Source organism: Schistocerca cancellata, chromosome 7, assembly GCF_023864275.1.
Source record: "Schistocerca cancellata isolate TAMUIC-IGC-003103 chromosome 7, iqSchCanc2.1, whole genome shotgun sequence".
NCBI classification, from domain to species: Eukaryota; Metazoa; Arthropoda; class Insecta; order Orthoptera; family Acrididae; genus Schistocerca; species Schistocerca cancellata.
The window spans coordinates 260,624,294-260,746,189 of NC_064632.1; the positions used below are offsets into that span (position 1 = coordinate 260,624,294).

The 121,896-nt window shown below is 41.9% G+C and overlaps 2 protein-coding genes across 2 annotated transcripts; one reads left to right on the forward strand and one right to left on the reverse strand.

Moving 5' to 3' along the window:
• The first annotated feature begins 34,811 nt into the window (after positions 1–34,811).
• Positions 34,812–121,514, forward strand: LOC126092432 (uncharacterized protein K02A2.6-like). Its single transcript, XM_049908031.1, has 2 exons — positions 34,812–36,050; positions 121,441–121,514. Exon 1 carries the CDS (start codon positions 34,905–34,907, stop codon positions 36,048–36,050), a length of 1,146 nt encoding a protein of 381 aa, XP_049763988.1. The 5' UTR covers positions 34,812–34,904; the 3' UTR covers positions 121,441–121,514.
• Positions 59,031–66,937, reverse strand: LOC126092433 (protein dpy-30 homolog). The gene is made up of 4 exons (XM_049908032.1): positions 66,672–66,937; positions 66,407–66,480; positions 64,445–64,614; positions 59,031–59,508 (listed from the first exon to the last, which is right to left on the reverse strand). Exons 1-4 carry the CDS (start codon positions 66,685–66,687, stop codon positions 59,415–59,417), a joined length of 354 nt encoding a protein of 117 aa, XP_049763989.1. The 5' UTR covers positions 66,688–66,937; the 3' UTR covers positions 59,031–59,414.
• Positions 121,515–121,896: the final 382 nt, after the last annotated feature.

The window sequence follows — 121,896 nt, forward strand, 5'->3', positions numbered from 1 at the left end:
ACAATCTTTTGCAGCATACATACAGAACGTCACGATTACCACGAGTCTTAATAAATACGTTAGTAGGGATGGAAGCAAGAAGAGACGCAGTCAACAAATATTCTATTCCACATGACATTAATTTCATTTGAGATTTAAGAAGAAGTAAATCGGGATATTACTTTCGTTAACACGAAAGATATGCCGCACATATGGATAAGGAGGAAGTCTGTGTCTTCACACGTTTCCTCCTTGAAATGGGTATGCTCTGTTATATACTAAGTAGCCTAGAGTAGGGTACGTGTCGTTGCACTGATTGAGCTTGGCAGCTATTCGGCATCAGAACCTGGAGAAAAGTGTGGAGGACCGGCAAGAACAGTTACACGATGGTGGAAAGGATACAAGGAAAGGGGCTATATAGGGCGGAAAAGAGGAAGTGGACGGCTCCGTTTGTCTACCGCAGCAGATTTTCAACGTGTTTTGGCGAATATTCGTGCTAATCCATTCCTCAGTAGCCGTGCCCTGAAAGAGCTATTTCAGTTTCCTGGCAGCGAAAAGACTGTTACGAGGAGACTGAAAGACGTCGGATTATATTGTCGGAGAGCTGTTAACCGATTATCAGAGGGCTGACCGCATGGCTTTTTCAGCAGAATATATCGACTTTGACTGGAGTAGAGTAATCTTTTCGGATGATAAAATATTTTCTTCCTGTAGCGATGCCCTGTTCAAGTGAGACACGAAATTGTCTCCATGAAGTCATCAGTTTATGCTGTTAGTGACTTTACATTTGTAGTAGGCACAAAATAATAAATATAAACAGTTCCCTATATCATGATTTTAGTAGTTCATCCCTCATATGATAAGTAAATGTGTCCCTTGAATTTGTGAATATTTACATTAAACACGCAAATGTTTTTAGCGTTTGGTATACCACCCACGAGGGCAATGCTTCCAGCCATTACATTTTTTATTCTTAGGCTTCTCTCCACAGTTAATTCTTATACGACTCTGCGATTCGTTTCTATCTCCTTCTACCTTGTTTTGGTCATTTTCCGCTAAATTCAGTATCCTGTGACCTGTAGGCGGACCATACTTTACTTTTTCAGATCCCATCTTTTACTTCCAAAGAAAAGAGTACTCCACATCATCCATTTTGCAGTGTGTTTCTATATTTCTATCACTTGTATGTTTACTTCAAAGAATATTATTCGTAAACATAAATGGTTTGCTATCGCTGTTCTTTGCTTTACTTTTGTTAAGCATCTATTTCTCTCTCATTCTGGTCCTGAAGTGCTGTACTTTTAATGCCATCAGTTTTTATTGTTGTGTTCATATGTTTATTACTTTTTCTCATTGCCATTACCATTTGTTGTTGTTCTCATATTCCAGTGGTATTCTTTTCTCGATTTTCGGATAATACCTGCAAAATGTTGTTTATTTTGTCTAAATCTGGAACTATTAGGAAATTGTTAACAAATGTGATGCAGCGTATCTTTTCACAATTGAATTTAACTGTTAATATTTCCTGTTCCGTTGCTTGTATTGCTTCTGCAATATATATACACACATATATATATATATATATATATACGGTGTTAAGGAAAGTGGTATTCCATACTTTGCCAGTCGGTAGTATGGACTAAAAGAAGACAACCTGAATATTGCAGGAGCTACACGCACTTCTTCAGTACAAGAGAAGCGTTTTAAGAAGAACAACAGATGTGTTTCACAGTAGTAAAAGTGAAGAAGTGCTCATTGCTCTTAAGATATTGATTGCAGACTCATTTCTCTTGTTTAGTGGATATGTTTGTCTTGTTTCTGTCCATCCTATCAGCTCTCGAAATGTGGATTACTTGTTTTTAATACCCTGTGTTCGAAGCAGATATGTAGACAAAGGACGTCCATACTCATTTCCAGACTTTATATTCCTATTTTCTACCAACTGTATTTGTTATTGGGCTCTAATGTATTAAAATATTGGAACCAATCAACTCAGTCCAGGCCAGTTTTTTATAATAGTAAAATTATACCTTCCATTTCGAACCATTCCTGTATCAATGAAGGAATTATTTCTTTATCGGTTCATTTCTTCTCTTTTAACTAGCAGCACATACAAACCTGTAACTGATTTAGTTATTCTTATTTTGTTCCCTAATAGGCCTGCCCCAATAAACCGACCTATATTTCCTTTTATTAAAATTGTACGATATTCGTATGTTTCTTGGAGGCATGCTGTACTTTTCACTGTTGAATGCCTTGGCTGATTTTTCTTTTAAAGTTAAGCATAAGATAAAATATACTTTACAGTACTTTACTAACATTACAATCATGAACTATAACATATCCCCCAAGGTATACCCTCTTTTTCTCCAGGTCACTTCTCGAAACTTAGAATATAATTGCGCACTAATGTTCACACGTAAAATTAAAATGTGTTCAACGTTTCGTAAGTGTATCTCCTCACCTCCTGGCATAGGTGAATGATAACACATCTGTCAAACAGGACAGGCGAGCTCTGTATCACCTAATCCCAGGACGTTAGCGCTCGTTTCTGCCATCCACTTTCACATGGGAAATGCCTGATGACAGGGCTAGGAATCGGAGAGTGAACGTACTGGAGACGTAGTTTGTGGTTCCTGGTGTCTCAACCTAAAGCCGTTCACCCTAGTGTGCTTTCTGTCAGGAAATATCGTCCTCGGAAAGTGGTCAGGATGGTTTTCTCTTCCTTTGAAATTGTGAGATAGCCGCATCAGCAGTTGTTCACGAGATTTGTTTCTCGCAAATCTTTTTCTTTATTCCTCGTTTACATTCAATTTTGATATCAGCTGACAAATGCCTGCATTGCCTTGATTAAAAATTATATGACAAAGAAACAAATTGTTTACATGTTTAATATTCCGTAGGCGCATGCAAATATATGAATTGGGTTACGATTTACAAATTTTATGATCTTAGTCATAACAGCAACGCCGCATACACGAATTGTTCTTGAGCAATGAGCATTACATAAAGATACGTACTCGTTGTGGTATTTAGTTCTCACTAATATGAAGGGATGACTTATTTCACTAACATTCATGAAATCAGCTGTTTATCTCAACTGTAGGCGTTTACTCCGAGCGCGGGCCGCGTTGACACGAGGTGTGAAGAGGCGACGTCAGCGGCCACAGTCTCCTTCAGTAAATGCAACACGTTTAGCGAACGAGCACATGTAAAGTCCGTAGAGAATATCTCGCTATAAAACAGATTTCTTTCTTCTATATATATATCTTTGTCAGTGGAAAGATAGAAAAAAAGAATTGTATAGTGAAGGCTAGCAATCGTTTTGAATAAGCGAAGCAGATTAGCTTTACAGCCATGCAACAGAGTCCAACAGTTCAACAGACTGCTGCACTGTATTGAACAACTTACACCCCACCTCATCATTACCAAAGCATATGAGGACGGCATATTCTGAAAGAAGTCCTACCTGCGTCTTATAACTGACGCCTTAAACTATATTCTGATCCCCGCCCCAGCACCCTCCCCTTGTCAATGTAGGTTTTTGTCAACAGCTATCAGCAAAGGATTTGCAATGTGGAATCCTCCGAATAATTTATAAACCTGTAGCTTAGACTACACAGCCAATGCAGTTGTCGAATATTTTCACAGTATGGAAATTCATAGTATTAGTCAGAAGTATTTAATTTCTAAGTTAATGGATGATCACTTCTTTACAGGACCATAGCCCGATTCATAATAGCAGAGCCGTCCAGAACTGGTTCCAGGGTCAGCAGAGAATAAAACTTCTTCCTTTCGTGCCAAAATACCAGACCTCAACCCCACTGAAAATATGTGGTTCAAAAATGGCTCTGAGCAGTATGGGGCTTAACATCTGAGGTCATCAATCCCCTAGAACCTGGAACTACTTAAACCCAACTAACCTAAGGACATCACAAACATCCGTGCCCGAGGCAGGATTCGAACCTGCGACCGTAGCGGTCGCGCGGTTCCAGACTGAAGCGCCTAGAACCGCTCGGTCACAACGGCCGGCGGAAATATGTGGGCGGAGGTTACGAGATCATTACCACCTGGGTCAAGGAATTCAGAAACTCTGTGGGAAAATATAGAGAATACATGGTGGGAGATAAACGATCATCACAATCTCTCGATGAATTTAGCCTTATCATTTCCCCGACGCCTTCGAGCAATCATAGACAACGAGGGAGGATGGGTAGGGTACTGAAAGAAAAATAAAACCCAAACCAGTTGCGAGGTCCTAAAGTGTTCCCGACGCCTTCGAGCAATCATAGACAACGAGGGAGGATGGGTAGGGTACTGAAAGAAAAATAAAACCCAAACCAGTTGCGAGGTCCTAAAGTGTTCCGGAAACCTACTAATGCTAAATGGTTCATGTGTATTCTCTTTAAATGTGTCACTACGTGATTCTTACACATAACAACTACTAATTAAATTCTTTACTCAAAGAAGTAAATAAACAAATGTAAGCGCAACGGATAAATGTTTAATTTTGTAGTATTAACCCCAAATTTGGTACACTGTTAATCACCTGACTGTGTTTAAAGAAAATACGTAAGTAACAGGAATCGTAACTGGGCCTGCATACTAACTCCTCCTCCGTTCTGTAAGCTATTTCTTTTCATTCTGTCTTAACTTTCATCTCTCAAAACATAATAACTCTATTACCAGCAACATATAGGATAAAATTTCCTAACAGCTGATCTTGTAACAGCACATATAAAGATATTTTACTTCTTATGGTTTCTCACCCACGGGAAGGAATGGAGGATAGCCCACAACGCTTGATTCATAACGTCACAGCAACACACTATCACTCTTATTACCATTGGGCAAAGCAATGATCGTATCTCCACGCGGACCAGTACTAGAAAAAGTCTAACTTCTTCAATCAAATCTCTCATTTATTGACGTGCCTCGATGTTAACTAAGTCCCGCGTGGCTGGAAAGTTTACGCGGTCGCGATTCCGAAATTTACGTTCCCCTCATATTCGTGCGCGGCACATTATTTCAACTGAAAAAATGCCCTCCACAAGTTACTTAGACTGATTTCCTAATTATATGTCGGCACCATTAAATAATATACCATCCAAAGCCTCCCCTCCAAAATATACATAAATACACACACAGAACTTTTCACAGTACTTACAGTTCGTGTATAGCGTGGATAGCATGACAACACGAATTACTATTATACTGTTTCCCCTTTTTTTTAATTCAGGAAAGCGATCTCAGTGATTCACACGTATCTTTCAAATCCAGTTGTTCTAAAATTCAGCTTCACACTTAAATTTCTACTGACTCATTCCACAAAATGTGACTTCTTATTCTTTCATATTAAATTAGCAACCCTGCCTTTATCCATGAATTTCAGAAACTAGTCAAATTAAAAATTAAAACATGCGCAAGCTACAAATGGCTTCTTTGAAAACTAATTCTTTCAGATCAAAATTAAGAGCATTACTTTCTACCATGAATTCCTGTTAGCAGCTTGATTAGTTAAAGCCACGAGATAGTATTTTCCTACACTTCCAGATCAGATTTTGAAACAAACTAACCAGAATCATCAATTTAAATTGACCATTACTAAAAAGAATTATGGTAAATCAACACATTCTTACTTATAAACTAATGGTTTCTATCACTCAGTCATCCACTCTTCATCATTTTCTTCATCAGACCCATTTGGTGAGTGCCAGGTCTTTAGACTATAATAGCTCGTCACATGTATCTTATTTGTGTCGTACCTGCTTTACAAATGAATTCTAACACTTTACTGTTCACCGAATTACTCAATCGAAATATCAAATTCCGTTAACTTTCAAGTTACTCTTCGCGGTCGCGACATAGTATTCTCACATTTGCCTATCTTTTAACTGTCTATAAACAATTTGGTTCCCTCAAAAATATTGTATTAAATTAAATATACTCTGAAAGAGAATGTTACCACGTAAGGTGGAACATTAGAGCCTTAAATAACTCATTTCCTTTCCCTTTGCGGAGAGCATTTTGCTCCGCCACTTCCTCAGTCCATCCGGCTGCTTCAATCGTCCCCGGACAAGCGCCTTTCTCTTACCACGCTACCGCTCTCCCGCTGCCTACGGCGAGGGTGGTGTGTACCCTGGCCAATCAAGGCTCCAGAATTTCAAGCATTTGAAACTCACGGCTGTCTTCTTCCCAGCACACAATGAAATCCGCCCGCGCTTTTCTACTCAATGAGCTTAACGTAAGAATACAGACAATCCTAGCCCCCTTCTCTCCAATGTCAGAAACAGACCTTTACCTCAGAAAACTCTCATGTCACTGCATATCGATACGTCATTGCCTTCCCATGATTCTAATAATTTCGTTTCAATATTCACTCCCATTCTATCCACAATGCATACTATTTACCTTGCTCTCAACCCAATCGTGGACTATTTAGGGTAAGATAAGTGGGAAAAGTGTGTTTTCATACTTTATACCAAAATAATAAATTCATCCAGTTGCTCTGATCAGTTTCCTAGACACAGCAGGTTGGTTCAATAAAAATCAACAGCTCAGATCGAGCGTCTGATAACAGATACCTGTTACCTGACGTAGCAAGATATTCTAGCAATTACATGTGGATAGTAATTCCCGTGCGAATAGGCTGATATTTTTGAAGTACAGCGCCTTTGGGCTATCAGTAAGTAAATTCGGAGGAATATGGCCATACTCAGGGCGCTGTGTTGACGGTGCCCACGCTCGATATGATGAGCCTGCTGCTCTTACTGTTATCTTGTATCTTTCGTTCTGAGGTGTACCACGAAATAAAATTCTCATCCGCTAAACGATTTTCGCTTCTATTCGAAAAGCTTCTTGAGTAATCCTGCAGTGAACATTACTTAGAGATGATACTTGTAGTTTTTGAAATAAAGGAATATGTTTAAGGATAACGAACTGTAGTCGAAGTTAAACCAGATGATACTGAAGGAATTAGGTTATGACATGCGACAGCGAGAGTGGTACTCATTGTTTGCTATGTGGGAAGCAAGAAACCTGAGGCCTTCAGTAGTAAAATGTATGTAAAATTCAATAACAAGAAATCCTTTTTGATGGGGTAAGGACGCTAATATCATATATATCTGAGGCTCAGGAAACCTTATCTGAAAGTATATGACAGGCTTCCTGCTATTATGGTATGTCGCTTGCTTTCAGTAGACATATAGATAACCCATGGAAGAGCTTTCTCGTCATCCGAATCACATAAATGGGAATAACAGTCAGAGGGTTATTACTAAATTGTAGGCACATGGCCACACCACATATCTAAAATTTGGAGAGCAGACTCTCTCGCGATATATTGGATGTCTGGATCCTATCATGAAATATTCAGGCTACGAAAACACGTTCTTCTTGCTGTCAGCGTGGTCCAGACTGCAATGTTGTAGGCATCCTTTGGCAACCCTGTTGGCATAACAATGATTTGCAGCTGCGGGACTGATTTATCCTGCTAAATTCGCGTGACATTCTTTTGTCATCTGTATGAAATACTGTGAATATTCCCTCTGATGATATCTTATTGAGTTAGTAATATTTTGTGAGTGCAAGGTCATTTCATGCAGAATCTATCCCTTGTCTCATCCTTCACATTGTGAGTTATCAGTTATCTAGTGCAGCCGCGATTATGGCAAGGAGTGAGTTTATGCAGAAATCCCTTGGCATTATAGTTGTTGGTTGGTTGGTTGTTTCGGGGAAGGAGACCACACAGCGAGGTCATCGGTCTCATCGGATTAGGGAAGGACGGGGAAGAAAGTCGGCCGTGCCCTTTGAAAGGAACCATCCCGGCATTTGTCTGGAGCGATTTAGGGAAATCACGGAAAACCTAAATCAGGATGGCCGGACGCGGGATTGAACCGTCGTCCTCCCGAATGCGAGTCCAGTGTCTAACCACTGCGCCACCTCGCTCGGTTATAGTTGTAAATTAGTGACTTTATAAAACGGTAGTTGCCTCCGAAAGCAGTTCCAGGTTTGCTCAAAAGATGTTCCTTTCGGTAAGTTTTAAATCAGGTACTACCTGTCACATGTAAGTGTGTCCTAGCAAACTGGCAGGAGTTGCCATGATCGTAGACCTCACTAGTCTTAAGTCACATCAAAATTACTGATAAAATTACTGAACAGATTCGAAGCATCTATGAGGGTCACGAATTTTACTTTGTTCATCATATCGGCCTGAAATAAGAGGGCAAAAATTACAGGGACAATGACCAAGTTTGTTAGAATGCATTGTCTGTGGTAGATCTGGAGGTGAAAACGTACGAAAATGCACAACTGCACTTTTGCGAACTTGTGTTTTATTTTTGCACCAATATTGTTGTGAACCCACCATCTGGTATCAACGCTTTACATTAGCAACCATTATATCTAATCATTTTGATAGTACACCTGATAATATAGATGAGTAGGACACAAAAAAGAACGTAGATAATGTGCGTTTGACGTCAACAGTGTGTAACATTTTACTTTTTTGAATAGAACAATAATTTGAGGTTTAGTTAAAATAAGCTTACGCTGCAAGAGAATTCGCTTGTATTTTTCAATCTGTGGTCTGTTGTCGGTTTGAAGGCCTTCAATTACATCGGCAACTTAGTGCAGCTCCACCGAGGGCTGTCTGCAGTGGGGTGGAGATAGCAATGTGAAAGTGGCGAGCTGTCGAAAACGATCTTCATATTATTAGTGCGATCGAGACTTCGTATGTTCTTGACGACGTTTAGCACCTTTGCGGCCAGTCACCCAATTTCAGAATTTATGAAGAGTAATCCTGCTAAATTGTCATAATATTGTCTTTTTATATTGATGAGTCATCTGGTTAGTCGTCATGTTCATGTGCCATCTACAATGCAAATTTAATATTACGATCCTAGGAACTAACCTGCAATATGTTTTGTATTTCATAATCAGAACTATCTACATTAACCGTCATCAGAACAATGTCAGGGATCAGAAAACAGCAGTACCTTGGTAACTACTTGGGGACCTGCTTGAGTCGTGATCTAAGAAAAGTGTAGTTGCTGGTTCACATTATATTACACTAGCGAGAAGTACCGAATTTTCCTTCTTCTCTGCAAACATCCAGAACTAAATTCAGTAACAAAATGCTATGAAAGAAGGGAATAATGAATGTTACGTCATGCAGAATACACTCATTTACTTCGGCACCTTGTGATCAACGCTTCAGGAGAAGTGAGATACATGAAGATGTCAATAGTAGGACAGATACGCTGCCACAACTCTGCAACTACTCCTGTTGATTTAACAGTGTTACCAGATAAACTGATGCTGCGGAATCAAAAATGTAGGACAGACTATGCCACAGTAGCAGAGAGCTGCTAATTTCGGACCATGACCGTGAATTATTCTTGGGTCAGCTGCTGGTTAGTGTGTTGCATCTGTAAATGGAAGGCTTTGTTTTATGCCTTGTGCTGATCCTGTCTGAATAAATTATGCCAGTGGATAAAAAACGGTTTAGTTTCAAGACCTAACCCTCGAGGGGGTCTGCTTAATGAATTCCAAACAATACACAAAAAACAAATCACGAAGGGTTCGAACAACTACTTTCATGCAGAGACATGCATTTGGAATCTGTTCATCGTTTAGGGGCAAAACAAGAGGATAACATCTTGGAAACAATGATCAGGCTACTTAGTATATAACAGAGCATACCCATTTCAAGGAGGAAACGTGTGAAGACACAGACTTCCTCCTTATCCATATGTGCGGCATATCTTTCGTGTTAACGAAAGTAATATCCCGATTTACTTCTTCTTAAATCTCAAATGAAATTAATGTCATGTGGAATAGAATATTTGTTGACTGCGTCTCTTCTTGCTTCCATCCCTACTAACATATTTATTAAGACTCGTTGTAATCGTGACATTCTATATGTATGCTGCAAAAGATTGCATGTGGACACATGCGACATCGAGGTGCAAAGTGTTTGATATCTTACATTATATTCAATTAAAATAAGCTTTCGATGTATTTTTACTTCGTTTGTATTTTGAAATGGTTATGAACGTTACGTAAAATTATCTCACATGCTTTATGCTGAATGAGAAACACTAAATCATCCGTTTTGCTTTCCCTGCGTTGTAATGATATGTCGGTGTCAACAGCCTTCTTTCACGCCGGAAGCTGAAACTTAAATCATTCTGGATTAATGATAATTGAATGCCTAAAATGTATACATAGCCCACAAGGCGACGTCAGAAACTATCAGAGGAGAACGCCGCATGAAAACCAAACGTGCGCGCGCGTCTCCCCTCTGAAGAACCATATCGGAAATCACGACAAGCATTTCGGTAAAGAGCTGTCTCATAAGAGAGCTGAGAATTGGCAGCGTCGTAGGAAGTATTTGTCAACACTATGAGAGTGCATTTACTTCCGGATGTAGCCCGGTATTACGTCGCTAAATTCACTTGGAATTCGTTTTCCACATCGAAGGCTCATACGATATAATCCACTGTAAGATGAGACACTTACAAAGTATATTTAATTTCTGGACTCCAAGAACGGAATTCTTCACATAAGTAACACCTGTTTGAGTGTTTAACGTTGTGTTTTGAGGCTCAGGCAATATAGCAATGACTATAGTCTATAGTTCGCATGTTGCCGCCAGTGTGTCGTTAGCTCTCAGCCGGCACGGTAGCTCAGTGTGTTCGGCCAGAGGGTTAGCAGCCCTCTGTAATAAAAAAACTGAGTTAAGGTATAAACGACAAACTGAAACGGGTGTCTTACGACGTCCGCCCCGAGCAGATGAAATGAACTAAATAAAAAGAAATGAGATTAAAAAATAAAAGCGGTTCTCTTATGCATTGCGATGCTAGTGCTATATGAAATGGCAGTTCCAATCTTGGTGAAGGCCGCTGAACACAACGTTTTATTTTCCATTTTAACTAATGGAGATGCAAACTGATAAATCTGAAGAATGCCTTTACACATAAATCTTCTTGCAATTTCGACTTAGTAAATTATGTTAATATCATGAATGTCTGTTTTGCAAATGCCAAGGTGCTTCACTGTAAAATAGTTTCTGAAAAGATTCATACCTCCCTATCAACGATTCGAATTTGAGCTTTGTTCGTCATATAGGTCTAACATGTCAGGAGGTTGTTTATGAAGTGAACATGTAGATAAATATAGTTCCTCCCTTTTAAATTTTGCAATAGCATTTAACTGTAGACGTTTGCTGACACCGGCGTTACCAATTCCTTTCCATTCTATGAAAGCTCAAATTCGATAACTTTTTCTGGTTTAAATCTGATGACCTTAACTATCGCTTCCGATCAATGTTAAATACTTCCTGAATCCATACATGGAACTGCAAATGTGCAGTGTTCCTACACTGCTACAAAGCATGCAGTGCAAGGTATTCACACAGTTTATCGCATAGACTTACCATAAGGAATGAAACAAAACTGTAATACACTTTACACCACAGACACTCACTCTGGCTTGACGGAAACATCCGAATATTGGCCAAAAGTTGCACAAATAATGGACTTTGAAAGGAAAAGAAAGAGGTATGAAGCATTTATAAATTCATCGAATGTAGTGAGGTGGTTTAATTTCGTCTAAGTCTGTCAAATTAATTTCGGACCATACGCAATTGTTGCCGATTAATGTAATACAGTCATGGACTGTGCAGCTGGTCCCGGCGGAGGTTCGAGTCCTCCCTTGGGCATGGGTGTGTGTGTTTGTCCTTAGGATAATTTAGGTTACGTAGTGTGTAAACCTAGGGACTGATGAGCTTAGCAGTTAAGTCCCATAAGATTTCACACACATTTGAACATTTTTTAATGTAATACAGTACTCATCTACTCATCAGGGCGTCGGTCTATGTTGCTTTCGAGCGTGAATGGAAATCGTAGAAATCTTCTATGGAGCAACATTTAATAATAATAAAGCGTTTTAAATTATCAAAAGCGATGAGCGGTAGCAGGCGCTTTCGATAAAGAACAGGGGAGTGCTGCGCCGCTGTTGTTGCCACTGCCACTGCCAGTAGCCAGCAAATGGATCCCGGAGCTTTGCCGCATGCGACGTCCAGAGGAGGACACTCTGCAAGAAATCTGCCGCAAAATGGTTACTGGATAAAAGTTTGTTATCGGTGTGATAGAAAGTGAAATAGATTGAATCTGCACTACCATTACATTCATGTCTTCAGCATTCAGTTGGAAGAGGCTACAAAATTTTTTTACGCCAGCTAGTTTCGATCTACAGACATTGTAGACAGAAACAACGCACGGTACCGCTATACTAGGGACGTAAACAGTGTATGGTTTCTCCTATTTGGGACAAGACGTCCTCCAGGAAGTGCCGCAGTCTACAGTGTTGAGCGAGTTGGCCAGTTTATTTGTCCCATGTCGCGATCGGCGCGGACTTAGCCTCTGCAGCGGCCGGCCGCCGGTCGAGTTTTATATCAAAGAGTGTACATCTACGAATGCTTTCTGCAGTCAAAGAGTTTTTTTTCTTATCTTCCACACATCAATGGTAACCTCAGTGTTCACTGATGACTCATCACCAACACATCCAGTTGTTGAGAAAACAGTACACCTGCTTCCAATGGTTGAGTGTGAACTGCACACCTTGCTCCCCTGTTGATGAAATGCAGCAACATCAGGATTATCACAATCAATCTGATTGCTTCTGGCAATCAGTCACTTAAGCAAAGAAACTTACATCAACCCACTCCTCCTTTGAAAATGTCTATGTACACTAAAATAACTAGGAAATAATATGTGATTGTTATGGAACTATAACGACCCACGGTGCAACCCTGAATACATTCAACAAGAATAGAGATCTCCTAGACGCTACACGATTAAACTTAAGTGTTGTGACTCGCCGATCTTTCAAAGTGCCGCCGCACAGTTACGCGCGTCCTCTATAAGCGGCATTGTCTGCCAGGCATGCAGCAGCAGCGCCACCTACGCGGCCAGCCAGCCAGCGGCAGCTAGACACGGACTCAGTAATGATTTGACTGTTCAAGTGTACATACGTCTTATTCTGTTTACTTGATCTGTGACTTTCATGTATTGCGTCTTCCTTGAAATATATTTGTTCAACTTGAAGTTATAACAATTGGCGACGAGGTAGTGATTTTTGTTTTCCATCGTTGACCCACATGTTTCCATGGCTACTTTAGAGCAATATTGCAAGGTCTTATAGAACAGCAAACGCTTCTCACAAATGCGATTCGTGATTTCATCGCGTCATCATATGCGGGGCGTCTCTCGTCTCTGCCTCCTTTTCCTCCTTATGACGAGACGGCGGAAGAGTGATCTGATTACGAAAAACGTCTTCGACAGCACTTCTTGGCATTTCATGTCGCGGACGAACAAACATGTAAGTCTCTGTTCCTTTCATGGATTTCACTCAAATGTATCGGTTGTTGTCGTAATTGGCTCCTTTGAAAGATCCTGCGTCTTTGTCCTTTGCTGAAATGTGCTCACTTCTGTGCGTCTATTTTCAAAAGTAAATGCATGTGGTAGCCTCTCGTGTTGCCTTTTATCGTTGTCAAAAACAACCGAATCAATCCTATCGCGCTTGGTATGCTGAACTTCGCGGCCTCAGTAGACAGTGTCAATTTGTTACTGAAGTTCACAAAGAATCCTACGCCGATTCCATGGTACGGGATGCTATTATCCGATCGGCGCCCGACAAAGAAGTTAGGCAACGTGCCCTTCAGTAGGCAAATCCGACTCTAGATGAAGTCCTATCCATCGCTCAGTCTTTTGAAATTTCTCGCGCCGCTGGAGCGCAAATAGAGGCATGGGGCGACGCCGGGGAAATACAACCTCTGTACGATGTTGACGAAGCGTGTGGCGTGTCCGCGCCGGCTGACGTGGCCGCAGTACGCTCCCAAGCGCAGCCTCGGCCTAACCGTAAACAAACCTCTAAGAAACTGCAGCAAAACCCACGGCAACTTCCTTCATGTCCGCGGTGTTTTACGAAACATTCACGAGAAGATTGCCCACAACGTTGGGCCATGTGTCACAAATGCAAAAAAAGGGTCATGTGTCATCCGTTTGCAAATCCGACCGCATACATGATGTTCATGAACATGACGCTGATTCTGTGTTGTCTGTCAACTGTACTTCTTCCCTTTCAGGGAAGTTATTCCTCACTGTCCAAATACTTGGTCGAGATGTTCGCATGCAGGTGGATACTGGTTCTGCTGCCACCATCATCAATTCTCAACGTATCTTCAGTTGGGTTCTCCAATCCTGTCACCTGTCACTAGGCAATTACGGACTTACAATAAACAGAAGATTTCTCTCTTGGGACAATTTGATGCTGAGGTATCTTACAAATCTGTCGTTCGCACTGTTCCCACATTTGTGGTCGACCGTAGTAACGTGGAGAATCATTTTGGTTTCGATGCCTTTCGCGTTTTTGGGTTCTCCATAGATGATTCTGTCAATATCGTCTCTGATGCTATTCCTTATGCTCAATTGGATTCCTTGTCGACGACATTTTTGTCCCTTTTTTCTCCTGGGTTAGGCCGTGCAAACGACTTTGAAGCTCATATCACGCTCAAACCCACTGCTTGGCCTAAGTTTTTTCGGGCTCGGCCCATTCCTATGGCCCTTCGTGATCAGGTCAAACGGGAGCTGGATCGTCTCACTGCTTCAGGGGTCTTGCTTCCTGTCACTTCCAGTGAGTGGTCCTCTCCTGTCGTTGTCGTTGCTAAGCCAAATGGTGATAGTCGTCTCTGTGGCGATTTCAAAGCCACTGTAAATGCTCAATGCCTTATTGACACTTACCCTTATGCCTCGACCTGAAGAATTGTTCACTAAACTTGCTGGAGGCCAGTATTTTTCTAAACTTGGCCTGTCAGAAGCTTATCATCAACTTCCTCTCGACGCTGCTTCCCAGCAGTTTCTGGTCCTTAACACGCCTTTCGGCCTCTATCGATACCAACGATTGCCATTTGGGGTTGCCAGCGCCCCTGCTCTCTTTCAGCGATTCTTTGAACAATTATTGCTCACTGTCCCTGGGTGTATAAATTACCAGGATGACATTGTTGTCACTGGCTCCACCACTGACGAACGTCTTCAAAATCTCCACACACTTTTTCATGTCTTACAGACTGCTGGTCTTAAGTGTAATCTTCAGAAATCAAAATTTTTTCAGGCATCTATCACGTACTTGGGGTTTCAACTCTCTCTGGATGGTATTCGTCTGCTTCAGCAAACTGTCGCTGCGATTGATGCCCTTCCTTGCCCTACATCTGCAGGCCTTCTTGGGGAAAATAGCATACTATCACAAGTTTTTACCGTCTGCTGCTTCGGTGGCTCAGCCATTGCATCGCCTGTTGCATAAAACCGTGCCTTTTCACTGGTCCGGGTCATGCGATGCGGCTTTCCAGAAATTGAAGACTATGCTGAAACAGGCCCCATGCCTGGCTACTTATCGACCTGGCCAACATCTTGTTCTTGCCACGGACACCTCTCAATACGGGGTCAGTGCAGTCCTTGCGCACTGTTTTTCTGACGGTTCTGAACAACCCATTCCTTATGCCTCCAAAACACTCACGGATGCCCAACAAAAGTATTCTCAAATTGAAGAAGCAGCTTTGGTCATTATTTATGCTCTTCATAAGTTTTGTGTTTTTCTCTATGGATCCAAATTTCATCTTGTTACGGATCACAAACCACTTGTTTCCTTGTTTCATCCATCAACGTCACTTCCCGACAAGACTGCACACCGCCTCCAGCGTTGGGCTCTTTACTTGTCTCGTTTCAATTATGAGATTCATTTCCGGCCGATGGCTCAACAAGCGAATGCTGATGCAATGTCTCGCCTTCCCATGGGTCCTGATCTGGCATTCGATAGGGACGAACTTTTGTATTTCCACCTGGAAGTGTTCCGAGGAGCGGGTTGTGGACGGGTTCCCTATCACCGGGAACCGGCTGGCGGCTGCTACGGGTTCTGACCCTACCCTCTACCGGGTTTTACAGTGTATTCAGAAGGGTTGGCCAGATCGTCCGTCTGCTAAGACTTCTGATCCGTTGTGGAACTACTACGCTTTGCGTTACCACCTCACGGCTAGGGATGGTGTTATCCTCCTTTCCACCGAAAATGCTTCGCTGCATGTTGTGGTACCTGCATCTTTGCGTGCTTCGGTCTTGCGCCTCCTTCACCAAGGGCACTGGGGTGTCTCTCGCACAAAATCTCTGCCATGCCGTCATGTGTACTGGCCCGGCATCAACTCTGAAATCGCACACATGGTCGCTGCCTGCGGCCCTAGTGCGTCACAGGCCGCTGCCCCGAAGTCATCTTTGTCACTGTGGCCTTCGCCTGAGAAGCCCTGGGAGCGTATTCGTGCTGACTTAGCGGGAGCTTTTTTAGGTACTTATTCGCTTCTCGTTATTGACGCCTACTCTAACTTTCCTTTCATTGTCCATTGCACGTCGCCTACCACCGCGGCAACCACCAATGCTCTCTCGAATTTTCTCTTTGGAAGGCCTTCCCTCTACTCTCATTACTGATAATAGTCCGCAATTTGCCTCTTCCGATTTTGTGGATTTTTGTGCCTGTCACTGCGTCATGCTTGTCACGGCCCCTCCGTTCCATCCACAGTCAAACGGTGAGGCCGAACGACTGGTCCACACATTCAAGGCTCAGATGAGGAAACTCCTGACTTCTTCTGCTCCTGATGATGCGCTTCTCCAATTTCTGGCTTCTTACCATTTCACCCCCATGGGCGACCGCAGCCTGGCTGAGCTCTTACATGGCTGACAGCCCCGAACGCTACTTCATCTTCTGCGGCCTTCCACCTCACGGCTGCGGGTGGCTTCGCTTGGCCGGTTCACAGCCGATGACCTTGTATGGGTTCGGGGATATGGCAGGCATCCAAAATGGAGGAGTCCTGGCCACATCTTACGACACCGTGGCCAATGCCTGTGTGAAATACAGACGGACACGGGTGTTGCAGTGCGTCATTCGGCCCAGCTTCGGCCTCGTGTGCCAGCAACGCCTGTTCTGGATGCCACTACACCACCTTCGGCTCTACCTGACGCTCGGGATACTGGAATCTCTCATTACTCACAACGCAGTCCTCTCACCATCATATCGGTGCCAGCACAAGAACTGACACCACCAGGAGACGTGCCCATGCAGGACACAGAAGACCATCATATGTTGGAGCAACTCTACTCGCCTCCTTCTCCTACGGACATCGCCCATGTCTCCTGTTATAACAACCGGACTTGCCGCAACAGGCAGATTGGTGCATGGGGACCCAGCAGATTGGACCCCCACATCTCCTGTCATCTCGACCCATTATCATCGGGGACACTTCCATCCGTACGGGAAGCATCCTCCTCAAGACTTTACGGCCAGTCAAACAACACCTATGGACGTTAGCAATCTACAGACCACCTCCATCAAGACCTGTGCCAAAACTTCAAAGGGGGGAAAAGTGTTGTGACTCGCCGATCTTTCAAAGTGCTGCCGTGCAGTTACGTGTGTCCTCTACATGCGGCACTGTCTGCCAGCCATGCAGCAGCAGTGCCACCTAAGCGACCAGCCAGCCAGTGGCCTCTAGACTTGGACTCAGTTATGATTCGACTGTTAAAGTGTACACATGTCTTACTCTGTTTACTTGATCTGTGACTTTCATGTATTGCGTCTTCCTTGAAATATATTTGTTCAACTTGAAGTTATAACATTAAGTACTACTATTTGTCATATTACCTTAATGCATAGCATATGCTATGCATACCCTGTTTGTCTACCAGCGTACACTTCTAGACTTTTCCAGTTGTTTCCATGCACCCTCACTCCATTGCCGGGACTTATGATGGGTGCACCTTGTGACATTGCCTTGCTATTCCCCAATGGAAACAAAGTCACACTGAGTTCTACTGTATACTGTGAAAGATCAATTTGGACATGAGGTCTGTCGAGAAAATCTAGCCCTTCATCCACACATGGTAACACTTCCATATGCTCAAGAAAATCTTTAGTTCCTAACATAAACTTGAACAATGAGTGTACATTATTATCACACACTCCACACAATTTGTAACATGGAGGCCGCAGTCTCTTACTGCCTACAAAGGTCCACCAAAAATTTATGTTCCTTGGCTTTTACATAGCCTGAGAAGCAGCACATCATCTGTGCATTTATTTGTGCAACGTTATGTCCTATTGCAAATGCTTTCCAACAGTCAAAGCATTCCTGTTTGTATTCAATGGTTGCTTCTGTTCCTGTTGCTTTTTCTTCCTACGCTCCAATTTGGCCACATGACCTTCATGTCTGCATCTATAACATTTCATTTCCACAGAAAACACATGGCAGTCTGCACATTTTCTAGCTGCAATGGTGACTTCCTCTAGTTGTGTTGTGCTCTTAAGAGTGGCAGCAAAATCTTGAGGACTTTTCATTCTTGCCATATCTGATATATCTTTGGGGTATCACGTAGGAAAAGGTCCAAAGACCTAAGTTGGGCTCCCTGAGCAAGATTCTATCTGCTTCTGCATTTTGCGTCAGCTGCAGTACCTATGTGCCCTGGCATCCAACGGAAAGATACCTCGTTTCTCAGCTTTTGTAAGTGGAGAAGGGCATCCTGGATATACTGGATTAGTTTATCAGCTGGATACATGAGTTGCAGAGATGGAAGGGCACTCAGGGAGTCAGAACAGATGAGAAATTAAACATGCAAGGCACATCCCATCTGCTCCAGGGCCCTGAACATCATGGTTAACATGAAATAGTATGCAGTGAACTCTGGAGCCAACCAAATCTTAAGGACACTATCAGGAAACGCAACAGAGCAGCCAGTGGAATCTCTCTGTTAAGACCCAGCCATGAATACAGCTATACAGTTGTGGTGCTCATTTAAAAAGTTGGAAAATATCATATTAACAACAGACACAGGAGTGGAATCTCTCCTGTACTGCACAAGATCTAAAATCGCTCCGGGCCTCTGCAGTACCAAGGGTGGCAGTCGGTTAAAACCATGGATTTGAACCTATATGTGGCCCACACCAAGGAACTCCAGTACACATTTCACGGTATCCCAAACAGTCTCATTGACCATGGATGATTGGTAAAGAGATGTTCCACAGCTGTGGGAGAAATTTTGAGGAAGTGACAATAGCGAGGAACTTACACACCTGATGCACCATGGGAAACTGCAGCAGAATGGTAAGCAGCAGTTCACAAGCCTCAGCACAGAGACTGGATATGGGGGCTGATTCTGTAAGCATGTGTGACCAGCCTGTTACCTTCCTGGTGTAAACCATCAATGGTATTCAGGTAAGAAGGCCTCACTGACCCATATGTTGTGCACCCATAGTCCAGCTGTGACTGCACAAGAGCCCTATAAAACTGGAGCAGGTGCACTCTGCCCAGTCTCCAAGACCTGTGGCTAAGACACTTCAAAATATTCTGTGCCTTCTGAGCCCTTGCCTTCAGGTCCTTCACATGTGGTAACAACAACAGTCTGGGATCAAAAATGTGGCCCAAAAAACACAGAATCTTTCAAAGGGAGAATGGTGTCCCACATAAACAATTCAGGTAAATTAAAAATATGATGAGAATGATTAAAACAAACATGCACACTTCTCTGCAGGAGATGTAAAACCAGTCTCCTCTGGTCTCTTTAATGTAAGTTTCAGATGATGAGTTTCTGTTGCAATGCTGGAGGAGGAACAGAAAACTGCAAAATTATCTATCAGTAAGAAGTATTGTATGGGACCCCTTACCATAGATGTGATACTGTTTATAGCTGTGGCAATGAGTTGACGTCCACAACAAACCTCCTTGCCATTTTCAGCATCCAGAATTCAGTGTACCTTAGGGTCAGCTAAGTCACAGTAAAAGTTAATGTGCACAATTGTAGCCAGATGGTCTGAAAGGGTTAAATCACTACTCTTTTTATTTGTTCATGACCATCAATCTTGAAAAACTTGGGCTTTGTTTTCCCAAATTCTGCAGTAGTTGTTGGAAGTTGAAGAGTACAACAAAATATCTAATTCTGAAAATAAATAGAACATTTCTCAAAAATGTGGCATGTATTCATACTCTCAATTACAACTCGAGATTAAACAATACATTTATACAGGGTAGGGAAAGAGGATGGACAGCAGGTTATGGATGGGAGAAGAGGAATCAGTGCATGACTATATCCCTGTGGAAGATCCAGGTGCAAGACCTGCCTAATCCACCCACTCAACACTTCCTATTCCAGTCCTGTCAAGGGTGTGAAGGAAGCCATGTTATGTACCAGATCTGCTGCACTCATTGCACTGCTTTTTATATTGAAGTGACTACAAACCAGCTGTTCATGAGGATGCATGGCCACCGGCAAACCGTGGCCAAGAGAAAAAGAGGACCACCCTGTGGCATAACATACAACTGTATGTAACATTCTTGAATTCAACAGCTGCTTCACGGCCTGGACCATTTGGATCCTCCCTTCCACGACCAGCTTTTCTGAACTACGCAGACAGCAGTTATCCTTACAACACATTCTCCACTCCTGAAATATTCTAGCTTCAACCTACAGGAACCTACTGTCCTCATACCCACCATGCTACTGTTTCTGCCTCCTCTGTTCTGTCACCTCCTCACAATTTGCTTTCCCCTCACTCTTCTGTCCACTGCTCTCTGCCAGCACATCCACCTGTCTTTCCCTCTTCTCTGTTCCTCTCTTTTCCATTTCCTGTTCTCCCCCCCTCTCCCTCCCCTGCAGCCTCCTGATGTTGTGCCTGGCAGCCCTGACCTGGCACCTCTAGCCCTGCATGCTGTGCCAGGCAGCACTGATTCCACTTCACCCATCCGCCCATCTGTAACCTGCTGTCCATCCTCTCTCCCTACTCTGTTCCAGATTCCTGCTCCCATTCATCATGTTTCCATCTGGAGTGGCCAGTGGTGTGGTTTTGTGTGTGTGTGTGTGTGTGTGTGTGTGTGTGTGTGTGTGTGTGTGTGTGTGTGTGTGTGTGTGAAGAGGCATAATTGTATATTATGCATCAGCCTAATCACAGTTCTAAAAACGAGTATGCTGTGTTGAGGCATTGCACCTACTCAGCCAGCAACCAACACCAGATACAGGATATGCACGCATGGACCTCACAGATAACAGCTCTTCATATGACACCCAAGAGATGGCAGTGCTCTGCCCAGCCACCAGGCGGCAATCCAAGCACTACCAGTGGTCACTGGCTCTGTGGATCTTTTCTCCTCCACAAGCCAGGTGACTGAAAGTAGTACCTGCAGTATCCTAGCACCCAGGCTCCCATTGGAGAAGATTGTTTATTTGTGTTACAATAAACTTAATATTCATTTTCTACCTAGACATTTTTTCTGTACCGCCTTTGGCAGACATATCAAAGCATCCCCCAGATACATCCTCCACTACTTACACAATGTACACTTATGTAAGAACAATTGTAATTGAACCCAGAGAGCAATTTATCCTTTTATAAAATGAGACTGATTATAATATTGATTATCAGCTATAATGCAATAGTTATGATGCCTTGTGTCTTGGACAGCAAAACAGGGCACATGAAATAAGATATAAATAGAACATCTTTTAAAAAAAAGTAACATGTAAAATATCTGATTAAACATAAAAGTATCTCTTAACTCTGCAAGAAAATTTGAAAGGCATGTAGAGACATATGTATGTATAAAACCACAAACATATTAGTAACTACACATATTTTAGGTTACCAAAGTGGCTAGCCAATAAATACCATATCCCTTCCCCATTTTTATACACATACAACATGAAATGGCATTTTTGGCCGGGAGACTCCATTCGGGGTTGTTCGGCCGCCGTATTACAAGTCCTTTCTAGCTGACGCCACTTCGGCAACTTGCGAGTCAATGATGATGAAAGACACACAGCACCCAGTCATCTCGAGGCAGAGAAAATCCCTAACCCCGCCGGGAATCGAACCCGGGACCTCGTGCGCAGGAAGCGAGAACGCTACCGCAAGACCACGAGCTACGGACTACATACAACATGAATCAGAATGAGAATTTTAGTGTCTGATAACACACATGTTAAATAATTGATTTACTGTACAGGAGACTCATCAAGATTATAATAGATTGTACACGGAATACAACATTTACTAGACCTATAAAATATTGGAATATATATACTGTTAATTTTTATCTAACTCCAATGGTCAGACTATTATTAAAAAATTCATCAGTAAAGTAATAGCATTTTTGTACCAGAGTGCTATATAATTTTCTTTTTACTGAATCAGTTTCAATCTTTTGAAAATTTGTCTTTTTCAACTTATTGTACATTTTCATCCCCATATATTGTTGGGTCTGCACTCAAATATTGAGTCTACATGTAGGAAACATGAAACTTTCTTTGTTTCTAGTTTCATATCAATGCTGGAAGTTATTTGGAGCAAAATTTTTGGATTATTATTTATGAAAAAAATTATCTCATATAAACACAGTGAGTGAATGCTTAGTATGTTTAGGTCTCTTAATAGTGGCTGACTAGATTCTCTTGTCTTTACACTACACATGTTCCTTGTAATTTTTTTCTGTAAAATTAATATTCTTGTCAAATGGCAAGCATTCCCCCAAAAGACAATGCCATATCTCAATATCGCCTCAAAGTAGCTATGGTACACTATCTTTCTTGTGTCTATGAAAGTGACATCGGCTACAACTGACATAGTAAATGCCAGGCTGGTCCGTTTACTTTTTAAATAGTCTATATGTGAAGGCCATGAAAGATTTCTGTCCAACTGCATTCCCAAGAATTTAACAAATTCTGCTTCATTTAGTTCCAGACTTCCATGCATAATTTAAATATAAATTATGTTAGTGTTTTGTCTTAAACTGCATGAGCTGTGTTTTTGAAATACTTAGTTTTAGGCCATTTAGATGGAACTACATATCTAGATTTTCTAGAGTTTTTATGACATTTTTGAGAATTTCTTCTGCATTTTTATTTTCTATCAGTACCGATGTGTCATCAGTGAATAAAACTGAATTGTGATTTATATCGATTGGTAAGTCATTTATGTAAAAAATAAAAATGTATTGGGCCTAGAATTGATCCTTGTGGACCCCTGTGAGATAGTTCTTCATTTCAAGTAGTATTTTCCTTTGTCTGATGTTATGACTACCCCTTGCTGTCTCTTTATCAAATATGACTTATGCCACTGTAAGGCACTGCCTATAATTCTGTATTTTTGCATTTTACATAATAATAAAGAGTGGTTCACACATTAAAATGCTTTGGATAAGTCACAGAAGATCCCAGCAGCTTTTTGTGATTTATCTAACATTGCACTAACTTTATTTATGAATTCATTAATTGCATAAATTGTACTTTTGCCTTTTTGGAAGCCAAACTGATTTTTTGAGATTATATTAATGAGATTATATTGAATTTGTGACAGAAATTTTGAATTTGTATTGCAACAATCATTTCAAATATTTTAGAAAACACAGGAGGAAGGGAAATTGGACAATAATTTGCCACATCTTCCATTTTTTAAATGATGGTTTCACTTCTGCATATTTTAGAATGTCTAGAAAGTAGCCTTCTTCAAGTGATTGATTACTTATTTCAGACAGTGGGTGTGCTATTAAATATGAAGCTGCTTTGATGACTTTGGCATGTGTTTCATCCCTCCCCACAGAATTTTTAATTTTTAGGTTTAATACAGTTTTTTCCACGTCTTTTTCTGTACTGTATAATATATACATACCATATACTAAATTACTAATCAAAACTTGTATACAAATTCCAATCAATTGGCATAGTAACTACCTGGACCAAAGAGTGATATACACAGCAACCATATTGGAAAATTCACGAAAAAGAAAACAAATTATTGAATTCAGTAATACATGTGAAACAGGACAGAACATATGATGATCCCATCCCACACCATATACACTAGTTCATAAAAACATCACAACACCAAAAAATGATTAATGTAGAGTAAACTGTCTAGGTATTATATTTAAGTGATTAACATTGCAAGATCACAGGTTAATTTAAGTGTAAGATAAGCCAATGTAAACGTGAAATGCTGGTACATTAATAACTGGTGTTGAATGCAAGCAGGCAAACATGCATGTGTTGTATTGTACACATGCTGGATATCAGTTTGTAGGATGGAGTTTCATGCCTTTTGCACTTGGCTGGTTAGTAAGGGGACAGTTAATGCTCGTGGATGATGCTGGAGGTGTCATCCAATGATGTCCCGTATGTGCTCGATTGGAGACAGATCTGGTGATCGACCAGCCCAAGGCAACATGTTGACACTCTGTAGAGCATGTTGGGTTACCACATTAGTATGAGGGCAGGTATTATCCTGTTGGAAAACACCCCAAAAATTCTGTTCATGGATAGCAACACAACAGGTCAAATCATCATACTGACATACAATTTTGCAGTCAGGGTACATGGAGTAGCAACGAGAGCACTCCTGCTGTTATTCCAAATTGCACCCCAGGTGCAGGTCCAATGCATCTAGCATGTACACTGGTTGGTTGCAGGCCCTGAACTGGCCTCCATTTAATCAACACATGTCCATCACTGGCACCAAGGCAGAACCAGCTTCCATCAGAAAACACAACAGACCTCCGCCCTGCCCTCCAATGAGCTCTCACTTGACACCACTGAAGTTGCAAATAGCGGTGGTTTAGGGTCAGTGGAATGCACATCACAGGGCATCAGGCTCAGAGGTGTCCTTGAAGTAACTGATTCCTAACAGTTCATTGTGTTACTGTGGTACCAACTGCTGCTGTAGATACACTGCGATGTATGATAACTGTATGCCGAATACAAGGGTCTTCCCTCTTGGTAGCGTCATGTGACTGCTCATAGCATCCTGTTCTTGAAACTGTACATTCTCATGACCATTGTTGTCAGCAATAATGTACAATGGCTACATTCCTGCCAATCATTCCTGCAGCTTCTTGTAGCCCTCTTACATGATCTTATTCAAACTCAGTGAGGTGTTGATAATGGCATGTCTGTTGCTTTAGAGGTATTCATGACTAACATCAATTCACCATGTCCACTCACAAAGGTAACTATGTTCACAACCATTACAGTGTGTATTTAAAGCAAACCTGATTTGCATCCTCATAGTGGCACTGCTAACACCACTCTTATGTGACTGGTGCAAAATCTGAATAGACATCATCTTTCAGACGTAGAAACATGCCTGCCAACTTCCGATTATGTCATACAACTCCTTTTTGGTGTTGTAATTTTCTTTCCCCGTCAGTGTATATTAAGAAAAGAAAGAATAAAATTAAAAAACTGCACAATCATCATTTTGACACCATTGTATGTAACTCAAAAACTTTATACAGCAAAATAATGTAAACAGGTACTTATTACTATGTACCACAGTGGTTTTTGATGAAAAACTGACAGCAATTCCTGGGAAAATACAGCTGAGGGTTATAAGAAGATGAGAAATAAGAAAAGCTAAAAATTAAGTGTAAAAATTATTTTTGGCCTCTCTTAACCAAATTATAAGTGAATTTGAGATTGCTATAGTGACCACTGCTAATGATTTGAAATAGAGGAGAACAGTCTCACTGTAAAGGTGTGTTAACACAGTCCAGGTTCGTGTGAAGAAAGAAAATGTGTGAAAGGCCATGGACATAGTTTGAATATTACTTTATTTTCTCATATCATAGTAATAACAAAATATAAGCTCATCATTCTAGTTGCTGATAGTATGTACCATCTAAACAGCATAACTTTACTGACTGTATCACATTGCACTGGATACTAAGTGATCATCTTATCACTTACAGTTATGTGTCTAGTATTAATACAAAGGGGTATTATTTAAAAAAGTGACGAGTTTTCTGAAGTACATAAAGTTGTATGAACACTGCACTGAAATTACAGTTCAAATCTACCCATACTGTTAACATCCAGTTGTACACTTTAGCACAGATGTGCTGTCATAATAGGATACACCACATTATTAGTGTGTAATTTACAAAATGGTGCAGTTTCATGATGCTAACAATGCTCAACAATGTAACAAAATAGACTGCTTCTGCTCACATTTATCTTTAAAAACATATTACTTTCCTTAATTCCAAGTTCCTATTACTTGCACCTCTTCGCCCGTAGGCATTAACGTTAATCTTAGAACCACATTTAATTCAATATTCACACAACTGAGTTGCCCAAATGGTTCAAGGGAGTGCATGTTTGTAGCTCATCCCTCTCTGCAAACATAATAACAGCAGTTCTAAGAAGGTGGAGTTTCATATCTGATCAGCCCAGTACAACTTGGCACTGTGAAGTGATAACACACCCTTGCAGGAACTGACCTGGTCACATCATAAGGTACACTCACATTCCAGTCAGTGGTGGCTGATCAGAGGAGGCAAGGGAGGTCGGGCCTCCTCGCTTTTCTGTAGTTCAAGTAATAGGATTAACAATAATTACACTAAAGCACCAAACAAACTGGTATAGGCATGCTGAGGTTGGCAATGTCTATACAAGAAAAGTGCCTGGCACAGTTGTTAGATCAGTTTCTGCTGCTACAATGGCAGGTTATCGAGATTTAAGTGAGTCTCAGCATGGTGTTATAGTTGGCGGATGAGCGATGGGACACAGCACCTCCCAGGTAAGGATGAAGTGGGGATTTTTCCATATGACCATTTCATGAGTGTATCGTGAATATAAGGAATATGGTAAAACATCAAATCACTGGCTTCGCTATGACCAAAAAAAGATCCTGCAAGAACGGGACCAATGACGACGGAAGAGAATTTTTAATATGACAGAAGTGCAACCCTTCCGCAAATTGCTGCAGATTTCAATGCTGGGCCAGCAACAAGTGTCAGTGTGTGAACCATTCAACAAAACATCATTGATATGGGCTGTCAGAGCCGAAGGCCCCTCATGTACTGTTGATGACTGCACAACACAAAGCTTTACACCTCACCTGGGCCCATCAATGATGACATTGAACTGTTCATGACTGGAAACAAGGCGCATGATCAGACACATCTTGTTGCACATTGTATTGAGCAGATGGATGCGTACGGGTATGGAGACAACCTCATGAATCCATGGACTCTGCATGTCAGCAGGAAACTGTTCAAGCTGGTGGAGGCTCTGTAAAGGTGTGTGGTGAGTCCAATTAGAGTAATATGGGACCCCCTGATATGTCTAGATACAACTCTGAGAAGTGACACGTACGAAAGCATCCTGTCTGATCACCTGCATCCATTCATGTCCATTGTGCATTCCAACGGACTTGGGCAATTCCAGCAGGACAATGCAATGCCCCACACGTCCAAAATTGCTACAGAGTGGATCCAGGAGCACTATTCTGAGTTTAAACACTTCCACTGGCCACCAAACTCCCCATACATGAACATTATTGAGCATATCTGGGATGCCTTGCAATGTGCTGTTCAGAAGAGATCTCGATCCCCCCCCCCTTCCCCCCCCCCTCCCCCCTTCTCCTTGCACTCTTAACAGATTTATAAGCAGCCCATGGTGTTAATTCCCTCAAGCACTACTTATGAAATTAGTCAAGTCCATGCCATGTCGTGGTGCGGCACTTCTGTGTGCTTGCGGGGGCCCTACACGATATTCGGCAGGTGTACCAGTTTCTTTGGCTCTTCCGTGTAGTTTTACAATAAAATTTTATGCAACTTTGTCAATGAGCACGAAAGTTAGCTCATGTTATTTCTTCTAAACCACGAGCACTAGTATGCAAGTAGGAGTGTGGAAGCTTCGCCATAATCAACAGCAGTTGGAAACACAATGTGTATGGTGGAACGGTCAGACACAAGATATAAGCTAGGATGCTTGGAAACACTCATTGCCATGGTAATTATTACTTCATTGCTGGAAAGAGGAGAGAAGATACAGGCTGCCTTAGCCATGCTACCTACACCTCCGTATCACTGGAGGCCAGTTGCTGTGGTGTCGCCTCTCTACATTTCCCTTATATTAGTTTCCTGTGTGCAGTGAATACGGATGAAGCCCAACTTGTACAATTACTGATGTAATGCCTTTGAGTGAGGATCTCATTACTTCCTAGGAGGAGCTTTCATTTTCAAGGAGATGTGAAAGTGAAATACACCAAGTTGTGAAGGACAGATGTCCCACACCGGTGTTGCCTTCTTCAGAAAGATAAGTTAAAAACATGAGCATTCCAACCTTCATGACACGCGCAACACAAGTGGTTATGTGCTGTTCCTACAGAAGGAAAATTATTCTGCTGGTCATGTTTGCTCCTGAGCATAAGAAAAACCTTGGTCCTCTGAGTGTTTCAACAATCTGAAGAGTCTGTCTAGAGGTTTAGCATGGCATGCTTCTTTTAGAGATAATCTACGTAGTTTTATCTCAGTTAAAGAACTATCCAAATACGTGTTTAGTATGAAAATCAGACATGACAGTGAAGTGAATGATAACAGAGATCACAAAAATTTTTATTGGCATTACAAGTCTTTTGTGTAAGCAGGAGCTAGTTTTCAGAGGTAATGATGAGACAGAAGATTTTCTGAATACTGGAAATTTCAGAGCCATTTTTAAACTTATGCCCAGCAGAAATGAAGATTTGAAGGCACAGTGGAAGAAAATGGGCTACTTCCAGAATTTTCAAAAACTATACAGAGCAAACTGATTCAATATATAAATGAGTCAATTTGTGAATATATAGGGGAGAGGCTTGTACCTTGAGCTAGCATGTACCTTGAGCCAATCTTATATCTCTGGTCTTTACTCTTCTCTGGTCTTTACTTCTTTTTCAAACCAAAGATTTCCTACATTGATATGCCAGCTGTTGTTACAGGAGCAAGGAGCAATAGTTTCGACTTCCTTTGAAAATCGCCATCTTTGTCACCTAAAAGTAAGTTTTCCTGTTATTAATACAATGTTAGTAAAGCTATTTGTGTAGTAATAAATGATAGTATTTATGATAAATGTATATCGTAATAACCATGCTGTGATATTCCTGCCATGTTGTTATTGTAGGTTGTGTAAACCATTATTAAAGTGGGATGGAAACTTGTGACTTGTGCCAGTCGGTTGTATTGTATCTTGAGCATGGCCCAAGTAAGAATGCATTGTTAGGTAGATAACAGAATGTGTACGATAACTGCAGTATTAACTTTGACAGATGCCATGGATCAAGATGGGTAACCCAAGACCACCACCCATCTCTGAAAGCTCTGAAAGAAGCTGCAGCTGTTGGGGAGGCTGGACTATCAGTGAGAAAAGCAGATTTTCATGTTACAAGAGTCACTCCACAGAGATATTTACAAAATCTTAAATATGCGTCCTACAGAAATTGTGTAGTCCAAAAGGTATTTAGTCCTGCGGAAGAAAATGAGTTCCTTGATTTCCCTATAAGTACCTCAAAAATGCTCTATGGACTGGCCCGAAATGAGTTACAAAAATTGGCATTCCAATTTGGTACATCACAGAATAAAAACATGCCTCCATCTTGGGACAAAAATGAGAATCTGGTAAACAATGGTACATCGACTCCATGAAACGCCGTGAATGACTAAGCCTAAGAAAGCCTGAAGCAACACGCCTAGCTCATACAGCAAGTTTTAATAGGCACAATGTTGCAGCATTCTTCAACAATTTACAATAAATAATTGACAAAATAACATTAACACCAGAAATAATAATTAATGTGCCAAGGAAAATATTAGCAGCTAAAGGATGCAAGCAGGTTGGATCTATGACATCAAGTGAGTGTTGCAGTAATGTTACAATAATTGCAAGCATTAATGTATTATGCAACAGTGTGCCACCCATGTTCATATTTTCAAGGGTCAACTTTAAAGAATATGTGTTGAAGAGTGCAGCACCTGGCTCTATCGGCTGTGCACGTCCACATGGCAGGTCCAATGGCAGTATTTATTGGAAATACTTAGAACACTTCATTCCCCACGTGAAGCCAAATGAAAGTGAGAAAGTTTGGCTAATACTTGACAACCACAAAAGTCGTATCACTGTCAACATTATCACACTAACAAAGGAAAATGGTATAATATTACTTACACTGTCACCACACAGTAGCCTCTAGATAAAACTGCCTTTGGTCCATACAAAACTTTCTATAACACTGTATATGCAGAATGGCTGCAGTCACATCCTGGAAACCCTATAACCATTTATGATGCTGCTGAAATTGCAGGATGAGCTTGTCCATCTACATTCACACCTGTGAATATTCAATCTGGATTCTGAGCAACTGTGATATGGCCGGTAAATGGGAACATATATGAAAATCATGAATTCCTCAAGTCATATGTTATGGATAGACCACAACCTTCTTTGAATACAGAGACTGCATCTAGGAATGATGAATTGGCAGCAGGAAAAAGTGGTATATCCACTCAGCCACCAGTTAAACTACAGTTGTCCCCTATGGAGTCTCTATAGCCATTACTGAAAGCTCTTGTGTGAAACAGTGGGCGTACAGAAGGGAAATAAAAGTGTGGTGCATGAAGAGTGTTGACTAACACACCTGGAAAACTGTGGTGTCACCGCCAGACACCACACTTGCTAGGTGGTAGCTTTAAATCGGCCGCGGTCCATTAGTACATGTCGGACCCGCGTGTCGCCACTGTCAGTACTTGCAGACCTAGCGCCACCACATGGCAGGTCTAGAGAGGCGGACTAGCACTCGCCCCAGTTGTACGGACGACATTGCTAGCGACTAGACGTACGAAGCCTTCCTCTCATTTGCCGAGAGACAGTTAGAATAGCCTTCAGCTAAGTCCATAGCTACGACCTAGCAAGGCGCAGTTAACCATATCTGGAGAGAGTCTTACTTGTATTCACCATAAACGATGTATACCAAAAGGATGGATTAAAGTTAAGTATTCCCAAAGCAACGTACTTTTCTTATTAGCATTCATTGAGCATCCTGTTTCAGACTTCACGATATTCTGGGTGAGCTGATAGCGTGCCTATTCGGCCCTTCTAAATAACACTGTGTCGGCACTTCTGTCGACACATAACATTGGCGACGAGTTAAAAAAGGGTTTTGTTCTTTCTACTTGCTTACATTTACTTGTGTCATGGCTTCGCCACATTCTCCAGATGTACTGTCCGAATTTTATCGCTTGCAGAATCAGCAGACGCAGGCGTTATTGGATGCCCTTGGACAGCTCGTCCAGGGTCAACGTGCCATTCAAACCGATGCGGCAGCCGCCGCTTCATCGCTCCCGCAGCCACAACACGCAGTTGCACCCTCTTTTCGTCAATTTCGTCCCGACGACGAAACATGGACGGAGTGGTCACGCCAGTTTGGATTCCATCTCGCCGCCTACAGAATTCAAGGTAACGAGCGGCAGCCTCACTTATTGTCTTGTGTCGGCGTGTAAACGTACCGTGTGATAGTGAAATTGTTTCCCCGACGCGACGTAGCAACTCTGTCCTACGAAGAAATTGTGTCGGCTTTAGATGCCTATTTCAAAGAAACAGTTAATGTGGTTGCAAAAAGGTATACGTTCTTTCGTACAAAACGTACGGCCGGTCAAACTAATCGGGAGTGGGTTGCAACTTTGCAAGGCCTTACTAGGGACTGCGCATTTGAATGTGACTGTGGCCTTCCTTATTCAGATACAATGGTGCGTGATGCAATAGCACAGAACGTTTCTGATGTTCGCATAAGGGAACAGATTTTAAAACTGGTCAATCCCTCCCTTCAACAAGTGATAGACATATTGGATAGGCAAGACACACTTGACTGTGCTCAGGGATCTTTTGAAACTTCGCTAGCAGTGTGTAACATTAACCGGCCCGCTGGACGCGCGGCCCGGTAACCTGCCCTCGCGCACTTCGACGCAGCTGCCGCCGCGCTCTAAACCAGGTGTGCCGCGCCAGCACACAAATGCAGTGAAATCATGCCCGCGGTGTGCTATAATAGCAGTGGAGGAACATGTATCATATTCACATGAACAGGCGTTCGGTTCTATGTTTGTAGTAGAATCCTCACTTCAGTTCTTATGTTAATATTATTTACTCTATTGTTGTATTTCGAAAGAAGCTATCGTCTTTGTATTCCTTATGGCCTTAATGCATTTGTGTGAAAATAAACGCAGCCGAGACGTATCTGTGTACGGCGTCGCCACAGATTTAAATCGCGCGCCGCGGCAGGGCCGGTACTACGTTGTGAAACAGCTTGTAGAAGCGCCTTGTGACGTAGCTGGGTTGGCGGAGTGGGGACTCGCTCGCTCGCTCTTCAGTTTACAGACAGACTATACTAGACATTCGCGTGAACATTGCCCGTCACGCCAAGCTATTTGCTTTTTCTGCAATAGGAAAGGACATGTTCAAAGTGTTTGCCAGAATAAGCTCCGATCGGACGCTACCAATCATTCCAGGCCCTTTGCTTCGCGCCGGAATCGAACCAAGGACACTCAGGCTCGGGAACCTTCGCCCATGGACATTCATGTAGTTAATGCCACTCCGCCCAGTGTTCCTCTCTCTAACTGTGACTGTGTTTGTCCCACAAAAAGTGTGCGTCGACGTCGACGGCAATCCCGTCACGTCGCAAGTGATTCTGTACCAGTGTCTGTTCAAGTTGCACAAAACAGTCGCTCTTGTCGTCAGCAAGACAATAAACTCTTTGTAGATTTGGACTTTGCCGGACAAGTGATACCATTCCAGCTCGATACCGGAGCTGCAGTTTCATTGCTCAATCACGCCACGTACAAACAACTGGGCGCACCGCCGTTGCGTGCCGCAAAAGTTCAGCTCACTAGTTATTCAGGACAGCATATCCCTGTGTTAGGACAGTGCAGCCTTCTTGCAACATACAAGGGACAAACAAAACTTGTGTCATTTTACGTTCTTCTGCTGCAGTGAACTTGTTTGGTTTAGATTTATTTCAATTGTTTAACTTGTCTATCGTACATCGGGTCCTATCTGTGAACCAGACTGTGCCTTCAGCCAGTGTTTCTCGTCTGTGTGAGGAATTTGCAGACATTTTTGCACCGGGCCTTGGTTGCGCTAAGAACTATGAAGCACATTTGGAACTCAAAGTCAACGCGCAACCGAAATTTTTCAGAGCGCGCAATGTTCCCCACGCATTGCGTGATGAGGTCGCAAGAACATTACACGATTTAGAATCCCAAGGTGTAATTGAACGTGTGCAGGCTTCTCTTTGGGCCTCACCCTTAGTAATTTTGCAAAAACCTTCCGGAAAATTGAGACTTTGCGTGGACTTCAAGGCAACAGTGAATCCACAACTAGTGACTGCTACTTTTCCTTTGCCCCGCCCGGAAGATCTTTTTGACAAACTGTGCCCGGGAAAATATTTTTCAAAGTTGGACCTAGCAGATGCGTACTTGCAAATACCGGTGGACGAAGAATCCCAGCGCGTATTGGTGGTTAACACGCATCTTGGATTGTACAGATTCAAAAGACTGCCATTCGGGTGTGCATCCGCCCCTGCATTGTTTCAGCAATATTTACAAACTATTTGTGCGTCGGTCCCTACTGCAGCAAACTATCTGGACGATATAGTGATCTCCGGAAAGACAGAAGCGGAACGTTTACAAAATCTCCGAACATTATTTCAGGTCTTGCGACAGAATGGTCTTCGCTTGAGGAAGGACAAATGTGTTTTTTGCTCGTGACTTGCCATATCTGGGACATGTAATCAATGCTCAAGGCATACATCCGAGTCCAGAGCACCTCCGTGCCATACAGGACTTGCCTTCGCCGCAGAATTTGAAGCAGCTACAGAGTGTGTTGGGAAAAATAAATTACTACCATAACTTTATTCCGCATGCCTCTTCCATTTCAGCTCCGCTTCATCGCTTACGCCGTAAGGGTGTTCCGTTCGTCTGGTCGACGGACTGCGAACGCGCCTTTCGCCAATTGAAATCGGCGTTGCTTTCAAATACTTGCCTTACGCCATTCGATCCCCAGAAACCCCTTTTGTTGATGGTAGATGCATCGGATTTCGGGATCGGTGCTGTGCTTGCGCACAAAGATGGTTCGCATGATCGCCCTATTGCCTTTGCGTCCAAATTGCTGTCGTCGGCGCAAAGACATTATTCCCAGATAGAGAAAGAAGCTTTGGCTCTCGTGTTTGGTGTTACAAAGTTTCACGATTTCTTGTATGGTCGTCACTTCACCATCATCACAGACCACAAACCTTTGACATCGCTTTTTCATCCGAACAAGCCTGTACCTCCACGTACAGCGCAGAAATTCATTCGCTGGTCTATTTTCCTCTCGCAGTACCGCTACGAGATCTTGTATCGGTCCACTGCTAAGCACGGAAACGCAGATGCGTTGTCCCGTTTGCCTGTTGCTGAGGATAAAGCATTCGATTCTTCCGAAATTGCTTGCATGTTCATTGATGCGGAAATCGATGACGTGGTCGACTCGTTTCCGATTGATTTTCGTCGTGTAGCCACAGCAACAGCTGCTGACCCTGTCCTTGCTACCGTTTTGCGTTTTGTTGCTACGCAATGGCCCTTGTCGAAGTCGCGGATCGAGGATCCGCTGGTTCGCCGATTTTTTGCTCACAAGGAGAGACTTTTTGTACGACGTGGTGTTTTGTTGTTGCGTTCTGATAATGATCAGTCTAGGGTCGTGGTCCCACGTTCGTTACAGTCCTCTGTCCTAAAGCTTCTCCACCAAGGACATTGGGGTATAGTGCGTACGAAACACCTTGCTCGTCAGCACTGTACTTGGTTCGGAATCGATGCTGCGATTACGAAAATGTGCTCTTCTTGCATGGCGTGTGCCGAACAACAATCCGCACCGCCACGGAAATTCTTTGCATGGCCAAAAGCCACTGCCCCTTGGCAACGCTTACACATAGATTTTGCTGGTCCATTCTGGAATGCTCGATGGTTGGTTCTGGTCGATTCCTTCAGTAATTTTCCTTTTGTTGTCCGGATGTCTTCCACGACGTCTTCTGCCACCATCCAAGCGTTGTCTGCTATCTTTTGCATTGAAGGTCTTCCACAGACTATTGTTTCCGACAATGGTCCACAATTCATGTCCGCAGAATTTCAGTCATTCTGCAGGGCCAATGGTATTCAACATCTGACGTCCGCGCCGTTTTCGCCTCAGTCAAACGGTGCCGCTGAACGATTGGTCCGGACTTTCAAGTCACAGATGTTGAAGTTGCGAGAGTCGCATTCTCGGGAGGACGCGTTGTTGCTCTTTTTGTCTTCGTATCGCTCTCAGCCCCGCGATGGTCGCTCGCCGGCTGAGTTGCTTCACGGTCGTCCTCATCGAACCTTGATGTCTTTGCTGCATCCGCCGCATCAGGTTCCTGTGCAGCGGCAGACTCCTGCTTTTGCTCCTGGCGACGTGGTATTCTATCGTAACTATCGCGGTTCACGGCGTTGGCTCGCAGGGCGCATTCTTCGCTGCCTCGGCCGCGCGATGTATTTGGTTTTGGGGGCCTCTGGTGAGGTGCGTCGGCATCTCAATCAGCTGCGCCTCTGTCGTCGCCTGGGTTCTGCCGCTCCCCGTCTGCTTTCAGCGACGGAGCCGTCCGGTCAGCGCCCTGGGGACCCATCTACTGGCTCGCCTCATCCCCAGGTGTTACCGACGATGCCTTCCATTCTGCCCCATGGCGTCGCGCCGCCGCCACAGCCGCCGCCGGCGCAGCCCGCAGAGGACGCTTCGCTGCAGCCGCCATCCGCCTCCATGGGTCACGCGCCGCCGATCGCTTCCCGCGACCAGCTGTCCTCCGCCATGGAACACTTGCCCTCTCCGGACCCCATGGCGTCATCGCGCGTCGGATACCCCGACGCAATGGAGATCGACCCTTCGGCCACTCCTGTCTCATTACGGGCGCATACGCCGCATGTTGACGTGCACCCTGGAGTAGGTTTCCAGGCGTTTCCTAGCTCCCCTCGGACCGAATGGCCGGGTGCGGGTGGCACAGCCTCGCCTGTTGTTAGGCTCCCCACCTCATCGCATACGTCAACATGGGGCCCTCCCCACGGCGGGCGGAAGCCTTATAACAGGACCGTTCGCCGATTTGCGGGGGAGGAATGTGGTGTCACCGCCAGACACCACACTTGCTAGGTGGTAGCTTAAATCGGCCGCGGTCCATTAGTACATGTCGGACCCGCGTGTCGCCACTGTCAGTACTTGCAGACCTAGCGCCACCACATGGCAGGTCTAGAGAGGCGGACTAGCACTCGCCCCAGTTGTACGGACGACATTGCTAGCGACTAGACGTACGAAGCCTTCCTCTCATTTGCCGAGAGACAGTTAGAATAGCCTTCAGCTAAGTCCATAGCTACGACCTAGCAAGGCGCAGTTAACCATATCTGGAGAGAGTCTTACTTGTATTCACCATAAACGATGTATACCAAAAGGATGGATTAAAGTTAAGTATTCCCAAAGCAACGTACTTTTCTTATTAGCATTCATTGAGCATCCTGTTTCAGACTTCACGATATTCTGGGTGAGCTGATAGCGTGCCTATTCGGCCCTTCTAAATAACACTGTGTCGGCACTTCTGTCGACACATAACAAAAACAGACAATGGAAACAGAGCATACCACACAAGAAGAAAGAAAAGATGGGGTTGACAGCTATCACAACGAAACTATTTAAGTGAAATGTAGGAGGAAGGAAAAGTAAGAAGAAAATTATAGATGACTCTGTGTCAGACATTGACTCTGGTGCAAGTGATTCATTTGAGGACAGAGACATGAGTTTGAATGACTTCTCATTGCAAAGGCAGTCAGACGAAAATGCAGCAGATGAAATTTCAGTATTATGAGAAGGAAAGTTGCTGCTCACCTTATAGTGGAGATTCTGAGTCACAAATAGGCACAACAAAAAGACTGTCACAAAATAAGCTTTCGGCCAATATGGCCTTTGTTGAAAATAGATGACACGCAGGCACTCTCTCTCTCTCTCTCTCTCTCTCTCTCTCTCTCTCTCTCTCTCTCTCTCTCTCTCTCTCCCCCTCCCTTCGTCACACACACACACACACACACAACTCGCATACACATGACTGTCTCTCCCTCCCTCCCTCTGTCCCTCCCTCACACATACACACACAAAAACTCGCATACACATGACTGCAACCTCTAGCAGCTGAGCCACACTGCGAGCAACAGCAGCAGTGCATGATGAGAGTGACAACTGGATGGGGGTAAGAAGGACTCCGCCAGCTGTCCCATTTGCTTCACCTGGTCTTGCTTAACCCAACAAACCACCTTCCCAGATGTTGACTTCCATCTCAAAGATGGCTACATCAGTATCTCTGTCCATATCAAACCTACTAACCACATGCAATACCTGCACTTTGACAGCTGCTGCCCGTTCCATACCAAGAAGTCCCTTCCATACAGCCTAGCCACCCATGTGGTTAACACATCTGCAGTGATGAGCAGTCCCTCTAGAAATACATCGAGGGTCTCACTGAGGCCTTCACAGACCGTAATTATCCTCCCAACCTTGTACAAAAACAGTATTCCCATGCTTTATCTTTCCAGTCTCCAACAACCTCCCAAAGTCTCAGTCCGGTCACAGAGGAGCATTCCCCTTGTAACTCAGTACCACCCAGGATTGGAGCAACTGAATTACATTCTCCGCCAGGGTATTGACTCCCTCTCCTTATGCCGTGAAATGAGAAATGTCCTGCCCACTATCCTTCCCATCCCTCCCACAGTGGTATTCCACCTACAAAATATACTCGTCCATCCCTACACAACTCCTGCTCCCAACCCCTTACCTCATAGCTCATATCCCTGTAACAGACCTAGATGCAAGACCTGTCCCACATGTCCTCCCACCACCATTTACTCCAGTCTGGTCACAAACATCACTTATCCCATCAAAGGCAGGGCTACCTGTGAAGCCAGTCATGTAATCTACAAGCTAAGCTGCAACCACTGTGCTGCATTATATGTGGACATGACAACCAACAAGCTGCCCGTTTGCATGAATGGCCACCAACAAACTGTGACCAAGAAACAAGTGGACTACCCTATTGCTGAGCTCGCTGCTCAACATGACAGCCTTCATTTCAATGACTGCTTCACAGCCTGTGCCATATGGATACTTCCCGACAACACCAGCCTATTTTAGTTGTGAAGGTTGGAACCCTCCCTGGAATATATCCTAAGTTCCCATAACCCTCCTGGCCTCAACCTTCAATAGTCATTTTTCTCACCCATCCAGCTCCTTCCCTGTTCCCATTCCAGCTCACAATGAATCCTGTCTTTTTACTTCTCTCCTTTCCCGCTATACCCCCCCCCCCCTCTCCTCTCTCCAGCCCTCCATCTAACCTCCTGACTGCACCTAGCTGCCCTACCATCTCTCCATCCCATCCTTGCACTATTCCCCACCCCACCCTGCTATCCCTCCACCTCCCTGGCCCAGCCTCCTCCTCACTCCCACCCAGTTAACACTCCCGTCATGCACTGCTGCTGTAGCTCGCACGGTGGCTTCAGCTGCCAGATTCTTTAGTTGTGTGTGTAAGTTGCGTTTGTGTGTGTGCGTGTCTGTCATCCATTTTCGACAAAGGCCTTATTGGCCAAAAGCTTATATTGTGACAGTCTTTTTGTTGTGCCTATCTGCGACTCAGTATCTCTGCTACATGATGAGTAGCAATTTTCCTTTTCATAACATTTTTACATTCCATCCTGGATTTTCCATTGGCAGATGATATTTCATTTGATCTAGGCATAGATGGGGTGCAAACTGTGGGTATGAAGTATTTTTAATATTTTGAAAGATGAATGGTGATTTGTAGACATTAAAAATGTTACAATTTCCACACTGTCAAAAACCTGCTTAATAATGACTTAAAAAACATTTTTTTGAAGGAAAAACTCCTGATACCATTATATTTTTCCTTAGAGCTAGAGGTGGGAGGAGGGGGGAGGAGACAATCCTCCCTTGCCCCTTGATATGGGTGACCTCGAGTGTTGCTTGCACCCCAACTGAACAACCAGTACTGCGAATTGCTGAAAGGCGAGATACATGGTATGACAATGTCATAGAAAGATTCGGGAGGAGGAGGATAGGCCATTTAACTTGTTTTACAGGTAATAATGCTCAAACACCAATATACAAATTCCCTGCAAATAAAAGTGCACACTATTATTATTATTATCATTATTAGCAGTAGCAGAAATAGTAGTAGTAGTAGTAGTAGTAGTAGTAGTACTACTACTATTAGTAGCAGTAGTAGTCGTGGTGGTGGTGGTGGTGGTGGTGGTGGTGGTGGTTGAAAGGATCACTAAGTACGCATACACTAAAAGGGAAGGAAAGGTGATTTTCCAGCATGTTTCCTGGCCTAACCAGAATTCCACCAATGGTTCCAATTCATACGTTGTTGCCTCACAGTATGAGAATGGAAAATAACAGAAAATACTTAATGGGATTTCATGACTTGTTGCTGACAGTGAGAATGAGAAAAGTGAGACAGTTTCAGCAAAGAAGACAATGGAAGATGCAAGCAAATGTTGATCAGCGAAAGTTATTTAAGTCAATAATGTGCAAATTACAGAAGGGGGGAGAAAATGTCAAGTGGAGTAAGAGTAAAATATCTGCGCCAAAGCCACAATAATAACTCTTTTCTTTCCTCTTAGCTGAGCTATATACCAGTCGTAAGCAGTAGCTTAACCACAGTTTTTAAAATGTTGATAATTTATATGGCGTATCTGCGACTTAGCATCTCCACTATATAGTGAGTGGCAACTTTCCTTCTCATAATATTGTTACATTCCATTGTTTGATTCGTATAATTAAATACTTTGAGATGTTAAGTATTTTAAAATTTGTGATTTATAAAACTCAATAAAATTCAGTTTCAATACTAGGTTAAAAATGTAGAACTCTGAGATTTTATGAAATTTCTGAAATACCCCGATTTTTCCAGGTAAAATGAGATTCCCTGAGAATTCCAGTTTTCCAGAAGAATCTCCCCCTGCAGTTTGATAGCTGTGATCCTTTCCATGTCAAACATTCACACTCATACATCCTTAGCATTTGAAGATAACATATTTGCTCAGATGCAGACATTTTACAGCAGTACATCACCATTATCACCTTAGCCACCACTGGACTTAATTAACCCCAGACACCAGTTTCTAAGAATTCCGCAGGTGGGAACTGGAATTACAACATGTCCTTGGTTCTCACCACCCACCTGGCCTTAATTTATGTTAACTTCTTTGGTCGCAGTATTTCTTCTTAATAACTACTCCTTGCTTAACACCATTGCAGATTTCTGTGTCTTTTATTTTCTGACCTGTCTATTTCGTCCCCCCCCCCCCCTATCTCTACCACATAAAATGCACTATGCACTTAGCTTTCTGCTCTTATTAACTTGTGCACGATGTTTTGTCAGTAATCTCTGTATTGCATATTACCATATCTGGTGTGTAAGGAGACAAGAGAAACACAGTCCACTATATCTTGCACCTTTAAGCTCTCAAGTTTCCAAATCTTGTCTGGTACAGTACCACACAACCAGCCTTTCCTTCTCATAATGTCTGGTGTCTCTCCCGATGAGGGGTTTTGGGGACTTTTCCGAACTTTGCCCTTTTCCTACACCTCATCAGTACTTTTCCTTCACCCATCTTCCTTCCCTTTCAATGCTTCTGCTAGGTGGAGCTACTGACTCCGAAAACCTGCAAATTTTAGTATCCTTATATGTGTGTTCTCTTGCCGCCGCTTGGTGAGTAGATTCTTTTATCCATCCAATTACATTAAATATTTTCAAAAATTGATCATGATCATTGATACGTGACTTCGATTTCTTATAGTACCTTAGAACATATTCGGAGATCAAGGTATCTTGAACATAATGACCTCTGTCATGCCTACCTGCAAGAATTCTGGAATCATTGTGCATGTGAAACTCAACTAGTACTTTTGAGACAGGACATAATGAAACCAATCATTGCCTCCCTTGGAAAACCCCTTCTGCTAGTAGGTGACCTTAATGCCTACCAAACACTGTCGGGATGCAGAAATGCCAACACAATAGGAGAAATGCTAGTGTACGTACTACATTCGGAAAACCTTATAGTACTAAATGATGGCTCACCCACATGAAAAATCTGACCAAATGATTGAGGCAGTCAAGTAGATGCAGTATTTCTGGATTTTGGTAATACATCTGACTCAGTACCACATGTAGGGTCGACAGAAGCGTCCGATCCCACGTGTCGGCTTTGACCCGTGACGTAAGGGTGTTGTCGTGTGACGTCATGATGGCGCGGAGTTTGGTTTTAGTGTGGCTGTCTCCAGTTCTGTTTTATCTTATTTTATTTACTTTTCTGATCTGTTCGTTCTATCTCGTGAGATTTTTTTTTTAAATTTAAAAACACTTATTACTTATTTTAATTATCTGTTTCCTCCAATTTCTGTTTTAGTTTATTGTATTTATCTTTCTGATCTGTTCATTCTATCCCGTGAGATTTTTTTAAAAAAAAAGACAAAAAACACTAATCAGCTACTGAAGCATCTTTATATCTTCTATGGGTTGCAGGGGTTACGACCCCTGGGGAGGTGGGCGGGTATTCATGCATGGCTGTCTTCACTTACATGTTGTAGCTACACAAGGCGTCTAAATTTGTTTATATTTAGTTTGCCCCCCACCCAAAACACCCCATTTCCCGCGATTGTCCTGTTAGTGTCATTAGGCTTCTTGTGGAAAGTGTGTGTGTTTGTTTTTGTTTCCGCCATATTTGTAACGTCATGGGTCAAAGCAGACGGGCGGGATCGGACGCTTCCGTATTTCCCACATGTATGCTTATTATTAAATGTAGGTTCGTATGGGGTACCAGGCAAAATTTGTGAGTGGATTAAGAATTTTTTTTGGTAGGAAGGACACAGCGTGTTATCTTTGCTGGACAGTTGTTGGCAGATGTAGAGGTAACTTTGGGTATGCACCAAGCAAGTGTATTAAGACCTTTGCTGTTCAAGTTGTATATTAATGACCTTGCAGACCATATTAATAGTAACCTCAGACTTTTTGCAAATGATGCTGTTATCCATAATGAGGTGCCATCTGAAAGAAGCTGAATAAATATTCAGTCAGATCTTGAAAAGATTTCAAAGTGGTGTAAAAGATTGGCAACTTGCTTTAAAGGTTCAGAATTGTAAAATTGTTTTTTTTTTTTTCACAAAATGAAAAAATGTAGGATTCTGTGAATATAGTCCGTATTTACTCAAATGTAAGCCGCAGTCGAATCTAAGCCGCACCTGAAATATGAGACTCGAAATAAGGGGAAAAAAAATTCCCAAATCTAAGCCGCACCTGAAATTTGAGACTCGAAATTCAAGGGGAGAGAAAAGTTTTAGGCCGCACCTCCAAATCGAAACAAAGTTGGTCCATTGTAATATGACACACAATTTAGGTCGAATGAATGACGATACAGCCACAGTCTAACATAATGTTAGACTTTGATACAGCTACAGTAGTTTGGTTCGAGTCGAAAGCTTAGCAGTTAAGCTTTACCAGGTAGCCATTGCTATGCGTCAGGCGCTCCGTCCGTATTTATACGGATACCCTTCCTTTTTCACGTGCTTCGTCTGGTTTGAATCGATTGCTTATTTTGCTTTGATCTGATAAGTGCCGTTTTCAATGTTATAGGTGTTTACGTCAGTCACTCTAAGCTGAAAATGCATTACTATACTGTGTCATGCATTGTTTGTCGCATTCTGATAGTGCGTGTTTACGGCCTGTCGCTGCTCGCGGCATGGCTTGCTTTTGTGCGCGCTACCGCCGCCTACAATTAAAAAAAAAAAAAGAGGGGAATCGTCACATTAGCGAAACAATGGCAAGAGACTGATATTTGTTGTTACTAGTAGACTGGCCTTGCTGTGCAGAAGCTATAGGGCTGGTGTGACTCCAACATAAACCACGTGACTGTTGGCAAAACGTGGCGGGATTTCAAACCAGCGGTCTGCCATCCTATGTTTGTATTGTATTTTACCCACATTTCTCAGTTGACTGCCAAACGCTTCCAACAAAAATTACTTTTTTATTTGCGAAAAATTATGTCAGAACTACATTTGATCTGGATTTGTTCACAGTACCATTTATAAAATCTAACAAATACATCGAACGCCCCTCTGGTGGGCAGTGGGGCGAAATTACTATAAACTATCAATTAAAGTAAAATGTCGTTAGAATTCTTTTAAACAGTAAGAGTGGGCTCGTGTCAAAACTTTAAACATTGGATTCGCCGCGTTTTGTGCTCTAGTCACTTATAAAAGAAAATGGGATATGGGAATTATTTCAACTATAGGTGCCAAAATTAGGAGCAGGTCCATTTTAGAGTATCAATTTTAGGTGCACTTAAAGGTTCAGTTCCTACTATTTTTACAAAAGTTTAAACTATCAGTTTAAAAAAATGATATTTTAGAAGAAAGGTGAGACTTTGAAGTTTCAGAAATTAATTTTGGAGCCTACATTTATTTAATAGTATTAGAAGGTAGAAAAAAAATTCTCTTCATGTGTCGACTATAGGTGCTCTTACCTTCTTATAATTTCACTTGTATATACAAAAAAGCGCGTATGTGCAGATGGCTTAAAGTTTTTCTGTTTCAGGGCCTGTATCCAAAGCTGCTTTCGGTTTTCATCCTTAGAAAACCTATGAGTAGGAACGAGAAACAGCTATACTTACTTCTGTAACCGAATTATCACGGATACTTTCCAAAATGTAATATGAGTCTGACTTTACAGGCATCACTTTAAACACTTTAATTTACGTTATACTCTATTTAAAGTGTAAAAAACATATAAAAGTCACGTTAGCAGATTTCAATAAACGCATCTGCACTGTCATAGATACACTTACACGTGAAATGTAATGCCATTTCCCCGACAAAACACTGAGTACAGCCATAAGCACAACACGAAACAACAATGTTTTGCCAACATTCACGTGACTTTAGCCCAGAGATGTTGGAGCCACGAAAATGACGTCAGGGCCAGTCTCTTATATTTATGGTCGAAGGTTGTTACTTACACTGCTGCTTTCTTTGATAATGATCAACAAGAACCAAATAATAGACTGCGTATGATATAACATGTTCTGACCGAGAGTTTGGCGAAAATTTTTCTCCGTTTGAAAATCTTTGCGGCCGCTTCTTTAGTACATCAAATTCTGCACAGAAATTAGTCATCTTACATTTAAAAATCTAGTCAGTTGCCGTGCTTCATTTCTGACTGTATCACTATTACGCATAAGAGTAATACGAATATAAACATGACATGATACGTATATTCTTCCGCGTTTGCTGTTGTTTCACTCTAGTTTCGTAGTTTATTTGGCAGACAGGATTTAAATGAGATAGAAGCAAACACGAAAGAATACATGGCAAAATGTTTATATTCGTATTATTCTTGTGGTGAAGAGAATACTGCATGTGATTCAGATTTCATCAGGTTCCTATTAGCAACCATCTCTTCTCACAGGTAGGAAAAAATTCAGAACGTAGAGTTGGCCATGTTGACTAAAATCTCAGTATTACCAGTCGGATTTTCGTAGTACATTGAAATTCGAAGATGAACAATACGGAATTTGTATTTACTTCGTTGGATAATGTATGAAAATGCAGTGGTCGAAACTCGGGCGGAGAAAACTGCTAGTCTTCCAATTTTATTTTTAATTTTATTTACTGACGCAGAGGTTTTGGCGCCAGTATTTATCTTTGTGCCTACAAAGGATGCCTGTGTAGCGCTACATACATTCGACGGCAGAAGATAGTTGTGGCGGCACCTATCAACATTTTTCAGAACTTCCGCTTGCTTTGCACTCGATTCTAAGCCGCAGGCGGTTTTTTGGATTACAAAAACCGGAAAAAAAGTGCGGCTTAGATTCGAGTAAATACGGTATCAGTTAGACATGGTTCGAATCTGTCAACTCATACTAATATCTGATGTAACACTTTGTGGGGATATGAAATGGAATGATCGTATAGTCTGTCATGGGTAAAACAAGTTGCAGACTTTGCTTTATTGGTAGACTACTGAGGAAATGCAATCAGTCTACAAAGGAGACCGCTGACTAATCATTCTTGTGATCCATCGCAGACTAATGCTCAAGTGTGTGCAACCCATACCAGACAGGAATAAAAGGCAATACTGAACATATACTGAGAAGGGCAGCAAGAGTGGTCACAAGTTTGTTTGATCTGTAGGAGAGTGTCACAGAGATGTTGAAGAAACTTAACTGGAAGAGTATTGAAGACAGATGTAAACAATCCTGAGAAAACCTACTTATAGGTTCAAGGACCAGCTTCAAATGATGACTCTTGGAATATACTACAACCACCTACATACTGCTCCTGTACGGATTGTGACTAGAAGATAATCTTAATTACAGCACACACGGAGGCATTTAAACAATCATTTTTCTCACAATTCATACGTCAATGGAACAGGAAGACACCTTAATAAGTGATACAGTGGGGCATGCCCTCTTCCACACACTTCACAATAATTTGCAGTGTATAGAGGTAGATTCCACTGACAAAATTTTGAAAGAAAATGGTTCTCTATCTATTGCCACAATACCATCTAGAGCTGTATACTATACAACTGATTTGGAATTTACAAAGAACAAGATCTGCAGTTATAATAAGTAAGACATATCTTATTCAAAAATAATGGCTGATGTTTTTCTTGTTAATAAATAAACGTCATGTGTCACATTGCCTAGGGCAAGCCTTTCGATGTGATGCTACTTTGGTGACAAGCGTGTCAACTTTGCTGCTTTTATATTCAAGCAGATTTTCAGTTGCACTCACAAGACTGAATCTTTTGAGACCTTTCCCAAAAAAAGTGTTCACCCAGAATCAAACCCATAACCTTAGTAATACCAGCCAAAAATGCTAAAAACAATACTCTATGATCAATTTGCTTTTGATCTTGTGATACTGGCTTTCAGTATTAAACAATGGAAAATCCAGGAAGGATTGTAATAATATTGTAGCTTTTAGTATTATCACATGGCCAGCAAGTGTGTTGAGTACTGGAGGAGAGACGCTGTGATGGATGAGGAAACTGAAGGCATAACAAAAATAGTCAACATAGACTTGAACAAAAAATCAGCATTATCATCCATGACAAACAACAGATGACGAATCAAGTCATTGTACGGCAAGTTGAAAAAGAGAGACGAAGAGGAAGAGATATATAAACATATGTATTGTAAACGCCTTCCCTCAAAAATATTTCTCTCCTTCATACCTCGAATGTGTTGCCACAGATGATGTGTCACTGATCTCATTTGTACTAAGACTGAAGTACACGTGAGGTGCCTATTTGCTTCCATCACCCTGAGTGGAGTGCATAAGTTCCAATAAATGTTCACCAACCTGGAGTCTTCTATAGTAGTTGTCACCTGTGCAGAAAACAGCATGTAGATCGTGGAATCCATTACCTTAAGACTGTAAGAAACTCTAGCGAGGAACTGTTATTTTAGAAATAACTAAACTTCCAGTTTGTTTATATGGGATGTCACGCACTTTTTATTAGCAGAACACGAGAAACTGAACAATTACACTCCACTTTAGAGCCATAAATAATTTCTATTCTGCAACAAATTAATAAACTGCATATATCCATAAGTACAGCTCTCACACTTACGAACTAGATATTGCAAGTCAAGTCTTAACTCATACCGATCGTGGCAGACAACATGGCTGTCCTCTGAGACTGCCGAACCAGATATGATTTATTTATTTACACGTGAAGTTCCGTAGGACCAAACTGAGGAACAAATCTCCAAGGTCATGGAATGTGTCAGTAAATGAAATAACATAAAGGCAATAACAGATAAAAATAAATGTTTATGAATTCAAGTGGTAGCTCATTGAAAATGGATGCAGCAGTATACTGCACACCTTTTTGCACAAGAGTTAAGGAAGTGCGATCCAAATGCAGGTTTGATTTCTGCTGAGTATTAACCGAGTGAAAGCTGCTTATTCTTGGGAATAAGCTAATATTGTTAACAAGAAATGACAGTAAGGAATATATATATTGAGAGGCCAATGTCAAAATACCCAGACTTGTGAACTGGGGTCAACAAGGGGTTCATGAACTTACACCACTTATTGCCAAAATATCCTGTTAGAATGGGAAGAGTTACCCCAAAATATACTACCATACAACATAAGCAAAGTAGACTAATTTTTGTGTCGAACAATCACTCACGTCTGATACTGTTTGAATAATAAAAATCACAGTATTAAGTCTTTGAATAAGATCCTCAATGTGGGCTTTCAAGACAGCTTACTATCTTTCTGAACACCTAGAAATTTGAACTGTTCAGTTTCACTAATCATATGCCCGTTCTCTGAAATTAAAACGTCAGGTTTTGTTGAATTGTGTGTCGGAAACTGTAAAAATGGAGTCGTACTGTACACTATCAATGCAGAAGCATACTGCCAAACCCTGATAAAGCAATGCAGAGCGATTCAAAATAAAAGACGCAGCATGCTGACAAAGGGAATTGTCCTCCATGACAATGCAAGACCTCACACTGCAGGCCAGACCTGCGATTTATTGGACAGTTTTGGCTGGGAAGTTTTAGACCACCCATTCTACAGTCTTGATCTTGTGCCGAGCGATTACCATCTGTTTCTCCACCTCAAACAACACCCCAATGGCAACCATTACAATGACAACAACGACAACATGAAAATGGCAGTGAACTCTTTGTTATCAGAGCAGGCGACGTGTTTTTTTGAAGAGTGTATTTTAAAATTGGTTGAGAGGTATGATACAGGTTTGAACCAACTTGCTAACTATGTCGAAAAATAGAGTGAATTATGCACTTTCTGAAAATAAATTTACTTTCCTGAAATAACCCTTTGTTGTGTACTTATGTTCAAACGGACCTTACTTAAAAAACACGCCTTGTACGTCCCCTCTGATTCTCGAGAGTGACATGACAGTGCTGCCACCAAGGTAAGGCTACCAGTTTGGTTTGTCAAATAATACAACAGTGTTGTTACTTACCTTCATGTCTCTCAAACTAAGACTCCAAAATGGCCATATGAATGACATTAACTCCTAAGAACAAGTTAATGTAACAGGATGACAATTATTCTACAGATACATCACTGATATTAGTCTGCAGATCACCTAGATGATTTTATTTTGACTTGGGTGTAACTGCACAGATATTACAAAGGTGTGTACACACTTACATTATTTCCATTCATAGAATACTGTGATGAGGAAAGAAGCTGATTCAAGATACGTTAATTTCACATTCTGAAGTCCATCATGAGCTACAATACTATGGATTTTTGGCAAGGACACTGCAGAACTCAACAGCCAGAACAAGGAGTGATTTCAAATAAAAAACATTTTGTAAATTTGTGAAGCTGACAGAAGAGGCACCTTTCCTCTTTGGGTACAAAAAGAGAACAAGTAGCAACTGTATCCCAGAGGGGCGGCAACAGACAGCGTCTGATTCATAGCGAGCGGCTGATTTTAGGCTGGACATCCTACTGCCTATGTGGAAAGTAAACGGGAAACTACCACATTACTTTCCCAAGCAGTGCATGGTATGTGTCTCCATGTAAAAGATTCCGGAGTTAAAACTTCCCATCATTCGGATCTCCGGGAGGGGAACACATTGAGAGTCGACATATTTGAAAGAAAGAAAGGGACAGTGAAGGAAGGAAAGATAAGGATTGGAACATCGAATGTGAGGACACTACTGCAAGCAGGAAAGCTAGAGAATGCAAAACAGGAGATAAAAAGGAACAGATTAGATACCCTTGGTTTGTGTGAAATGAGATGGGGAGAGATTGGCAAGATAGAAAGTGGAGATTATAAGCTGTTTTACTCAGGGAAAATCAAGAGTGGTGAAAACTGAGTAGGAATATTGATAGGACAAAAGCTGAAAAATAAGGTAATGAAGGTACAATATATTGATGGAAGACTGATGATGATACAACTGAAGGGTAGTTCAAAAGATTTGGTGTTAATACAGGTATGTATGTTAACCAGCAAGCATAGAGATGAGGAAGTGGAAGAATATCATGAGAAAATACAAGAGCTCACCGATAAAGAAAATAGAAATGCCTGGATTATCATCATGGGGGACTGGAATGCAGTGGTGGGTGAAGGAAGAGATGAAGATACAATAGGAAAATTTGGATTAGGAATAAGAAATGAGACACATGAACGACTAATTAGTTTCTGTAACGAAAATTCATTAGCAGTAGATAACACATTATTTGAACATCACAAAAGGAGACATTACACATGGATAACAAATTTGAATAGAGAAAGATATCAGCTGGACTACATCATGATACAGAAAAGGTTTAGGAACTGTTTGAAGAATGGCAAAGCTTATCCAGGAGTGGATATAAATTCAGACCACAACCTAGTAGTGGGAGAAATACAAGTGAAGTTGAAAAAAGTCTGGAGAGGTAAAGTAAAAGAAAGACTAAACACAGAAAGACTCAAAGAGGTAGGAAAGGCATCAGATTTGGAAAACAGATTTATGGAAAAATGGGAAAGAGGTAGTGTTGAGTAATCCACTAAATTACAGGCCCATATCGTTAACATCGATATGCAGCAGGATTTTAGAACATATATTGTGCTCGAATATTATGAATTACCTCTAAGAAAACTGTCTATTGACACACAGTCAACATGGGTTTAGAAAACATCGTTCTTGTGAAACACAACTATCTCTTTATTCACATGAAGTGCTGAGTGCTATTGACAAGGGATTTCAGATCGATTCCGTATTTCTGGATTTCCGGAAGGCTTTTTACACTATACCACATGAGTGACTCGTAGTGAAATTGCGTGCTTATGGAATATGGTCTCAGTTATGTGACTGGATTTATGATTTCCTGTCAGAAGAGGTCACAGTTCATAGTAATTAACAGAAAGACATCGAGTAAATCAGAAGTGATTTCTGGCATTCCCCAAGGTAGTGTTACAGGCCCTTTGCTGTTCCTTATCTATATAAACGATTTGGGAGACAATCTGAGCAGCCGTCTTCGCTTGTTTGCAGATGATGCTGTCAATTATCGACTAATAAAGTCATCAGAAGATCAAAACAAACTGCAAAACGATTTAGAAGAAATATCAGAATGGAGTGAAAAGTGGCAGTTGACCTTAAATAACGAAAAGTGTGAGGTCATCCGCATGAGTGCTAAAAGGAACTCAAACTTCGGTTACACAATAAATCAGTCTAATCTAAAAGCTGTAAATTCAACTAAATACCTAGGTATTACAATTACGAACAACTTAAATTGGAAGGAACACACAGAAAATGTTGTGGGGAAGGCTAACTAAAGACTGCATTTTATGGGCAGGGCACTTTGAAAATGTAACAGGCCTACTAAGGAGACTGCCTACACTACGCTTGTCCGTCCTGTTTTAGAATACTGCTGCGTGGTGTGGGATCCTTACCAGATAGGACTGACGGAGTACATAAAAAAAGTTCAAAGAAAGGGAGCACGTTTTGTATTATCGTGAAATATGGGAGAGAGTGTCACAGAAATGATACAGGATTTGGGATGGACGTCATTAAAAGAAAGGTGTTTTCATTGTGACAGAATCTTCTCACGAAATTCCAATCACCAACTTTCTCCTCCGAATGCGAAAATATTTTGTTGACACCGACTTACATAGGGAGGAAAGATCACCAAGATAAAATAAGGGAAATCAGAGCATGTACGGAAAGATATAGGTGTTCATTCTTTCCGCACGCTATAAGCGATTGGAATAATAGAGAACTGTGAAGCTTGTTCGATGAATCCTCTGCCAGGCACTTAAATGTGATTTGCAGGTTATCCATGTAGATGTAGATGGTGAAAGTGTTAATGACAAATGGATAAAAATGAGGGAAGGACTCATGGACTCGGCCAAAGAAGTACTAGGAATGAGAGTATCCCAAAGTACCAGAGAGGAATGGATAACAGAAAACATGTTGAAAAAGGTGGAGGAGTGGAGAAAGTGGAAAAATGTAGAAACTGAAGAAGGCAAAAAGAGTTACAGGAAACTGAATAATGGATTAAGAAGAGAAACTGAAGAATAAAGGGAAAAATGGATGAAACAGAAATGCGATGAAATAGATAAAATGGAGAAAGAGGGAAAGTATGAAATTATGTATAGAGTGGCTAGTGAGATAGTTTTTGAATGTTAAAAAAAGAGGAATAACATGGAAATAGAAAGAACGGATGGTACTCTAGCAGAAGAACCACAGGAGGATTTGAACAGATGGCAAGAATACATATAAGGGGGATGAAATACAAAGCGAAATTAAGGTTGAAGAGGAGCAATATAAGCCAGAAGATAGAAAGGGATTCACCATCTCAGAAGCAGAAGTAGAAAAGCCGCTGAAGGAGATGAAGAATAGGAAGGCATGTGGAATTGATGATTTGCCAGCAGAACTGTTGAAGAGTCTGGGAAACAAGGCAAGAAAAGAAAAAGTCTACATCTGTAACAAGATATATGACACAGGAGATTGGCCTGAGGACTTCCTTGCAACAGTTATTGTACCAACAGAGAAAACGAGAAACACAAAAAAATTTGAAGAGCATAGGACTATCAGTCTAATTTCTCATGCAGCTTAAGTCCTGCAGAGAGTGTTGAATAGAAGGCTATATGACAAGCTGGATAGAGGGACTGCAGAGGAGCAGTTCGGATTTAGAAGAGGAAAATGAACAAGAGATGCTATTGGCCTGTTAAGAACTATAGGGGAAAGATATACGAAAAAAGGTAGAAAAATCTTTGCTGTTTTTATAGATTTTGAAAAGGCTTTTGACAGAGTTCGGCAGAACAAGCTGATGGATATTTTGAAGAGGAAAGGAGTAGATTAGAAAGAGAGAGAACTGATACAAAATTTATAGTCACGCAGAAAGTAAGGATAAGGATTGGAAATGAAATGTCAGAAGGAAGCAGCACTGGACGGCAGTTGGACAAGGTTGTTGCCTTGCCCCACTGTTGTTTAATGCATGCCTTGAAGAGATTATTGTGAAAGGTTGGTTCGTTGGTTTTGGGGAAGGAGACCAAACAGCGAGGTCATCGGTGTCATCGGATTAGGGAAGGACGGGGAAGGAAGTCGGCCGTGCCCTTTGAAAGGAACCATCCCAGCATTTGCCTGGAGCGATTTAGGGAAATCACGGAAAACCTAAATCAGGATGGCCGGACGCGGGATTGAACCGTCGTCCTCCCGAATGCGAGTGCAGTGTCTAACCACTGCGCCACCTCACTCAGTATTGTGAAAGGCTTAGATGGGAAAAGAGGAATATATATTGGTGGACAGAGAACACAATGTATAAGGTTTGCTGATGACATGGTATTAGTGGCAGAAAGTGAGCGGACAGTGAACAACGTGCTGAAAGATCTGAATGAAGTTTGTGTGGAATATGGGATGCAAATAAACACAACAAAAACGAAGACTATGGTTATCAGTACAAGATGCATACTGCCCAATATTAAAATAGGACAATCTACCATTAGCCAAGTAAGTGCATTTAAATATCTTGGAAGCACAATAACTGAAGACTTTATAAGTCACCAGGAGGTGAAAACTCGAATTGCCATAGCCAAGGAGGCACTCAACAGAAAGAGGAGACTCTTTATGTGGCGAATTAGATAAAGTTCTAAGGAAAAGGCTTAGCAAATGTTTTGTCTGATGTGTCGTACTATATGGGTCAGGAACATGGACATTGAGATGAGAGGATGAAAAAAGGTTAGAAGCATTTGAGATGTGGATGAGAATGGAGAGAATAAGCTGGATGGAAAGAGTGGGTAATGAAAGAGTATTGGAAAGGGTTGGTGAGAGAAGATGTCTGCTGAAGGTTTTAAGAAAAAGGAAAAAGAACTGGTTGGGACATTCATTGAGAAGAGAATGCTTGTTAGCAGATGCTTTGGAAGGATTGGTTTGTGGGAGAAGACTGATAGGAAGGAGGAGATACAAGATGAGGATAGATGACAAAGGGAAGAGAAAATTATGCAGACCTGAAGAGGATGGCAGAAGACCAGACAGCTTGGAGAACTACCATGTGACAACCTGCCTTTTGGCAGAACACTGATGATGACAGTTGTGGGGCCACTGATAGCCGCAGCAGAGCCTCTTGCCTAATGCCATGTGCCTGGCTTGGTTGTGAAACGTCCATAAACTAAGCATGCACAGTCAACATGTTAAGTCAGTGTATTTTCCATTAAGTGTGTTCCAAGAGAAAGTTTGGAATTAGTAATACCTACAGCAGAAACACATTAAATAACATACACTGATTTGATTACCATTGTCCTTCATTATTCTCAGTCCCATTGATGGACTTACACTACTATCTTTGTCCAAACTGTGTGTTATTCTATACATTTACTAGTCAGAGAGGGATAACCATGTAATATGGAATTCAAACCATAAGTCCGTTTACTCATTTGATCACTGTGCTACACACATTTCTACATGGATGAGAACCTCCATGGCTGTGTAACCAATTGAGTTATAAATTAACAGAGAGGAACTTATGTCAGAAATTACTTGTGTGTGTTGTATTATCATACTTTTACATCTTATTTACACTCACCAATGGAGTAAATAAAATTAACAGAACACTTATTTCAAGAAAAGATGTTGCTTTCCCAGTTATTTATCTACTACTGCTTGTTATTATGATGCAAGTATATTAACTACAAATATGTTAAGTAAATACTTAACGAACTGATCTATTTACACTGTTCACTTGCCAGGGTAAAAATAGATTTTCAGTCCTTGAAACTAACAAGGGAACATCCCCATCGCACCCCCCTCAGATTTAGTTATAAGTTGGCACAATGGATAGGCCTTGAAAAACTGAACACAGATTAATCGAGAAAACAGGAAGAAGTTGTGTGGAACTATGAAAAAATAAGCAAAATATACAAACTGGGTCGTCCATGCGTAACATAGGCAATATTAAGGGCAATGTGAGGCGAGGAGCGCCGTGGTCCTGTGGTTAGCGTGAACAGCTGCGGAACGAGAGGTCCTTGGTTCAAATCTGCCCTCCACTGAAAATTTTGCTTTCTTTATTTTCGCAAAGTTATGATCTGTCCGTTCGTTCATTGACGTCTCTGTACACTGTAATAAGTTTAGTGTCTGTGTTTTGCGACCGCACCGCAAAACCGTGTGATTAGTTGACGAAAGGACGTGCCCCTCCAATGGGAACCGAAAACATTTGATCGCAAGGTCATAGGTCAACCGATTCCTCCACAGGAAAACACGTCTGATATTTTGTATACAACACTGGTGACAGCATGTGCGTCACATGACAGGAATATGTTGTCGACCCACCTAACTAGTACACTTGGCGAATGGGTGAAAAGTTTCTTCTACCTTGCCCGATTTAGGTTTTCTTGTGGATGTAATAATCACTCCAAAAAAAGTGATGAAAACATAAGAGTTTTTCACATAAACTGAAAATAAAAAGTTAAAATTTTTGGTCGAGGGAAGATTTGAACCAAGGACCTCTCGTTCCGCAGCTGTTCACGCTAACCACGGGACCACGGAGCTCCTCACCTTACAGTGCTCTTAATATTGCCTATCTTACGCATGGACGACCCACTTTGTATATTTTGCATAGTTCCACACAACTTCTTCCTGTTTTCTCAATCGATCTGTGTTCAGTTTTTCAAGGCCTATCCACTGTGCCAACTTATAACTAAATCTGAGGGGGGTGCGATGGGGATGTTCCCTTGTAAGAATCAGCCAATTTGGAGGCATGTCTAATAATACAAATTTTCAGTTTTATTTTGAATTTTTTGGACTCCTAATTTCTTAAACAGTGACTACAAGACAGTGACTGCAAGAAGTTTCCCAGAAGTTTGCTCCATAATATAAAAAATTTAATGCTTCATCCAAGATAAGGAATCAATGCTAACTGGATCTCTCTCTCTTTTTTTTTTTGTGTGTGTGTGTGTGAGAGAGAGAGAGAGAGAGAGAGAGAGAGAGAGAGAGAGAGAAAAAATATCTGGAATGGTATTGTGACAAATACTATATGGAGTGAAAATCCTGAGATTTCTGATAAGATAACACTATGACAATCATTACATAAAATCATTGCTTAATCTATGTTTCTCAGTAAGAATCAACATTCAGTGTGGTAAGCCTCTCTGAACTTGAACATATACAGGGTGGTCCATTGATAGTGACCGGGCCAAATATATCACAAAATAAGCATCAAACGAAAAATTACAAAGAACGAAACTCGTCTAGCTTGAAGGGGGAAACCAGATGGCGGTATGGTTGACCCGCTATATGGTGCTGCCATGGGTCAAACGGATATCAACAGCGTTTTTTTAAGTAGGAACCCCCATTTTTTATTACATATTCATGTAGTATGCAAAGAAATATGAATGTTTTAGTTGGACCAGTTTTTTCGCTTTGTGATAGATGATGCTGTAATAGTCACAAACGTATAAGTACATGGTATCACGTAACATTCTGCCAGTGCGGACTGTATTTGCTTCGTGATACATTACCCGTGTTAAAATGGACTGTTTACCAATTGTGGAAAAGGTCGATATTGTGTTGATGTATGGCTGTTGTGATCAAAATGCCCAATGGGCGTGTGCTATGTATGCTGCTCGGTACCCTGGACGACATCATGCAAGTGTCTGGACCGTTTGCGGGATAGTTATGTTATTTAAGGAAACAGGAAGTGTTCAGCCACATGCAAAACGTCAACCATGACCTGCAACAAATGATGATGCCCAAGTAGGTGTTTTAGCTGCTGCCACGGCTAATCTGCACATCAGTAGCAGACAAATTGCTCGAGAATCGGGAATCTCAAAAACGTCGGTGTTGAGAATGCTACATCACCATCAATTGCACCCGTACCATATTTCTATGCACCAGGAATTGCATTGCGACGACTTTGAACGTCGTGTACAGTTCTGCCACTGGGCACAAGAGAAATTACAGGACGATGACAGATTGTTTGCACGCATTCTATTTGGCAACAAAGCGTCATTCACCAACAGCAGTAACGTAAACCGGCATAATATGCACTATTGGGCAATGGAAAATCCATGATGGTTGCGACAAGTGAAACATCAGCGAGTTTGGAGGGTTAATGTATGGTACGGCTTTATGGGAGGAAGGATAATTGGCCCCCATTTTATCGATGGCAATCTAAATGGTGCAAGGTATGCTGATTTCCTACCTAACATTCTACCGATGTTAATACAAGATTTTAACTCCATGACAGAATGCGATGTACTTCCAACATGATGGATGTCCGGCACAAAGCTCGTGTGCAGTTGAAGCGGCATTGAATAGCATATTTCATGACAGGTGGATTGGTCGTCGAAGCACCATACCATGGCCCGCATGTTCATCAGATCTGACATCCCCGGATTTCTTTCTGTGGGGAAAGTTGAAGGATATTTGCTATCATGATCCACCGACAATGCATGACAACATGCGTCAGCGCATTGTCAATGCATCTGTGAACATTACGGAATGGGAACTACTTGCTGTTGAGAGGAATGTCGTGACACATATTGCCAAATGCACTGAGGTTAACGAACATAATTTTGAACATTTATTGCATTAATGTGGTATTTACAAGTAATCACACAGTAACAGCATGCGTTCTCAGAAGTGATAAGTTCACAAAGGTACATGTCTCACATTGGAACAACCAAACGTACCTACGTTCGGTATTTTCATTTAAAAAATCTACTCGTTACCAACTGTTTGTCTAAAATTGTGACCCATATGTTTGTGACTATTACAGCGCCATGTATCACAATGCGAAAAAAGTGGTCCAACTAAAACATCTGTATTTCTTTACGTACTACACGAATATGTAATAAAAAATAAGGGTTCCTATTTTACAAAATGCAGTTGATATCCGTTTGACCTATGGCAGTGCCATCTAGCGGGCCAACCATAGCGCCATCTGGTTTCCCCCTTCGAATTAGACAAGTTTCATTCTTTATAGTGTTTTCGTTTGATGCTTATTTCGTGAGATATTTGGCCTGGTCACTATCAATGGACCACCCTGTATGTATGTGTAGTTAAAAGGAACAAGAAATGGTTCATGTTCACAAACTTTTACAAGAACACATTTACCGTTCCTTCTCCTCCTTTGTTAAAATATTTATTAATGCATATTATATCATGCAGCTCATCCTCATATTTCAGGCAGTAACTACCACCACATCTTCCATGCATCCAGTTACACCTGTTGCTGCTCTGGTTGGATAAATTCTGCATTTCCAAAACAATCTTTAGTGTTCGGCCACAATCTATTAAGTGTAATTTCAAGTTTAGACAGAGAGCATTTCACTTCACAGCACAAAATTACCTGGCGTTGCCAGGAGTTTGGAGTACGCTGTAGTGATGCCATTCAAATACTCATCCTTTAGTGTGATACATACTGCTTGAAGTTCTGCCTTGGAGTGGTCACTCAGTTTAGCACCATCAACTGATGACATCTGTTTACAAATTATAGCTCATAAGTAACCTGGAAATGATGCAACATAACTAAGCACCATGTTTTGGGGGGTAACAATGTTTTGTAAATGCCAGCAGTACACAACCAACTCCACGTGATAAATTTGGTCTCTAGGCTTCTGAACAAACAGTAAGCTCCCTCCCGTCAGCAGTGTGTAAAGTGAACAAGGAGATACTTGGTGTGGAACCTAGAACAGCCTAGTGCTATTTACTTCTCAGGCTTGCAGTCTGTCAAGTTCATACATGAAGTGGATTTAGTCAGGTTTTGTGCTGGATCGTGCATAGATATCCGACACTTCCCAGCACAGTAAGGATATTTGAGAGCAGTGCCTTTTGAGAATAGAATCATCCAACCAACAAATAAAATTTCAATGTGGGTTCATATTTAAAGACGATAATGCATGAACACACTGCACCCACCTTCCTCCAACTGGCAGAAATTAACTGAATGGAATGGCATACAGTCCTGCTGACATGAACCGGAGTGAAAATGGTTGGGACCTGACATGACAGGAAACCACCTCAAACACTAAGACCTCACGAGTGCTACAGATTTTAGCAGCAGTGTGTCCAGAACCTTTTGCACAACATACCAAGGTGCCATATATGTTACAATTTATGGAGTGAAGCTATTGGTATTTAATGTTACCCAGCAGCACAGTTTGATTGAACAAGTGTGTATTTTTAACTGTCTGTGTCAATTTTTGTTAACTGCTCTCTCTCTCTCTTTCCCCCCCCCCCCCCCCCCCCCCCCACAATGCTTTTTCTTTCATTTCTCATCCTTCCATAACCTTAGTTCAAATACATGCAGAATCATGGAGATGCTGCACAACCGTTTTCTGGACAGCTTATTACATCTAATTAATTTAGCACAACTGCTGCACAATGCACAAATTAAGTACCAGTTTTTAAAACAATTTTCTAGTTTCAAATCTTTTCATTATCGATACTCATTCAAATATGGTAGATCTTACTCATCTGTGTCGCCCATGAACTGCTGCAGATTTGTCATTACGCATATATGTAAGAGTACATCAATAATAACATATGGTGAATGTGATTAATTTGTATCCCTTTCTGCATTATTCACGTTGTGTCTCATAGATTTTGTTTGACACTTCCAAAAGATGAGTTCAATTCCAACAGTAAGAAATTAAGGAACGTTTTTAAAGACTTGTAAATATCCTTCTAACCTGATACGATTTGGTTTATTAAATAAATTAAAAATCAACTTGTGTTTACAACCTGGCCAAGCAAAACATGTGCCTGTTAGAGAAGCAGATGTGTGTTGTGTTGTGGTATGGAAGAGGTTACACAAGTCAAATATGCTGCATAAACGGAAAATAGAGTAATAATGTACTTAACAAGATGAAATAATGTCTTAAAATTACAGAACAAATAATTAAATTACTGTAGGGGGAAAAACCAGAGCATTCTGGTCTAGTTGAAACAGTGTTATTGAGACTCCAGACAAACTGTTTGGCCAAGCTTAATGTCAGGCATCTGCTGTTGGCTTCAATTTATATTTTGTTGACAGTTTTTTTATTTATAAATGGAACAGCCTTGAAATATCAGAGTTATAACAAAATTAGTTTTTAAAATGTATTAATATAGTGTCATTACACGTTAAAAATCCAGTCTACAACATACACGTAATATAATACATATTTCATTAGGTACAGCATAGAAGACAATAATACACACAATCTTTGTGAAATACAGTCAATATGAAAGTGTGCCAACCCAAATCACCATGAACAAAGTAGCTAATGCTCAGTTCATAAATATGGTAGTCACTTTTCACAAAGATAAATGACAAATGATTTCTAGCCCACCTATGTATCTCATAATGAAAGTGGAAGAGGTTACATTGAATATAATGCCGACGAATATGATAAAAATATGAAACCACAGATCTTCACATTCCACAACTCAAATGTGCGTATGTCTATTATGCCTCTGAACTTCATCATCACTGACTTGAGTTCTGCGGTGCTCCACTTTGGTCAAAATGGCTCTTGTTTTTCAGCAGGTAGGCTGCCAGAAAGCTTATTGGATCAGGAGGCCTGCAAAAGAAATACATGCTGAAGTAAATACGATGCTCTGAAAGAACGAAAGGGTTCATAAACAAATACAGGAAAGTTGCATTTAACACTAAGCAGTTGAAGGGGTAGGGTCATTAGACCAACTACATAATGGTATCACGTTCGGGTTCATGCAGAAGCGATTTAACACTGCATACCTGCCATAACTTACAAATGGGTATCAAAATAATAGAAGCACCTGAGGGAACATGAAACACACCATATCAAATGCCAAATGACAAAGCAAGACATATGGCTAAGGTTTGCCATGGAATGGGTGACTGCAACTGAAGGCTGTTTACAGACACTTTCTAAAATTTGTAATGCTGGACACACTTATTTCTTTCAGTAAGAGAAAAATACATACAGCCAACACAGAAATTAAAAAATGTTCCAACTGAAAGATTAGGTTTAACAACAAAAATGATGTTCAACTGTAGATTCATCAAACTCATCCTGATGAGATCTAGTAAAATGAATCTAAGCAGTTTTGCTTTGGAAAGCATCCAGTGCAATGGCAGAATGTCTGCATATCCTATGATGCACCAAATCAATGAGCCCCAATAACCTAGACCACAAGGTATCTGCAAGAGCAGGGATTCTCTGCCTGTCACTGCATACCACTTGACATTTTCAGAAATTTTGGTTTATCGCTACAGCTTTGTCTTCCAAATATTAAGAGTAGACAGTACAAAAAGTTACCGTTCAGTACTTTCAGCCAAAACGAGATGATATTTTATTACCTGTTTAGAAAGCTGTGTGCCTCATCCTTGTACACCTGTATTCAAAATGTGAACCTTGTCAATGATACTTACTAAACAGATCGATCTTAATAACCACTGCCATTGTTACTGTCAATGAGAAACATGAAAACATTGGTCCTCAGTTCAAATATTTGTTTAAAAATCTCACTGTGAGAGCCATTTTATCAGCACGAAGAAGCAAACTTTATCTCCCACATCTTGACACTACAGCAAGAGTTGAGAGTAATTGCCTTGATGAAATTTATAACCTCTACAGCATCTGTCAAATCAATGTCAAGAATTTTGGGCATATCCTTAAAAAACAAATGTTTCTCAGTGCATTACACAGAGAGTACTTTGACAATTAGGTGCAACTTTCTTCACTATAGCTGCCCATCACGAAGTGACCATACAATGCCTGGCCGTGTCTATACAAATACCAACACATTTAGGCCAACGAATGCCTAATTTTAAAAAATAAAGGTTAATCATATCAAAAATAATTTCTGCTGTAGCATATAACTCAAGCAATTTGTAAAATGAAAACTCTTCTCTTATGCCACAGGGAAGTGTGTTGGTACCCCTGCCATTCATGTTGTGTATTATTGATCTTATGGACAATATTAATAGTAACCTCAGACTTTTTGCACATGATGCAGTTATCTACAATGAAGTAATGTCTGAAAGAGGCTGCATGAATATTCAGTAAGATCTTGACAAGGTTTCAAAATGGTGTAAAGATTGGCAACTGGATTTAAATATCTCAAAATGTAAGATTATGCTCTTCAGAAAATGAAAAACAAGTACAACCCTATGACCACAGTATCAGTGAGTCACAGTCGGAATCTGTCAGTTCACACAAATACCTAGGTGTAAAAGTTAATGCAATTACAGCCCTCCGTCGCAAAAATTAAGTCTTTTGACCTGGGTTCGACACTTCTATGAGTGCCTTCATCAGAAATTACATTCAGACTGTTGCTACCTGTGGCTTGACATGTACGAGCAGCCCACAGTGGCTCGCATCCATATATTCTTTTTTTAAAATTTTGTGACTAAAGCTTTATCGCTTGATATTTGTTTTATACGTGACCTGCCAATTTGAATGTAATTTATGATGAAGGCACTCACAAAAGTGTCTAAACCATGCCAAAAAGACTAAATTTTTGCAACCGAGGGTTGTAATTGCTTTAACTGTAATTTGTAAATGGTTGCTGACAACACAGCCATATTTAGAACCTAAATGTAACACTTGGTAGAGATATGAAATGGAATGTTGACACAGGAGCAGTCATGGGTAGAGCAGGCGATAGACTGTTTTACTGGTAGAGGACTCTGGAAACATGATCAGTCTACAAAGAAGCTTGCTGACAAATCAATCGTGTGACCCATCATCATAGACTACTGCTTAAGTGCGTGGGAGCCATACCAAATAGAACATAGATGGGTATCGAACGTATACAGAGAAGGGCAGCACAAATGTTCACAAGTTAGTTTGATCCATCGGAGATTGTTACAGATATGTTGAAGAAACTGAACTGGCAAACAGTCCTTAGAAAGCCTACTTAGCAAGGTCTCAAAAACAGGCTTTAAATGATGACTCTAGGAATATGCTATATAACCACACACATACTGCTGCTGTTGGGATTGTGACAACACGATTAAATTAATTGCAGTGCACATGGAGGCCTTTAAACAATCATTCTTCTCACACTCCATATGTGAATGGATCGGGAGAAACCCTAGTAACAGGTACAGTGAGGAGTGTACCCTCTGCCATGCACATCACAGTGCTTTGTAAGTATGGATGCTGATATGTTCAGCATACCAAAATGAGTAACAGTGCCTTATCTGTGGCATCAGGACTCTACTCCACTGAAGAGTGAAATAGGTGCTCGAGACCAAACTACTAGGTCATCAGTCCCTTTATCCTACGATAGACATGTCTACATGACTGTAGATCAGAGGTAGCCTACCGTGCAAAATCCAGAGGAAGGAAATCCCCCAAGGTCTGTGAAGGAGAGATAAATGACAAAAAGAAGCAAGGAAGACAGAGAGAGAGAAAGGCAGGCAAGGGGGCCCAGCTTGCAGTTGTGATAACATACTTTAAGGCTCGTTGATAATTCTAGTTTTTACCACACTGTTGGATAATTGAAGTTTTTGTATTTCTTTGGTTAATTTTTCCACCAAAACTGCTTGGACCATGTCTCTACCTGTGGGTGGCAGGAGAGAGTCACCAACTGACTGAAGTTTTTGTCCTTTGCAATTCTAAAACACACCAGATAGGAGGCTTTTATTAAGTTAGTACCAGTGTTAATAAAATTTGCCATGCATTTGGATTTTTTATAAAAAATTTCTGCTGGAAAAAGCCAATATGTTTACCAACTCTGAGTTCTGAGAACTTGTGATATTTTAATAAAGAAGGTTTCATGCTTTAATTTTAAAGTGTTTCTAAGCATACGACAAGGAGAACTGGGTTATCATTCATTTCTGTTCTGGCCTTTAGGGTAAGGCATATTGTAAGTAGCTTTCATCATACTGGCAGTTAGGTGTTGGTTCAGGATTTTTAACCACATTCCTAAAGATAAATGGAGCTTCCTGGCCAAAAAAATCACTTCATGGTTAAACATAAATAATGGGTACTCATGGTTGGAATATCAATAATGCAAGGAAAAGAGACTGGGACTCATTGCAATGATGACACATTGCAGAAAGGCACAACAGAAAGACACTTATACATTAGCTTTCGGCCGAAGCCTTTGGCAGCAAAGGAAATTGTGTCGCATCGCACCTAGCCACCAATCAGCAGATCAATATTTTTGAGCATTTCTGGTCTACTTTGGAGAAAAGAGTGTGCAACTGTTATCCAACTCCATTGCTGTTACCTAAACTTGACACTGTTTTGCAGTAACAATGCTGTAAGATTCCCTTTAAAAACCATAAAGAACCTGTACTTACATATTACAAGATGGCAGGAAGCTGTTTTGAATGCCAGCGGGGTTTACCACATTGGATTAGACATGGTCTGTGTTATGTACTTTGTATTTCCATATTTTTGTCCAACTCCAGTTTTTAGTCTGATAACATTACTCTGGTACTAAATACAGTTTGCATCGTTCTAGTAGGAGAATCAGTTCCTTGGAGGACTCTTCATAATTCCTCATTCGTTATTATTTTCAACTATCCTCAAATAATGCATTCTAGTTTCATCAGCTGAATGTATTACACATATAAAGATGACTCAATATCTGTTTTATGATATATGTATCCTTTGGACTAAACCCAAGTATGTTGGTGGAATTTTGCTTTTAAGTATTTTTAGTGCAAGTCTGATTAAAAAATGGATGGCTATGTTTGAAACTAGTCACCAGTACAAATTACATGCAATTGTGACAAATTTAAGTAAAGAACAATCTAATTAAGTTGCTGGTCCTTCCCCAACAAAATGTTGGAACTACATTAAATCTGTTGTTCTTGGCTGCTCTCCCAAAAATAAATTTACAACTACCTTGTAGCCTAATATGCACTCTTAGCCCTGAAGTAGAGGCCAATTATGCAAGACAGTGATGTGAAATTTCAAATATTATGTTGCAAGTCCCAGAAGAGAACCTCTAATAAGGAAACAATGATGTCCTTAGAGATGGAGCTCAAGCTCCATTTGGGGAAGAATGGGAGAAGGAAACTACTATCCCCTTCTCAAAGGAACCATTCTGGCATTTGTCTTAATTTAGTGACACCACTGCAAATCTACTACTCATACCCAAAAAGTGAATCCCGTGTCTTTACTACTGTTACCTCGCTTGGCATGGATGCAGAATAGGTATGAATATGGCCTGGCCAAATAAGCATGCTAGAATCAACAGAGATAATGAAATTTGTCAATGGCCCAAATAAAGAGGAAACTCAACAGCAGAAAGGACTACGTGCAATCCTGACCAAGGCTTGAGCACTATCCCACTGGAACTATGAAGTGACATTTTAGTCAACACTAACAGATACAGGATGTAGCTAATACACAGCTTATCTTTTACAGATAGTTGTCTTGCTGATTTTTTTAATCAAATTATCTATAACTGTGTGGTAGTAATCTTCTGGATAATGTCATCGAAGAGTTCTTAATACAGGTAACTAAGTGCAGTACATATCTTACCACGAATTAAAAAAGCTAGAACACTTGCCTTTCTTTTGCTAATGTCGACAGTGCTTGAAGCAATATTGGCACAACAGTCTGGTCCAAGTACTGTCTTGTTGGTAGTGATTGCAGGTCTACCCTGGACTTCTTGGTAGGTGCCTCTCCTGCTGGTGCTGGTGGAGCAGGTGGTGGTTCACTTTCACGAACTGCTGTAGCCTGAAAATTTTATTCCTTGCCGGTGATCCAAATAAACTAATTTTATCACTATGTAAAGGGAATTACAGAATAGTGTTTGGCTAACACGTTCCAAAATGACCAGTCCAGTGAGATGAAACTGTATTACGAAATCAAATGCAATAAGACAGGAGAGAATATTGAAACAATCAACACCTGCATGCCACTGACAAACGTACACCTAAAGCATACCATTTTACTACAGAATTTGATGTGTTTGATATTTAATGTCAAAATGCACAAATTCTTGTTCAATAATTTCATACCGCTGATGTAAATGCCCTTTCCAATAAGAGAGATGGTTATGTTTCATGGATAATGCTTCTCAGGCAGCAGTATCGAACTGTTTGGAAAATACTACACTTCTTTTGAGAACTAAAGTGTGTGTGTGTGTGTGTGTGTGTGTGTGTGTGTGTGTGTGTGTGTGTGTGTGAGAGAGAGAGAGAGAGAGAGAGAGAGAGAGAGACCGACAAAATTAGCTTGGGTTCTTGTACAAACAATTAAATGCCAATGATGGGTACAATACTAACTTGTAAATCATGAGAATAAAGGCTATTTAAGACAAACATAACAAAATATACAAATTATTTCTGAAAGTGGGCAAGTTGCTACCTGCCACAGCCAACAGCTTACCAACATACAATACCTCTATTATCTGATGTGGCACTATTTATGAAACACCATCTGATGACACTGGATTTATATAGTATAGTACGAGTATAAGAGTCTTTATTAGCCGTTCAGTATTTTCTTATACAATACAGCGTATATAGTAGGTAACTATATACACTGTACAAGGTGTCCACTATGAGTTCTGCTATAGATTAAATTACATTAGATTTACTTTCATTCCAATTGATCCGTAGTGAGGAGGTCCTCCAGGATGTGTAACATGTCAGAAAAACAACAATACACAACAAATATTTACAACTAAAACAAACAAGCTAATGTACCATTCCACAGCTCCCAAATAGAATGATCGTCATTTTTTAATGAACACTATATGAAAGAGTCATTTTACAAACACTAATGCACTGAATTTAAAATAAAAAAGTTTTTTATTCCTTTATAGGGTAATAAACATGCAATACAACTACTATAATACTTATTTACAATGAACACATTACTGCACTGAAATGGTGCAGAAGTTTATATATAAAGATGATGAGACTTACCAAACAAAAGCGCTGGCAGGTCGATAGACACACAAACAAACACACCAAATTCCAGCTTTCGCAACCAATGGTTGCCTCGTCAGGAAAGAGGGAAGGAGAGGGAAAGACGAAAGGATTTGGGTCTTAAGGGAGAGGGGTAACGAGTCATTCCAATCCCGGGAGCGGAAAGACTTACCTTAGGTGGAAAAAAGGACAGGTATACACACACACACACACACACACACACACACACACACACACATATCCATCCGCATATACACAGACACAAGCAGACATTTGTACCGGTTGAGTATGAGCCATGGGACTAAACTGCAACTATGAGTTATCTCTGTGCATGTTTGTGTGTGTCAGCTGAAATTGCTAACTGTGGCTTGCTTTCACCTACAGCCGCTTTCACTCTGAAACCCAGCTTCAAACCAACGCGGAAATAAATAGAACGGTATGTTGACAGTAAAGAGATTTTAATTTATTTGTCTCAGACTTTCTAATTTGTCGTATAAGAGCAAATTTCACAACGCAAGTGACTTTTACGCACTTCCCACAAGCTTCTAAAGCATAGCTAAATAATAACAAGCACAGAAAAAAATCAAGTTATTTACCTGTGCAGTTTCTGGCACACCATTACTCCCCGACGACTGCGGTTCGACGTTTTCTTCCGTTGCCGGCTGTTCCGCTACAACACCCATAAAAACATTGCCGGGTTAACGCCATAAACACAAAATCAGAAAAAATGGAGAAACTAAAGGGTAAATTTCACCACCACGAATAGTACTAGCTTACCTACGCTTGGTCTACAAAAAAGAAACGGAAGAAATGAAGTTATACACTTTATTTGTATCTACGTTAACGACACATGCGACTTACCTCCTGATGACGACATTTTTAAGTTTGTATTTGATTATGTAGTAGTGCCAACATTAACCTTGCGAATTCTTTCTAGTTCGCGCTGTCTGTGATACTAAACTGAAGTTTCAGCACATCGGCAGCAAGTATATCTCGTATAATACGACGAAGTTCCACTACCAATGTATAACTTAAGGACAATGCTCGTATAATATCTTTCTAATCACTCAGTTTTTCGCAACCGAAATCGGTTGACAGCAGAGCAGTTTTTAATTCAAAGACGTTTGGTAGTAGCTGCATCAAGGTAAACAACAAATCTGCAGCCTCGTTCACAGCTGCAGTTATTACCGGCGCCATAAAGTCGCGCCAGATACTATTCCCACAAGACTCAGCTCAGATTTCTGTTGAGTCAGTGTTCATTATTCTATTAAACAAAATTTTCCACTTCAGCTGAACAACTTTGTATAAATTATATCAATAATAGAAATAGTTGTTGTGCTATTTGCTTCTCATTGGATCACTTTAGGAAAAAAATATTACACACATCCATCATGTAGAAATATATAAGTGAACTGCAAGGGTAATTACACTGCAGTTATGTCTCAGTATTATTCTGATTGTTACACTGAGTCAGTCTCAAAATGCTTACGGACATCATTGTACACTATGTTAATCACCCCACTTCAGTGACCGGGTACTTAATGCTGACAAAATTTTCAAAATCTTTGACAAGGTGATGTATTCTACAATAGTATCTTACCTTAGCAACAATAGCATCGTAAGCAAATCACAGTTTGGGTTTTGGAAGAGTTGCTCTACTGAGACTGCCATTTACATATTCACTCAACAAATTGTGCCAAAATAAAATAGTATCGGTTGGCATTTGACTGTGTCAATCACAATATTATCCTTGATAAACTAAAGTTTTTTGGGACCAATGGTATGGCCACCCAGTGGAAAAGTCATATCTAACAAAAAGAATGAAGAAAGCAGTATTTAGTAATTCAACCAATATAGTCCAGGGACATTATTCTGACTGGCGAGAAATCACGTATGATGTTCCCCAAGGCTTAATCTTAGCTCCACCATTGTTCCTCGTTTATGTAAACGCTCTTCCATCTAATACACAACGAAGCAGATTAATTTCTATTTGCAGATGACATTAGTATTGTAATCAATCAAAGTATATGTAGAGAAACGAAAGAAATGGTAAACAATGTTCTTCAGAGTATCACTGGTTGGTTTTCTGCCAAGGGTTTCACCTTCAATTTTAAAAAGACACAACATATTCAGTTCTGTACATCTGAGGGTACTACAGCAATGATAAATGTAACACATGCCGAGGAAATAATACACAGGTTGGAATCTTAAGAATTCTTAGGTATCCACATTAATGATAATTTAAACTGGAAAAAACACAGTTTGAAGCACCTCAAACAACATAGATCAGCCGCTTGCACTTAGAATCATTGCAGATCTTGGGCAGAGACAAATCAGTAAATTGACATGTTTCACATACTTTCATTCAACAATGTCATATGGAATAATGTTCTGGGGTTACTCATCTTTAAGAAAGAAAATCTTCATCACTGAAAAACGTGCTGTAAGAATAATATGTGGTGCTCACCTATGACCATCTTGTAGCCACCTGTTTAAGGAGTTAGACATACTGTCTACTGCTCCACAGTATTTTGTTCCCTCATGCAGTTGGTTGTAAATAAACCACCACAGTTCAAAAGGAACAATGATGTACATAATTACCATACAAGAAGGAAAAATGACATTCATTATTCCATGTTAAAGTTGTCTTTAGTACTGAAAAGAGTGAACAATGCTACAACTAAAATTTTTGATCACTTACATATTGATACAAAATGTCTCATAGACAGCAAATTAAAATCTGAAAACAAACTGAGAAAGTTTCTCCTTGACAAGCCCTTCTATTCTGTAGAAGAATTTATATGGTAATGTGTAAAAGGTGGTGGGTAGGAATTTCTAACTCACATCAGCATATTAAAAAAAGGCCTTATAAATGTTCAATGTAAAGGTATGTTTACAAATTAATTTATGATGCAAATGTACAATGACTGATTCTACATAATTACAGTTCATTGTGCAAAATGATCCATGGAACACGAAACTAACTAACTCACTAACTTTCTTCATTTGGAACTTTTCATTTAGCAGCTTGGTATGCATTTAAAACAGAAGGGATATAGTGCACTGTACTTTCTTAAGCCGAAAGATACAATAAAAAAAACAGGGGATATACTTTATTAAATCAAAAAATATATTAATTTTCAAAGAAAACTTAGTCGTTGAGTGTATAATGTACATAATTATACAGTCATATCACTCACTATGAAACATGTCCCTAATTTTTAACTGTCACAATGATGATAGGCAACAGTGGTGTGCTTTATCATGCAACCAATTTACAAGCATTACATCGGTACGCATGTATCTGGTTGTTGCATAATGTACTCCAGGAAGACCTCAGCAGCTTCAGCACTAGCAGTCTGAGAAATCTTCATGCACTCTCCTCCTGTGTCGTCTTCTTCATCACTTTCATCATTACTTCCTTGCACACATTTCATTATTTCTTCATCTGTTAAAGTTTGGTCCATATCACAGTTTTCCTCATTCAGCCACTTAGTAACATCTTCATCATCATTTTCTTCTCCTCCTGGAAGGTTGTAGAACATGTCAGTGTACAAAGTAATTGATAATTTCGAATTGACTGGCTTATTGCTGTCACTAACTACTGGATCCCTCTTGGCATCAATGGATGGCCACAATTTTCTCCAGCTCTTCATTATGGTAGCGCTCTCCACTTTATCCCATGCTTGGGCTGCTTGAAAAACAACATCACATATATTAATTGCTTTCCATACCTTCAGCATAGTCTTGATAGAGCCGTTTTCACTTGCGTTCAGCAAGGAGACGAGAAGTGAATGTCGATAATGACATTTAATTGATTCGAAAATTCTCTGGTCCATGGGCTGAATTAGGGCTGTCACTCTGTGTGCGAGAAAAGTGCTTCTATACCATCAGACTTTAGTGAGACATCTGAAGAATGACTGGGAGCATTGTCAGCTATAAGGATAGCCTTCAGTGGAAGCTTTTTCTTCTTTAGCTCTTTTCTGGTACAAACATTTCTTGGAACCACCGAGAGAATATTTGTCTGTCCATCCACGCTTTCTTCTAAGCGCAATACTGCACTGGTAGAGTATTTATGTCAGTGTGTTGAAAACAATGTGGATGTTGGGATTTTCCAATCACCATAAGCGGTAGTTTACGACTCCCATTTGCATTACAACATGCTAGTAATGTTACGCACTGTTTCTGTTTGTTGTAAACATGAGCTTCCTTCTTGTTCTTGGCAGCTAATGCTTTTGAAGGAAGCATCTTGTAAAAGAGTCCTGTTTCATCAGCCATTATACAAGGCATTAGCAGTTTAATCTTCTTCCTCTATTATCTTCCGTATCTTGCTTACAAACTCATCAGCATCCTTATCGTTAGCTGAGCGACTTTCCCTGGTGACTGTCAGCTGCAGAATGCCATGTCGTTTTTTCCAGTTTGATAGCCAACCTTTGCTCAATGCAAACAAGTTACTACCACTAAGTTGTTTGTTAACTGCAGCTGCTTTTTCCTTTATAATCGGGCCACTGTCTGGAATTCCTTTACTGCATTGTTGTATGAACCATCTATAAACAGCTACGTCCAGTTCTTCATTCTCATTCTTTCACATAACCTTCCGTTTTCCGAACTCACTATCCATTGTGTTGAGTACTGTTGAATAACATCTTCTTTATTTTTGATGTTATAAGCAGTTGCTCGTCCAACACTGAACTCAGCAGCACTGGCTTTCTGCAAAGAACCTTAATTTAACTTATCTAAAATTTTGAGTTTCTGCTTGAGGTCTAGTGTAACGTGTTTCCTTTTAGGTGTCATGATTCTGAACTGTAAAGAAACCTACAATTTCAAATACAGTGAATAAAGCATTGGTTAACTAAGCATTTTGTTGCACACTATAATTCATTGTGCATGTGTTTTTGGATGTGCGCCAGATTACTGAGAGGCCAGACTACTGAGGGCCGGATTAGTGAAAGTCTAGTGTACATCACGCTAATATTGTCTAGCATTGCCTCTAGCTTTGGCAATAGTCTCAATCTGGCGAACAAGAGAGTCAAAATAATATCTTCAGATATGCCTTATCTAGTTGAAGCCGTTCATTCACGATTACATCCCATAGAGCAACTATATTTTAGTCTCTGTTTCTAATAGGCTCAGAAATTTCGTATGGGATAGAGATCGTTTGATTTAGTGTATCCATTCCTAATAGTCACAGACATATCCTATGGGATCGAGATCGTTTGATTTAGTGGGCCAGTAGAGGTGTGCTAGTGTACCTCAGTGTCGATCAACCTGCAGACGTGTGTGGATGTCCCTGTGAAGACAGCTAATGTCATACTGAATGGTGGCAGTATTCACAGCATACTGATAATGAAGGTGTCAAGAAAAGGCAACACCTGTTCGCACAGAATTTTGAAGTACAGTTCCTACATCATGTGCACAATAACCCAAATGAGTAGACCAAAGTCCTGGTATGAAAAACACCCCAAAACTGCACGGAACCACCTCTGAGTTAAACCACAACCGTAACACATTGTGGGTTAAGTGCCTCATTGGTCACTCAACTCCATGCATCTTTTGGAAAGGAGTAAAATCGCGGCTAGTCATACCACAGTAGGTGTTCTCAGTCAACTACTGTCGTTTTACTGTGTTGTATACCTCTCTGCAAACATGCAATTTTATGTGCCACTGTGAGCAATGGCCTTTTGCAAGGTACCGACTCCAAATGTCCACTGGATTCAGTTAGTTGACTTCACAATGTTGATTTGGAAACTGGTTGAAATGGACCTGTATTCACTGACAGCAATAATTTCTGTTGGATCTGAAACTGACTGTCATTAATAAGATGCGATACTTATACTTGCTACCTGTTGGTTAGACTCTTTTTACATTCTCTGTATAACAACATACAAAACAACCTCATGTAAGGTGTGGACAGGGGAATGGCTAAGCACAATAGCTCCTCTCTGACATTCTGTCACATCTCGATGTCAACCCATACTTCTGCACTGATCCCAAAAAGCTGACTGCCACACACATAGCACTTCACTGCCAAGACTTACATCAGTGGTGATGGATGACGTGACAGCCTCATACCAGTTTTACACTACCTGCTGCACTCCAAAATGACCAGTCCACAATTTTAAGATGGTGACTAACATTTTGTCTAATAAAATTATACGTACTGAAATGAGAAGTGGGTTCATACAATTCGAGATTGTATTACACAAAACTATAATCTTCTTACATCTTTTCAATTAGTGATGTAAGAGTAAGATTTATCTCATTTAGAGTGATGTATTTCTTAAAATAATAATTTTGGTCTTTATACATAAAGACAGACTACTGATTATTCTAAGGAACAACACAATTTGTTTTGTTTTTTGACATTGTCAAATCATGGGACAGGCTATCTGTTATGTTAAACTGTGTCAGGACCCAACAAAATGGGTGAAAGGATTCGACTAAGTTGCCATATGCAATAGGTCAGATGAAAAGATGTGTTTGGAAAATGTAAACTTTTGTTTGGATGACACTGTCTAGATGTACTTCGAGAACTTGAAGAGCAGCTCAATAGTTGGGGCAAATGCCAGGGCGAAGTGAGGGAAAAGTTTGATGAAAATCAGCAGCAAGTGCCTTTAGCGGAAGGATAATTGAAGAACAGGACACAATGTCATCAGGAAACGACACAGTTGTACATTCAGAACGTTTTGGCTCTATGCTACACCATAAATGCTTATATGACAAAAGCCAAAAAAATCTCTCACTTGATTAAATGAATCAACGTCACTTACCAAGGTTTCCTGGTAAAGGATGTCACAACAAAAGAGGAATTCATCAAATGGTGACAGCGAATTAAGGAAATGCAACAGAAAAGAACAAAGCGAAAAAGATACAGCAGTTGCGGATGACCACTATGAGCTCAGCTCTCTCATGCACCAAATAGTAAGGGAAGACATACAGCAATGTGCAGTAGGTAGAAATGTCAGGCTAGCACACAAGAGATACCAGCCATGAATGTCGACCCCATACATCAGGAGGTATTAGTGAATGTCGAAGGAGATGGGTAACGATCTTTGGCACCACTTCCGCCACTAGTCAAATAAGCTGTGAAGAATGGACTCGGTGAACTTGAACTTATGTCACATCTGTCAAATGGTAACCCAACATTTGACCAATGCAGATATAACTAGTTCCTCTGCCAAGTAGAACTCCCTGCTGAGAAACAGGTATTAAAAGAATGGAGAACAACATGCTGGTATGTTCTCACTATTGGCGCACTGGACACATTGTACATTATTGCAGAGAGAGAAGAGAAGAGCTCAATGACTGTTATTATGCTACAAGACGTCAACCATCACAGTTGTCTGATTCAAGCCAGTCGACTGGAGAAGATTATAGCAGACCTATGAGATGAAGCCCATCGTCATACCCTGGAAGAGGTCGCAACTCAAGTCATGGGGTAAGTTTGCCATCGCTGTACAGAGGTATAAGACGCTCGCCTGGCCGCCAATTTCAAGAAAAATAAACGAGGCGACCATCTATGGTGGTGAGGCCTCCACAGATGTAAATCCTCCTTAGATTTCAGTCACCAAAATGCCAGGACATCTCAGTGACATCATCATCGATGGCCAACCTTCTGGGCACTAGTCGTCCCAGAGGTTTCCTTTTCTGTAATGTTGGAAGTTTCCAGTCATCAGCTAGAGAAGACTATGTTTCATAATACAGAAGCGATTATCTTAAAGTCGCATATGGGGAACAGGGGAATAGGGGAATACATGCTGCCAAACAGGAACATGTATTGCAAGAATACCTATAAATGACAAAACACAGCCCTTCGAATTTGTCATTTTAACAGGATGTAGTCATGATGTTATTTTCAGATGAGACATCTTGCAGGCATCACAAGCAGTCACAGATTGTGGGAGATCAGAGCTCCCGACTGAGGAAGCCATTCCATCAAGCACAAATAACAAAGATTTCTCTGGGTGATCGTTTGCAATGAAGATGTTGTTGTCCTGCCATCATCGAGATGATTTTCAGCCATCATTCGAGATGCTCAGTTAAACTGTGAAGCTTTTGTCAACTGCAAAAGGCTACTCAGGCTCAGGCTCACAAAATGATCTGCTTCAAGACTGCTTGTGTCGGAGTCATATGTTATTCAACACTGTCTTTGAGTTGTCAAGGCTGTATGCCTGGTTGGTTGGGAAGGAGTTGAAGTTTGTGATGTCTGAAGATGGGTGTAATCCCGAAACGTGTAACATGTTCTAATAAAAGCGTCAATTGAACATCTCATGGCTTTATTGCGATTGTACAGCATTGGTTGCGAATTGTTAACATAAAAATGATCGCAGGCCTCAGACGGGATTTTACGTCCTGTATATCATAAGAGAATTTAATCGTACAATATTTTTACATACAATAAAAATCGATGTGTGTGCACGCTTGGCCTTATTCATAATGCTGGCGAACACGTTTCGACACGAAATTGCCGCTATGCTTGTATGCTCATGGACGAGCCGTGTATCGGCTGCAATTCTTAAATCCGCGCGATCTCCCGTAGAAAGGCTAGAACTAATAGTGGCCAATACTGCCAGACTTCCCCTGAAGCCTTTTCTCACTCCCTACACAGTTTTCGGCCATTATTATTGTTCGTGTCACGAGCTCCCGCCAACAACGGCTATTGTGTTACACTTATACATTATTCTTATAGATTAGAGATAATTTATATGGAAAAACAACGTTTGCCAGGTCAGCTACAAGATATAAAGATTTTCAGAGGTGGAACGAAGTTTGCCATGTATACATTGTGTTACACGTATACATTATTCTTATACACTAGAGATAATTTATGTGGCAAAACAACGTTTGCCGGGTCAGGTATAACATATAAAGATTTTCAGAGGCAGAACGAAGTTCGCTGGGTATAGCTAGTATAAGATAAAGATGTTCTCAGCCTGAAGGTCGATTTGGTCATTGTAGTATTTTACATATCATAGTTAGTTGATATGTATGCTCATTGACTGCCTGATCTGTGAGATGATTTGCCCCTGTGATTTATGGGTGGCCCTACAGTTTAATGTGGTCTATTAACTCCAGTACAAGTTGCTGTTTTCACGTTAAAAAGTCACCAGCAGAGGTGAAAAAACCAGTAAGTGGCAGATTGACTAAGTATTGACATGGGACATTTTGATTCATAGTGGACAAAATTTTTGAATTGTTTCATTACCAAATTCTGACTTTCCTATACTAACAGTTACACGAGCTGTCTTATAAGCCGCAAGCACCAAAGGGGCCATTATTGCAACTGATTACTGCATCCGTCTCATGTCAGTAGTTCATCACAATAATCAAGTCTGCATTTAAGTGTGATACTACCAAAAGACTTGGCTCTATAATGTTACCTTGGCATTCTAATGTCATAAATGCTTGCTTCTTCAATATGTTACCTTTATTCGAAATTTCCCCTTTACTTTGATGTCTCATAAGAAGAAATATTGGACAGCAACTCACCATTTCACATTTATTGAAAGCCTTGTGTGAATTAACCTTAATGTCTGTGCCTATCACTGCTTTTGATGAAATATTCTTTATATTCAAAGTTATAAATGGACATGTGGCTATGTTCCCTACAGTTTCATTTGACAACGAAATATCACTTTCTACAAGATTCTCCCAAAGGATAGCAATGTAAAATTCTTCTGGCTCAGCATTCAATATTTCTGATACTGACTGTCCTTTCATACAGTCAATAATATGACTATCCTTATCTGATGTAACGTTCTTCTCTTGTTCAACCATGTTTTGGTTATGGATGTTACCCCTTTTCCACTCTTCTATTGTCATCTTCGCTGCTTATACTTTCTTTTCCATGGCAGCAAATTCGTAGTCCAGCCATTCTCTTTCTTAATATAGTTTCATCAAATTCATTCTTCCTCTTCATATTCAACCAGCATCTGTCTTAAACCGATTTTCAAACCACACTCATTCTGAGGTATCTTGAAGTTTCAATACTTCTTCTGGACCATTGTACCCATCTTACTCTGTTCCCACTCCTTCTAATCTTCTACATCCCTACCTACCCAATTACATTGTACTGAAAATCCTTCATCTGCTTTATGGGTGGTTTTCAAATTTATTTGTCGTCCTTGTAAAGCTATTTCGTCGTGGCCCAAGGATGTATCCATATCCTCCCCAAAGTATCAAAGTCTACTTCAACAACTCACAAACACGCTGAATCCATTTTCCCCTTCCAGTTGTCTTCAAACCACAATACTCTTTTTAGATTGTCCATCCCTAATTCCATGCTGCAATCGCTCAAATATATTTTCCCTTATTCTTCTTTAAATAATCAATGGCCAATGTGACATTCACTTAAAGACCTTCCAGTATTAACAACCTTAACTTCAACTCTATTCCTTCTGTAACTATATTGGTCTGCTCTTCAAAGCATCCAATGAAATTACCATAGCCTCACTTGCTTTGTTTACAGTCATCACCTTTCTCACGTTGCCAAAATTTACATATATATCCAAATAGAGAACAGATTTCTTAAAGGGTGATCCTTCTCCAAAAGACCTTCTCGAATCCCTACCTTATCTATTGAATTTATATAAAAAAATGTTCTTCTCCTTCCGTTGCATTGTTTGAGACTCCTTTAATCTGCTCTTTTCTTTATGTCCATTGTCTATAGTAACTGGCTTCTCATCACTTATTTGTTCTGGACATAAGATGCGAAGACATGTCGATAGTAATGCATCTGAGTCTTTTACGTGAAAACTCTGAAAGCTTTCCAAATAAGGCAAACTTTATTAACATTCTACATCTTTGTTCTTCACGTCTACATATTTACAACTCTCTGCCACTAGAGGACCCCGAATTGTAGGATGTAACATAGCTGTGTGTAATGTACCTATGTCAGTGCGTGAGAAACGGCATGCTGTAATCGGATTTCAAATTCGAAGAGTTCATCCACACATGGAGCATCTTTTGTTTCAGCATGACAATGGCAGACCACACACGAGCGCCGCGACCTGCACAACAATCCATTGCCTTGGGATCACTGTCATCGATAATCCTCCATACAGTCGCGACTTTGTCACATCCGTTTTTCATCCGCTTCCAAACTTTAAAGAACACTTTAGAGGATTTCACTTTGACAGTGATGAATCGGTGCAAGCAGAGGTGTCAACAAAGTCAAACATTCTACCGTGAAGGTATCAACAAATTGGTCTCTTGTTGGAAGAAATATGTGCTTCGCCAGGGTGACTATGTTGAGAAATAAATATGTAGACGTGAAAAATAAAGATATAAAATCTTAATAACGTTTGTCTTATTTAAAAAGCTTTAAGAGTTTCTCACAAACAATTCGGAGGCATTTCTTTTCAGCACACCCAGGTATCTGTGTCAGTGCCCCTGAACCCCTCGCCACACTGTTCTACAATCGCTCCTCTATTCTCTTGTGTTTGTGTCTCTGCCCAGATTAATTAATTTCCTTGATCTCATTGTCAGACCAGTTCGAATTCTTTTCATTCTTAAATTGTCTACGGGCATGCCTGTGTCGATTCCCGAAACGTGGTCATTGCGATTTATCTGCAGGTGGAGCATGCGATAGGATTTCTACATTATTGTTCTTAGCCCCTCTTTTGGTACTCGCTAAAATCGGTTGTTGTGACAAGGAAGTCCACTTCCATTCCTCGTCCAATTATTATGAAGTCTGTTCCGCGATTTCTTTGGTTCCTATAATTTTGGTTCGATGGCTGAAAAATCTTTTGTTGCTGTTTAAAATGTCTTTCTGGCGGAAAGCGTTCCCTTTTATTACTGTAATTAGTGCCAATTACACAATGATTGTCCAAATCTCCAGCACCATGATGAACTGTTCCATGCTCTCTCTTCTACGCATAACAACAGTCTCACCTACGTACTGTGGCAACTTTGGAAACAATTACGAATTAAATCTTCGAGTTGCATAGACTGTGGCAGGAGTAAGTCCTTCTGGCGATAGTAAATAAACATTTGAGCTCTCGTTTTGCATTTGCCAGCACTTGATAATTACATGCTTTCAAAAGTTTAGTTTTCTTCTTACACTGATGACATTGTGACCAGAATCTTTGTGAAAGCTTCATTCTGAAGTCTGCCGCAGTACGGCAGTCCTGAGCCCTCGACAGTGTCTGAAGCTTTATGTAACCTTACAGACAGTTTCGTAAAAAAAATCCGTCTTTCTATCTTCCTTCCAGTTTTATGCGAGTACGCTGTTAAACTGACTTGTCCATATTACTGGGTGAACACTTCTATCAATGCTGTAGGCCAGAAATCTGTGATGTTCCCGAAACTTGTACCCTTCAGTTTCTTTTTACCCATATCGATTCATAATTTGTAAATTGTGCTCAGAGGCAATCTTCATACGATTAGTTTCTTTGCTAATAGTATCCTTGTCAGGATCTTGATTTGTGTGTTATTGTTTCTTCTGATATGAGTAGTATCCGTAGCCGCTGTAGCTTGGAGCCTGTGCCAAATGGTACTCTCAACACTTTTCCCCAGTTATTGTGTCTTTAAGTAAACTGAAGATGGAGGGTAGAAAGGAAAGGTAGGGGTAGGGACTACTGATATCAGCTGCATCAGAACTTTATAAGTAAACAGCGTCGACGAATGAAAATGTGTGCCAGACCGGGACTCAAACCCGAGATCTCCTGCTTACAAGACAGTTGCGTTAAGCACGGCGCCATTCGGACACATTGTTTACCGAGTGAGGTGGCGCAGTGGTTAGCACACTGGACTCATCTACATCTACGTGATTACTCTGCTATTCACAACAAAGTGCCTGGCAGAGGGTTCAATGAACCACCTTCAAGCTGTCTCTCTACCGTTCCACTCTCGAACTCCACGAGCGAAAAGCGAGCACTTAAATTTTTCTGTGCGAGCTCTGATTTCTGTTATTTTATGGTGATGATCAGGTGGGTGCCAACAGAATGTTTTCGCAGTCGGAGGAGAAAAGTGGTGATTGAAATTTCATGAGCAGATCCCGTCGCAACGAAAAACGCCTTTGTTTTAATGATTGCCGCTCCAATTCACGTATCATGACTGTGGCACTATCTCCCCTATTTCGCGTTGATACAAAACAAGCTGCCCTTCTTTGAACTTTTTCGATGTCATCCGTCAGTCCCACCTGATGCGGATCCCACACCGCACAACAATACTGCAGAGTAGGGCGGACAAGACTGGCGTAAGCAGTCTCTTTAGTAGACCTGTTGCACCTCCTAAGTTTTCTGCCAATGAATCGCAGTCTTTGGTTTGCTCTACCCACAACATTGTCTATGTGATGGTTCCAACTTAGGTTATTTGTAGTTGTAACCCCTAAGTATTTAGTTGAATTTACAGCCTTCAGATTTATGTGACTTATGGCGTAATCGAAATTTAGCGGATTTCTTTTAGTACTCATGTGAATACCTTCACACTTTTCGCAACATACAGGTATCTTATCTAAATCATTTTCGTTTTGGTCATCTGATGACTTTACAAGACACTAAATGACAGCATCATTTGCAAACAATCTAAGACGGCTACTCAGATTGTCTCATATATCGTTAATACACTCCTGGAAATGGAAAAAAGAACACATTGACACCGGTGTGTCAGACCCACCATACTTGCTCCGGACACTGCGAGAGGGCTGTACAAGCAATGATCACACGCACGGCACAGCGGACACACCAGGAACCGCGGTGTTGGCCGTCGAATGGCGCTAGCTGCGCAGCATTTGTGCACCGCCGCCGTCAGTGTCAGCCAGTTTGCCGTGGCATACGGAGCTCCATCGCAGTCTTTAACACTGGTAGCATGCCGCGACAGCGTGGACGTGAACCGTATGTGCAGTTGACGGACTTTGAGCGAGGGCGTATAGTGGGCATGCGGGAGGCCGGGTGGACGTACCGCCGAATTGCTCAACACGTGGAGCGTGAGGTCTCCACAGTACATCGATGTTGTCGCCAGTGGTCGGCGGAAGGTGCACGTGCCCGTCGACCTGGGACCGGACCGCAGCGACGCATGGATGCACGCCAAGACCGTAGGATCCTACGCAGTGCCGTAGGGGACCGCACCGCCACTTCCCAGCAAATTAGGGACACTGTTGCCCCTGGGGTATCGGCGAGGACCATTCGCAACCGTCTCCATGAAGCTGGGCTACGGTCCCACACACCGTTAGGCCGTCTTCCGCTCACGCCCCAACATCGTGCAGCCCGCCTCCAGTGGTGTCGCGACAGGCGTGAATGGAAGGACGAATGGAGACGTGTCGTCTTCAGCGATGAGAGTCGCTTCTGCCTTGGTGCCAATGATGGTCGTATGCGTGTTTGGCGCCGTGAAGGTGAGCGCCACAATCAGGACTGCATACGACCGAGGCACACAAGGCCAACACCCGGCATCATGGTGTGGGGAGCGATCGCCTACACTGGCCGTACACCACTGGTGATCGTCGAGGGTACACTGAATAGTGCACGGTACATCCAAACCGTCATCGAACCCATCGTTCTACCATTCCTAGACCGGCAAGGGAACTTGCTGTTCCAACAGGACAATGCACGTCCACATGTATCCCGTGCCACCCAACGTGCTCTAGAAGATGTAAGTCAACTACCCTGGCCAGCAAGATCTCCGGATCTGTCCCCATTGAGCATGTTTGGGACTGGATGAAGCGTCGTCTCACGCGGTCTGCACGTCCAGCACGAACGCTGGTCCAACTGAGGCGCCAGGTGGAAATGGCATGGCAAGCCGTTCCACAGGACTACATCCAGCATCTCTACGATCGTCTCCATGGGAGAATAGCAGCCTGCATTGCTGCAAAAGGTGGATATACACTGTACTAGTGCCGCCATTGTGCATGCTCTGTTGCCTGTGTCTATGTGCCTGTGGTAGAGATGCTGGATGTAGTCCTATGGAACGGCTTGCCATGCCATTTCCACCTGGCGCCTCAGTTGGACCAGCGTTCGTGCTGGACGTGCAGACCGCGTGAGACGACGCTTCATCCAGTCCCAAACATGCTCAATGGGGGACAGATCCGGAGATCTTGCTGGCCAGGGTAGTTGACTTACACCTTCTAGAGCACGTTGGGTGGCACGGGATACATGCGGACGTGCATTGTCCTGTTGGAACAGCAAATTCCCTTGCCGGTCTAGGAATGGTAGAACGATGGGTTCGATGACGGTTTGGATGTACCGTGCACTATTCAGTGTCCCCTCGACGATCACCAGTGGTGTACGGCCAGTGTAGGAGATCGCTCCCCACACCATGATGCCGGGTGTTGGCCCTGTGTGCCTCGGTCGTATGCAGTCCTGATTGTGGCGCTCACCTGCACGGCGCCAAACACGCATACGACCATCATTGGCACCAAGGCAGAAGCGACTCTCATCGCTGAAGACGACACGTCTCCATTCGTCCCTCCATTCACGCCTGTCGCGACACCACTGGAGGCGGGCTGCACGATGTTGGGGCGTGAGCGGAAGACGGCCTAACGGTGTGTGGGACCGTAGCCCAGCTTCATGGAGACGGTTGCGAATGGTCCTCGCCAATACCCCAGGAGCAACAGTGTCCCTAATTTGCTGGGAAGTGGCGGTGCGGTCCCCTACGGCACTGCGTAGGATCCTACGGTCTTGGCGTGCATCCGTGCGTCGCTGCGGTCCGGTCCCAGGTCGACGGGCACGTGCACCTTCCGCCGACCACTGGCGACAACATCGATGTACTGTGGAGATCTCACGCCCCACGTGTTGAGCAATTCGGCGGTACGTCCACCCGGCCTCCCGCATGCCCACTATACGCCCTCGCTCAAAGTCCGTCAACTGCACATACGGTTCACGTCCACGCTGTCGCGGCATGCTACCAGTGTTAAAGACTGCGATGGAGCTCCGTATGCCACGGCAAACTGGCTGACACTGACGGCGGCGGTGCACAAATGCTGCGCAGCTAGCGCCATTCGACGGCCAACACCGCGGTTCCTGGTGTGTCCGCTGTGCCGTGCGTGTGATCATTGCTTGTACAGCCCTCTCGCAGTGTCCGGAGCAAGTATGGTGGGTCTGACACACCGGTGTCAATGTGTTCTTTTTTCCATTTCCAGGAGTGTAGATCAGGAATAATAGAGGGCCTATAACACTTCCTTGGTAAACGCCGGATATTACTTCTGTTTTACTCGATGACTTTCCGTCTATTACTACGAACTGTGACCTTTCTGAGGAAATCACGAATCCAGTCGGCAACTGAGGCGATATTCCATAGGCACACAGTTTGGTTAGAAGACGCTTGTGAGGAACGATGTCGAAAGCCTTCTGGAAATCTAAATATATGGAATCAATTGGACATCCCCTGTCGAGAGCACTCATTACTTCATGAGTATAAAGAGTTAGTTGTGTTTCACAAGAACGATATTTTCTGAATACGTGCTGACTATGTGTCAATAAATCGTTTTCTTCGTTATAATTCATAATGTTCGAAATCAGCATACGTTCCAGAATCCTACTGCAATTCGACGTTAGTAATATGGGCCTGTAATTTAGCGGATTACTCTTGTTTCTGTTTTTGAGTACTTGTGTGAGTTGAGCAATTTTCCAGTCTTTAGGTGCGGATCTTTCTGCGAGCCAGCGGTTGTATATAATTGCTAAATATGGAATTACTGCATCAGCATACTCTGAACTGACTGGTATACAGTCTGGACCAGAGGCCTTGCCTTTATTAAGTGATTTAAGCTGCTTTGCTACACCGAGGATATCTACTACTATGTTTCTCATCGTGGCAGTTGTTCTTGATTGGAATTCCAGAATATTTACTTCGTCTTCTTTGGTGAAGCAGTTCCGGAAAACCGTGTTTAATAACTCTGCTTTAGTGGCACTGTCATCAGTGGCTTCACCGTTGTTATCGCGCAGTGAAGGTATTGATTGCATCTTGCCACTGGTGTGCTTTATGTATGCCCAGAATCTCTTTGGGTTTTCTGCCAGATTCCGAGACAGAGTTTCGTTGTGAAATTATTAAAAGCATCTCACATTGAAGTACGCGCTATATTTCGAAGTTCTGCAAAACTTTGCCAATCTTGGGGATTTTGCGTTCTTTTAAATTTGGCATGCTTTCTTCGTTGCTTCTGCAACAGCGATCTGATCCGTTTTGTGTACCATGGGGGAGCAGTACCGTCACTCGTTAATTCATGTGGTATATATCTCTCACCTGCCAACGATACTATCTCTTTGAAATCATTCCACATCTTTTCTACGCTTACATGATCACATTCGGGAGGACGACGGTTCCAACCCACGTCCGGCTTTCCTGATTTAGGTTTTCCGTGATTTCCCTAAATCGCTTCAGGCAAATGCCGGAATGGTTCCTTTGAAAGGGCACGGCCGATTTCCTTCCCCATTCTTCCCTAATTCGACGGGACCGATAATCACGCTGTTTGATCCCCTCCCCCAAATCAATCAACCCAGCAACACAGTGTTTAGCCGGCCGGAGTGGCCGAGTGGTTCTAGGCGGTACAGTCTGGAACCGCGCGACCGCTACGGTCGCAGGTTCGAATCCTGCCTCGGGCATGGATGTGTGTGATGTCCTTTGGTTAGTTAGGTTTAAGTAGTTCTAAGTTCTAGGGGACTGATGACCTCAGAAGTTAAGTCCCATAGTGCTCAGAGCCATTTGAACCATTTTGAACACAGTGTTTAGTGCAAATGCACGGACTATCTCGGCACGCTACCCTGGCCGGCTTACACTCCGAGCTGGTGCCACAGTTCCCATCCAAGTCCTCAGTGCTCGCTAATTTCAAATTTCCTGCTGAAGGTAGAACATAAATGTGCAACGGCACTGCAAGTAGTGGATTCACTGACAAAATAGGAGAATCAGTTATATGAATACATGGTGTCAAATCCGCAGCTGTGATACAAATTATGTAAATTGAAGGTGGAGGGGGGAGAAAGGAAAGAAAAGGGAAGGAACTAATGATATCAGCTGCACCGGGACTTTATGCAGAATCAGCATGGTAGGCAGGAGATCTCGGGTTCTAGTCACTGTCCAGCACACATTTTCATTTGTCGCCTCTGATTCCACATTAAGTCTTGATGCAGCTGATACCATCAATTCCTTCCTTTTCCTCTCCTTTCTCCCTCCTCCACCTTCGCTTTACGTAATATGTACCACAGCTGTGTCTGTTCTTTCGGACAAGTCCAAAGGCACAGACACCATGCATTTATATAATTTTGTCTTATGTTTTGTTTAATTTCTCTAAACATTCGCTGACATTATTGACCTCATTTTAGTTGCATCTTGCAGATCCTGGACTTCTGATTTATATTTGAGTCAAATTCCATATGGGAAAGCTCAGCTATACTTTGCATTTCAGTAATCTGTATGTCACCACTCTAAAACCGTTTGTCGTGGTCTTGCGATGTACCTTTTACACATTCTACTGAATTTTCAATTTTCGACGCTTCTGCTAATAGCATCCACATCAGCACCTTGACTTAGGTGTTCCTGTTTCTTCTGGTCTTCCACAGTATCCGTAACTGCTTACACTTTCAGTTGGAGCCCGTGCCAAATGATACTCTCGACACTTTTCCCCAATTATATTGTCATTGGTTTTGCTTAATTTGTCTAAGCATTCGCTGTCATTATTGACTTCATGTTCATTGTATCATGCTAACAAAATGTCTCAAATGGCTCTGAGCACTATGGGACTTAACAGCTATGGTCATCAGTCCCCTAGAACTTAGAACTACTTAAACCTAACTAACCTAAGGACAGCACACAACACCCAGCCATCACGAGGCAGAGAAAATCCCTGACCCCGCCGGGAATCGAACCCGAGAACCCGGGTGTGGGAAGCGAGAACGCTACCGCACGACCACGAGATGCGGGCATCATGCTAACAGATCCTGACTTCTGATGTCCATTTGAATCATACTATGACTTTGGAGAACTAATTCCATAAGGGAATGCTCAACTGTACTTTGAAATTCAGTAATATGTGTGTCATCACCATAAAATCATTTGTCGTGGTCTTACAGCGCGTCTTTTACACATTCAACTTAATTTTACATTTCGGACATCAGTGCACTTTGTTCGATAGTTCACTCTTTTACCGGTTGCTTTAGTTGGGACATTGCCTCTTATTGTTTTTGTGCACATGACATTATTCGTCATCCTGTTTTTGCATTATTTGTAACAGTAATTAAGGTTACCAGACTCTCCATTATTAACGGATTCTTCCGTTTTTTGCCCAAATTTTCTTCCTCTGTTTATTTTTTTCCTGAGTGAATTATTCTCCATTTTTGTATTCAAGACAATTATGAATTACATTTTATGGAATAAATATAAGCTTGAAACAGATCTTCTTGAAAAATGACTCCGTTGTAGTCTCTTAAGTTATGTTGAATTTCACGAATGTTGGCAGCACTTGAGCTTCCAAACCGAAGAAACAACCAAAAATAGTAATTTACATTGATGAGCCAAAACATTATGACCACCTGCTTAATAATTTGTTTGTCCGCCCTGGAAAGAAATACATAATGGATTCTGCGTATCAGGGATCCGACAGTTTGTTGGTAGGTTTGTTGAGGTATGTTTCATTAGATGCCTACGCATAGGTCATGTAATTCGCTTACATAACGGGGCCGCTGATCTGTGTTCACGGTGATGGCACCCGATAGCAACCCAGGTGGGTTCCATAGGATTTACATCAGGCAAATTTGGTCTCCGAGACATCAACGTGAGTTCACTATAATGCTCCTCAAACCACTGTTGCACGGTTCTGGCTCCGGGACACGTACAATTATACTGCTGAAAGAGACATTGCCATCGGGGAATACATTAGGCATGAAGGGATGCAAGTGGTGTGCAGCTGTCAGCGTGTCTTCGGGTACTACCACAGGTCCCATGCAAGCTCAGGAGAATTTCACCCTGCCTATTTATCCAACCACCCTGCACCCGCTGCGCGCTGCACGTTTCGAGCCGCCGTGCACTTCGATGACGGCGATTCTGAAGACGACCAGGGACCTATTGTAGCAAAAATGTGATTCACCCGAAAATCCGACACGTTTCCATTGATCGACGATCGAATCCCGATGGCCCCGTGCCCACTGCAATCGTAACTGACGATGTTGTTGGGTCAACATGTGAACGCGAAGGGGTTCTCTGCTGCGGGCCTCCATGTTGAACAATACACGACGAACAGTGTGTTCTGAAACACTTGTGCGTGCACCAGCATTGTGCTCATTCGGCAGAGATGCCACAGATCACCATCTCTGCTACTTCACAGAGCAGACAAGCCTCCGAACCCCATGGTCTCTGAAGACTCGTGGATGTCCAACCATTTAGCGCTCAGTGGTAGTTTAACTGTCTTTCTACCTCTTTCCATAGATGCTGATGACAGTAGCACTTGAACATTCGACCAGCTTCCCCGTTTTCGAAATAATAGTTCACAGGCTCTGAGTAATAATAATTTGACCTTTGTGAATTTTAAAATTTTACGGCGAATTGACTGTTCAAACAAATTTCGGGCTTGCAGCTGGTCGTCGTTCAATACCTCGCACGATATTTCAACTAGGCACCTGCCAGTCATCTTCAGGTGAGCTGTCGCAGACTAGCGAAAACGTCCTCCGTTCCGCAATATATAGCGCGCTTAACTATTCTGCGCATGCGTCGAAAACTTGATAGATGGACCACACTGCCCTCACTGGTGGAATAGTGGAACTCGTCGCCCCCAGCGTTGCTGTTTGCCGCGGCCGTCGGCGTTCTCTATCGTCTTCGATTTGAGCAAATCGTGGAGATGACGGGATTTCATGCACTGTCCAGCTGGTAGCCGCTGTCACGGTTCAACAGATTTTCCGCCAGGCGTATTTCTACGGATTCTTTAATAATGGAGTCTCATAAAGATGTTGCTGTGGACAAAATCTTTGTTTTCTCATACTCCATTGAATGTCCAGTGGAAATACAATGTTCAGCAATAGTGGACTTGCTTGGCTGCAAAAGGCGGGTGTAACGTTGATGTTCAGTGCAGCTTTCTTTCACGGTGCGTGCGGTTTGACCTATGTAACCCATACCACATTGGCACAGTAACTCGTAAATTTCGGCCTTTCGTAGAAACAGATTGTCCTTTACTTATTCAACAAGGTCCGCAATCTTCGATGGTGGGCGGAAAACCACTTTTACCTGAAATTTTTGGAGGATTAATGTTATTTTAAACGAAGTGTTGCCAACGAAAGGATGAAAAGCTAGAGATCGTTCCGGCGTGTTCTCCTCTTTATCCACTTCCTGCTTCTTAGTTTTAACTGTTAGTGCCCTGTTAGTCTGCCGGATAGAATACCCATTTTCGCTGAATACCGTCTTTAGATGGGCGAGTTCTTGAGGTAAGCTATCTAGATCTGAGACAGTATGAGCGCTATGAACAACTGTTTTAAGCACACTCATGGTTTGCGATGGGTGATGGCAACTCGATGCTTGCAGGTACAAATCAGTATGAGTGGGCTTCCGATAAACTGAATGCCCTAGAGAACCATCATTCTTCCTTCGAACCAGGACATTCAAGAAAGGCAAACAACCATCTTTCTCTTTTTCCATGGTGAAACGGATGTTGCTATGAATGGAGCTGAGGTGACGTAGAAACTCCATTAATTTGTCTTCTCCATGAGGCCACACTATGAAAGTATCATTCACATACCTCCAAAAAACTGTTGGTTTCAGGGCAGCTGATTCAAGCGCTCTCTCCTTAAAATCCTCCATAAAAATGTTGGCCACCAAGGGAGACAGGGGGCTACGCAAGGCGACACTGTCAGTCTGTTCAAAATATTCTTGATTAAACATAAGATAAGTTGAGGAAAGAGCCTGCCTAAACAAAGCAGTGATATCAACAGGAAACATGTTACCAATCAGTGTCAAAGAAACAGCAAGAGGAACTTTTGTAAAAAGTGAGACCACATCAAAACTTACTAGAAGGTCTACACTGCTAAGACGAAGAGCCCCCAGTCTATTGATAAAATCAGCTGAGTTTCGTATGTGATGTGAGCACTTGCCCACGAAAGGTCTCAGGAAGGAAGCGAGATGTTTTGCTAAATCATATGTAGGAGCTCCAATGTGGCTCACTATTGGATGCAGAGGAAGACTCTCTTTATGAACCTTTAGAAGGCCATACAGTCTTGGAGGTACACAACCATGTGGTCTTAACCTCTTGATGGTCTCTTGCGGTAAGGAGGAGGAATTTAATAGTGCTGAAGTTTGCCGTTGCACACGCCCTGTAGGATCGTAATCAATCGTCCTATAGGTAGAGTCACTTAGCAGACCACACATCTTATCTTTAAACACACCACGAGGTAACAAAATAGTTGCATTACCTTTGTCAGCTTTCAATGCCACTACGTCAGCGTCCCCTCTCAGATTTCGTAATACAGCCCTTTCTGCAGAGGTTAAGTTACTGCATTGAGTAGGAGCCTTCAACAGAGCACTGTGCACTAGATCACACTGCAAATTTTCCTGTAACCGCCTTTTCACAATGGACGTTTCACATGCACTAATCTCGCAAGCTCACGTTTACAAAATTCTCGCATCGACCTGTTTCCGTATTTAAATGTTGGCCCGTTCAGAAACTCATTTTGGAGTCGCGTTTGCTTCGCTTCACCCCAGAAATTGTTCCGGAAACTGCTTTCAAATATTTTGTAGGTAGTGAACGTTTCACTGTGTATATTTTCCCACGATTGCGGCTCACCTTCCAAATGTCTTTTCACGAATTTTATTTGCACCTCGTCCGACATTCGCCTTATAAAATCATCCCTGCATGCTGCTAGAAAATTTACTCGGTGGTATCTCCCGTTTCCTGCAAAACATTTGACCGACCCCGAGTTCGTCCACGGAACACTGATCACTGTAGAGGTTTGATGTGCGGCTAAGGAATGCAGTTCGCTTTTTATTTCATTTAATTACTTTTTACCTTCACTATTTTCAATTTTAATGCCAGATTCTACTTGTTCCTTTAATTTATCTACTTCTTTCTCCCCTTTACCTATTCGAATGGGTAAGTTGCTAATAGCCTCTGTCGTCTCAGCCATTACAGCATCTTTCCTACTCATACAATTTCTTACGTTGCCCCCCAGATCCGCTTGCAACTCTTCCACCTTATCACTGAAATTTTTCTCCGCTTGATCTACCTTAGATTCAAGTATCCCAACTTCATCAGCAATTTTTCCCATTTCATCTGGAATGGTTTTTAATTTTCCGTCTATCAATTCCTCGATTCCACTAGCAATTTTACCTACTTCGTTTTTCACAACCGAAGCTATTTCGGTTTGAACCGAATCAATTTTTAAATTTACGTCAACTATATCGGTTTTAACAGAATCAATTTTTAAATTTATGTCACCCATATCGGGTTTAACAGAATCAATTTTGGATCCCATATTAGTTTTAACAGAATCAATTTTGGATCTCAATCCTCTTATCATATGCATTAATTGCGACATCCTGTCTCCCCCAGATTCATCTCCCTTGCCTGATTTCGGGCTATTTGCCCCATTAAATACACCGCCGATCACGCTCTCCCGCTCCGACTTCGGGCTAAGCGGATCGCTAGTATTTTCGGACCCACACAAACTGGCCGACTGCTTAATATTAGCAACGTACATTATCGGCGATTGAACTACAGAATCATACATAATCTCGCTATCAGCGCTGGTACTTAGCTTTGTTGCGCTGGATCCTTCTGCCATGGTACCGCTGCCGATGTTGCAGTTGAAGCCGACGCTGAAGATCTCGTAGCCTCTGCTGTAGTACTGCAACCGCCACTGCGCGATGCATCGCCGTTGAAGATGCCACTGCTGGCTGGAACCACGTGCTTTCGATGTCGCCTCTTCTTCCGCGTTACTTTTTTTTATCACTCCTAACCAATGCTAAAACTCGGTGCACACAACTGTTGCAAAATTCATGGCTCAGAGCCCCCATGCAAACTGCCTAAACTGCCACATACTTGGGACCTAGGTCACAGAATGTCGTTAACTGTGAGAATTACAATTGTAATTTCACAACTATTAAAGGAACCTAATATTCAGTCCTGAACCGACATCACATTTGACTTTTGCGAGAGGTCCTGCCTATCGAAGTTCAGATAATACTTTTGGAAACACTTTGCAAAATTCATATCCAATTCTAAACTTTCTAGAGTTCATATTCCGCAACAAACACTTTCCAAAATCCATTTCGGTTCCAACACTTTCCAAGATTCGTATCCCTCAGCTTTCCAAGTTCCTATCCCGGACGAACCCCAATTGTGAGCTAACATCCCACTGATGTTCGTGCTCAAATGCGGTTCCTCTTCGTCGAAATGTCTTGCCTCAAACTCGTCTAGGGTTTGAACTGCACATGTCGCATTACACGCCCTAAATTAGACACTTGTGATCCTTTGATTAAATTGTCTGGCTGATGGCCAGTTTGCCAAATACAAAGTTAACATAACATATAATAACAGTAATAATACAATCGGGAACTAAATTAATGACCCATAAATGATGGAGACCACACAGTTGTGATTTGGTTAGAATAATGATTATTGAGAAAGCAAACTAGTAGCGAAAGTGGTCATATTTAGAATTACTATTACACCCGAGCGCATATCCATTTGACACAGTACGATCATTCAAATCTCATAGCGAAATACAAGTTATCTCCGAGAAAAGTTAGAGTTCACACCAGGCGCCCGGCTGCTCATCACTCAGAGACTAAGTCCCGCGATACCACACAACGCGAAATTTTCTATGTCGTTTCACTTCCTAGACCGACTGTCCGCTTTCGCGTCTGTGTCCGAACTGTACCCTTTGGTGTCTACAACCAAACTGTCCCCATTCGCGTCTGCACCAGCACTGTCCCTCTGCCTGTCGACGGCCGTGTTTCCCGCGTGACGAACATCGTCGCTCAACTGACTAGAGCAGTTCTCCTTACTGGAGCCGTCCACCTGATTGACTACAGCTTATTCAACATTATTTTACATTTTAGCATATTTAATTAAGCAAAGCTCGACCACTTTCACATTCTAAACAAAGTAACAATAATATCCATTACATAATAAACGTTAAGGTCTTTTGTGTAAGGGTCTACGGACTGCGCGCAGCCATATGGTACGTAACACGTGTTCGCCAGCCGACCTGTCTGGAATGTTGACAATTTGCTTGGTCAGTACACGCGCGCCCGGCTGCTCTGTGACCCGGAGTACACGACTGGCCGCCGTCCGCACCGACCTGATACACAACATGTGAATGCTGATGCGATGAGTCGAAAAGTCAATGGTTGTGGTACAATAAGTTGAGAAGAAGAGTTAAAGGCAGCTCAAGAAGAAGATCCACAATGCAAACTATGGAAAAATGATCAACGTTTTGTCGAAATAGATGGATTGTTGTACAAAATAACTAGTAAAGGAAACCGCCTAGTTATTCCAGAAAGTATGAAAGAGTAAAACATGAGAGAACAACACGAGTCTTTATTATCAGGACATTGCGGTAAAAAAGCAACCAACATTAAAATAGCTCAAATGTTTTGGTGGCCGAGCCGCGAAGTTGACGTTTTCGAGTTTGTTTCACAATGTGATTACTCTAAGAGACGGAATAATGTAGGAAAAAGTAGAGCACCATTGCAAGAACTGCCAGAGACAAGTGAAACATTTGAACGAGTAGGACTAGATGTCGTAGGATCGTTGCCTATGACTAAAGATGGAAACAAATACATACTGACAATGTTAAATCATTTCTCTATATACCTTCTCATGATACCAATACTTGATCTGAGCGCTGAGACTATAGCTAAAGTATTTGTAAAAGAATGGATTCTTAAGTTTGGATCACCATTAAGTATAATTAGTGATCAAGGAACGAATTTTATGAATAATGCATTCACCCTTGGACTTTGCACGATCGACTGCCGGAGTCAGCAATGAACACATAAGGGATCTAGCACGCAAGCTAAAGGAAGCATGGAGGGGAGTGAACCAGCAAAATCATCAATCCTTTCTTCAGCAAGAAAGACAACAAGACCGCCAAGCGGCAGTGCCACAGTATCGAGTTGGAGATCTTGTGTATCTGAGCAATGTGGTGTTAAAGAAGAGTCAAGTCAAAAAGTTTAAGTTTTGGAAAGGACCATATCCAATCTTGGAGTAGTTGTCGCCAGTCACTCTTAACCTCCAACTGCCCTTTCGTTCGATTGTCGTTCATGTCAATCGTGTAAAGTCATTTCTGGGTAGATTTCCTGTAGTATCACAAGACGACGAGGACCGGCCGAGAGGCAGACCTGCTGTTCTCAAACCCAGGAAGCGAGAATCGTTAGCTCGCAATCCAGACTTCGAGGCCGAGGCATCGCCACATTCCGAGCGATACTGTTCCAGACACCCCTACAATCTGCGTAAACATGTATAGTGTGTGAGAGTGCAATGCGTGTCTTTATTTCAGCCATGTGCTTATGTGAATGTGTTGTGAAAATTTAGTATTGAAGCCATTGCACGAGTGCACAGTGAAACTAAACCTTTTATTCCACAGGTTACCGCAAGAAACTCATTTATTTTATGTTCATTGTTAACTCTAGTATTTAGAACTACTTAACTATGTTCATTTTTATTTTAATGTTTGCTATGATAGCGTATTCTACTAATGCTGTAGTAATAGTACCACAGAGTACAGGTGTTTTGTTTGAACCATGATCAGACATGGTAGTTTCAACCAGTAATGCAAAACTTGTCCTCAAGTATAATCTGAGTGAAAACCAGCAACAGTTCAATTCTGTAAAGAAGCAAATTGATCTAATTCGTTCTGTTAATGGTAACGATACAATTTTGGAAATGGGTACATCTTGATATAAAAACTGGATCACAGCCAAAATGCAGCTAGAGTCTACATTTGCTAGTTATGAGCAACAGATTTACTGTTTTTTAAAGCTTTTGCCACACAAAACTTTAATTAGGCATAAACATGCCTGCTTTGATTTTGGAGGGAGTATCCTTTGTACTGTATTTGGTACTTTAACTAGTCGAGATCTACTGGAAGTTAAAGGCAAAACATTAGCTCTTGAACAACAATCCAGTACAGATTCAACTAACCTCTCTAATGAAATTCTCGTATTAAAGAAAATGCAAAGAACCATAACTAACCACACAATTTTCATTGAACAGATTGTAAAGCAATTTATCTCACATTTCCACGTAATTCGTAATTAAACGATCGCATATATCCAAGAACTATTCCAAGGATTAAATGCTGTGAGTGCATACTTAGATTTAAACACTCTTTTGTTAGGGATTACTGATAGTTTATCAAATGCAAGAATGGATGCCCTTAACTTAAGAACAGCCTTAGAAAGTAGTTCAAATGATTGTTTGAGCAGTGTACTACTACATCCAGAACAATTTTAACAGATCCTACTATCAATTGAGCGAAAGGTAGATGCAACCTATACTATGATTTACCCTGTTAACTCTTACAATTTATATGCTTACTATAAGTTAACCACGACACACTCTTTAATGACTGAAGATGAATTAACTGTTATTGTTTCTATTCCCATTGCTAGATCAAAGCATAATTTTGAAATGTATTAGATTCCTACTTACCCTGTGAAATGAAGAAAGGCAGGTATTCATGTAAAGTACATACTAAATGAAACTTCCTGGCAGATTAAAACTGTGTGCCCGACCGAGACTCGAACTCGGGACCTTTGCCTTTCGCGGGCAAGTGCTCTACCATCTGAGCTACCGAAGCACGACTCACGCCCGGTCCTCACAGCTTTACTTCTGCCAGTATCTCGTCTCCTACCTTCCAAACTTTACAGAAGTTCTCCTGCGAATCTTGCAGAACTAGCACTCCTGAAAGAAAGGATACTGCGGAGACATGGCTTAGCCACAGCCTGGGGGATGTTTCCAGAATGAGATTTTCACTCTGCAGCGGAGGGCTTTACTTCTGCCAGTATCTCGTCTCCTACCTTCCAAACTTTACAGAAGTTCTCCTGCGAATCTTGCAGAACTAGCACTCCTGAAAGAAAGGATACTGCGGAGACATGGCTTAGCCACAGCCTGGGGGATGTTTCCAGAATGAGATTTTCACTCTGCAGCGGAGAGCTTTACTTCTGCCAGTATCTCGTCTCCTACCTTCCGCTGCAGAGTGAAAATCTCATTCTGGAAACATCCCCCAGGCTGTGGCTAAGCCATGTCTCCGCAGTATCCTTTCTTTCAGGAGTGCTAGTTCTGCAAGATTTGCAGGAGAACTTCTGTAAAGTTTGGAAGGCAGGAGACGAGATACTGCCAGAAGTAAAGCTGTGAGGACCGGGCGTGAGTCGTGCTTCGATAGCTCAGATGGTAGAGCACTTGCCCGCGAAAGGCAAAGGTCCCGAGTTCGAGTCTCGGTCGGGCACACAGTTTTAATCTGCCAGGAAGTTTCATATCAGCGCACACTCCGCTGCAGAGTGAAAATCTCATTCTGGATACGTACTAAATGATTATCTACTGATCAGCAAGGATGGAAGATATTCTGTGTCCCTAAATGAAAGTGATTACATATATGTAAACGTAGTAATAAGTTAATTTGCCCTGAATCGGCAGTATTCTTAGACAGTAGAGTGTACAGCTGTGAGAAAGAATTGTTTATGAATCATCCCCCAAGAGATGATTGCCCTAGAATTTTAATACATCTTTATCATCAATTTCTTAAACGATGTTCTGAAGGTATAATTTTCTCATTTAACTCCACCCCTGATGTCACATTTACATGTAAAAATTATGATACACCTGAGCTACCCTTTACACTCATATTGAATAATAGTGGATTAATCTTGAAAGCCACACATTGTGATTTATCATGTGAACTATCTGATATGCCTGGTGTATTGTCAACTACATTTCAAGCAACTGGACATTTGTCATTAACGAGAATGTTATCTGTTTATTACAATGATTCATACATATTAACGTATGGAAAGCATTGCTTCTAAAGTTTTTCTGAAGATAATAATTTAATGGCGGATATTCGTGAAAAGGCAATTTCTTCCAATAATGAGTTAAACTTCATTGAAGCAGCAAATAGAATGAAGTCCTTCGATTCATCCAGTAATGTTAATGCATACTTTGTTGTCAGTATTGTGTTTTTATTGCTTTTATTAATTTGTCTTTTGTCAACAGCATTTGTCATGTATGAAATTGTCATCCTGAAGGCATGCTTCTCTGTACCAAATGTTACTGTGTCTGCAAATGAAACACATGTTGCAATGCCTTCTGACACTACAAATGGCGAAACAGGTTCATAGCGCCCAGGAGGTCGTCTTGAGCCACCTATGGTTGCTCTTTTTCTCTGGGGAAAGTGATGTAAGGGTCTACAGATTGTGCACAGCCGTACGGTATGTAACACGCGCTCGCCAGCCGACCTGTCTGGAATGCTGACAATTTGCTTGGTCAGTACACCGGGCGCGAATATGTCTCTTTTCTTAGCTCACATGGAGCCTTTCACTGCGACCATAATTAGGATGTCAGACACAAAAAAATGGTTCAAATGTCTCTGAGCACTATGCGACTTAACTGCTGAGGTCATCAGTCGCCTAGAACTTAGAACTAATTAAACCTAACTAACCTAAGGACATCACACACATCCATGCCCGAGGCAGGATTCGAACCTGCGACCGTAGCGGTCACGCGGTTCCAAACTGAAGCGCTAGAACCGCAAGGCCACACCGGCCGGCTGTCAGACACAGTGATGATGGGTGCACATAGCGTGCGTGTTTTATAATCCGCCTTTGTTAATAAAACTGTTTAAACTTATTTCTCGGTGTTCGCGTATTGCCATACGTCAAGGGCCCACCGCTTACAAATCCTCACAAAATATTTATGTAATCATCATCTGGGGCAACAACACAAACAACCCCCTTATATTTGCATAAAACCAATACAGTTTCCTTCTTAGCTTTGAATGCCACGGCCAGTAACCTTGCACCATTGTGCTTTCTGATAAATAAATAACAAACAAAAGTAACTATTATGCACTAAACTTTACAACAAATATTCTATTACCTAATGATCCAATAAGGTGTTATGATGTCATCGTTCAATGTATTTTGTGTGGAGGAGATGATGATCTGATGCTTAACTGAAAATGCTGATAACTTAAATTTACTATATCTTTTGAAGAAATAAAGTTACAGAGTTGATAACTACAACATTTGTCATTTTAATGATGCGATTCTATATGAAATATCGATTGTTAAGGTCGGCCAAAGCGTTCAGACTTTAGCATTCAGGTGTTTGTTACAAAACTTGTTAATTTCGTTTTAACAGTTAATCATGAACTGTAATAGATATGATCAATATTCAAGTTTTATTGGGGTCACCATGAAATTTTATGAAGGTTGGTAGATTAAAATTATTGTGGCTTCATTCCCTGCACTACTATTGAATTAAACAGTTTTCATAAATGTTTCCCTTTATGGCCGATCTTAGGTCCGCCATATTTAACACTGCTACGTCTCCTTAGCCACAAATGGCTTATACTGGGTTTCGTCTGTCTCACTCGCACACGACAGCGCTTAGGCCTCAATAGACAATAGACGCCTGTTAGTTTCCCAACTCGTGGTAAATCTGCGCCCTTTGTGGCACATGGTCCTGGACGACAGGGTTCGTTTCACAATTCCTGTAGGCTGACTCTTTTGGCCATATATTTAAATCAGAGCGCAATGCTCGTTAACTCACATTAATGAGGTTTTAAAAAACTCTCTATTACCGTTGGATTAGCTCTTCTACATAGTTTGTAATTATACATAAAATTTGTTTGAGTACAAAAACCTTTTAGTGTTTAATTTTGTGCCCATCTAGTAATGAAGAATGAAGAAAAATATTGTCTATGGCTGTGCTGCTGTTCCCCTGTACGCTTGTTGGAAAAAACAGTCTGCATCAGATCATATGAAATTAGGAGATCTTCCCACAACCTTCTTGCACAATAACATGAAAGTTGATATTGAAGCCATAACTATAACTAATTTTTAGTACTTCCTATAAAGTGAACCAAGAACTCTCTTTAGCTTGATCAGAAATGCTCTGAAATCAGAGTTTGGGGACAAAATAAACAGCAACAATTAGAAGTTTAGGTTCACTAAATTCAACAGCCTCTGCACAACATTCAAGCACCTGTTCAGTGCAGTGCCGTGATACATCCATGGACTCAAATGGAGTACTGCTTTCTACGTATCTGGCCACTCCTCCAATCCGCAAAGAACTCGTTGAAACACAGCCAGCTAATCTGTATCCTGGAAAACGAAGCCTCTGAATTGTCAAATTATTTAAGTGGTGCTGTGGTATACAAATAACTTCAGAATCAACATCTATAAGCAGTTCACTAACTTTATCTCTAATACTTCTTATATTTTGATGAAATATGCCAATTCCTTTCCTACTTGGATACTTGACCTCCTCTGAAGGTGATTTGTGTGATAGAGGGACTTCCCTTAAGCAGGGATACCTATCAGCTGACTTCAGTCTAAGAAAGGTGCAGCTCTAACACCAACTACTACAGGGATTTTTCCGTGAGTGACCCCACCACCACCCACTACACAGTCATCTATAAGCTTTGCCAGCCTCCCCTTCCCATACCTATTGAGACGCAGGCCATGCCTAGTGACCCCCAATCAATTGATAGACTCATCTGGCACCACTGCAATGTGAGCTACGCCTTCCGCCATCAGTGCCTTCTCCAACCCCATGTTAATACGCTTAAGAGGAGCATTAAGATGAGGTCGATCATGACGCTGAAACAGTTGCAAGAAGTGCACATTAGTGTCTCCAGTTTGAGTAGCCATCTTTACCAAGTCACCACCTACATCATACTCCCCGCCCCTATGAGGATTATTCCCTGCTCCACCCACAATACTACGTGATCCTCGTTCGTAAAATTCCTCCACTACTCCCCTGTGTTAACAGTCACCTGAGCCAAACCTGAACTAGGCTTTACAATTATGGTGACCTGGGTACTCACTCCCCAACACTTCCTGCAACTGCTGGCCTACACCACTGCCACGCGAACTACCTAACAGCAGAACATTCTTCTTTCTTTTACGATTTGCAAGTGACTTAGGCTCCGTAACTGCTGAGGACTGCTGCATGTTTCCTACACCTACAACTACAAGCTGCTCCTCTCCATTCACCTCTGACAGTTGGTCAGATCTATTGATTATACGCAAAGTACAACTGTCTGAATATCTCCTCCTCCTAGCTGCCATCTTACCAACTGTCAGTTCCCATACCTCAGCGCCTTTCACCCTCCTCAATCTATCTAGTTCCTCCTTTGCGTTTTGTAATTCCATTTGAAGGACACAGCTCTTACGCTCCTGCTCCTCTATCAACTTATTTCTGCCAGAAGTTCTGCATTTCCAGGAGAGGATCTCGCTAGAGTGCCCATTGGCTTCCCCGCTGCATTCCCCCCTATGAAAATACTTTGAACAAATCTCACACCGTAACCCACTACTCATTAACCTACGACAAAGCCCACACTTCTCACTCATGGTAAAAACTTAACAGTTACTGAAAAAACTAAACGTCTACGTTACCTATGTTCAGTTACAACAATAGAACTATTTAAAGAACTAACAATAGTGATCTGGAAGTTCTCTCTCTACTTTTATTGATACTACTAAACCACAACTAATACCAATACCACCAAAACTTCACACAATTTCTTACCTAAAACCAAAAATTCAAGCGACCACTGGAACACTCTACTGAAATATTTCACTACAAACATAAGAAACGTCAGCTGAAAACTACCGTAAAAATTTAATAAGCGACTTCAACACACAAAGAACTCTAAGAAGCACAGTGCCGAAAGTTACCAAAAGTACCGTCATTTCGCCAGAAACAGCACGAGACACCGCTGAAAACTACTAAATTTAATAACTGAATAACAGTGCACAAACAACTTTGTCAGAACTTAAGAACCGCCACAGCTGCAACTGCACGCCGCGAAATTTAAACACACTGCTAATATTTGGATAAACGAGTGAAAACTACTAAATCTCATATTCGAATACAGTTCACAAACAGCTTTATCAGTACTTAACTTTGGAAACGCTACTGTTGTAAATGTGCACGTCTACGCTATGGTGTTACGCCAAAGAAATTCCCATAACCCTGTTACTAATTGTGGTGGGGTATAAGTACATATTCTTAACTGCAATGCGCTTAAGTTGTTGAGACTAAGTCTCATTTCGTATAGTTACTCAACTGCTTCAAGTTACTAAGTTTCTTTCTACAAGAGAGCGAAACAAGCTTTCCAAATGAGATCGCCAAGTTTGAGCAGCTTGATCGATGTAAAGAAAATTGCCATCCAACAGTTTGTTTTGAATATAAAATAATGTGAGAAGTTCCCACAACTGTAAAGTTGTAAGCTGATTATTAGTTGTCAGCACCTGTTGATATTCCCTCGACTTTGCAGCAGAGCGAAGAAGAAGCAAAATTGCGTGTGTCGGTAGAGACGGTAATTTTACGCGCGGGCTCTGCAAGTTCGCAAGTTCGACATATTCTTAAGATGAGAGTGCACGCTACACGAAGGGCTTTCGGACTGCGTGAGTGGGCTGATTAGGAGAGTTAAGGGCGAGTATGTAGCAAATAAAGTACGGAGTGCTACTCAGATCGCGTGTTTGCTATTGCTCATAGCGTGGTGCTTGCTGGCGCGGGCAGACAAGCCTGAAATATTAATGACTCTGCTAGACCCCCACACATCAGTTTCTTTAGCAGTTGTTTCGTGAACGAGTACGACTGTACGTAGCTGTCCAGTTGCTTGATCGACGACCATTATGCGGAAGTTGTCTATTTTCCGACGAATGTCAAAATGTGGTAAGTCATCCAGTACACTACAGAAGATACACAGAGTGTGATCTGCTGCTGTTCAACGGCATAACGGGTTTCTTGACCGCTTTTCCTGCCTGCTACCTGCAAGGGAGCTATCCCAGTTCTAACGGTCAAAATAGAATAAAAGTTATTTTAAAATACGGAGATATGTCTGCTCTGCTTACCCATCATGGTCTTTTATATGTCCATCTATAAAACTCTACGTTTGTGTGCAGTCGAAGTTTGAACGTTAACCCAACCCAAGACCAGAGGAGCACAGCTCGTTGGGGAAGCATTTCGGAGATGATAGGTAAGCTCCAGTGGAAGACTCTGCAGGAGAGACGCTCAGTAACTCGGTACGGGCTTTTGTTGAAGTTTCGAGAACATACCTTCACCGAGGAGTCAAGCAGTACGAGGTGCATTCAAGTTCTAAGGCCTCCGATTTTTTTTCTAATTAACTACTCACCCGAAATCGATGAAACTGGCGTTACTTATCGACGTAATTGCCCTGCAGACGTACATATTTTTCACAACGCTGACGCCATGTTTGAATGGCAGCGGCGAAGGCTTCTTTAGGAGGCTGTTTTGACCACTGGAAAATCGCTGAGGCAATAGCAGCACGGCTGGTGAATGTGCGGCCATGGAGAGTGTCTTTCATTGTTGGAAAAAGCCAAAAGTCACTAGGAGCCAGGTCAGGTGAGTAGGGAGCATGAGGAATCACTTCAAAGTTGTTATCACGAAGAAACTATTGCGTAACGTTAGCTCGATGTGCGGGTACGTTGTCTTGGTGAAACAGCACACGCGTAGCCCTTCCGGGACGTTTTTGTTGCAGTGCAGTAAGGAATTCGTTCTTCAAAACGTTTTCGTAGGATGCACCTGTTACCGTAGTGCCCTTTGGAACGCAATGGGTAAGAATTACGCCCTCGCTGTCCCAGAACATGGACACCATCATTTTTTCAGCACTGGCGGTTACCCGAAATTTTTTTGGTGGCGGTGAATCTGTGTGCTCCTATTGAGCTGACTGGCGCTTTGTTTCTGGATTGAAAAATGGCATCCACGTCTCATCCATTGTCACAACCGACGAAAAGAAAGTCCCATTCATGCTGTCGTTGCACGTCAACATTGCTTGGCAACATGCCACACGGGCAGCCATGTGGTCTCCGTCAGCATTCGTGGCACCCACCTGGATGAAACTTTTCGCATTTTCAGGTCGTCATGCAGGATTGTGTGCACAGAACCCACAGAAATGCCAACTCTGGAGGCGATCTGTTCAACAGTCATTCGGCGATCCCCCAAAACAATTCTCTCCACTTTCTCGGTCATGTCGTCAGACCGGCTTGTGCGAGCCCGAGGTTGTTTCGGTTTGTTGTCACACGATGTTCTGCCTTCATTAAACTGTCGCACCCACGAACACACTTTCGACACATCCATAACTCCATCACCACATGTCTCCTTCAACTGTCGATGAATTTCAATTGGTTTCACACCACGCAAATTCAGAAAACGAATGATTGCACGCTGTTCAAGTAAGGAAAACGACGCAATTTTAAGTATTTAAAACAGTTCTCATTCTCGCCGCTGGCGGTAAAATTCCATCTGCCGTACGGTGCTGCCATCTCTGGGATGTATTGACAATGAACGCGGCCTCATTTTAAAACAATGTGCATGTTTCTATCTCTTTCCAGTCCGGAGAAAAAAAAATCGGAGGCCTTAGAACTTGAATGCACCTCGTATATTGCTCCCTCCGACGTATATTTCGTGAAGAGATCATGAGGATAAAATCAGAGAGATTAGAGCTCACACAGAGGCATACCGACAATCTTTCTTTCCACGAACAATACGAAACTGGAATAGAAGGGAGAACCGATAGAGGTACTCAAAGTACCCTCCGCCTCACACCGTCAGGTGGCTTGCGGAGTATGGATGTAGATGTAGATTACTGCCTAACAGACAATTACGTGCAACAAATTCACGAGTCACGAATGACGCATTATTTAGCAAAAATCTGAAAATTTACCTGAAATATGTGTTAACTTATGCTGCACTCCCCAAAACGGACGCAGTTGTGTTGGCGCACGTTCTTTCCTCATTCGTCACCGAAGTGTAAATGTACAGATTCAGCTGCATGATGAAAACACAGTGGAATGAGACAATATGCACACTTGACAAAGGCAATATGAGGAAATGCCAGATAATATTCGGTATATCTGCAGTGGTCTAACGTCGAATGCCACAGTGATTACTCCGTCCAGATTTCCGCCACAAACCATTCCATTTCGGTGTGTTTTAACCATTTAATTAATTACTAAAATTATTCGTTGACGAATAAGAAAAGAACGCACGACAACACAACAGCTTCTGTTTCAGGAAACACCTAAAAAATTAGAAAGCAAATAAATCACCAGGTCCGTATGGAATCCCAGTTCGATTTTACAAACAGTACTTTACAGAACTGGCCCCTTACCTAGCTTGCATTTATCGTGACTCTTTCGCCCAGCGCGAAGTCCAAAGCGATTGGAAAAAAGCGCAGGTGACTCCAGTATATAAGAAGGGTAAAAGAACGGACTCGCAAAATTACAGACCAATATCCTTAACTTCTGTTTGCTGCAGAATCCTTAAACACATTATCAGTTCGAATATAATAAACTTTCTTGAGACTGAGATGCTTATCACCGCGAATCAGCATGGTTTTAGAAAGCATCGCTCGTGCATAACTCAGCTTGTCCTTTTCTCACATGATAAACTGCGAACTATGGACGAAGGGCAACAGGCTGAGTCCATATTTCTAGATTTTCGGGAAAGCGTTCGACACGATGATCCATTGCAGGCTGATGGAATGAGTTCACAAATATGTGAGTGGCTCGAAGACTTCTTAAATAATAGAATCCAGTATGTTATCCTTGACGGAGAGTGTTCATCAGAGAAAGATATCGTCAGGAGTGCCCCAGGGAAGTGTGCAGGATCGCTGTTGTTCTCTGTATACGTAAATGCTTTGGCTGACAGGATGGGCAGCAATCTGCGGTTGTTTGCTGACGATGCTGCGGTGCACGGTAAGGTGTCGAAGTTGAGTGGCTGTAGGAGGATGCAAGACGACTTAGACAAAATTTCCAGTTAGTGTGAGTGATGAATGGCAGCTAGCCCTAAACGTGGAAAAACGTAAGTTGATGCGGATGAGTAGGAAGATCAAACCTGTCATGTTCGGATACAGTATTACTAGTGTCCTGCTTGACACAGTCACATCGTTTAAATATGTGGGCGTAGCGTTGCAAAGCGATATGAGATGAAATGGGCATGTAAGAACTGAGGTAGGTAAGGCGAATGGTCGACTTCGGTTTAGTGGGGGAATTTTAGGAAGAGTTGTTGATCTGTAAAAGAGATCGCATATAGGACGCTGGTGCGACCTGTTCTTGAGTACTGTTCGAGTGTTTGGGATCCGTACTAGACCGGACTGAAGGAAAACATCGAAGCAGTTCAGAAGCAGACAGCTAGATTTGTTACCGGCAGGTTCTAACAGCACGTAAGTGTTGCGGAGATGCTTCGGTAACTCACATGGGAATCCCTGGAGGGAAGACGACGTTGTTTTCGAGGAACACTATTGAGAAAATTTAGAGAACCGGCATTTGAAGCTGACTGCTGAACGATTCTGCTGCCGCCAACATACATTGCTCGTAAGGACCATGAAGGAAAGGTACAAGAAATTAGGGTTCATGCAGAGGCATATAGACTGTTGACTGGCAATGGCAAGAAAAGCATTTCTGAAGAAAATAAGTTTGTTTACATCGAATACAGATTTAAGCGGCAGGAAGTCTTTTCTGAATGTATTTGTCTGGTGTGTAGCCATGTATGAAAGCGAAACATGGCCGATAAACAGTTTAGAGAAGAAGAGAATAGAAACTTTTGAAATATGGTGCTACAGAAGAATGGTGAAGATTAGGTGGGTAGTTGACGTGACCAATGAGGAGGTACTGAATAGAATTGGGGAGACAAGAGTTTCGTGGCAAAACTTGACCAAAAGGAGGGGTCGGTTGAAGGTACACATTCTGAGACATAAAGGATCACCAACTTAGTATTTGAAGGAACTGTGGGGTGTAAAACCGGTAGAGGGAGACTGAGAGATGGATACAGTAAGCAGATTCTGAAGGATGCAGGTTGCAGTATGTATTCGGAGATGACGCTTGCAGAGGATAGAGTAGTGTGGAGAGCTGCATCAAACCAGTCTTCAGACTGAAGACCACATCAATAACATATTTTAAGAAATCTGCATAGAAATCTCCACATGCTGCTGTTTCTTCTTGTCTCGCAGATAGCTCAATAATGCATCTAGATTTCTCACAAACAGCTGAAAAATTCCTAGAGGTGTTCTATAGCCTGTTACAATGATCGTAGGAATATTCTGCAGTAACAACTCACTAGCACAATATTCTATGTTCTGATCAATACAAAATCTATTTGTTTCAGTTTTTTTGACTTTGTGTCCAAATTGTACATATGATGCAATTCCTCCTTTTTCCGTGTCAATTCTACACAAAAATGATGCTCGTCTGTAATCCCTGATATTTAACTTCTCCATCCCTTTGGTTACGTGGCGTTCGGAGAGGCACAAACGTCTATTACTTCGGAACTTTTCTCATATTCTAGACATAGAAGAAGCTCATCGGCCTTGGTTCTGTCTAATGTTCTGATGAAACAATTTAATTTTATTTTTGTGAAAACTGCTACATACGCTATGGTCCTGTTCTGATCCAATTTCTTTAAATAGCGTCTGTTTGTAACCTGAATCTAACCTAAAGGACGTGCCCCTTTGACTCGAGCAATCACAGGGATTTGGTCCTGTGTGCTTATGGCCCCCATTACACTTTCTGCAAGCTGCTCAGGTAATCTTTCCTTCCACATCATGTTCAGGTGCAAGCCATGATTTATGTATCCCCATCTCCCAACTGCAGCAACAGGCACGGCACAGATGTGAGACTTTGTTTCAGTCAAGAGAAATTCGTTCAGCTCTTTATTCGCGTGGTTAACAGCCGTGTTAACCCAAGGCTCGTCATGTCGCTGCGGAATCCCCACAAAAACGACACGAGGACGAGCTGTTGCTGCTCCTATTCCCTCCAGGTCACCTTTAACGCTAATCCTAAGTCGCTAGACATTTTGATTCCTGTTCCTCCTACAATAAGTATCCTATCCTCGCCAACACAATCTTTACAGAATATCCCTTTGTCCTTTGTCACCTGGCTAAGATTTGGAGCTAGCTTTCACTATGCATGAGGCCTTGTATTCTACGCCTAGCTTTTCCTAGAGCAACTGACCTATAACTCTGCCATGACTGGTACTTAGCAGCGATATTCTTTCCTGTCTACATGTCTTTTCTACTGACATCAGCTTAAAGTCGTTCTTACGAGTCTGCTGCGCCCTACTTAGCCCAAAAACTCGTTGAACGTCCTCTTCTACTTAAGTTAACAAGACGAACTGACTGCTAACCGGAATCTGAAATGTGATTTCTGAGGTTTTCTCCTTTTGCCTATTAATTGTCACCTTCTTCTAGCTCTCACTGTGTCTTTCCCACTTTCACCCATCCAATTCAAAATATACCATTTCTAATCCTGCCCGAAGGGCACAAATCCTGACTTCCGTGTTCCACGATTTTCTTGGCTCCACTAAATAATCAATAATTCCATGGAAGAGCCTCATTTGACATCTTTTTGGCTTCCTGCTGCATTATCTCCAGTGAAATACCAATCCAAAATCAGATTTCTCCCATACCAAGTAACCTACGACAGAATCCATATTTGTCACAGACAACACTAGTCTTACAGTAAACTAAGAATCACTACAGTACACTTAAACTGTAATAAAATAATAATTAGTAAAACCTTATCTTTCGGTGAGTTGTGCAGATAACTTCCAGGCGTCAGGTAGCCAATTTTTTTTTTTTTTTTTTATAGTATTAAGGATCACATGTGGGCAGCCTGTATCCGCTTCTTGTGTCATCGGTGACAGAAATGTTACATTACCAATGACACAAGTCTGTGGGGACTACTACATGGCACTACAATTGCAGTTCCAGCCAATTCGTCGTAAGCTATAACAAAGTCTGCCACGTTATGAGCCAAGCACAAACAGACAGAAATGCAAAATTTAGAAATAAGGGGGTGAAGAGCAGTCTAAGAGAGCAAGTCGAGACAGAGATTCCCAAGTCCAGTTCCAAAATACATGCAGTGATCACTGCTAACAGTGTGAATGCTTACGGTGAGAAAAGTACTGACGGCTGGAACCTGTACCACCAGCAGAGATCGGTTCGACGTGACACGTCACTGGCGTTGCCTGTGGCGAGGGCTGGCTTCAGTCACGAGGCCCACGAGAAAGGCAGGCCACGGCGCGTACGTCACAGCCGTCTGCAGCGGCGGCCGAGTCACTGTTTAAGACGAGTTTAATAATTCTTAACTACCCTTTTTAAATGCAGGAAAGCTCTCGACAGCACACGGTTAAGTTGGGATCCTTAGTGGGTGCTTTTTCATTGACATTTTAATTTCCCTTGGGCCCTGCTCGGAGCCGAGCGTTTGCGAAGTATCGCGGACAAGGCGGCTAGTGTGACGTCACAAGTTCGTTGCAGGGCCCGTATTTCTCGTGGACCCCTCATCAGTCAGTGGTGACGCAACTAGTAGCATACCGACAACTTTGCTGTTTGTCACGCTATGATGTTGTCGTGTCCTGACACGGGATAGAGGGAAGAAAAGGGGGTTAAGGTCAATCTGCAGTTCCCGAACAGTGTGGAGCAAATGCCGAAAGACAAATTCCCAGTGAAGGCAGGCTGGTGACTTGGATCAGCGCCAAACACTGTCACAGGGCACATACGAGAGATGCGGATGTTGGTACTCGACAGGATGCTTGCAGCAGGATACTCATGGAATTCAGGGGTATGATTAGCACTATTTGTTTGCGAGCAGACTAATTACTACACCGAAGCCTAAGTCTAGACATTAGAAAAAGCAAAGGAGGCAAATGGTTCCACAGCACAAGTCAGTGTTTGAAGCCACTGGGACGGACGCTGACAGAAGTAGCGACCGCTAGGAGCACGTTAAGTACAAACTTGAGAGCAGCATTGCAAGGGAGAAAAACAGACGCGTCGGAGCTTCCCGAGGCTGGCCACGAGCGACAATGAGTCGGCATCCCAGCTATCTCACTGAGAACTCCCTCTGAATACAAAAAACATGGATTTTTGAAGAATCGCGGAGGCACACCGTTTCTCCCTTTCGATAATCGACCGGCTACTTAACAAATTTCGGCCAATGTGTCGAGTCGTACTGCACCTCCAGGGCGCCTCTGGCCAACCACATTTAGATTCCTCCCCTACTCCTACTCGATAGGTAGGGATGCTTCTGGATTGTTTGATAGCAGCAGCGTTCAGTTGAAAGCTAAACGTCACTGCCACTCCTATTACGGCCAGCAAAACAGTGTTTTACGTCACTTGGCCCCGCCCTCTGCCCTTCTGTGGGTCGAAACTGCTATAGTAGCATTCTAACCTGTGTAAACGCCGGCAGCGGTGGCCGAGCGGTTCTAGACGCTTCAGTCCGGAACCGCGCGACTGCTACGGTCGCAGGTTCGAATCCTGCCACGGGCATGATGTGTGTGATGTCCTTTTGTTAGTTAGGTTTAAGTAGTTCTAAGTTCTAGGGGACTGATGACCTCAGATGTTAAGTCCCATAGTGCTCAGACCCATTTGAACCAACATGTGTAAACCCATTGACGTTGTAGTCCTCAGGAGCAAGTATCAAGCCTGCTGCCTCTGCTAAGACATGCCTTTTCGCGACCATCTTCTACAGTGACGCCTTTCGACAGCGTCTAGGCGGTAAATGGAGTTACCAGTCAATTCTCTGAAGTGAAATTTCTCCTCTGGGACAGCTGCATAGAACGTCTGCAATAAGCACGGCTCTAGTGTTACTACTTATCTCTGGTAACGTAAACGCTACCACTTTTGCCTTCTCTCTGCAGTGTGTCTCTGATTTCTTACCTTGGAGTGCCCTTGATGGCTCCAAATAGCCTTAAGCGTAACAACGTACAAGTCATGTTGTCAATGTATGACAATATGGAGGTACCAAAGTAGGTCAAAGAAGTTCTCAGTTGCGAACGTTTGAGTACATGTTATCAGTTGTATCATTTTTCTGACAACCAAGGAAAACCCACTAAAAGCATTGATCAAAACTGTGGAAATGGAACTGATTTTGATGTACTTTTGGGGAAATACAATTCCCTGACAGAAACATAAAGAGGGAGACGGAAATAGATAGGTAGACAGATAGATAGATAGATAGATAGATAGATAGAGAGAGAGAGAGATAGAAAGATAATGCAGGACTTCGTTTTCCCGCTATTATTACAACACAAGAGATGAATAACTGTGTTCACTTGCCTGTTCAAACTTACGACAATAAATATGGATGGTTCCAACTATGGTTAACAACTGCTCTGCGTTGTTTTTATGGGAGAAATATTTTGGTTAGCCCACTGCAATCTATACGAACTAATGTGCTCGAACTTGAGACATTTGCTTTACGTCGGCTAGTGCTCTACCGACTGAACTATCAAAGTATGGCTCACGACTCGTTCTCACAGTTTAACTTTCACCACTACCTCTTATCCTATGCTTGAACTTCACAGAAGTTCTCCTGCATACCTTGCTGGATAAGAACTCCTGGAAGAGAAGTGTTGCAAAGGTCACGGCTTCGTGTCTTGGTCCAGCAAAAGGTTTTAATTTTACACGCGGCTGCAGAGCGAGATTTAATTCTGGAAATATGTAATACAATGGTGGGCAGCTCTCAATATCGTTACGCTTGTTGCACACTCTGTGCTAAAAACAGTCCAATACTCAGATTCTTAAACCAATGTTGGATTATTTACTCTTAAAATCCTACAGGGCAGCAACTTTGTTGTTTTTTTATGTGTTCACTGCGAATACACCTACATGATGCTAGGGCAAAGACACGTTATCGCAAGAGATATGGTTGTGTTGGGTGCGATTAACAAAGTATTATGTAATACTGACGGGATACATGCTTGTCGCACCTTTACCGCTGTGGCAGCTTGTTAATGTGGCGCCGGACCGTCAGCTCTGGAGATACTGACAAAGTCCATTTCTCTTATGTGTTACGATACTTTTAACCTTCAGTAAAGTGGATACTTAAAACCAAAAGAGGAGTGGGGTAGAATAACATGAGTTTTCTCTTTCGCGTTATTTCTACCAGATAGGAGCAATGGAACCATTAGTGATACATACAATGCCTACCAATCACCTTGTGATGCAATACGTAAGAAATACTTGGATAACATAGGAAAGGAAAAGGATTAGGTTATCTAGCTAAGTTATACACACGCACTGAAACCATTCACGAAAATATTTTCGAAATGTTTGGCGAGGAGCGCATCTGTCTACAAACACCAGGTACGGATGACGCTCTCATTAATAAAGCCTCCTCGAATCTCTACTTTCTGCATTGCCACGATTGATTTCCTCGTATGTCAGGTATAACAGAACGATATCTGCAAAACATTTAACTGAAAATATTTATCATGAAACTTGTGAAACTTTCTGATGCTAACAATTGTTGTGTTCAGGATCCCCTTCAACTGATAAACAAAATGGTAACAACGTAAGTGTTCTGACCAGCAATTTCAAAACAGTGTCGAAAGGATTTTCGTGAAAAGCAGGGGTATAATAATACATAGTCATATGAATGATTATGTTTGTATCCTTACTTCTGTTCTAGTGGCCGCTTGTCTCTATGGCACATGATCATACGATGGCTATTCGTAAAGTAACCTCCGTTTATTTTTTTAAAAAAGTGAGTAAAGTTACAGAATCTCTTTTACAATACTGTGAAAGTACGCACACTCGTTCATTTTTACACATAGTTTCCAGCCGCATTGTGACATCTGTCGTAACTCCTGATGACCTTTGAATTTCGGCATTCGGTAGAATTCTGCGACCTGCATCAATCTGGCATTAAATTTCTGGTAGTCCAAATTTTCAATAAACACTTTGTACAGAGGAATGTGACTCATCTTATAAAATGAAGAAAAAGCTAAGAGATGATTAATCGGTGGTTTCCTCTTTCTCTTTCGTCAACCTAACGAATCAGATCTGCATTCACTGTACCCGATCGACCACTTTTCTCTTCATAATCGACATTGTTTTGTCCAGTTTTAAATATAAGGCACCATTGTCTTTCACCACGTTCGCGCATTACCGAAGAGGCGCAGGGAGGGTGAGGTGGGAGGGGGGGGGTGGTGTCTGCGGCAGAATTCTATGATTGTGGAATTTCAAAGCCAGCCAAATATGCGACAACTGTCTGAATGTGGTTGCAATGTACAAAAATAAATTGGAGTGTGTACTGTCGCAGTATTGAAAAACAACTTCCGTAACTTCAGTCGTACAAACAGCCCACCTACAACATGAACTGGTATTTTGATGAAGAGGACGAATCGAAAACCACCTTCTGTGGAGAAATACAAAAAAAAAAAAATTCTCCCTTTCTTATTTTAATTTTATCTAAACCAAACAGTTATACCAGCTTCTTTAATTATCATCCTGTTTCAGTACCGTGGAAAGATGAATTCGATTTTCCTGAAGGACGCATCACGATATTAAAAACCAAGGATTTGTGCCCTTCTTCAAACTGACTATGTACAACGCATTTCAACTTCTTATAACAACAGCATGAATAGCTACATGTTCACATATCATTCATAAGAGAAGTATTTAGGAAATGTCTTTACTGCTCACAGGTTTGGAAGCATTGTCTGTGAAATTTACTTTGAAAATCACTTTCATGATCCCCTGCAGTAGCTGTTGTTACTCTCTCAAACACCTCCTTATAAAATGACCTGTACTCACATGGAATATATGGATCTTCATGTCTTGTATTAGAATTTTTCCATTGTATACCGTTTCTGCCGGAATGTGGGGCACTCCTGTGTTGTTCTTTTGCAGCAAGAAGTGTTTCTTACCACACCATCAACGGGATCAGTTGCGGTTAAATAACGTTTAGGTAAGAAGCATTCTAACTGCGTGTAATTGCAAATCGAAAATGAGGACTCTTCCAGGGAGATACTTTTGTCGAACGTACGCCAGTAGGTCTCGAAAGCAAGGATACTTTCACGAGAGGTGTGGGTAACATTGGATCCTGTCTTCCTTGAGGATTGAGGTGGAGGAGGAGGAGAAGGAGGAGGAGAAGATTAATATTTAAAATCCCGTCATTAGAGGCGGAGCACAAGATCATTCTAGGAAAGGATGGAGTACGAAAACGACCGTGCCCTTTCGAAAGAACCACCCCAGCATTTCCCTTAATCGATGTAGGAAAACCACGGAAAATCTAAATCAGGATGGCCGGACGCGGGTTCGAACCGTTGTCCTCCCGAATGAGAGTCCAACGTGCTAACAACTGTGCTACCCCTCTCGGTTTGAGGATTAAATCAAATCAGTGTGTTATTGTAGTGTGTAAATTCTGTCTAGTCGCCTGATTTTCCTTTTCGCAGACCCAAAATTGCGATCACATAGAAGACAGAAGTGACCGCGCACTGGGAAGTACTGATAAATCTTTGTAGAAGTGCCCAGTAGCAACCAGTGCAAGGAGAAACCGCACTGATGTATTGTTGTGGATTTGACCTTGGCAGTCGTCACTGAAACGGTGTAGTTCTTTAATCTAAAGGTCCATCTTGTTTATTTTCAAGAACATCATGCTACGTACTTCTTTAGGTACATGTTTAGCTTTTCCTTCGAGATTAACATAGAAATCGGCAGAATCTGTTTTCATATCGTGTATACAGAATACATATCAGAAGAGGTTCCTCAGATAGGACATTTCCTGGACGGGCAATTTTGCTAAAGGGAGGTTTTGCAACAGTCAGATATAAGTGCTCCAACCATCGGATCATTAGAACGAAGAGATTTTCTTTCTGTTTCTTTAGCAATAATCTCAACACCAAACAACTGAAACGTAGGGCTACAACAAAAATATGACATCACATACGAAACGCCAAACAAAAACGCTTTGTAAGCATCTAGAATTGTTACTATATCAACAACTACTATTGATTTGTCTTTAATGAAGGATATCCAAACTCAGACGTTAGATGTTGAACACAAAACAGTATTCTGCACTGTTAACAAGAGATTTTAAGCAACTGAACAGCAGTCAGCGGGTCCGCAGCATTGAGGGAAGACTAAGTCGAAAATGGGACATGTTCCCTTCTTCAAACTACCGAATAGTAACGAGTCCGATTAAGCCGGCGCATAGTGGTTTTGTAGTTCACAATGTACGTCGATATGCTAACACAGATTTGGTGAAAAAAAAAAAAAACAAAAATCAGTTTCTTGGCACTTACCCCTTTCTTCAAACTACCGATTCGTACTGGGTGTTTCCGTAAGTGTGTGCAAAAAAGCAACAGGACACAGAGAATGCTCCACTGAATAATTTGAGGTAGGGAACCTGGGGTCGGGGAAGCTAGCTTAAGGAGATATGGAAGTAAACTTGTCTACCGCTTTGTCTAGCATTACTGTTTACAAGCTTACGTACAACTAACATGCGTACAGGTTTACACGTACTCTGCTGTTTATTTACATGTACGTTCTTTATTTCCTCCAAGGAAATAAAGAAGAGAAGCCTGATTACTACTAAGTCATGATGCAGGTTTTGTTTACTTTACATGTCCATAAGGTGGCCCTGTTGTATCGTATTTACATTGTGCCGGACGGAACCCATTCAGTATTCAGTGCTGTTCAGAACATACAGTACAATACTATGGAGCAGTACCAGTACAGTTTCGAAGAACTCACTGACATGCACCTTGTGTATGGGGAAGTACGTTACAAAGCTCTCGTTGCTGAAAGGTTAGGGAACGATTTTCTAACTAGCATTATCCGTCACCACGAGTGTTTATTTCTCTCGCTCGACAAACGTGGGAGACTGGTTCACGGGAAAGAACAAACGAGGGACCTGACTACTTGAGGACCACTCGCGCACCCGATTTTGAAGAGGAGATGTTGGAACGTGTTGTAACGGACCCCACTACAAGCACTCGGCGTATTGCCCGTAAAATGGGCGCTACACATACTAGCGCGTGGCGAGTACTCGACGAAAAATATTTACACCCATAACACCCACAAATAGTCCATGCAATGCTTGTGACTGTCTTTGCACGAAGGGTCGCATGTGCTAGTGATTGCTCCAACAATGGATTAATCGACCAGATTTCCTCCAAATCGCACTGTTTACTGACGAGGCATCGTTTGATCGTGATGGTATTTCGAACAGCAGGAAAAGCCATGTATGGGATGAGGAAAACCCTCACGCTGTAGTAGAGTCAGCCGGCCGAAGTGGCCGTGCGGTTAAAGGCGCTGCAGTCTGGAACCGCAAGACCGCTACAGTCGCAGGTTCGAATCCTGCCTCGGGCATGGATGTTTGTGATGTCCTTAGGTTAGTTAGGTTTAACTAGTTCTAAGTTCTAGGGGACTAATGACCTCAGCAGTTGAGTCCCATAGTGCTCAGAGCCATTTGAACCATTTTTGTAGTAGAGTCACACCATCAAGTTCGTTTTTCTGTGGACATCTGGGCCGGCATTGTAGGCGCCAATCTCATTGGACCATATCTTCTACCTGGCTGTCTAAATTGCCACCTGTACTTGAGATTCGTGCAAAGGATTTTAACAGAGTTGTTGGAGAATGAACCCTTGGCTGTTCGTGAGAGGATGTGGATACAACATGAACATGACGGTGCACCGCCTCACTTCAGTGTGGATGTCCGCAACGAACTCAACGTTGTTTTTCCTGGTCGCTGGATTGGAAGGGGAGGTTCTATTCCTGCGAGGTAACCTGACCTGAATCCCCTTGATTATTTCCTATAGGGATGTGTAAAGTCAGTTGTGTGTGAGACCCCAGTGGATACGGAGATGGAATTAGTTGCCAGAATTGTGGCTGCCTGTGAAGTGATTTGAAACACTCCAGGATATTCGTCAGGGTGCGCCAGAATCTTATTCGCCGATGTCATGCTAGCATTGAGGTTGATGGCCGTCAGTTTCAGCACATTTTGTAAGATACAGTACAAACGGTACGTCCAGTGTCAGTGATGGTATTTGCAGTTAACTAATGAACACAGTAATCTGATTGTTTTCCTATTATCTCCTTAAGCTGGCTTCTCCGACTCCAGGTTTCCTACCTCAAATTGATCTATGCCCTGTTAAATTTCTGCACGCTCTTACCAAAACACCCTGTATGTCCTTGCACATACAAAACGGTTTAAAAGAAAAAATCTTTATCATTGCCGATCGAAATTTCTAAATGCATCACTCGCAAGGGGCGAATGTCTTTTCATTAATAAAACCCCATGCTTAACACCCTCTTGCAACGGCTTACATACAGAGCTCCGCTTGGCAGAAAGAAGCAGGGCAATAATTAACAATCACGATTTTTTGTTTTCCAAATTTTTCTTCTGTATAATACAATGAGTGGTCAAAGGTCGTGGGAAGGATCTGGGAGTGATGTTAATAGTGAACCTCTTCCCCTTGGGTTCTCAGAGCGCGGTAACAAGACAATGTGTGGATTCCACGATGTGTTGGAATCGTTCTGGAGTGATATTGGTTCATGAATCTTGCTATGCTACCCAGAATTTCAGTTGTGAAATTATTGCAGGGCCAGGTGTACACGGATTCGACATCTTCCTACAGACGCTCTACTGGGTGAAGATCGTGTTATCTGAGGGGCATACGACATAGCTGTGAATTTACCGGAATGTTCAACAAGCCACCTGCGAGTAACCAAAGAGCGGTGTATTGTCGCTTTGTGTTGCAGTAAAGTGGTATCTTCACCAGCGTATTTTAATTTCAGAACGAATACAGAAGGTCTTCAAGAATGTTTACATAACGGTCTCCTGTTGTTAGCTCCTGCAGCCGGACAATGGGGTCTAATTGTAACCACGTGACCACACTCCATAGCAAACTCTGCGCCCTTCAGCCTTTAACTCCCTTGTGACACACATACTCCGTAGCTCAGCAGGCCAAACGCCACACTGTCATGCGTCCAACAGCTCTATGTAACTGAAACGTCGAGTCATAGGAAGGCGCTAAGGGCTGCTACTTGTTGACGGTCTGGCACCTGTCTCTTAATCCGTACAAAGGTTATGCCCAGAAAAAGTAATAGTGTGTTATTTTGTCCATTTTGGATCTTGTGAATCCTGCGGCTTTAATGCTAGTTGGTGAATGACACTACCGGCCACAAATACTTTTTGTATGTTTTATTTTACTGCCGTAAGCGGTTTCGGGCTACCATGCTCATGTTCAGATGGTTAATATTTTTCGTTACATACACTACTGGCCATTAAAATTGCTACACCAAGAAGAAATGCAGATGATGAACGGGTATTCATTGGACAAATATATTATACTAGAACTAACACGTGATTACATTGATCATAGAATGAAGGCTTTCACGGCAGGTGTTGTCATCACTTAATATTTCCGGGCTGAGATGGCGTGGTCCATACATACGACTCTCCCCTGACGTTTCGCCTTCGACTGCGGATGGCATCCTCCGAGGACAACCGGCGAACTGCAACGAGAGCACTAGGGAGCGCCGGCGCTACAGTCTGGAACCGCGAGTCCGTTACGGTCGCAGGTTCGAATCCTGCCTCGGGCATGGATGTGTGTGTTGTCCTTAGGTTAGTTAGGTTTAAGTAGTTCTAAGTTCTAGGGGACTGATGACCTCAGAAGTTGAGTCCCATAGTTCTCAGAGCCATTTGAACCATTTGGAGCGCCGTATATATAAGCCCTCCGGAGGGCGCCGCTGTCAATCACGTGACGCCGGCTGTGCTACGATCTCTGACATTGCCAACTTTCTCAATTGAAACTAATCGATTGTCACGCTGTTGCTGCAATGTTGACATCCATATCTTATCCAGCTTAATGCCTTCATGTTTTCTATTAAAATTATTGCAGGGTTTGGCAATCTCAATGGCCTCTCTGTACATTCGCGCATAATAATGCGACGTCTTTGCTATGACGGTCGTCTCACTAAACATTATTTCATGACCACCTCCCTGAAACACATGTTCCGCTACAGCCAATTTATCAATATGTCCGAGGCGGCAGTTCCTTTTATGTTGATCTAGACGGGTGTTGACGCTCCTTTTTGTTGTGCCTATATAGACCTTTCCACAACTGCACAGAATTTTATAGACACCTGATGTAGCTAGAGGATGCCGTTTATCCTTTACGGATTTTAAACATTCTTTTATTTTCGTAGTGGGTCTGAAAACAGTTTCTACATCGTACTTGCTTAAAATTTTTCCAATACGATCAGTGACCTTACTGATGAATGGTAGGAACACTTTCCCCTTGGGTTGGTGTCGATCCTCGTCCGTCCTGGTTGTCAGTCAAGGGCGTAGTGCACGATTATCTCTCTGTGGGAATACCCATTCTTCTTTAAGGTCGCTCTAAGGTGTTCAATCTCATCATCTAAGTGAGCTGGTTCACATATTTTGTGCGCGCTGTCTATTAATGTTTTAATCACACCTCTTTTATGTCTTGGGTGGTGGTTAGAATCTTTCTGCAGGTAACGATGAGTGTGTGTGTCTTTTCTGCAAACCTTATGTCCCAGTGAACGGTCCTCTCGTTTGATTACAGTCACATCTAAGACGTTCAGGTGATCATCGATTTCCTTTTCCATAGTGAATTTAATGCTTGGATTAATACTATTCAGATGTAACAGGAAGGCATCCAGTTCCCCTTCCCCATGGGTCCATATAACAAATGTATCGTCTACATAACGATACCATCTGGCTGGTCTTTTTCTAGCTGTTTGCAGTGCACGTTGTTCAAAGTTCTCAAAAATGGTTCACATGGCTCTGAGCACTATGGGACTTAACAGCTGTGGTCAGCAGTCCCCTAGAACTTAGAACTACTTAAAACCTAAGGACATCACACACATCCATGCCCGAGGCAGGATTCGAACCTGCGACCGTAGCGGTCACGCGGTTCCAGACTGAAGCGCCTAGAACCGCACGGCCACACCGGCCGGTTTCAAAGTTCTCCATGAACAAGTTAGCCACTGCTGAACTAAGAGTACTTCCCATTTGTTCATAAAAAACATCATAATATTGAAAATAAGTTGTTGTAAGGCAATGTCTGAATAATGCCAAAATCTCACTAGGAAAAATGTTCGCTATACATGTGATCGCTTCATTCATCGGGATCATGGTAAACAGCGACACCAGATCAAAACTGACCAGAATATCATTAGGGCCCACATTGATTTCCTTAATAATATCAATGAAGTGATATGAATTTTTAACATGACTGTCAGTTCAACCAACATGAGGTTTCAACAGCGAGGCAAGGTGTCCAGCTAATTCATTGGTGAATAATAAATAATAGTGCATATTATGCTGGTTTACGTTACCGCTGTTGGTGAACGACGCTTCGTCGCTAAATAGAACGCGTGCAAAAAATCTGTCATCGTCCCGTAATTTCTCTTGTGCCAAGTGGCAGAACTATACACGACGTTCAGAGTCGTCGCCATGCAATTCCTGGTGCATAGAAATATTGTACGGGTGCAGTCGATGTTGACGTAGCATTCTCAACACTGACGTTTTTGAGATTCCCGATTCTCGAGCAATTTGTCTGCTACTGATGTGCGGATTAGCCGTGACAGCAGCTAAAACACCTACTTGGGCATCATCATTTGTTGCAGGTCGTGGTTGACGTTTCACATGTGGCTGAACACTTCCTGTTTCCTTAAATAACGTAACTATCCGGCGAACGGTCCGGACACTTGGATGATGTCGTCCAGGATACCGAGCAGCATACATAGCACACGCCCGTTGGGCATTTTGATCACAATAGCCAACATCAACACGATATCGACCTTTTCCGCAATTGGTAAACGGTCCATTTGAACACTGGTAATGTATCACGAAGCAAGTACCGTCCACACAGGCGGAATGTTACGTGATACCACGTACTTATACGTTTGTGACTATTACAGCGCCATCTACCACAAAGCGAAAAAAGTGGTCCAACTAAAACATTCATATGAGTGTCACTCCAAAAGAAATGCCCTCTATTTTTTTAAAAATCCATCTTTTATTCTACATGTTTGAAAGTTTTACAGTGTGTAGATACATCCTTTAGGTGCAATATTTTCATTTCTCCACATAATTTCCATCCCTCTCAACTGCCTTACTCCATGTTGGAACCAGCGCCTGTATACCCGCACGGTAAAATTCTGGACCAAACTGTTGGAGCCACAGTTTGGTAGCGTGCACAAGGGAGTCATCATCTTCAAACCTTGTTCCACAAAGAGAGTCTTTCAGTTTCCCAAAGAGATGGTAGTCAAATGGCACCAGGTCAGGATGTAAGGCGGGTGTTTCAGTGTTGTCCATCCGAGTTTTGTGATCGCTTCCATGGTTTTTTGACTGACATGTGGCCGTGCAATGACGTGCAACAGCAAAACATCCTGGTTTTGCCGATGTGGTCGAACACGACTCAGTCGAGCTTGAAGTTTCTTCAGTGTCATCACATATGCATCAGAATTTATGGTGGTTCCACTTGGCACGATGTCCACAAGCAAGAGTACTTCAGAATCGAAAAACACCGTAGCCATAAGGTTTCCAGCAGAATGTGTGGTTTTGAATTTTTTGTTCTTGGGTGAATTTCCATGATGCCACTCCATTTCTGGCCTCTTCGTCTCTGGTGAAAAATGATGGAGCCATGTTTCATCACCTGTCACAATTCTTCCAAGAAATTAATCTCCACCATTCTCGTACTTTTCCAAAAGTTCGCTGCATACCGTTTTTCTTGTTTCTTTGTGAGCCACTGTCAACATCCTGGGAACCCACCTGGCACAAACCTTTTTAACGCCAACACTTTCAGTATTCTGCAGACACTTCCTTCCTTCCCTTATCCCAACGTAGCGTCACAATTCGTTCACTGTGATGCGTCTGTCAGCAGTCACCAATTCGCTAAGTCTCTGCACATTGTCTGGAGTGCGTGCAGTACGAGGCCTGCCGCTGCGAGGACGATCCTCAATATTGCCGTGCCCGCTTTCATCACGTAACCTGCTCGCCCACCGACTAACTGTACTGCGATCGACAGTAGCATCTCCATACACCTTTTTGAACCTCTTGTGGATGCTTCCCACTGTCTAGTTTTCACAGCACAGGAATTCCATGACAGCACGTTGCTTCTGACGAACGTCAAGTGTAGCAGCTATGTTGAAGACATCCTGTGACGGCGCCACTCACGGGAACAGGTTGAATTAAGTTTGAAAACAAGCGGGAAGGCTGTATCTACATACTGTAAAACTTTCACACATGCGGAATGAAAACTGTATTTTTACAAAAATATAGTGCATTTCTTTTGGAGTGAACCTCGTATTTCTTTACGTACTACACAAATATGTAATAAAAAAACGCAGTTGATATCCGTTTGACCTATGGCAGCGCCATCTAGCGGGTCAACCATTGCGCCATCTGGTTTCCCCCTTCAAGTTAGACAAGTTTCGTACTTTGTAGTTATTTCGTTTGATGCTTATTTCGTGAGATATTTGGTCCGGTCACTATCAATGGACCACCCTGTATATATATCGTAAGAGAAATATTTTTACTACGAACTGACTTTATCTCGCCGACTTCGTGCTGCTGAACGGACACATCCTTCACACCTGACCATATGGTTTTCATTTTATCCTGTGAATTAGCTATTATATTTGCATACCACGTACTCTTTTCCTTCCAAATAACATTTTTAACTACCTTACAATACTGTTTGTAATGGGCTACCGTAGCTTGATTGTGACGACTTGTAACAACAATTCTTAACAACAGTTCATTTATAGCATTAAATATTACAAGAAATTAATTGATCTGCTGCCTGTGCCTACATAATATGCCTTTATCTGCTTGTAGCCTTTGAAAACTGACAACAGAAAGAACAGAGTCCTTCAATCTCAGATTTCACCTTTTAGCACTGTCTGTTCGTAGTGCTCAAACAGTGGTATGATCCCCGATTACAACACCATTTTTGAGCAGAGTTTCGAAAAATTAGAATTCGTAGAGGTACACTGGCGACTTTTCGTTGTGTTCAACCACTTATCACATTTCGATAAAAGCAGCGAACGGTAGATGGACTTAGTTTTCTTTTATTTGCCTACTTAACTTAAAATTATGATTGTATGTATCTTGAAAAGAGAGAGTCAAAATTTTTCAGTCTCTATTCGATTTCTACGTTTATTACGTGAAATAATGGGGATAAAAAACAGGAAATCGTTTACTGCAGTATTTTATTCTGATCGATGTTAACAGTCAGGTTAAACTAACGTAGGAAAAGACGATACAACCGAAGACCTGTTGTTTCAGCGATAACCGCCATCGCTAGTTCCAAGAGAGGTTCACCCAACTGAAGGTAGACATAAAACATCTTTGACAGTGTAGGCTTCAGTGACTGAAGTACACATGAGACAACACAAGCCAAGTGCACGTGTTTCAGCTCCACGCTCAACAGGGTAGTGATGTGTTGTCCACGACAATTGTCACATCAGTTACAACGCGTGCAGGCCCCATTACCTATGGTTATGCCTCCCACAGACTTACTAAAAATCACTACGCCACTCACTCGCACTAGTGTAGCGTTCCAATACTAATGCCGCCATTTGGAGGGCAGCGCTGTTTTTGCACTTGGTAAATGATGTCAAATAAGAAGGGCGTATTTCAATAGTGATACAAGTCCATTACCTCCACTTTTCTGCCTATAATGTTTCTGAAATTAATGATCCAAACAAACAGAAAGAAAGGTTCACCTCTAGCAAGAAGCCATATGCTTGAATATTTCTGGTATCTCAACCGCAGATTTTTCAGCGCTCATTTAACTTTAGAACTCTGTATCTCAATATGAACAAAAATGGACTTGTACCACTATTGAAATAAGTCCTTCATATCAGATAAAAAGTTGCACTCACCGTGACTTAACATATGTAAATTACGTTCAGAAGGATTCTATATCCCTGTTAGAAACAAATGCCAATAAGAAACGGCTAGTTCAAGGTGTACTGCATATTACAATTATTCAAGTCGAAGCTAGCTGAAGGAGAAATACTATCATATTGTGGGAAGAATGATAGATAATGTTGTGAGACACAAAAATAAATTAAATACTGATAAAAGTAAGCGCAAAACACAGAAACAGAGTATGTGCAAGGGAATACTAAACAGGAACTTAAAGTGGGAAACTTAGTACATCATAAAATAATCTCACTATATGCTACTTCCTAAGTTTCGTGCAACAATCTTCCATATATAACTTGCTGCATTTTCTCTCTTACTTGTAAGAACGAATCCTACATTCTTGAATACACATTTATAGCTTCCTGAGTTTTGTTGTAGATTTAATACAGATAAGTAGGAAACAACCTTTTACTTTAGTTTCTTGATGATTGGGCCTGCAGCGAAATATATGTCTTGAAAGCACTTTAAGCAAGTTCTAGTACCACTAATTAAAACAATTAATTATTGGTTTTATAACAGCAGTTTCGGAAGATTTCCGTTTTCAAGTTCGTCTGCGTCGTCCTGACGTATATATAACATCTGGAGTGGTTGTACCTGATGACTGTTTTCGTCATATATCACGTGAAATCCTAAAATATCGATTTCACGTCGATTTTGAGCCATTTTATACAGTGTGGAGTCATATTTTGATACAATATTGTAAATATTTCCCGTAATTTTTTGAGGTTACACACCATAGATGTTTTATTCTTGTGGTGTCACCGCCAGACACCACACTTGCTAGGTGGTAGCTTAAATCGGCCGCGGTCCATTAGTACATGTCGGACCCGCGTGTCGCCGCCATCAGTACTTGCAGACCTAGCGCCACCACATGGCAGGTCTAGAAAGACGGACTAGCACTCGCCCCAGTTGTACGGACGACATTGCTAGCGACTAGACGTACGAGGCCTTCCTCTCATTTGCCGAGAGACAGTTAGAATAGCCTTCAGCTAAGCACATGACTACGACCTAGCAAGGCGCCATTAGCCTTACCTACTTTGAGAGTTATAGTATAAATGTCTCAAGAAGAACGCTGTATTCATCAGAGAATAAAAGTTAAGTATAAAGCAACTACGTACTTTTCTTGCTACCATTCAATAGTTATCCTGTTTCAGACTTCACGCCCGTCTGCATTACATCGCGTGCCTTTCGGCTACCTCCGAGTGGCGTGGCTCTTGCTACGCCACAACAATTCTTACAT

Excerpts from the sequence above, each read along its gene's own strand:
- LOC126092432 (XM_049908031.1), top strand. The coding sequence starts at position 34,905 with ATGTCTTCCACGACGTCTTCTGCCACCATCCAAGCGTTGTCTGCTATC.
- LOC126092433 (XM_049908032.1), bottom strand. Across the intron at positions 64,615-66,406 it reads GTGTGCCAGAAACTGCACAG|GCTACAGCAGTTCGTGAAAG; the intron begins GTAAATAACTTG and ends TAAAATTTTCAG. Across the intron at positions 59,509-64,444 it reads TCGACATTAGCAAAAGAAAG|GCCTCCTGATCCAATAAGCT; the intron begins GCAAGTGTTCTA and ends TTTCTTTTGCAG.